Source organism: Perissodus microlepis, chromosome 10 (assembly GCF_051167445.1).
Source record: "Perissodus microlepis isolate ML-2025 ecotype Zambia chromosome 10, ASM5116744v1, whole genome shotgun sequence".
Classification (NCBI taxonomy): Eukaryota; Metazoa; Chordata; class Actinopteri; order Cichliformes; family Cichlidae; genus Perissodus; species Perissodus microlepis.
In genome coordinates, this window is record NC_140470.1 from 1,051,044 (window position 1) to 1,193,171 (window position 142,128).

Genomic DNA, 142,128 nt, shown 5'->3' on the forward strand with positions numbered 1-142,128 from the left:
GCTCATGCTAGCAGCAGTGACACCGACTCTAGCTAAAAGACGAGGAGAGAGAAGCATGTCGGCGGCCTCCACCTGTAACGTCATTCCTGTTTACAGGTTGTCTCATTGTTGCCCCTCTGCTGAAACGGATGTTAATTTTATCAAACTGATCAACAACGCCCTCTGATACTTATCTGATCAGATCAATAACCCAGAAGTTTAATGTGAATAAAAAGTGTTCCTTTGATCTGAGCGGTGCGCACGGTAAGGTTTGCACGAATGCTGCAAAATTACAATTATAGGTGCTTCTTTAAAGGAGCGGATAAACTGTGTGAACTCTACAAGCTGCACTTGGTCCTGTACTCTGGACACACGTCTTCATATGCACGGTTTAAGCTTCCTAACAAGGATGCAACTCTGATTAGTCTCTGATCTCATGGCAGATCCAGGATCCCAAAGGAGATTTTTCTTTCACAATATGTGTGTGCATGTGTGTGTGTGTGTGTGTGTGTGTGTGTGTGTGTGTGTGTGTGTGTGTGTGTGTGTGTGTGCGTGCGTGTGCGTGTGTGTGTGTGTGCTGTATAATGTCTGCAGTGTCCAGTGGTGGCCTGTCTCCCCTCCTTCTGCAGGTTTTAATGGGCGACTGATGGCTTCTCTCTGCCAGCCTGTGTTCATCATCTCCGTCAGTCTGGAGTATAACAAAGCAAATCAGAGCAATGGCAGCTTAATAACAGAAGCTCTGCCAGCAGAGTGCACAGCCCTTCATGAAGTAACTTCCCTCCCTGGTTAAAGTACAGAGGTGTTGTTTAGTTTATACTGAAGATGACTCAGGCTTTTGGGACTAACATGACAAACACTGTCAGCTGGAACAGACGGGTGAGGATAGTAACTCTTCAGTTTGAATATCAACACTTCCTCTTTTAGAATAAATGTGTGACCTTATTCAAACGAACTGAGAGAGCTACACACTTCCTCTCTTTGAGTCCTGACAGCCTGTCAGAGCGGGGCAGAGAGCGCAGCGCCATTGTGGGAAAGGTTTCTTACCAAAAACATTTCATGACTGAGTTCCCCCGGGTCAGATTACTTTCTGTGCAGTGTTGTAAGGAGAGTTTCTCCTGTCAGTTTGACCCACTGATCATCTGGAAATATAACGTACTGTGCACCTTTAGACCATGGAACATTTAATTATTTCCTGGAAACTTCAGAATTGCAGCAGCTCATTTGTTTAAGTGGACCGAAAGAAGTGAAGACATGTAAAAAAAAAAGTTGTATAATAATGATTTTTTATTATTATTTAAAACAGCGTAACTGTATTTATAACATATAAAAAGTTCAACGCTCACTCATGTTCCTTCACATTAGCTTCTGTCCACTGACCTTTTGTACCTTTCAAAGCATTCAAAGCCCTAAATGATCCAGTCGTAACGTGAAGGTTTGGTGTTCAATGCAGAGGCCTCTTCACACATAAAGGTTATTAATGGAGTTCCACAGGGTTCAGTGCTTGAACCACGTCTGTTTACATTACACATGCTTCCCTTAGGCAGCATCATTCAAATGAATAGCTTAAATTTTCACTGCTATGCAGATGATACCCAGCTTTATCTAGGCATTAAGCCAGTCTTAGAAATATGGTGTCTAAGCAGATACTGGCATTACCTTGGCTTCTAATAACACTGTTGGAGGTGTTTTCGACTTCTATGTTCTTCAGTCTGCATATTAAACAAATATGTACGACTGCTTTCTTTAATTTGTGCAACATCTCTAAAAACATCCTGTCTCAGAGTGACGCTGAGAAACGTGTTCATGCAGTTATGTAATTTAGTATCAGGTTTTTCTACAAACTGCCTGCAGTGAGAGCATCGACAGGGACGAGACAGCAGGTTTGACTGATATTAGCTTCTCTTTATTAAATCCACAATCACATACAAGGTCTTAAATAATCAGGCCCCATCTTATCTTAATGACCTTGTAGTACCATATCACCCTATTAGAGCACTTCGCTCTCGCTCTGCAGGCCTACTTGTTGTTCCTAGAGTATTTAAAAGTAGAATGGGAGGCAGAGCCTTCAGTTTTCAGGCCCCTCTTCTGTGGAACCAGCTTCCAGTTTGGATTCGGGAGACAGACACTATCTCTACTTTTAAGATTAGGCTTCAAACTTTCCTTTTTGCTAAAGCATATAGTTAGGGCTGGACCAGGTGACCCTGAATCCTCCCTTAGTTATGCTGCAATAGACGTAGGCTGCTGGGGGATTCCCATGATGCACTGGGTGATTCTTCTTCACTCATGCTGTGTGTTTATACACCACTTTGCATTTAATCATTAGTGATTGTTAAACTCTTCCAACTCTTCTGTCCAGTCTCTCTCCCATCACACCCATCAGTCGTGGTCGACCCTCCCTGAGCCTGGCTCTGTCAGCGGTTTCTTCCTGTGAAAATGGACTTTTTCCTTCCCACTGTCGCCAAATGCTTGCTCATGGGGGTCACCATATAAATTAAACTGAGTTGACTTTTATAGAATAGAATAGCACTTTATTGTTACTGTATATGTACAAAGAAATTGTGAATACTCCACATCGACTGTGCAGGAAATAAAAATAATAAGACGAGAGAAATAAATACCAAACAAGAGGAAGGCACATCATTAAAAAGGCACACAAGTAGACAGTGAACCATTTAGACCTTCAGCTATCATGCTGCTCTCCAGTGGAACCAGTTTCTAATCTGAGTTATAGCTGTGGAGTTATTGTCTCTTTTAAACAAGAAATACACCGACTGTCTGTTGTCCCTTTATGCTTTCCTTGTAATGTCACAAAATCCTTTCACATTTCTTTTTTCCAAGTGTACTACATGCATGTAGTTATGACGCCAGTACTTTCAAATTTTCCCTGAATTTTGTCTTTTAATGTATTTCTTTGTCATTGTTCTGAGCAGTGAGACACAAGTTAGGTGGCAAAAACAGACACATTCCACTTTTTGGGCAACTCAGAGATGTAGATATTACACCATTACAAAAATAATCATTAACTGCAGGTCATCTGGTTTACTGGTAAGATGGTATTAGAAGATATAAGTTAAATGTTTGCTTCAACAATGTGTTTCTGACCATCTTGTGAATTTAAATCCATTATTTACTTTAAGCTCTGCCAAGTCCTGGAGTAATAACTGGACCTTCTCTATCAGCTAAAGTGTTGCACATCTTCACTTGCTGGTCACATCTTCATCTTCCTGAAGTGTGCTGACAGAGAGTAAGAAGTACAGACGCAGTAAAAAGAGAACAAACTGAGGCTCAGACAGTTGAATCGAGATTGGAGGAACTTTGGAAAAGAAACAAAAGACATGTTCTGTGGATTTATCAGCACCAGTGACGGCTCGAGTTTTTATTTAACAAAAATAGGCAGGTATATATTCATTTTTAAGCTTCAGCCTCAAAATGCTCGACTACAAGAAAAATACAAGTGCTCACACCATGCAGCAGATGTCTTTTCATCATCCCTCAGCAGTGCTACTTGTACCTACAGAGCTGTGCAGCAAAGGAAAGAATAACAGGAAGGAGTGAGACTTGAAGTCAGGTGCGTCCAAGCTGCTGTCAGAAAGCTGCTGCTGGGGTTCAGCGCTCACAGATGAAAATAGCTTCACTGTGGAAAGTCGAACGCACTCTTCACAGCATCAGGGGAAAACTGCCGTGGACCAAGCAGTTCTTCATAAAAAGAGACGTCAAGGGGAAAGAAAGAAACGGCGTTACCGGACATTATAAATCTGGGAGAAATGTGCAGCTCAGTGTGAATGTTCATAATGAAGAAGATAAAGAAGACAAAAACGGCCAAACCGACGGTTATTAAAGATTATACTCGCTCGGCTTTTGTGCATAGAAATAAACGGTTTACCCTCGCAGATATTAAGCGTCTCCTCGCATCACTTTTCTGAGCTTGTAATTCGTGGAAAGACACTTTTTATCACGTTGTGCTCTCTGGCGCACATCTTTGAAACACACTGATGCAGTGGAGTCACTGCACTCAAAATGACAAGGACATCAACTTCACTTTGCCAGAATATTTTAGATCTAAATCAAGGAGTCGTTATTTTATGGCACTACTATCCGCTGAGACAGCAGCGCCGTTTCAGCTGCTTTTACTTCCTTTCTCCCTCGCCTTGTTTTTGGCTACTGAGACGTTGGTGCATGCTCAGTCATGAATGCGAGTTTGCACCAGCTTCGCTTCTTGACCTCGCCTGTCTGCTCACGCTCAGCTCGTCATCTCAAGGATGCCTTAATGAGCTGTCGGGCTGTCAGACTCAGAGAGATAATTAACCTTGATAATTTGTCACGTCACAATATCGTTGGAAGTTTGTCTACGCTGAGGACTCGAGCTGACATCCGAGTGACATCCCTGCCGCCGCAGGTACGGGCAGACGAAGGAGAGGGAAAGACCGGGGAGTGATAGTGATGGAGGTCCGGGATTAGGCCGGCGGATGTTGATACCTCAGGGAGAGCTGGTCCTCTGGCAAATTTCATTCTTTTTATAGCCTCAGTGGTCGGGCGCTCCCATGCAGCCTGCCTGACACCTCACTTCATTTCTCTCTCCATCCATCACTTTCCCCCTGTTGGAAAGCCAGCATAATGTTAATGTTTGTATTTAAAGTGCTGAGCTCTTCCCGTGACTTTTCCTTCTACAGGAAGACTGTTTAAATAAACAGCACACACGCACTGAGCACTCTCTCACTCGCCGTTGCACTCCCTGGAGGAGGCAGTCTGGGAGAGTTGTGTTTATTTATTTTACTGTTATCAGACATAAATAGCATTCATGACGCAACGCTGGAGATTTAAGAATACTTCACAGAAAATCTGGAAGAGGAGGAATTTGCAGTTGCTGGTTATGTAAAGAAACTCACAAATGCAATGTGAGAAAAGGAACAAGGCATGCCCAGAAGCACCCAGGCGGGCGGCGTGAGGATACTCACACTGCACACACAAACTACGGGAACAGAGAGAGGCTACATCTTGTCTGTGGGTGGGAAAAGATGAGCCGACAGTCCAGCTTAACAAGCTGTGAGCTGAGTTGGAGCTGCCTAAGCTCCGACTCAGAGGAGGAGGGGGAGGCGTTTTACAGCTCCTCTCTCGTTCTGTCACACACACCGGCACATATGTAAACTCAGTAGGTTTCCATCGAATCTGAAGACACTCTCAAGTTATTAGTCTGACATTGTAGTGACTTCGTTCTCCAGATGATGAGTTCTTCTTCTTAAGGTACTTTTGCATCTTGCTTCATAAGCTCCCCTAGCTCACATTACTGACTCAACTCTGAAGGCGTCTCCTCTAAAAGCTCACAGTTACCAAACAACATTTGTATCTCTTCTGTATTTCTATAGCAGCCATAGTTTCGAGACAATTTAAGGCAGGGGTGTCGAACTGCAGGCCTCGAGGGCCGGTGTCCTGCAGGTTTTAGATCCCACCCTGGGTCAACACACCTGAATCACATGATTAGTTCATTTCCAGGCCTCTGGAGAACTTCAGGACATGTTGAGGAGGTCGTTTAGCCGTTTAAATCAGCTGTGTTGGACCAAGGACACGTCTAAAACCTGCAGATCCTACCTGTGTGTTCCAGTTAGTGTTTTCATGTTTGCTTTCTGTTTTGTTGGTGCCAGCAGTAAAGCTGAGGTTTTCAATTACATTTCCGTCTCTGAGTCCTGCACTTGGATCCACATCTCCACCTGCCCGCACACAGAGCCCTGACAACAGCTGTAAAGCTGCTGGTCGTGATGTCGGTTTGGATATGTGGTGAGAGGGAAAGATGAAGATGAAACCAGGAGATGTCCTTACTGAACCATCAGAGCTGAACAGGTGATGGAGAAACAGGTTTACCTTTTAGGTGACATGAATGAGTTGAAGGGAAGTTATGAACTGTTTCTGAGAGACAAATAACACCAGGATCCTTTTCTGTGTAGCTGACAGCTGGTAACTGTGCAGGGGCGGGTCTAGCAAAGTGTTGCCAGGGGGGCAGGTAGGGCATTAACAGGGAGAGGGGGGCACAAAGAAATACTTTTCTTTCTTACTCTCATATAAAATATCTAGCTTTTAATAAATAATTATCTGAATCTTACAATCAAAGTTTTTATCTGATGTAAAATGTATAGAAATCATACATATACCAACAAGACTGTACATCACTGTCACAACTAGGGATGGGTACCGGTATCCGGTGCCATGATGGCACCGGTTCTGACATAAACGGTAGTAACCAGACCGAAAAGCAGCGCACATTTCGGTGCTTTATTTCGGTGCTTTTTTTTCCTGAGCTGTGATACACTTTAGATTCTAGCCAATCATTTTACGTTTCCGAGGATAGTAGGCGGGCCCAGGTACGTACGTTCTTTTAGAGCAGAGCAACAGATTAAAAATGCCCAAGGCGAAGCGGTCAAAAGTCTGGCTGTACTTCACAGCAAAAGATGCAAACTCAGCAGCCTGCAACAAGTGCTTTAAGCTGATACTGTGATACTGTGCAAAGGAGGTAACACCTCGAATCCGATGAAACACCTGGCAACGCATAGCGTTTTTTTTTAAAAGCCGAAAAATGCGCCGTATTTGATAGCTTGCTGCGAGACCTCACACCGAGCACATCTACTGCGGGTGTGGTGCCTGTTATCGGACCCGGAGTTAGCAACATCCCTCAAGAACCCGAAGAGGAGAGTCCTGGCCCCTAGCCCTGCCAGTGTAGCAGAAATGATGAGGATGATGATGCAGCAGCAGCCGTTCTTCTCTGCGTGAGTAGCTTAATGTTGTTCATGTGTAATTTACGTTGAGTAGGCTAACCACGTTATTACATTAATGCGTGTAAGGTGAACTAGCAAACACCGTCGTAGTTACATGCGGCTGTCTTCTTGTTTGATGGCAGATACTCCCTTCACCCTGGCCAAAAAGGCTAAAATGACCAAAGAAAAAGTGGAAAACAGTTAAACATGAGAGGTTTTTGGACAAAGTTTGTGTTTTTCCATTGTTTAAGCACTGCTTCCAGCCAAGAGTGATACCATATATGCCCCATAGCTGCAGAAAAGGCTAACATTGTTATCTTTTTACAAAAAAACAGCTGAACATGAGAGGTTTTTGGACCAATTTTGTGTTCTCCATTCTTTAAGCACCGGTTTGAGCACCGTTTAAGCACCGGCACCGTTTCAAAAGTACCGGTTTGGCACCGGTATCGGATAAAACCTAAACGATATCCATCCCTAGTCACAACAGTGTTTGTTTTCATTCAAAGGCTTTATGGCTTTAATACCTGGTGGGCCGGTCTCTAGTCAAAATGTCCAGGCCAATTTTTTCTTTTGTCCCAGTCCAGCCCTGGGCACGACACGTAGTGAAGTAATCTGAGAAGGTGCATCAAAAAATAAATGGCCGGGCCAGCGGTGCACATCGCAGATTAGCTCGCACAGACACATTTGTGCCGCTTCTTAACAACCCCAACTACCAGATTCAACTTGTAATTGGCTAAAAATAACTTTGCCTACTGGTAAGAGGGATGTTGCTAGCTGGCAGTTTTTTCAAGCGATGTTAAAATTTCCACATTCTGACACTTCAAAAGCTTCAGCAGCTGTCCGCTCAGCGCAGCATCAGCACCACGGAAATACACGGATACATCCGTAGACTCGAGACAGAATTCACAATGTGTTTTCAGGACTTTCAGGTGTTTGGACCAATGTTTTCTTTTCTAATCAAACCAGAAATCTTTAATGAGCAGCTGGGTTTGTCTCACATTAACTGGCTGAGTTAATATGACATCGAAATGCAGCTGATTGAACTGAAAAGCTCGACTCTGTGGGGGTCAAAGTTTGCAGAACTACAGACGCAGCTGGAATCCACAGCTGTGTGTGTTCATGGAGCTGCATGTTCACCTGCTGGACATCACTACCTGACAAGTTTAACTGTCTTCAGAACATTGCAGAGGCCTTATTGACAGTATTTGGCTCTACATATCTGTGTGAGCAGGTTTTCTCTCACATGAGTCCTCAGGCAGCCTCTGAATGCTGGACACTCGCAGACCTGTGTCTCTGAGTGGGAGACCAGAGATCACATTAACATGTGTGTCTCTGTATTAACAAACATGCCATATTGGCCCAGTTTATTTTCCTTATCATTGTTGTGAGGAGACCATAAACAGCATTTGTATTTTCTGTTGTACAGTTCATTTGCTGTTATGGATAAAAAGTCTTTTTTTGTTTCAAAATAGCTGATAACTATTTGCTGATAGCTGCCAACATCTGTGAACAAATATGATCCTATAAAGTGGTTCTATACAGTGTGTAACTGTTAATATAGAGCGTTATTAAATTTATTGCTAATGCAATCATATGGCACACTGACCTCTGAGGAAATTTTAGATGCACTCGTCATCAGAAAGGTTGCCGACCCCTGGTGTAAACCTTTATTGACTTGACAGCTTAGGCACGATCATAAGAAGAAGGCAGCAAACTTTGTGTAATCAGGTTAGAGAAAAGCGCTGTCATTCAAGATCAGCCCTATAAGCACTTCTGCAGAGCCAACTTGTCCTTCCTCACACAGTTTAAACCTCTCACATTTCCCACACTCTGTGGACGCATGATGCTGCAAAACCAGAAGCTTTGCAAACACCTTAACAAATCTGGCTCACGGGCCGAGGAGCTGCACGTGCGCTCTGTCTTTACCGGGACACCTTAAACACCTCGAAATGTGATTTGTTTTTCAATCTGAAAGCACATTTGCTTATACCACGCGTCGGATTCGCTCACTGCAATTTGTGCTCATTTGGAAAAACACCATGATGCGTTCGTCATTTATGTCCGACTTTTGATCCCAGCGTTAAAATGCTTTCTGTTGTTGTTTCTACCCTAACCCACTGAAAGGGTCACGCTCACGCACAGGGAAAAAAAGCTCACACATTATTAACACGTGACAAATGGACTGGTATGCAAACTGATGCCTGGCCTGCCCTCTTCTTTTGCTTGCATTATGCTTCTCCCTGCCAGGCTCCATCTCGTCACTTCAAAGAAATCAGGAAGCTCTCTAAAAGGCAGCGATGTCCATCTTCCAGACTGCGTCAGATTCAAAGTTGGGGTAGAAAAGAGCTGAGGTGTTAAAAGTTAGTAGGAGGTCTGATCACCTCTATGAGAGCTGTGCTATGAAGCATCGAAGCCCCGGAGAATTGCTGCTGCCCACGTTACAGCCTTTAAATAAAACACTGTCCTGATTATACAGCTCTCCTCCCAGAAACATGCAGCACAAGGCGACTTGTCTACATGGCCTATATGCAAAGCCGTACAGTAAAGTGCAGTACAATGCCACACAGGACAAACAGGCAAATGCACTAGATCACAAAAACTTACTCAGTACTCAGATTATTCTACTGCCAAAGACATCAAACACCTTTTTCTCCACAGTAAGAAAGGAGACAAGCTTCAAGTTCTTCTTCTTTATTTGTTTTAGGTAAAGCAGCAGCAAAGCTGAGTAGACTTAGGCAAAACGACTCACTGGAAGTTTTCTCTGTCCTGATGGCAGGGACACAAAGCTTCTAAAGGCTGATATTACACATGATGAGGTTACTCACTTTGAGAAACGCTGCTTATCCTGTTTAAGGTCCCTTAATTCTCAGAAAATCCTCTTTTATGGGTCGATTTTACAACAGTACATCACTATTATACTTTTACTGCCTCTTCCCATTTTCTGGTACTTTGACCGACAACATTGCGAGGCCAAACTCTGTGAAGTGAAAGAAAATTGAATCTAAAGTTAAGTTCCATTAACAAAAACTGTTTGTGGAGTTTCATTTGAGTAGTATTCATTCTTACAGTCTTACTCAACATGTTCCTTGAAAGAAGCATTGTTTTGGTGGGTGATGCTACCACTTTAAGGCGTATTATGATATACAGCCCATTTTTTAAATGAGGATAAAAATACCTTTTTATGACCTCATTGGAAAAAGGGATATAGCTATTTACAGCTGTGGCCCGTGTCACAGACTGCAGTCTGTAGGACGTTAGCTAAAGGCTGGTCAACCTGAAGCATGCACAGAATTTGCCTAACAAATGCTGGCAAGCAAGGACGGACACTGGATGCAAACCAGGCTGAGATAATAAACTGAGGCTGGTTTCTGTGCTGCACACACACTGTGAGAGTGTGCATTATGGCTGTTACCTAAGAAGGTAAAACAAATGGTATGCTTTCATTTAATTCAATTCAATTCAATTCAATTTTATTTATATAGCGCCAAATCACAACAAAAGTCGCCTCAAGGCGCTTCATAGATACAGAGAAAAACCCAACAATCATATGACCCCCTATGAGCAAGCACTTTGGCGACAGTGGGAAGGAAAAACTCCCTTTTAACAGGAAGAAACCTCCGGCAGAACCAGGCTCAGGGAGGGGCGGCCATCTGCTGCGACCGGTTGGGGTGAGAGAAGGAAGACAGGATAAAAGACATGCTGTGGAAGAGAGACAGAGGTTAATAACAGATATGATTCAATGCAGAGAGGTCTATTAATACATAGTGAGTGAGAAAGGTGACTGGAAAGGAAAAACTCAATGCATCATGGGAATCCCCCGGCAGCCTACGTCTATTGCAGCATAACTAAGGGAGGATTCAGGGTCACCTGGTCCAGCCCTAACTATATGCTTTAGCAAAAAGGAAAGTTTTAAGCCTAATCTTAAAAGTAGAGATAGTGTCTGTCTCCCGAATCCAAACTGGAAGCTGGTTCCACAGAAGAGGGGCCTGAAAACTGAAGGCTCTGCCTCCCATTCTACTTTTAAATACTCTAGGAACAACAAGTAGGCCTGCAGTGTGAGAGCGAAGTGCTCTAATAGGGTGATATGGTACTACAAGGTCATTAAGATAAGATGGGGCCTGATTATTTAAGACCTTGTATGTGAGGAGCAGGATTTTGAATTCAATTCTGGACTTAACAGGAAGCCAATGAAGGGAAGCCAAAACAGGAGAAATATGCTCTCTCCTTCTAGTCCCTGTCAGTACTCTTGCTGCAGCATTTTGGATTAACTGAAGGCTTTTCAGGGAGTTTTTTGGACATCCTGATAATAATGAATTACAGTCGTCCAGCCTGGAAGTAATAAATGCATGAACTAGTTTTTCAGCGTCACTCTGAGACAGGATATTTCTAATTTTAGAGATGTTGCGCAAATGAAAGAAAGCAGTCTTACATATTTGTTTAATATGTGCGTTGAAGGACATGTCCTGGTCAAAAATGTCTCCAAGGTTCCTCACAGCGTTACTGGAGGCCAAGGTAATGCCATCCAGAGTAAGAATCTGGTTAGATACCATATTTCTAAGATTTTCAGGGCCGAGTACAATAACCTCAGTTTGATCTGAATTAAGAAGCAGAAAGTTAGCGGCCATCCAGGTCTTTATGTCTTTAAGACATTCCTGCAGTTTAACTCATTGGTGTGTGTTATCTGGCTTCATGGACAGATAGAGCTGGGTGTCATCTGCATAGCAGTGAAAATGTATGCTATGTCTTCTAATGATGCTGCCTAAGGGACGCATGTATAATGTAAACAGAATTGGTCCTAGCACTGAACCCTGTGGAACTCCATAATTAACCTCAGTGTGTGAAGAGGACTCTCCATTTACATGCACAAATTGGAGTCTATTAGATAGATATGATACAAACCACTGCAGCACAGTACCTGTAATACCTACAGCATGTTCTAATCGCTCTAATAGGATATTATGGTCGACAGTATCGAACGCTGCACTGAGGTCTAGCAGGACAAGCACAGAGATGAGTCCACTGTCAGAGGCCATAAGAAGATCATTTGTAACCTTCACTAAAGCTGTTTCTGTGCTGTGATGAGCTCTGAAACCTGACTGAAACTCTTCAATAAGCCATTCCTCTGCAGATGATCTGTTAGCTGTTTGACAACTACTCTTTCAAGGATGTTTGATATAAAGGAAGGTTGGAGATTGGCCTATAATTAGCTAAGACTGCTGGGTCTAGAGATGCTTTTTGAGTAAAGGTTTAACCACAGCCAGCTTGAAGGCCTGTGGTACATAGCCGATTATTAGAGATAGGTTGATCATATTTAAGATCGAAGCATTAATTAATGGCAGGACTTCTTTGAGCAGTTTTGTAGGAATGGGGTCTAAAAGACACGTTGATGGTTTGGAGGAAGTAATTATTGAAGTTAACTCAGAAAGATCAATTGGAGAAAAAGAGTCTAACTTAACATCAATGGTACTAAGAGTAGCTGTAGATAATATTACATCTGTGGGATGATTACTGGTAATTTTTTCTCTAATGATAAAAACTTTATTTGTGAAGAAGTTCATGAAGTCATTACTAGTTAACGTTAAAGGGATGGTTGGCTCAACAGAGCTCTGACTGTTTGTCAGCCTGGCTACAGAGCTGAAGAGAAACCTGGGGTTGTTCTTATTTTCTTCAATCAGTGACGAATAGTAAGATGTTCTGGCTTTGCGGAGGGCTTTCTTATAAAGCAGCAAACTATTTCTCCAGGCTAAATGATGATCCTCTAAATTTGTGACACGCCATTTCCTCTCCAGATTACGAGTCATCTGCTTTAGGCTACGTGTTTGAGAATTATACCACGGAGTCAGGTACTTCTGATTAGAGACCTTAGTTTTCACAGGAGCTACAGTATCCAGAGTCGTACGTAGTGAGGAGGTGAAATTATTAACAAGATAATCGACCTCTGTTGGGGTAGCGTTCAGATAGCTGCTCTGCTCTGTGTTGGTACAGGGCATTGAAGATGATAACAGTGGGTGGATTATATTCTTAAACTTAGTTACAGCGCTTTCAGAAAGACATCTACTTTGATAAAATCTACTCTCCACCGCTGTGTAATCAATTATTGTAAATGTAAATGTTATCAGGAAATGATCAGACAGGAGAGGGTTTTCAGGAAACACTGTTAAATGTTCAGTTTCTATGCCATATGTTAAAACAAGATCTAGAGTGTGATTAAAGTGGTGGGTGGGTTCTTTTACATTTTGAGAGAAGCCGATTGAGTCTAATAACAGACTAAATGCCATGTTGAGGCTGTCATTTTTAGCATCTACATGGATGTTAAAATCACCCACAATAATTATTTTATTTGAGCTCAGAACTAAATTAGATATAAAGTCTGAGAAATCAGACAGAAACTCTGTGTAAGGCCCAGGTGGACGATAGATGATAACAAGTAAGACTGGTTTCTGAGTTTCACAGCTGGGGTGCAGAGTGCAGTACTTAGCATGTCGCAAATCCAGGAGCTAATTTCCTATTTGGGAGACACCAGTGAGAGCTGTGCTCTGTATTCTTCATAGTCAAACAAATAAAAGCCCATCTCTGTTCGCTACCATATCAAGAATATCAACATGACATATTCCACATGTATGGGGAACGACCGCTCTTGATCACGGTGTGTGGATACTTCTTTAAGAAACTCTGGCTAGCCCGGCCAAATCCCACAGCACAAAACAGCTGTTGAGACGTGAAACCGGTGATTGTTTGATCGTCACTTGGTTTTGTGTGTGTACCCTGTGTGGTTTATTGTGTGTCCGTTTACCTTTGTGGTGTGGTAGGTAGCCTGTCCCTGTTATCCCCAATCCAAAAAAAGCAGCTGCAATGACACTAGTTCCTGGTACCCTGTCTCGCAGGCTGCACACTTGGCACTCGCCCAGGGTCCGACAGCAGGCAGTGCCCTAGCGTATTGCTTGCAGTGGGTTTATGTGAAAGTTAGACCTCGCTGTGTTTGACGTGTTGGCTAGCGAGTGAAAGTTCTCCAGCTTGCAGACCTGGCTTGCCATACGGCATATTGCCCAAGGTCTCGTGGGTTTACGCAGCCAGTGGGACCTGGCAGAAGCTAACATGTTAGCTTCTCTGGGCTTAGCGAACCTAGCACTCTCAGACTTCCCAGTTCACAACACATAACATCAAGCATCCCATTCACACCATAAATGAGTGTGAGTATGGCAGCCCCAATGTATCATGACTGTGTGGTTTGCAGACGCTTTTTCTGTCCTCTCCTCTGAGGGACCCGTGGCCAGCCTCCGGATAGTTCCCTAGGGACAGAGTCGGACCAGAATCAGTTTTTCAGTGTGTTAGGCAGGGTATCCAGGGTTATGGATATTGCTCTGTCTGAGAACTCTGTGGAGGTGGTCCCATTGGCGCTCCTGCACATGAGACCAGTCCAACAATGCCTGCGTCTGTGCCCGCACCGGTACCACCAGTCAACAGTGGTAGTCTCTCAAGGGCTCCACCAAGCTCTCTGTTGGTGGAGGGACTCATCCAACCTGGAGTAGGGCCAAGTGGTGGGTGTGGTGACCCACCATCAGTTAGTCTTCACAGGCGGCTCTCCAGTCGGGGTGCATTCAATGAGAGCTGTAGGGTCAGTGGCCATTGGACTGGCCTCTGGGCATCCCGGCACATACTGGAGCTGCAAGCTGTCGTCCTGGCACTCCGGCAGTTTCTGCCTCGATGGCATGGGTATCATGTCATCATCAGGACAGACAGCACGGTCGCGGCAGCCTATGTCAACAGGATGGGGGGCTAGGAACTCCTGTTTCGGAGGGACCTCCTATTCCAGGCAAGCGGGTCTCTGGTCCAACTTCTCCCCACAGGTTTCCAGCCTGATGGCCTGGCCCCTATGAGGGAGAAGCTGCCTGCTGCCTGGCTCAGTTGTGTGAATGTTGCAGGAGTCTCCTGCACCATCAACCTTGGTTCTTTGCATGAAAGACCATCTCTCCAGCCTCAGCCTGCTTGGAGACACATTTCAATCAAACCATCAAACCATGACCGGTTTCACACCTGCACATCTGTTTTATATGCAAACTGTGGGCTGGACTAGCTGGACTGTCTTAAAGACGTATCCACGCGTCAGGACCAAGAGGGGTAACCTTGGTTCTCTCACTCAGAGAACCAAGGTTACAAAATAACCGTACACTCTGTGACACTACTGTGTTTATCTTCTGTGGGTCTTATACAGAAAAGTATGGCACCATTTTAAACTTTAATGTAGATGGTAATGAGCAAGAACAGTGGTTTTGTTGCATGATTAGTCGTCAGATGAGGCAAAGCTATTGATGTGAAGTTGTCTTAGAAGCCAGCTTTCTTGGCATTAGGCCACCTTTACAATCAGATATAAATTCCTCAGATTAGCGTTCAGTAAAAAGCGATGGAAGCCTGTTTGATGCAGTAGCGATCCCGTATGCCTAACAGGAACAGATAACTTGGAAGATATGTTAGAAGCAAGTTCATTTCAGAGATGTGTTAAAAGGACGTTCCCTGTCTGGGCTCATTGTGTAATAGAAATCTTTTTTTTAAGTTTATGTATGAGCCCTCATACAGGTGGTTGAGACACCTGAATCTTAAATGCAGTGACAAGGCAGCTGCATCTGACGCACAGCCAGAAAGCCTCTTTTCTACAGTATGAGTGCTCCATCACTCCGCTGTCACACAGACATGCACACTTTGGGAAAAGTGACAATTAGGAAAAGGGAAATCCCAAAGAAACAACAGTGCAGCGCTGTTTTCCTTTCAGTTTTTCAGTGATTTGTTTTCCAGTCATTCCTGCTGACAATGAAATTTCCAACAATCTTCAGCTGTGACAACAGTAATATTTTAATACTTTTCCTTTGGCCTTATTTCCAATAAGAACTAATCTTTGTATTTATAAGCATGCAAACACAAAAGCTGGCAGGTCATGTACGCACACAGGCTCTGCTGCCGTTTCAAGTAATAATGGCCATTAACTATTAACCAGCTCCCACTCGTTTATGCTGAGGCTTCATTGTCTGTCAAGGTCATTTGCTGAGAAATGATCCTGGGCCAGGAGGGCTTAATAAAAATGACGGAATTAAAATATCATCTTTCATGGCTGTGACTCCACTGGACCATCCACCCGGAGCCAGAATGAGTTCTAGTACAGTGCACCTTTAAGAACATCACATTGTGCCGCAAGTTAATGATGGAGTTACAAGTAGACCACTGCAGCACATTGTTGTGCATCAGAGTGTGACCTGAATCTGGGGCAAGTGGATGTGGAACAAGTGAGGCACAAGTTGGAGCTCGCATTTAGCAAAGCTCCACATTGAAGAGAACAGCAAAAATATGTGCAAACTGGATCTTTGTATGTGTGCATGTTCCTGCACACGTCTGACAGTTTACATTTAAACTAAAGGCCTTAGAGCTAAAATAATTTGATACAAGCAGAGGGAGAAACGTTTGTCACTCACATGTGCTGCATTTCATCTATAAAATAACACTCTTAAGAGACTGATGCAATGTCCCTGAAGAAAATGAGCCTAATTAGATCAGCGGATTGTAATTCCACTGGAAACAAAGACACATGGGATGGACCATAAACCTGGTCTTCCTACCACAGTGACAGGAATCTACAACAATGCATGACACACATCTTCCCCAGTCCATCCATCCATCTTCGTCCACTTCCCAGCTCTCAGTATGGCACAGGTCGTCGTGCAGGCCTCCCCCCTGCTAAAAAAATAAGGAATAAAGAATCAGGCAGTGGAGCACATTGCAGTACATGTGGTTAGTTACCCACCATCCCTTCCTCTCTTCATCATATCTGTTACTTCAGTAAGCCCCAGAGTCTGGGCTTGTGGGCACGGTGGACGCTCCCCTGAGCCTGGACAAGCTTTCCCTCTGCAGGAGGCAGACCTCTTTACTCAAAAACATCTGTTCTGGATTTATCAAAGTACACAGAGTACATCTGTGCATACGTAGTAAAAGTTGTTATGTATGTGTCGTGGAAGAACCCAAACGCAGGATTCAGAAACAGGAAGTTAAGTTAAGGTGCAGCTTTATTGCTGGGAAAAGTCTACATAAGAAATAAACATCACAAAATGAACCAGAATCCTAAACGTGAAACTAAAACACTAGACTGAACACTGGAACCTCGTGGAAACAAACCAGGACTGAGAGCGAGGGTCAGGAACGCAGCACGAAGAGAGTGCAGGTTAAACAACAAGCCAGGGAAGACTGAGGACTAAAATACACAGGATGGGGAACAGGAAGAAACACAGCTGGGGCAAATCAGACATAAGGAGACGAGGGAGGCAAAACGAGATACACTGACGTAGGACGCAGACTATCAAAATAAAACAGGAAATACGACACGCACGCACCGACGTGGATTCAGACACAAACAGAGGGAACACGGAGTGACTGAGGAACGACAGAATAAACCTAAGAACTAGAAATCACAAACCAGACGAACCAGAGATCTAGAAATACAAAACACAAACCAAAAGCCTGGTAGTCACGAACCACGATGAAACCCAAGGATCAATAATAGTACAAAACACTGGGCACCGACCCGGGACGGTGACAGTACGGTGTGGACTGGAAGAGGCTTTTTTAAGGTTCCCCATATGTACCTTCTAATATTATTATTACTATTCAACACACTAAGTAGTATAACTGCTGAAATGACATTGCTAGCTTGACCATTTCAAGCACTTTTTAACAAAAATCACACCTACTTACATATACAGTAAATATGATCACAAAGCTCATTCACATGATATGGTAAATAGAAAGGGTTTCTACAGGACGCTGTGCCATCCTTTGAACAATACGCTTACTAATTCTGTAGGAGTTCAGAGGGTAAGTAGCAGCCAGGTCCTGCTAATCAAACGCACTGATTATCAGTAAGCGTGAACACCTCTGTAAAAGCAGGCGCCTTCACAGTTTGCTGGTCAGCTGTGTGTTAACGTTTGATGTCCGAGGAAATTCACCCAAATAATCCAAGTGTTACTGTACATCTATGAATCTACAGGCCTCAGTTAGCATGTTCAATGTTAAAGTTCACAACAGTACAATTACAGAAGGGCCCTCAGTGATGATGTGGGAGACTGATAAAGGTTTAAATTTGGGTGGTTCTACTAGCTACTGAATCATGGGCTGCATTTCAGTTGTCACACAGTGATTCTGCATTTTAGCTTCATTTTTGTTAAATAAATAATGAGAATGTCACGATGTTGTCCATCTGAGTTTGTACTTACATGATCTGAAATCTGTCGAGGACTAGATACATTTTTATTATCCTCTGTAAATAGTAAATAGTTTGTTACTACAATAAACGAAGTAGCTGCCCAATAGACACACTTCATTTGATCAACGCAGTAATCTTATAAACATATTTCGCCTCAACCTCGTGTACTGCGATATTGTATTTGAATATTGTAAAGACGAGTGGGCCAAAATTCCTCCACAATGACGTGAGAGACCGACAGAGTCATACAGAAAATGATTTGCATGCAGGACTGCAGAGGGAAAACATTATTTTTCACATGATTGTATGTTTGATATGATTCACAGCATCTCTCTTTCACATAAACTGGACTTTTTTCTCTACTCAGGTTTTTAACTTAATAAGATCCTTTGGTCTGTGAATAACTCGAGATGTGGACGCTTACTGTACTTGCTCCAACAACAAAGCTACAGCATAATCATAAGATGAACATTTTAGCTTGACTTTCTAATGTTACTAGCCAAACTTGAAAGAGGAGAGGATGAAAGGATGAGAAGAGAAAGGAAGGAGATGATACGGAGATCTGGTATAAAAGACTAAAGAAAAAAGTAGCAGAGAAGAGAGGAGGAAGAGCAGCTGCTGTCCTCCAGGCATGCCGACATGTTGGTAGATTCACCTGGCGTGGGCAACCAGCTCTGCTGGAAACATTGGGGACTAATACAGGCTTTATGATTCTCTACAAGCTCTCAGTCATCTCTTAGTAGCTGAAAAGCCTCCTACAAGAAAATAGCGTTACAACTAGAGGTGTCTTGTGTCACAGATGAGCAGTGAAGAAGAGCTGACAGCACTATATCCCGATATCTATGGCTTGATCTTTGCAGCACCTGTTACAAGCCTTGAAATGTTTCCCACCAGAAAATATGACGAGTAAGACACAAACTCAAATCTGACTTGCATTTGTTTGGAAAACAAACAGCAAAGCCGGCGACGGCCCACTGGAGCTTTGAGAGTTACCGATTTCTCCTGAAAGCGTGTTTATACCTGTAGCTGCAGAACACACCGTAGGAGTTTAAAGCTGGCCAAGCAACACTTCCTTGGCTCTAAAGATATGTAAGGCATGGCCTGGTCTCTCATACGCCTAAGTCTGACATTTTGGGAAATACAGTGAGCTGTTTTCCTAAGACTTAGCCTGCATGACAAGACTCGTGCCATTTTTATCTCAGAGCAGTAAGCTAGCTTAGCATAGAAGCTGGAAACAGGAGGCAGCTTGAAAGAAGCTGAGGTTTGAGTTTAATGATGTGCTGAACAGAATGTCTCTTAATACATCCATTGGACTCTTTTCTGGTTTCCCAGACAAGACACTGGGCCACTGACCAGAACCTATAGTAACCTATAGTTGCCATGGTTCTGTTCATGCAAAGATTCAAGAAATAAAATACTCTATGAATGTGAATCAGTCAGTTAAAGAGTGGTCGGTGGAATGTGCAACTTTGGACGGCAGCTGCCACTTGCTATGTATGCTAAGCATTAACAAGAAAACAAATAAGTGTATCTTCCAAAAAATCAAAATTACAGTGTGTAAAATCTCACCACTAGATGTCAGTAGATTGCAGATTGGAGTCAATTTGGTTTTTTGCCGTCACAATTTAAGTGCATAATCTTATCAGTGGAGGCTGCTGTAGGGTAGAGGGTAGCCTATGGGATGATCTGATATCCTCGTGTCAGTGTTGTTCCCACATCATCATAATAAATGTTGTTCCAGATCGTGCTAGGCTATGCGTCTGCTGTTTACCTCAGCTGCCAATGCGTGTCCACTTCCATTTACTCTGGAGGAGGCTGTAAAACGTTATGAAAGGAGTTCAGTGTAAGTGTAACAAGTTAGTGTAAAAAACAGCAAAGCTTACTTCTGACTTACTGACAATGATACCGAAGGGAGTTATTGAGGATATCTTTTACTTTTTAGTAAGCACTGCTGTTTTTGCCACTGTTAGCTGCTGTTAGCTATTAGGCCTAGACTTTGTGACACTTTGTGAATAAACTCTCATATGATGTGAAAATGTAACCAAACTGTTCTTGAGGGAAACCGTGATTTTTAAGATACCCACGGCTACCATTAGCTGGCATAATGTTAGCTTATAACCAGTTGTTGTTGTTTAGCTGGCCTGTTGTTAGCTAGGAAGGAAATGAGACAGCATGTCTAATGTGCTAACAATAAGTAATTGTGACAATATTGGGAATAAGAAAGCATGTTTATTCACATTTCCATGTTAGAGCCATGACTTCAGACCAGGAGATGAGGCCTGAGGTGAGGAGGTAGAAGATGACGTGCTGTCCAGATGTTGGTCATGTTGTCTCTTTCTTTGTATTTTTACTTCTTTGGTGATAAAACATAAGCATCCTTGATGTCTTGAGGCTGAAGGTGCAGGCATGAATTAAAATTTACCTCCGTGTCTTCTCCTTCACCTTTGGTGTGCCATGTATCCCCGACTCCTAGCTGAACACATTATATACGATTGGCAACTGTATTCAAGATGGTGGGGAAACGTGGTTGGTTCTACAAACTAGCATCAACTGGCATCGCTTCAACTGACTGTACTCTCAGAAAAGCTTGAACTCTGTTTTGCAGTCTGGGTAGTGTGGTATTGGGTTCAAATTACATTCCCCTTGCTTTTTATGAGGCAGGATGAACAGGCACATTTTTTTTAAACAAAACCCGTGAAAGCACATATTTCAAACAGTAAACTCACCACATTTATGCAAGTTATTTACTTTTGTTTATTTTGGGAGTATAAATCTGTTTATGCAGTCAAAGTGTAATAACATTTTTAGAAAATCTTGGTTTTAGATTTAGGCCGTGGTTAGGCAAAGGCCAGCGGTTATGTTCATCGTTGTGGTTATGGTGAGGCTCTATGACATGAATGTACGTGAAAGTAATCTCTGATAAGACCTTCACACTGAGCTCTGTGCAGAAGCAATGACGACCCTACTGGAGGTACAGAACCCCTGGAGGGGACAGTGTTAGGTGTTTGGTACAAATGAATCTTCCTAATAAAATGATGCTCCTGTAGTAACTAACATTCAACTACGTACGTTTAAAATATACTGTGATCAGTTAGAATTATTAAAAAGTTCATGGTGACTGTGAGTTTGTTCATTCAATGTAAAATCCATTAAATAGAAAAGTAGCCAAACTTATTTTCATACAGAAGGAATCAGATTTAGAGGAAGAGCTTGGTATGAAAACATAGTTGAAAGAAAACTTTGACAGCCACCTATCCCACACAGGGATGTGACCCTTACATTTTATCCAAGCTGTCACTTTTACACATTTTCTAGTCTTGAATTTAAAAAATGTGTTTAATTCAATCCAATTTTATTTATATAGCGCCACATCTCCAACAACTGTTGCCTTAAGGTGCTATATATGCCTTTGAGCAAGCACTTGGCGACAGTGGGAAGGAAAAACTCCCTTTTAACAGGAAGAAACCTCCGGCAGAACCAGGCTCAGGTACATGTGCCACAGGCGGTTGGGGTGGGGGAAGAAAGAAGGGACCAAAGACTTACTGGAGATTAATAATAATAAATGACTAAACTGAAATGACTTGTTGTGTCTTATCCATCCATTTACACACCACCCACCACTGCTGTGTATGTGAGGTGTTTGTCTGAACCCCAAACAGCTGGTTAGAACATTATCTCATACTCAAAGGAGCCTGCAAAGAAAAGCGTCTGGACTTCTTTAAGTTGCTTGAAGACGTTTCACCTCTCATCCGAGAAGCTTCTTCAGTTCTGAAGAATCTCATACAGACAAACTAATTTGGGTGTTATTGACCAGTTTCTCGTCCAGGTGAAGCGATCAATAAACGCCCTTTCATTTCACACAGGTTCAGGCCACAACAGGCCAGTCAGTTCCTCTCGTCTCCATCGCATTAGAGCCATTATCTCCTTTTAGTCATACACAGCCCTCGTCCTAATGATCCAGATTAGCGAACGCGCTTGGCACCACGGCTGTCATATTGGAAGCCGCAGCTATCCGTTATAGTCCACCTTCCCCTTGTGCCCCGGGTGGCTGTTCCAATAACAGCCCTCCTCTAACCCAGATAGGAGCGCAGCGAGAAATGAGATCAAAAACAGCGAGCTTCTCTCTCCCAGTGCGATCACACAATAGTGTGCGCCTAGCTGCTAAATCTGGGTGTAGTCCTTCACAGCGTCCTATTCTCACTGGATTCCTCAAACTACCCAATTATCCCCGATCCTCTTGAGAGGTGACCCATCGTGTCCCAGGAGGCTGAGTGGAAGTGGGTCTCATTATGATATGGTGAAGGTAGAATTTCCTTCATCGTGGGAGCAGTTTCATCAGCGGGGTTGTGGAAAATGTCCAGAGATGTGAGCAGACTACACAACCATTCGCCCCCTTTTAACAGACTCCACAGTGAAATTCTGTGTTATTATTGGTGATATTATAGCGGTTCCATCCACTATAGGAAGCCTGAGTGGAAAACACTTAAGTCATTTGCACCAAAGTACAAAAGCAGACACGAACAATGATGACGTACGTGAGACTCAACGTCCAGTGAAGCTGGAAAGACGACAAACACTGGAGCAATCAGGAAGCTCTGTCTCTTCTCAAAGTTATGCAGGAAACGTATTTCATATCATATTTCCACGATCTTTCCTACATTCCTATGTAGCCATCTTATCTGTTTTGTGGCACCATCTGTTTATCAGGACGAGCAGTATGTCTGTGTGACACGAGTGGATGGAAAAATGCTCGGTGCCGTCTACACGAGCACAGCACTGATAACAATCACTTTACTAAACACTCTGGCTGTGTCCCAATTCAGAGACCGCACGCTTGAAGTACGCATTTTGAGTGCGATTACGTCACCGCCACACAACGACGGCTGTCCCAATTCGAAGTGTACTTCAAATGCGTACTGCAAATGCGCCGTCAATTTCCCCAAATATCAAGCGTGGTCCGGTGCACGCTTCATGGTCCCATATATCCCACAATTCATAGCGCGGCGGTCGGTCAAAAGTAAGTACTGAATATGATGTCACTTATTTATGTTATTAATGTTTAATAACGAAGAACATTAAAACATTACTGTTGGCCACATGTCGGCAAAATTATGTGACATTAGTGATGTTTGTACTTTCAGCGTTAACTTGGTTTTAAAGCCTCTACATCTAAATATTTATATAGTCGACCTTAATCCTACAGAGAATGTGATGATTCTATGGATAATTAAAGTCAGTCATATATCCACAAACACAACAAGCTGAAAGTCAGTGATGCTGCTCGGTTTGCAGTCCTGAATATCACGGCACAAGCAGGATTCACTGCACTGTTAATGTTAGCTATGCTATATTGCTGCCTCTGTTAGCTGTTCCCAGGACTGCGCTCTTCTGGACAGAGATCTCCGATGTTGTTCCCGGGATCTGCTGGAGCCACTCGTCTAGCTTGGGAGTCACCGCACCAGTGCTCCGATTACCACTGGGACCACCGTCACCTTCACCCTCCTCATCCTCTCGAGCTCTTCTCTGAGCCCTTGGTATTTCTCCAGCTTCTCGTGTTTCTTCTTCCTGATGTTGCTGTCATTTTGACCTCGGGACTTCCAGGTTATACTGGGCACAGATGTTTCTGTACACTATGCTGGCCACTTGGTTATGGCGTTCCATGTATGCCTTGCCTGCTAGCATCTTGCACCCTGCTGTTATGTGCTGGATTGTCTCAGGGGCATCTTTACACAGCCTGCACCTGGGGTCTTGCCTGGTGTGATAGACCCCAGCCTCTATGGATCTTGTGCTTAGTGCTTGTTCCTGTGCTGCCATGATTAGTGCCTCTGTGCTGTCTTTCAGTCCAGCTTTGTCCAGCCACTGGTAGGATTTCTGGATATCAGCCACCTCCTCTATCTGCCGGTGGTACATACCGTGCAGGGGCCTGTCCTTCCATGATGGTTCCTCTTCTCCCTCCTCTTTCTTGGGTTTCTGCTGCCTGAGGTATTCACTGAGCACTCGGTCAGTTGGGGCCATCTTCCTGATGTATTCTTGGATGTTCCTTGTCTCATCCTGGACTGTGGTGCTGACACTCACCAGTCCCCGGCCCCCTTCCTTCTGCTTAGCGTACAGCCTCAGGGTGCTGGACTTGGGGTGAAACCCTCCATGCATGGTAAGGAGCTTTCTTGTCTTTATGTCAGTGGCTTCTATCTCCTCCTTTGGCCAGCCTATTACCCCAGCTGGGTACCTGATCACAGGCAGGGCGTAGGTGTTGATGGCCTAGATCCTGTTCTTACCGTTCAGCTGACTCCTCAGGACTTGCCTGACCCTCTGCAGGTACTTGATGGTTGCAGCTTTCCTAGCGGCCTCTTCATGGTTCCCATCCGCCTGCGGGATCCCCAGGTACTTGTAACTGTCCTCTATGTCTGCAATGTTGCCTTCTGGTAGCTCGATCCCCTCAGTTCTGACTACCTTCCCTCTCTTTGTTACCATCTGACTACACTTCACCAGCCCGAATGACATCCCGATGTCATTGCTGTATATCCTGGTGGTGTGGATCAGTGAATCGATGTCTCGTTCACTCTTGGCATACAGCTTGATTTCATCCATGTACAGGAGGTGGCTGACAGCTGCTCCATTCCGTAGTCGGTATCCGTAGCCAGTCTTGTCAATTATCTCACTGAGGGGGTTCAGGCCTATGCAGAACAGCAGTGGGGACAGAGCATCTCCTTGGTAGATCCCGCACTTGATGGTGACTTGTGCTATGGGCTTGGAGTTGGCCTCTAGTGTTGTCCGCCACATCCCCATTGAGTTCCTGATGAAGGCTCTCAGGGTCCTGTTGATCTTAGCCGATATGATGCCTGACAGGAGCTTCCATGTAGTGCTGAGGCAGGTTATTGGTCGGTAGTTGGAGGGGACCGGTCCCTTCTTGGGGTCCTTGGGGATCAGGGCCGTCCGACCTTCGGTTAGCCATTCCGGGTGTCTCTTGTCAACTAGCAGCTGGTTCATTTGTGCTGCCAGACGCTCGTGGTGTGCAGTCAGTTTCTTCAGCCAGTAGGCGTGAACCATGTCGGGGCCTGGTGCTGTCCAACTCTTCATACTAGAGACCCTTTCTTGGATATCTGCCACCGTGATGGTTACTGGACCCTGTTCAGGGAGGTCGCTATGGTCTGCCCTCAGATCCACTAGCCACTGAGCATTGCCGTTATAGGTTGCGTCCTTCTCCCATATGCTCTTCCAGTATTGCTCCGTCTCCAGCCTTGGTGGTGCTGTTCTCTTATTGTTCCCCTGCCACTGAGAGTACACCTTTGCTGCTTCTGTGGAGAACAGCTGGTTTATTCTCCTGCCTTCTATCTCTCTGGTGTTCCTCCTCAAGCGGCTGGCCAAGGCTGTGAGTCTTTGCTTGGCAGTTTCCAAGGCCTCAGGTATGGACAGCTTGCTGTATTTTTTATGCACCTTCTTTGTCGCATCTTTCTGCAACTCCGTTAGTTGGCTAACCTCCCTCCGTGCTACTTTGATCTTGCTCTTTAGCCTCCTTCTCCATGGAGGGTACTGCTCCTTCTCCATGTTCAACTTATAGCCAAGCATCTCACTGATCACTGCTGCCGTATTGTAGATCAGCTTGTTAGTCTCGGTAAGCGTGGCTGTAGGTATCATCCGTAGTGCTGCATTAACATCATCGAGGAGACCTTCTGAGGGTACTTTACGTAATCTTGGTAACCGGCTACGGGAGATCCAGGTTTCAAGTTTGGCCATGATCCTACCTTTCAGGTCAGTTCCTCTCGCACTCAACGATCCTTCTCCTATCGCACTTGGGGCTTTGTACCCAATCTCGGGTGGGGGTGATGATATCTCCCCACTGACCTGGCGTCCTGGCTCCCCCCTTGCCGTAGCATTTATGTTGTACCTCGTCAATATATATATATATATATATATCATAATAATCTGATAATACATATAATATTGTCCATATTATATTTACATTACCACAGTGAGATGATTTTAGTCTCATGAACAACATTAACTAATTGTTATTTACTAACTAATCTTAAATGACTGTTCAGTACAGAAATGAAGCCCAACAATCATGTTTTACAGTCCTGTGGTTTCAGCCTCAGATACTCAACTAATCAAAGTGATGTCATGACAAAAATGAATGACCAACAAAACATTTTTCTCCTTCATTTCTGTCACACAAAGCTGTATGAAACGTTTCTCGCAGTTAGTATCATGGTTGCTAGGCAACCTGAACAGCGCGACGAAGGCTAGACCGTCCCATTTCACAAGCCTCTCACTTCCGCACTTCTCGTACTTACAGTACGCACCGTGCGTAGTACGCGTAGTGCGCGTACTTCAAGCGTGCGGTCTCTTAATCTGGTCGTAAAGTCTGACGTCACTAGCCGTGTCTGGGCCTAAACTCCGCTGCAGGTCCATATATCAAACGATCACTATGGCATTACTGAGAGTTGAAAAACTGTCTAAAGTCTTTCATCTTTAATAAAGTGATCAGCGTTCTGCTCTACCAGGTGTAACAATTGAGTTTAACATCCAGGCATCCATGAAAACGGAATTTATGACATTTAACGGAGTTAGAAGTTAGCAGGAAGTTAGCTCGCTAGCTTCTATCTAAATACAATATAGCATGTCCTGACTGCGGGGTTTTGGAAACAAATTAAAACGTACAGCTCTGTTATCACTTCCAACATAATAGAAGACAGAAAAGTAAACAGCAGTGACGTTTGTAGGGTTACTGAAGTTTGGCTAGCTGGTATATAATGATGTGCTACGTGACCGCTAGCGACACAGCTATGTTAGCATAATATAAACAAGCTAACTTTTTTTCCACTCGATAAAAGTTAACGTGAGTGTTCTCGGTGGTCAGGAACAAATGTAATCGCATGGCAGGATGCTTTAAAAGGACCAAACTTCAGCCAGGAGAACAACTGAGATAATCCATCCACAATACGAGGTTAGTCATTCATATACTGCTGCATGGGCTGGGCTGTAGTTACATCCTAAGGTTTTAAAAACTGAGCTTAAATAAATGATTAGCGGTAATAAAAGTCGAGGGAGGTCAACAGTGATCACTGACTGTTTTAGGAGGTGTTTGAGATTAAATAGAAGAAGATACAAAACATTACACATGTTAACAACACAAAAGCCATATTAAACGCAGACTACTTTAGGCCCGGAAGTAGGATTCGTCACGTCATCACTTAACGACCGGATAGGGACACAGCCTCTGACATCACTGTTGGAGGCGGTTACAGGTGCAGCCCTGTCTCTGGCCACACCGCCTCCACACTTTGAGGAGCTTCACGCTGGTGGCATCATCATCATGACAGGCATGAGTTGCAATCAAGAACGTGCGAGGAGGCATCTGAATATGACGCAAATGACACACTTAGCATATGTGTGGTGACAGTGAAGAGGGGGAGAAGGAGCCACAGCAGGCTGACCTCAACTGCCCGAGCCGCAGTGTGGCCGCTTAATTCATCTGAATGATCTAAAAGGAAAATGATGTGAGACAAATGGGGATGCTGGGATTCAGGAAGGCTTCGTAAAATGTGTTACTGCTAAAAGCTACACATTTGTAAAGCACTGGCAGCCTGATTCATTTGGTGCTTCGTGATTCAGAAGTGTAAACAGCTGAAGGAGACGATCGTGAAAAGCAAACGAGGTCTGAGGCGCGATGCTGCTGTCGTGCATATGGCCCCGTGAAACAAGCTCGGCGTATTGTGTCTCTTTGTTTGCTTCTCTCACTTTAGTCATGAACATTGTGTTAACATAGCTCTCTCTGGCTGCCTAAACTTTTTCTTCCTCTCCAGCCTTCTAAATATTTGTCCTCTTGTATCTACAGAAGCCGGGAACGTTCTCTTTCTATTTTTTCACTCCACTGTGATTTTTCCCATATCGCATGACCACATTATGCGGGTAATGTTTAATTAGAAGTCTCTACATTCCTTCCAACACTTAGAAGATGGAGCTGAGTCATTTCTGACATATTTGTGGGGATATCAATATCACATCTCTGTCCTCAAACCATTTTCTCTGCGCATAGATGAAGCTGTGCAGTGTCCTCACATACATTTCCTTTAATAATCCACAGTCTTCCATGGTTATTATAGAAACATGGTTATTCATATTTAGTTTTTATTTCTTGTTTTTGTTTGTGTTAGAAAAACGGTGACACATTGTTTCAAATGAATCAGCAAAACTGTTTTTCTCCATAAAACCAAATGTTTGGTAGATGGCTGTGCTTATGTTGGTGTGTCTTTGTAGACTCACGGCAGGGAGACTCAGACCTGACAGAGATGAAATCTGTGGCTGCACAGGGCTCGAGGTCAGCACTGTTACCTGACAGCAACATAACCCAGGCCGGGGCATTTCTGCGTGGAGCTTGAGTACCTAAAGTTGACCTTTGTGTGACCCTCAGCGCTTCATTGCTGGGCTGATTTCATGTCAGTGCTGTGATGGAGCCGCTGCAGGTGGAGGCCAAAACAGAGTGCAGCTGAATACGAGGAGAAACAGAAGCGTCTGCTGATGCTACAGTGATGACAATTATTTTGCTGAAATTCAGTTTAGATCTTTTTGTTAATTATTGGAAAAAAAAGTTATGTTTGAAAACGGCTGCCGTGTGTTAACGATTCAACATCAAAATGTGCATTTTTGAAAGTCTGCAGACGTTACAGTGATATTTATAAATGCTAGATACAGTCACAAGAGCATTAAATCTGCTTTTGCCTTCAGAAAGGTGCTGGAAACATTCCTCAGAGGTTTTGGTCCACACTGACATGACAGCATCGCACGGTTGCTGCAGATTTGTCAGCTTTTCAAACACATCCCAGAAGTGCTCAGTTGGAATAAGATCTGGGAAAGTGGCGACCATTCACACCAGTCGGTTTGGCACCAGCAACCGTTCAAAGCCACTTTAATCACCTTTCTTTCCCTTTGTGATGCTCAGTTTGACCTTCAGCAGGTCATCCTGTCTGTGGCTAAATGTGTTGAGTTGCTTCCATGTGGCTGTATTTAAGTATGTGAAATAATTATTTATTCATACAGATTTAGTGTGTTGGTGGTGATTTCCCATGTTGGTGTTATTCCTCATTATCATTGTGTTTGTCCAGGATCAACGTTGCGTCTGCGGACATCAGATCGTGCTTCACATTCACAGACAAAGAGTGCGATGGTAAGGGCAGAGAAGTGGAGCTACGTGCTGCAAAAAGGGAATTACAGTCAGTGCAAGGGAGAGCGAATATGAAGGAGACGAGTGATCGTGAAGGTAGACGAGTTTAAATAGCTGTGGTCAACCATTCAAAGTGAACGAGAGAGCGTAGAGGGTGGAGATGAGCACTGGGTGATTTGTGTTTGGAGCACAGCAGGAGGAGTGAAAGGTGCTGAGACTCGCTATGATGTGTGGTTTGGAGACAGTGGCTCTAAAAAGTGCTTGAGGAGGCAGAAATAAAGGTTTAGTGATCTCCACTGTGAGTGACCAGGATTCAGGGATGAGCAGAGGAGGATCCGTGGATATCCTGGTCAAAGGATGTTAAAGGTGCAGCAGAGATTTATTGATGCAGTGAATGGGGACATGGAGAGGGCTGGTGTAACAGAAGAGGAAGGACATCGTGAGGTGGAGTCAGATGATCTATTGTGGTGACCCTTAAAGGGACCGTAAAAATGTCATTTATAGCTCTTAACCCTCCTCATTCAGTGAACTTTCCTTCAACTCAACGTCGAACACTTGGAGCTCCGCAGAATATCCGCACAGCTTGAAAACAGTTTCTCACAGTAGCATGCATTCAGCATTTCTTTCTTGAAAGTGCCACATTTTGGGAGGTTTCCCCATAGATTGCAGCTCGTGCAAGCCTTTTCTTTTTCTCCACCTCAGGTGAATAAGCGCAGCGGGAAGCTGCATGAACAATCAGAAGGAAGCAGGACACGGAGGGGGGGTGCACCGGAGGAGGGGAAGCAGAAGAGCTGACTCACTCCAGTGTGGGGGCTTTTGTGGCGCAGCGGGGCACTGAATCATCTGGAGCCTTATTGAATATTTCCTCCATTTGATGTCATTATCGCCCCAGCGATCATCGCCGCCATCATCAGCGCTGTCCCCGAGACTCTGCTCTACAGGCAGGGGAGGGCTAGCAGGAGACAGGCAGGCTGACCAGGAGCTGATAACGCTGAATAAATCAAAGTCGTACGACGGGGCTGCTCAAAGAAAAAACAAAGCGAGCGGTTTTTGTTTTATAGTGCAGAGGATAAGATGCATTTGTTTTTTAAGAAGTCAAAGGGTGAAAGCAAACTACTGATGGCGCTGGCTCACTGTGTGGGCTCTAATCACTGCTGAACGGGCGATCAAACTTTATTTACCGCAGCACACACGCTCGCTGCTGATCCTACAGAAAGATGACAGCAGGCGCCAAATTTAAGTCATTTCTATCTTTTATTAGAAATGGATGACATTTCAACCCAAGCAGGACTTTAGTTTTACCTTCGGTGTGCCATGCATACAAAACCAGAAGTGTCGGTGTTAGTGCCGGTAATGTTTATTTGTAAGGGGTTGATATCAAAGTCTTTTTTTTCCTCCTGTGCAATTAATATTCACAGATATGTACATTCAGATTAGTCAGCCTCAAATATCAGCGTGAAAAGAAAAGCAACGTTAAAAGTAAAAAGTTACAAAAACCCCTCAAATTAAACAATATATTTCTCTTTTAAAATATAATTAATAAGAACTCCGGTAACACGAGTTAAATTATGATTGCTTCAGTTTAACCATAGGCACATAGTAGATCGGTGAGGCGTTGTAGAAGCCCAGCGGAGGGCACATCTTGGCCTTTGCTAACTGCGGTTGATGTTTGTGTGAACAAAACCACCAAGCAGTCCGTGTGGGGCCACTTCAGAATTAAAAGATGAAAAAATAAAAGAGACACAAACAAAAAAGACGACGCGACGTCTAAAGGTTTCCTCTGCGCCTCGCAGGTGGAGGTGCGATATGTGAGAAACACAACGAACTCTACCAGGATCTCTCACAGACGTTCACAACGACAGTTTCTTTGGTATAAAACTACCACGCCTTCCTACAACTCAAAACAGAAAACTGCATTTATTCAATAATGATTGGGAATCAGACATGCAAGACTCGAAGCGTGACGTGGCCACGTGGCGCACGATGAGACGAAGGGGTTAGACGACACGTTTAGGAAGCGACTGAACGTGAGGAACTCTGATGTTGAACAGCAGCTCTATTTTACAGTCAGATTCACTTCATACTAATGTGTCACAGGGTCAGCGATGAAAGTGGAGGCCTTCGAGGGATCGGGCGCTTCTCAGTAAAACTTCACGTCCAAGAATATCATTTGACATCATGGTAGTTTTTCATAAAATAGTGAAACGGTCTCAGATTTCCCCTCTGCTGTCGTCTTCATCCCCGTCCTGTGTGCCTTCGTTCCCTTATACACAGGTCAGATCCATGTTTAGCATATTTATTGTGACACGTCGATTTCACCGTTCAATGAGAATTGTGGAAAAAAAAAAAAGGAGGAAGAAAGGAAGCACAGAGGGTAAAAAGTAAAGGAGGAGGCGGCAAGGAAGGATGGAGAGGGATTAGCTAGTAGGTCATTACTTTCTCTCTGTGGTGACTAATGAGACTCGAATGTCCCGGACAGTATTTTTAGGATGCTCCTCGTGTCCACGGAGACGCAAGTCGCCAAGGTGACCCGTTTTCACCACGATCAACTGAAGGCTGTATCTGAACGGCTTGTCGTCGTGTCTCAGTGTGCAGCCGGGCCATTTCACTGTGAGAGTGGCAAAAACATCCTAGATCTGTAATATTTACCTAAAGGTTGCAGGTCGAGTCTAAACGTGTGGCGTGTCATTAAAGGGCGTGCCTGCACGACACCAGGACTTTGTGTGTCTTTTTACAGGATGCCCTTAACAATAATAACGTGTGCAGAACGACCTCTTTTGCTTAATTGTAACATTGGTAAAACCTTCCTGTATGTTTAAAGCAGACGACAGAGAGGGGGAGACCCAACTGTGTCTCACTGCTTCCATGTGAGGGGCGGAGTCTCTCAGTCACGCCCTGCAGCGCTCTCAGAGAGAAAGAGGCATCCTGCTCAGTGACAATGACAGCACTAAGGTGTGGTTACATTTCCCAGTGTGCAATACTAACAACAGGTCTACGGGTCTTTTGCACATGTGGAATTATTGTGCAGCGGTGTCGCTGTCGTGGGTGTGTCAAAATGCAAGCACGAGGAACATTAATGTAGAAACCACCTATGGGAGTGACTGATGAAGCCAGCAATGTCAGCTATCCCGTGTCTGAAAAGTGCTTACGCAACCCAGAGTGGCCGCTGTTCAGAAGGGAGGGGAAAGGCAGGAAAATTAGGAATAACACTTACCCTGGAAGGCTGCAAATTTGGCACACTTGATGTCATTTAGCACAGATTCTTCAAGTCCAAAAAATAATGACAGTTACACCCTACATTTGTTCCAGTTTCAGTGAATGCACATGCTGATATAACCGAGTCCCCTAAGGCAAAAAGGATTGTAAGTGTGGAAAGCTGTTCGAGTCCCCTCCACACTCACGTCCACAGTGCTGCACTGCGAGCTACCGTCTGAAGAGTAAGAGGGGGTCCTGGTAGAGGAAAAGCAGTAGATGGTAAACCAAGGTTCTCCTCTGGATCTCTGTGTCTGTTAAACAAGCAGAGTCAGGATGTGTCCCCTTCAAGTTATTCTCCTTCTTCCCTCGGGTCCTCTCACGGGGACATGTTGAGTAGCTTCGTAGATTTATTGGGGTAACTGATGGCCAGGCTGATGGCAGCAATGTTCTTCAGTGCCTACACAGAAAGCAAAAGTACGTCAGGAAAAAGCTGCAGGTACAAAGAAATACTCAGCACTGACAGTTCATCTATACAGCATCACATTACAGCAAAGGTCCCGACACTCAGACGACCCCTGTGAACAGGCGCTTGGCGACAGCAGGGAGGAAAACCTCCCATTACGAGGACGAACCCTCCGACAGAATCAGGCTCGATGAGGCGGAACAAAGAGTGCGGATGTTAATATTAAGGATGACTTTCTGAAACTAACGATGCAATAACGTCTCTACGTCTGCGCTGTGCCAGTTTAACAGACAGTGCTATTTCTGCTTTATGAAACTTTGTCCCTTATTAGCCGCGTCCTGTTATCGGTCCACCATGACACCTGCTCAGAGCGTGGTCTAGTTTTCCTTTGTCGAGTCCACTAATGGCAGCGGGACAAAAAAAACAAACACTTCCACGATAAATAATAACGACGTCACATTCAGTCTGTCACGTGCATCACTCTGATGTCTGCACTTTTGCATCTGTGCACATAATATCAGTAAATAAGCATGCACTGTTGTAGGCTGATGCAGCTTCTACTCCAAGAAAACATTCAGTGCAAGTGTTTCAAACAGCACTTTTACATGTCTCAGCAGATTGATTCACATATTTGATCTAAAAGAGATTTTCACGTTGGTGCACTTTTGATCTCTGCAGCCCTCCCGGGGACCTGCGCCTTCTCCTGGTCTTAAACTGGAGATCTTTCATGTTTAGGCTGTGTGACACTGACAAACATGTTCAGAGCTGCTCTGCTGTGCAGTACAGAAATATTTAGTATTGCCTAGAAACCATTTAGACCATTTACATTTGTTTTCTCCCAGTTCAGCTTTCCGTTTCGACATTTAAGAGTCTGCAGCTCCTCGAGTGCAGCAGCCAGGCTGCAGACATGCACCAAATGAAAGGACACATTACACCCAGTATGGCCGACTTGTGCTGGTTTGCTTCACAGTTCATTTGACACATTGCATAGCATTAAAACATGTCCCACACCAAGTTGTCCCAGTGCGAACCACACCATCGTTTCTTTTAAGCTATAAATTGCACATTTTCAGTTATCTGAGCGCAGCTAGTGTCATGTAAGCAGGTGGATGAAGTGAACTGTTAGCAGGCAGCTAACTAGTGAGCAGCCAAATCAATGAGCTGAGGGTGGCCGTCGGATGAGAGGGGATTCATCACTTCAGTCCCTTTCTTCACATTATACCTTCTCATTTCATTAATGGTTAATATAAAGCAGGCAGCCACAGCGGATGCAGCCTTAATTTAATCAAACACTTGTGTCTTTTATCTCCTCACAGAGGCGAGCAGATATATGCACTGGAGGATTAATGATGAAGCTCCGTTCTGCTCTTTCCATCTTGCGGCTCTACAATATTTTTTTAACAATGTTTCATTTAATTGCTTCCTCCTCCCTCCTCTCAGCCTGCAGCTCAGCTCCAGGGAACGCTCCGTCTCATCGCGCTCGCCGAGTCGGCCGTCACCGTGCTCACGGGGTCTGGTGGGCAATTTCATCATATCAAAAACACACTGTTTAACTAAGTGATCAGTAAGTGATGGGCAGCCCTGTGCATTACTTTAAGCTGTGAAGACAAGACGGCGAGCGAAGCCGTCCTCGGTGGCTTCAGAGCGTTTGGGACATCAGCTGATTTGCCCTAAATATCCATTGTTATCGTAACAGTTTGGACTATTGTGTCACCTTTGGTTTTGTTTTCACCCTGACAGGTATTAGGTAACCACTCAGCAGAACCACCCACAGTGTGCTTTTCATGCTGCATCCTCTGCTCCTCCTAACTGCCTGTGGGCTCCTCTGCTATACTGCGTGGTCCTGAGTGCAGAGGACACTGTGGCTCGCTCTGCCACACATGCTAATGGACTGTAATTACCAAATACATTAGTCCTGAGCACAGCCCACACACATTCAAAACAAGGGGAGGGGGTGCAGAGGGATCTGCTAGGTGTCAACAGCTCTGTGATTCACTAGCAAAAGAGACTCCAGGCGCGAGCTGACTCACAGCAACTCAAGAGCGTTCAATCAGTGGGACTGCGTGGTTAAGAAAGAGTTGCATAACACTTTAAGGTGCACGAGCAACTTCTCTGAGCTACTACCGTCCGCTGAGTGCAATGCTTTGAATTTAGGAATATGTTAATATGCAAAGACAAAAAGAGAGAGGAAGCCTTACCATGGCGGTGTGGTTGAGGAGCTGCTCATCAGTGGTCATGGCTAACAGGTACTCCTGGAGGACGCCCTGAGCCTGGAAGACACGTCCAATGCAGGTAAATTGGTAATGCATCGTTTGCACCATTCCAGCATTTAGTTTGATGCATGCATGCAAGACGCATGAATAAAACCAGATAAAGAAGGAACTTCCTGAAACAGAGCAGCAGGTTACATAAAAGAGGCACTCGGTTATAAATGAGGCCCGGTTCCCTGACCTCTCTTCATCTCAGCATCAAACTGAAGCGTGGAATGTTGGAAAAGTCATTGAAAATTATAAACAAACTAAACGAGTGCTTCCACTTGGCCCTATGAGAGAGATGTACCTTGGGCTTACATAAGCACAGGGATTAGGAAAACACAGATAAGACTACACAGAGGCTAAATGGACTGAGACTGGCCAAATTGAGCTTTTACAGCACTGGAAACACAGTCCAGAGCTCTGCTCCACCATTCATCCAAAGTGTTTACGCTGTAGGAGCAACCCAGGACGATTTGTACAGGCAGTGGTGCACGACTTACAGTTTGGATTCCTAAATAGAACTTTCCCTTCTTAGGCAGCGACTTAATTGACTCTCAGAGGAGCTGACCATGAACTTTACGTGCATTCAGACAATGAGAAGCCCGAGCGTGAAGCCCGATGGCCGCTAAAGCCCTCTAATAAGCTGCGTAGGCGCTCAAAGCTAATGCAGCCACAGAGGACTCGATGCTGCTCATTAGCTTCGTATGACTTGAACATTTTGTCACCATGGCGCCGGTCAGTATGGCCGTGCATCATCACTGCAGTCAGATCTGACAGCCAACTTTAGTCACATCTTTCTGAGGAAGATCACAGATGCTTACAGCTGATGATTTTCCAATATTCATGTTTCACTGTAGAATGGGCGGAGTTTTAGGAAGCGACTGTCCCCTGTATGTTAGCCACACTGGACACCAGCACTCCCCGTTTTGGCTGGATGTAATCTAAATGCTTTGTAGCCCATTTGTCACCAGTCTAATCCAGTTTACAACCACACTTCCAATAATCCCGGACCAAGCACATCTCAGCCCACCCTTACTTCGACAGCTGCAACACGACGTGTTCATGTGTGGTGTTGTGTTAAAACCACAGAGCCATTTCACACCCATCAGGAAAATCAAAGTTACGTCACATTCACTGGAGAACTTGGCGCGGCGTGAACAGCAACTACTGCTGACGTCACACAGCTTCACTCCTAAGAAAGAAAATCTGCATCATACGTGTTTGTATAACCGAAGTGTGTCTGCAGTGCTGCTTTACACAACGCGTTACACACCATCATGTGTTGTTATGCTAACTGCAGTATTCATGAGGGGCATCCCAGGCAACTGTACTGAGTGCCACTACCGCCCCCTGGTGCTTGTTCAGAAATACTGCAGAACCTCAGCTCGCCAGTCCCTCTCTTACACGTGACAACATCCAGCGGGTGCAGCAGAGACTCCGTCCTGTAAGACGATTTCAGTGATGTCATTTTATTATCAGATAGAAGCCTCGGGCCTCGCTGGGAAGGCTGCAGGAGAGGTCCTGCTTTTCTGGCCCGGCCTGCTTCCACTGCATCGACAGATGGGAAACTCCTGGCTGATGGTGTGCTCATAATCTCGAGACTTCTCTTCATTAATAATTCAAAACAACTGAGACGGAGAAAGAGAGCGAGCATTCATAAGCATCACAGTGAGCAGCATCTCTTCCTCTCCCAGCAAGTCTGCAGGGAGTCCGTGCAGCACGGCGCTGTCCGACAGATGGCACGGCTTTGGCCACGAGCCGAGCGTAGAACAGGTGCACAGTAAACATGCTCACAGAGACACGCAGAGAAGAGCTCTGAGTAAATGCTCTTTCATTTTAGATCTTTCTGGAACGTTTCATATTTCAAAAGTGACAAAAACATGAATAAAAAGGTTTTTTAGATGATCAGCTGTGGCCGTTCTGCCAGTCAGTAAACGGGGTGTGTGTGTGTGTGTGTGTGGGGGGGGGGGGGTTCTTCCTATGTTGGTGGGGCCCAAATCCAGGTCCCCACAAGGCTGAAGGCATTTTCACACTCAAACGGTGGTTTTAGTGTCATGGTCAGGGTTAGGCATTCATTACAGATGGTGAGGTTAGCGTTAGGGAAAGCATTATGTCCATGGGATGTCCCCACGAGGATGGCAAACCAGACGTGTGTGTTGATGCATTACTCACGATTGCACGGGCCTCTGCGATAAAGAAGAGTTCAGTGAGGGCTCTGTGAAGAGGCAGCAGCACCGTGATGCTGGTGGGATCCTGGCTCAGGCTGTTCTCCATAGACATGAAGAGCTGCCACAGAGGTCGCAGCAGCGTCAGCGTGCAGGCTCTGCAGCAACAACACATCAACAGCAGGATGAAAAGCTGCGTGTGGGCCGGCACAAAATGCTAATATCACATCATTAACTCTCAACTTTTTGTCTGTTCATCAAGTCTCTGTGGTCATGAGGTCATCTAGTTCAGCCGCCCCCAACCTTTTTTGCACCACGGACCGGCCTTTAAGGTGTCGCGGATAAATACAACAAAATAAAACCAGTACGGGTACCAAAAAAAGAAGATTGACTCATAACACACAGGAAACGACCCACGATAAAAAATAATGATAAAAAGCCTGAAAACCATAAATTTCACACTCGAGCCTCAACTATCGCGACCTGGTACCAAATGACTCACAGACTGGTACCAGTCCATGGCCCGGTGGTTGGGGACCGCTGATATAGCTCAACTCAAACGCGGAAAACCCTTTAAAGAGATTTTCTAGGACGCTAAACGGATGATTTCACTCGTAAAGATGGAGTTGCTGCCCCTCTACACACCAACTTCTATGAATTCCCTCATCGTGACCTGATGGTTGCTGGGTCAGTTTGCACATATGAAAATTTCTAAACACATACTTTACCTAATTTCTATCATGATTACAAGAGCATGTATGAAGGCTTCTATGCAAATGCTGCGTGGAGGTGCACTCCTGCACCAGGACATGATGCTGAGCTAAAGATGAGAGGTAGACGGCACGGCTGCATCCAGGTGGGAGTGTGACAGTCGTGGACGCATTAACAGAAAAAAAGGAGGAGGCTCGACCTACGTCTGGGACTGACACTGCAGCAGACGCAGCAACAGGTGAATGGCTCTCAGTCGCTGGTTTCCAGTCTGTCGACAGGCCACGCCCACTTGCCACTCCCAGATGTCGGCTAGTGGCAGTTGGCTGAGCACTTGGTCATCGGCTAACATTTGCTTCAGTATCTCAAAACCTGATGAGCGAGCAAAGAAGAGTTGATGAAGCTGATGTTAATGTGACGTTCAATAAAAAGGCTGCAAAGCGAATCTGAACCCAAACAGAAGGAGGACGGCACCTGTCTGAAAACGGCCCCTGTGTCCCCCCGTTACGGTGAACTTGTAGCCCCACTCTGTGTTGCTCATGTCTGACATGAATCTGTAGTACAGGGTATCACCTGAGAAAGCCAGAGATGCAAATATGAAGTGAACAGTCACATGATCTCAAATGCAAACACACACGAACGGTCCTCACCAGGGATTTCAAAATCGGACCACTTCTGCGGAGACCCACTGAAGTTGTGAACATCTTGGACAAAATCGCTGCTGCTGGACACGATGAGCTCGTCGCAGCCTTCCTCTGTGTAGCAGCGGGAATCGAATTTTACGGACAGGTAGATGGCGCCAGGGATGTGCACCTTGTCCTGAGGGCAGAACACACGGGCATGACAAAGTTGGCGTGTCGTTAATCCCACCACAGTAACCGCGCAGGTCTTTGTGAAGTTCAGCATCAGATGTTCAGTAAAGAACACGTTTGAAGCAACAACAACCGACTCACCTCAAAGTTGGTGTTGTTATCGTACGGGTGTTTGGACTCTCTGACCTGCACTGCCATGCCAGGCTCCTCCATGAACTGGCAAGCAGTGAGAGAAAGACTGCAGAGCATGCTGTGGCTGCAGCCCTTCAGCACCCTCTGAAGAATCTGAGTGTAAAAGCAAACAAAGCGGCTTCAGCCCATCGTGTACTCGCACACTACTTTTGTTCACTTCTGCCTCCCGTCTCACCTTCTCCCACGACGGCCGCTCCTCCAGCTGCATCAGCATGTCCAAGATGTAAGCCATGTGCGAGGCCCCGCTCAGCTCCAGGGCCTCCTCGCTCATGGGCGCGTCTGCGGGCCAGTCGGCCAGCAACGACGCCAGCACGTGGCGAGCGTACAGCGTGGCGATGGCCTGGTTGACCTTCACCAGGTACTGACGAACGGCTCGGTTGCTGCGCACATCCAGCTCTTTGTGCAGCAGAGCGGAGCTTTTGGTGCGTCTCTGTTTGGCATAGCTGAGCTGGAGGTCGCTCTCTGAGTTGGTGATGAGCTTCTGGGCTACGACGTTTATCTCCTCTGTGGCCTTTTCACAGTGACTCGGTTTAGACTGCCAGGCCAATCAAGAACATTATCATTTAAAACAACGACTTGTAACACTGTTGACTGAGAAACTGGCTGTTTTAGAGCATTTTTGGAACAACCCACCATGCAAGACACCACAATCATGTCCGTGTCCACAGCCTTGGTGTTCCGCTCCTCAGACCGAGGCCGCCGGCTGGATTGCCACTTCTGGGCCAGCGTACGGATCGTCTCGTCCGTTTTTATCTCTTCTCCATCAAATCTGAAAAGCACAACATCACACCAAGTTTTAGATTTGAAAGAATCCATGAATCACAAAGACCAAGTAAATCATCATCTTCATCCTCACCTCTTCTGGACCTCCAGGAAGAACGAGTCGGTCCTCTTCATCTGCAGCTCATACATAGCTCGCAGAATGGGCAAAGGGGCGTTTAAGGCATCGTGGGTGATCTGCATTTGGAAGGAAAAAAAGTCTTGAGTTTTCTTTCACCCCAGGTTTGGCTGCGAGTGTTTGCAGCACAACTCACTTGGAAGCAAATCTTCGTCTCCTCATCGAGACCCTCCAGCGGGTCGGGCTTATTGACATCCGTGTCGTCAGCGCAGCAGCTGGAGTGGTCCGAGTCGTGCTCCTTGTCCTGCTCTCGTTGCTCTCGCTCCGGGTCCTGGGCCATGGAATGGATCTCCCTCTTTGAGGAGTACAGCATGATGGAGAGAATCTCCAGGTCGCGCAGCAGCCACAGCTTGCTGAAGCCGGTCCCCTTACTGCACTTCCTCACCAGCAGCTGGGTCAGGCCTGACTCCTGGATGGCTTCATGTGCGTGCTCCACTCCGTGCTTCTTAACAAAAAACACAACATGACATGAAAAGGAATCGTACCAAGTTTATCTGATCAGAGGTGGGATACTGATCATGTTAAACAGGTCAGGGATAGCTTGTTGATAAAAAGCTGTCCAACGTGGAGGGCGGGATATGGTTGGAGTACCTTGAGTATGTTATAGAGGCCTTTAAGAGCCAAAGACAGGACCCAGGAAGCCTCCACGGCATCAGAAGAGCCGCTGTCCTGGCTTGTCTGCAACAGGTGGCTAATAATGGAGGTGAAATTGCCCAGGTAGCGACTGAGCAGCGTCTTTGGGCAGCCTTGGCCCTCTGGCTGCCCCGGTAGACCGACTGTGCAAGAATCCTGAGACTGGATGAGTTGGTAGTCCTTCACTACGAAAGCGAACACACAGAAGGTTAATCCAAAGATGATTCCTCATCATACGCAGTCCAGAAGCTACTGTGCTAACCTGTTTTCCTCTTGCGTGTTCTAACGTCCACCACTGCAGCATGGTTCTTTTCTGTGAAGTGTTTCAGCAAGATCATGTTGTGCTTTTCATTGGCGTTGTCGATAAACACCGTCTGGGTGCCCACGCACAGCACCTGGCACACACACACACACACACACACACGTCACAATAGGCTTCACAGAGTCACAGTAAGGTTTCAGACTCCACAGCATCAACTGTCTTCTACCCACCTCGGCGAAGCCCACGAGCACCAGCAGTGTGAAAAGGTTGGTGCGCTTCAGAGTCTGCGGCAGCTGCTGAATGCAATGGTCAGTGAAGGCGGCGATGATTGTGCACCACTCGGGGCAAGCATTGAGACTGTGCAAAATGTCTGCCACCGTGCATGCCCAGTCCAAGCCAATGCGACTGCAACCAAACATCCAAACAGCTGTTTACACATCCACAAAAAACAACAACAGGGAAAAACACAAACAAGCTGGTTTCTATGAGCAGCTGGCGCCACCTCTGCAGTTAGGCCCATAATTTTGTAGTTTCCCTCTATAAAGCCCCGCAGAGAATTTCAAATCGATCGATCTGCGATGGACGTTCAGGGGATTCTGCATTAACTGTGTAGGATGTACAAACAGTTTTATGCATGTTTTATCGTTCAGACATTTTCAGAGGCTCAAAAGTAATTGGACAAATGACTGAAAAGCAGCTATGCTCCAGAGCATCATCAACCCTGGGCACTCGAGCCACAGCTGGCACGCCCAGATGTGGCTCGACACGCAGCGAATTAACCTGAGAAAGTGCATGAAGAAATAAATATCTACGGCCGGGCCGCAGTGCACAGACACAGCTGTGCACTTCTCAACGACGGTATCTGAGCTAACAGCAAACGGCAGCATCAGCACCACGGAAATACACGGATACATCCGAAGACTCGAGACGTTTTCAGGACTTTGAGGTGTACGGACCAATGTTTTCTTTTCTGATCAAACCAGAAAGCTTTAATAAGCAGCTGGATTTGTCTCTCAGACACAGAGGACATCGAAATGCAGCCGACTGAACTGAAAGCTCGACTCTGTGGGGTCAAAGTTTGAGAACTACGAGCGCAGCTGGAATCCACAGCTGTGCGTGTTCATGGAGCTGCATGTTCACCTGCTGGACGTCACTACCTGACACGTTTAACTGTCTTAAAAACACTGCACAGGGCTTATTGACAGTACTTGGCTCACAGATCTGTGTGAGCTGATCTCCTGTCACGTTGAGAGTGTCCTCAGGTCTGAATGTGGACACTCGGACACTCTGAGTGGGAGACCAGGATCACATTAACACGTGTGTCCCTGCATTAACAAACATGTCGTATTGGCAGTTTTTCGCATCATTGTTGAGGGGACCATAAATATAAAGAGACCATAAAATGCACTTTGCCAACATCTGTGAACAAATACAGTTCGATAAAGTTGTTCATTATAGTAACTGTTGCTATAGAGCGTTATTACATTTATTGTTAATGCACATGAGGACATTTTAGACGGCACTCATCATGCCGACCCTGCTCAAGAGCAAAATGTAGCAGCTGATAGAAAGCAGCAGGATGAATTTGTAGACCAATACTCTGCTCAGATTCAGCCAAATGCTGCAACGCCGATCGCTCAACACTCAATGACTCAAAGCCGAGAGCTTCTCATGGCAAAGATTGGAGCTTTTGTCAGACGCTTGAACTGAACCCAAAAGCTTTTCAGTTACTGAGGAGGAACCTGACGGCAGAAAGACCGACAAACTAAAAGCATCTGAGGGCAGCTGCAGGTCTGTCAGAGCGCTGATGTCCACGCATTCAAAAAAAGGATTAAAAACAGTCCTTCTATTTGAAATGATGTTATTTTGCCCAACTACTATCGAGCCTCTGAAAAAGACACCAACGTATAAAAAAACAGTTTACGCAGTATTTTGTTAAGGCTCGTGAATAAAGGCTGATCTGCACTTCAATCACATGATTGTTTCATTTAAAATCTTTCACACAGAGGCAACTTTGTCCTGTATTTGTGATTATTTACAGCGGAGACATCGTCCTGGCTCGTCTGCAACAGGTGGATAATAACATAATGATATTTACCTGTCTAAACAGACGGCGCCCAGGCTGAAAAGCAGCTGTATGGTCTTCCAGCCCTGGATGTCTGAACAGGACATCTCTCCTTGTATCAGCAACTCATACTTGTCAGCCAGAGCCTCTGTCACAGCAGTGTCAGCCTCCATCGGAGGGATCCGGAGCAGCAGCTGACCCAGGAGGCCTAAGGTGAGGTGGTAGGTCTCATTCAGAGAGCCAGCATTGGAAATGACTGCCTTAAAAAGCTGTGGCAGCATGGAGCTCAGACTGGGCAGACACAGGGAGCAGCCCTGACAGGAAGACAACACACATGTGAGGATAAGAGGAGAATATGTCAGCGCAGTCATAGGAGTAACGAACCTTTAGAAACATGTACAAAATCATTTGTACTGTCCAACAGTCCACCGCTGATGGTGGTGGACTGTTGGACAACGAGGCGCCGTCCATCAAGGCTCGCTGTTTGTCCACTTCTCATTGTTTAAATGTGTAATTCAGCTTCTTCGTACTGACAGAAACTGGAGTTTCCCTGAGAGTCTGCTGTATGGCCCACAGTGTCATCTGGGCCAACCCCTGACCTGAGCCAAGCCAAACGGCTGACAGCGGATTAGCCTTACAGCCTTGTAGCTGTAACTCCATATTTATTGCACAGACATGAGAGCTGTATCTTCTATCTTAATGTTTTAACCCCACAAAATGATTTTTGTCTCTTACTGGTTTGGCTGGAGGTAGCATGGCTGCCAGCAGTCCCAGGATCCTCTCTCTTGAGCACTCGGAGAACACGTGCCCCTGAAGGGGAACTGGGGGCAGCCTATCGTCAGTTTCCTTGACAACATCAGATGTTGGCGAGTTGACTGCTCCTGGTCCACAATTTGGAGCAAAGAAGAGTAAATAAATAAATGAATACATAGAGTTGAATCAGGCCAAGCGTCTGGGTGAAAGCACTCACGTCGGACCACAGGAGAGAGGGCGTCTTCGCTGGACACAGACGGGGTCTGGCTGAGCCGGGCGGAGTCTAGGGTGTCTTGAGTGACCAGCTTCTTCTTGTCCCCCGGCCCACTGCTCGGAGGGAGCGACAACTCTGAGTGAGCAGGAGGAGGACAGCTCACGTCCTCTGCCTTTTTCTCATCTGACGGTTTGTCCTGTTTGAGAGAGGACAGGCTGACTTTTACACGTTTCTGCATCTTTTTCTGTAAATCGGCGAGACCCAAATATGAGGACGTCACATTATCTTTGAACATGAGTTGCATTCCCCACCTTGTGCTTAGGAGATGAAGGAGAGCAGATTGCTGCTGTGCTACCAGGGAGCGAGGAGGTGTCCGTGGCTGTGCTGAGCTCTTGAGAGGACTCGGGAGAGACTGGACACAGCTCGCTGTCAGAAGCAGAATCATTGGTGGACAGCAGAGCAAGCAAAGCAGAGGAACGGAAACCTATGCAGAGGAGAAAAAAAGAGAGTATTACATGTTAATAACCAGTCTGTGCAACGTAAAATGATGCAAATGCTACACTGCTGTGAACTTACCTTTGCCAGTCTGTCCTTTGAGCAAGCAGTCAGTGATGAGCTGGGAGCAGTGGGTCTGCAGGGCTTTGGCCACGTCCAGAGTGTCGCTGTCCAAAGTGTCTCCATCCGTTTGCTTCTCGCTGCTCAGCTCTGACGTGTACAGGGCCAAAGCAGCAAACAGCAGCCAAGAGTAGTTGTGGATGTAGGGCTGGATGAGACGGTGGCGATCGCTGATCCGTATGGTCACCATGGGGTACACGGTAATCCGATGGGTGGGCAGGTGGCTGGCGATGGGACGATAACCATTTAATAAAAGGAGAACTAAAGAGGCCAACCTCAACATTAAATGTGACTTGACGCGTGTCACCTGTCAGGATACTTCTTTGCGTGGTAACAACCGAAGCACAGGTCAAAGTCTTCACACACATTGCAGTTGATCCTGCTGCCTACAATAAGCCCCTGGCAATGATCGCAGGCATATTCCATGTTTACCATCTCATGATCATCCTCGTGGCCTTCAGGCTTGGCACCACCTGGTTAACATATACACGCATCCAGAGTGAGTATAACTACGACTACGGGAAGGTCCTCTGATCATCGGTGTCATGCATGCACTTACTAAGGAAGCAGGTCTTGCAGAGGTCCATGTCCATGCACTGCAGACATCGGTAGCGGTGCCAAGGTGCCATCCTCTCACAGCCATCGCAAGAGATCACCACGTTGAGCAGGTCACAATAGCGGGCAATGAACATGTGCATCTGTGGACGGAGCACGTGAATGATTAGAGTTTTTAAAATGACGGAGCATGTGTGTACATATGTGTAAGCTGCAGCACGAATCTGCAGGTTTTTGTAAATGCAAAGGGAAGAATGTGGAGAAGAGAAAACGCAGCCAGCTTTGAGGCGACTCTGGCTGTGAACAACGAAACGTTCATGTAGGGCTGTGCGACACGACCAAAATCTCATACCCCGATATAAGAATTCTATCGTCCCGATAACGATATAAATCACACAAATGTAACATTTTCTGTAAACTCTGTGAATCTCGGGCAGCTCGACTTGCCTGAAGTGTTTCCAGCTGCGCGTCATGTAGCTGGAGTCGAGTGTTTTAACGATGCATGAAACGATACATTTTTAGACATAAGTTGTAACGGCGCCGTTTTCTTTGTGAGTATTTATTCCACGGCGTGCTGCGGGGAAACGCCTGTTCTAACGTTTGAGTCTAAGCTTTATTTTTTAGCACCTGGCGGCTCTTTTTTAATTCTCATCCGTAAACACTCTGCATCTTTCACGTGATTCAGTTTATTTTGAAAAGTCTCAACAGGATCTTGAGCTTTATTGTGAAAGGTTTATGTGGAACATAAACAAGCGGACACGCGATGGTGTTACCGTCGTTGTTGCTAACGACAACGCATAAAAACAGGCGCGTGTCCGTCCGTAGTGTGGTTATATTACATATAAGAGAAAGAGAGAACTTTAAGAAATGAATAATAACTACAGTGACATCAGAACGATGAACAAATATTGCCGTGAACAGTTTATTTTGCGACACCACGAAACAAACGACAGCGTAAAATGAAACGACAGACGTTTTTATATCGTCATCCGATATATATGGTTACATCGAACATCCCAACGTTCATGGACTGCAGTGTACCTTCCTCCTGTCCTCCATCGATTCCTCTTCATCAATTTTGTCATACCACTTCTCAAACATCCCATCCATACACTCATCCATCCACTCCTGGTTCTTCTTGTAGTCTGCAATCTCGTCCTCCTCTGTCCACTGACTGCAGATGAAGTTAAACCACAGAAGAAACTTTATGAATAAAGCAGAGTTAGAAAGCAAAAAGCAGTTTGTGAAAACTGAGGTGTCTTTTGCCTTCTTTAGCAGCTTTTCGTCCATTTAGACGAGCACTGAGATTACCTGATGGCAGTGTCATGGACGCTGATGTTCTCCTGAGACATGCTGAGGAGGAGGTCAGGAAGATTGATGCTCAGGAAGAAAGGAAGATCGTGCGCCTCCCAGTTCATGTCCAGGAGGTGCAACAAGCAGGTCTGCACACACGACAGGGCCGGCAGAAACGCTCTGTGGGGCAGTGATCGCGATCAGGTCACCGTGCACGCACTTTCACAACCACACTTCCTGCACTTGCAACAAATCTAAATTCACAAAATCACGACGGGTTAGAGGAAAGCGCTCACTTCTCATTGAGGCTGCTGAAGCCCTGTACCGCCTCCACAAGCATGAGCACCAGCTGATGGTAGGAGCGCCTCACTTCCTCTCCCAGCTTTTGACCACTGTCTGACAGCTGAGAGAAATAACTGGAAAACACAAAGAAAATGTTGTTTCTGTGCAGTCAGTCAGCAAAACACCAAACTGACATCGGTGAATAATCTCCAAAAAGACTTGAGAACCAAACTAAACTGCTGCCATCACATTTTGGGACACAACTGTTAAAAACCTCTTGCTGTAAAAAGTCTTCTGGGGTCTGGAGAGACGCTGCTTGCTTTGCTGCAATCTGCAGAGTTTAACCCTTTAACTGGGTTAGTGTTTAAAGCAGGGGTGTCCAACTCCAGGCCTCGAGGGCCGGAGTCCTGCAGGTTTCAGAGCTCATCCTGGGTCAACACACTTGAATCACATAATTAGTTCATTTAGGCCTCTGGAGAACTTGAGGAGGTCATTTAGCCATTTAAATCAGCTGTGTTGGACCAAGGACACGCCTAAAACCTGCAGGACACCGGCCCTCGAGGCCTGGAGTTGGACACCCCTGGTTTAAAAGGTAATTTAGGTTAGGGTTTAAAGGGTTAGATGAATCCATTCATTTATTTTTATTTTCATTATGGAAATCTAAGACCTACTATCCCACTAGGACCAGTATGCGTGCAGCATCATATTCTGTGACCTTATTCTGATTGCTCCTGTGTCATGGAGGTTCATCCGTAAATGAATTAAAACTGAAAAACTGAGATTTACCAGGTAAAGTCTTTTTGGCATGCCAGCAGCTCCTGTAGGAACAGGATGCAGGGGGCTTGGAAGAGGTGCGGCTGTCCCATGGAATGGAAGCACTGCTGAACCATCTCCAGCACCTTGCACACACTCAGGGCCTGCGCTTTGTTCAGAGACAGCGTCTGCAGAATGCTGCAGGAAGAAGAACGAGGACTTAACCCTGGATGCAAGTCTCATTATGCGTTACCAAACAGGAGAGTAGCAGTTTCTCACCTTGCTGTTGTGAGAGCCTGGTCCTTTATGAAGTTTAGGATGTGTTTGAGTATCGGGTAGCGATCTTTGACTGAGGGAGTCATGCGAGGCTCTTCTATAGAGCGGCAGGACAGGAGACGAAGGCGTGCCCGACTGAACGGAGCTTTGCGGTTGTAAGCAGAGGGGGAGGCTGGCTCCCCAGGCTGGGGGGAGAGACTCTCTGTCGAGTCTCGATGGGTTCGCCTGCTGTGGCCACATGAGGATGAGTTGGGAATGTGAGTACTGGACGACTGACTCTGTCCAGACCTGGACTCACAGCTTTCCTCAGACCCTGCAGCCTGAGGTCCCAGAGATGAGCTGGCTTGGAAGTCTCCTTCTGAAATAGAACTTGATTGGAACAGCAGAGCACTGCTGCTCTCTGTGGCTTTGGAAGCGTCGCTGCCTTGGCATGGAACGCCGCAAGGAGCAAATCGGAACAACAAGAGGCTCTTCTCGATGCACATCTCAGCTGGAGAACAAGAAGAAAGAGTTAAAATGTCAGGAAAAAGCAAAGTAAAATCAAGACATGACATTAAAAAGGAAGAAGCACTCACCCAGTGTCTCCATGGTAACCTCATCAGGACCACCTTCCCGCTCGTCATGATTGTTCATCTTGCCAACCAGATATCTCTGCTTCATCTCCAGCTAACAGGAAATAGATCCCAGCAGAGTAACAGGTCAGAAACATGAAAAGCACGAAGCCAGCAGAGATGTCCCGTGTGCTACACTCACCATCCACGTTCTGATGCTGTCTGCTAGTGAATACACCTGCACAAACTCTTCACTCAGACTGGATTTACAGTCCAGATTAACTACTAGCACAAAAACACAGATGGGAGAAAATCACTCAGAAGATTAATTTAAAAAACAAACTCACAAAAACACAGCCGTATGAGCGCTGATTACCATAGCTAAGAAGTGCAAGGTTGAGGGCCGGTGTGTGGTACACCATGGCTGCCCAAATGGCATTCACAGCTTGGTCTATCTTTGACCCAGCGGTGATCTCGTTCCTCATCGTCTGTTTCCTGCAAGCCTGCATGAGGGTCCTCATCAGCTCTGTTCTAGCGTCTGTTAGCTCCTGTGAAGGGTTCCAGCGAGCAAAGTCCTCCAGGAAGCCCATCGGCTCATCCAGAGTCCACGTGCTCGTCTACCACACAGAAAAAGAAAAACACCATCAGAGCATTTTCCAGTCGAGGTCACCGACTAATGCAACAGCAACATCCGGTGCTTGTACGTAACTGAGGTAGCAGAGCGTTTTTTACCTGCTCTGTGATCGTTTTTGTTCGGTTCGCCTCCCTTTTTTCACACAGCCCATGTCTCAGGATGGGTTTCCATAAAGGTGAAGACTGAACATGGGACATTTTCCCTGATGGAAGTTCCTTTACACTGCGAACCTCTGGAGACAGAAACCCACAATAACACACGCTAGAGCCTCAAACTGGTTTCTTTTCTGCTCTGATAAACTGTGACTGAGGCCAAGCTCATGAAAACCGTCTCACCGTGCGGAGATTTCAACGCCAGCGTTCTGGATGCAAGGCGACCCATCAGACGAGCCACCAGCAGCTGCAGATCTGACATCCAAGAAATGGTGATGTCTGGTAAACCCAGCGCTGTTACAGTGAACTTATAGCCCCACTCGTTGTTGCTGCTGTCAGAGTGGAAGAGGAACTGCAGCTGGGGACCGGTGTCAAAGGTCACTTTCTAAAGGAGCAAACACACAAGGACCAGTGTTGGTCAAGTTACTTGAAAAAAGTAATCAGTAATTAATTACTGATTACTTCCCCAAAAAAGTAATCCCGTTACTTTACTGATTACTTATTTTCAAAAGTAATTAATTACTTAGTTACTTAGTTACTTTTTAAAAACATGATTTACAACCTGAATAGGTGATAAAGCGATAGATCTTTCAGCCCAATTCTACTTTTTCTGCATAATCATCATACAAAATGTAATAAAATGGAAAAGTCTCTTTTTAAAACTTGTTTTATTAGTTTTAATCTTTTAACTTTATGCATCAAGCAAAAATTTAATTATATGCAACATTCTCTGACTGGAAGAAATTAGTTTAACATTTAAACCTATTTTCTGCACATTCCAGCACATAAAATAAAATATTTTTGTGTTTAAACTCACTCTTTCAAATAGATGCAAGTGAAACACAGCAGAAAATAAATAAAGTCAAAGACTAGCGGCCCTGTTGCTCTATTTTCACCTGTAAAGCAGGAGTTGGGTAGGCGGAGGTTTACCCTGGTGCAGGTGTGGCGCAGCGGTCAGTGGAAGAATCCGCGAGTTTCTCTGTGAGTTTCCCATTACGTGGTAGCTACTCGGTGCTTGCTCGGAAGTTTAGGGTTTTTTCGGTGTAAAAAGAAGTTTTCTTCCCACGCACAACGGACACTAATGTTTTTGTCACTTTTTATGGAATCAAACTCAAAGTAAGGTCAGTACTTCCACGCTTTAAACGCTGCACGCTCATACTCTCTCCGCACTCGATATATGATCCATTGTTGATCTGCACACAGCTGTTGTCACGAACGTCGCACTCGCTTACGTCACTGTCATGAGACATTCTCACAAAAAAAAAAAAAAAATCACGGTTTTAGTAACGCAGTAACGCAGCGTTCCTACGGGAAAGTAACGGTAATCTAATTACAGTTTTTGCAATAGTAATCCCTTACTTTACTCGTTACTTTAAAAAGTAATCAGATTACAGTAACGCGTTACTGCCCATCTCTGACAAGGACACATTCGTAAATATCAGTGACGTATCTGAAGACCGGCCTGTGATTTTCCTTTGCCTACCTTTGGCCACTTCTCAGTTCCGACCTTCATGTCGTAGCGGACCTTTCCCCCTCTGGAATCTGTGAATTCTAAGTAGTCGTATCTGCAAATATTGTGAGCACAGTTAACAGGATAAAATCCCCACAAAGGATTTCAAAAACAAACAAATAAACATTTAAAAAACACGTCACCTCTTCTCTGTTTCACAGCGTTCATCAAACTCCACCTCAAACGATGTCGCACCGGGGCAGGCGAAGATGCTCGTCTCGTGGCGGCTGTTCTCGTAGTTGTGCGGGGACTCCATGTTCCAGGTCCTTAGCACCACTGGCTGCTGGGGTTGGTGCCAGTTCTCTTGATCCACCTTATAGTGACAGGTTACAACAAGTTTGTGGACTGCTGCACTGTTTGTGTAGCTCTGAACACCACACAGTGGATCAAATCAAACACATCAAAATGAGGCTGAACGCAGACTTTCAGCATCACTGGTTACACGTGTAGAAGTATTATGTCACAGGAAATACAGACATTTTTAGACATAGTACGTTTATATAGCCTCCGTTATCTGAAGGTCAAAAGTAACTGGACTGATAAGTACGAGTACTCTGTTATGCATTTCAGAAAGAAACACTGGCTTTCTTCCCACAAAAACACGTGATTTGCCTTTCTTATGGTTTTAAATACTTTTTCACCACTAATTAGACTGGTCCTTCTGGACCCTCCATTCCCCAAATACATGATATCGGCTTCATTCGCACCCCTACGATGGGTGGAGGCAACAGAAATGCTAGCGGTCAAAGTGGACTGACCTTAGAAAAGATGTCTCCGGTGTCACTTGACAGGCTTCTGAGCAGCTCAACGAGCGAGGAGAAGCTTTTCAGCAGCAGGCTGTGGGGGATGTCCAAAGGGCACAGCTCCAAGAGGAAGATCATCTGCCAGGACCCAAACCATTATTCACAACACACTATTCTAGATGTGTCTATGAAGCCAATTAAAGTGCATAACACAAGAGAGCATTACCAGTTGTCTGAAGACTGTGGCTATGATAGAGCTGCCTAATTTTTCAGTAATCTGAGCTCCAGTGTACCTCTCCAAGAGTGAGCCAAGGATAGACATGACACTTTCCAAGAACTGATCCACATCTATTGAAAACAAATCATCATACAGCTTAGTCACACATTGTTCTGCATGCTCTGATAAACACACAACCCCTGACAATCACGTATGTCGTCAGGAATAATGCGTCTCACATTTCAGCAGGATGTCTCTGGCCAGCTCCATTGCAATGGCCGTGGACGCTCCTCCTTTGAGCTGCAGGTAGCACCAGGAGAGCAGACTGCCCTGCAGAGCCCAGAACAACGACAGCAGGACCGATCTGCTGGCGCCGCTATTCTCATCCACCATCACGACCTCACACTGCAGGACAGAAGACACGAGGAGAAGCGAACTTTAGAAAGACAAAAGAAACGTTCAATGTCCACCCGTGAGAAGCGGGCTTACCTCTCTGGTGGCAACCAGGAGCAGCGTCTCCATGACTGAGAGTATTGGGCTGATGTCAAAGTCTGAGGGAGCTCCTTTAGGAGGGAGCAGCAGAAGGCCACTTGGATCCTGATCGCTGCAGAGAAAGCACAGACGTCACCGACTCCTCGGGATGTCTCATGTTGACAGGACCATATGATGACGTGTTTGTACAGCGCTTACCTGAAGTAATTACAAAGGGATTCAAAGGTAACCTTCACCGACTCTGGCTGATCCTCCTCTGTAATGTTCTTCTGGAAAAACACAAAAAGACACATTAGGAGAATCGTTACGCTGCTGCTGCTTAATAACATTTACAAACTCACCATCATGTGAAAGAGTTTGTCTCGCCTGACATGTTTATCAGGGAAGAAAACAGCCGCTCCATGAAGAACGGCCTTCACCGCTTCTGTGTGCAAAGCCTTTTCCACGGATGTCTCACCTTCCGGACTGTCCACAACTGCAACAAAAACCACAAACAGGATTGCTACGCTGGATTTCGCTGATGCTTACAAAGCTGCTCCCTCGCTCTCTGTGACAGCGACGGCTCCTTACTGTGACAGAGGTGAGTGTAGAGCTCCCACACAGCCCTCATAGAGTCACTGAGCTCATCTCTGCTGCTGGACATGGATGGACGAGCTGCTGCGCCAGCTTCATCTGGTACTTTGCTCTCCTCTTTGCCCCGGGACTCCCGGGGGGTGGGCAGCATGGGGAAACAGTTCTGCATCAGCTGGAGGAGGAGAACTCTGCTCTTCGTCACCTCCTCGCCCTCACTGGAAGAAAGAAACATGCTAACTTGCAGCAGGCATGGACTCCCACTGACTGACTCAGTGGTAATTATCATTCTAGTAATTCTAACAAGTGCAAGACTTGGCCGTGAGAAGAGCTTTACTCACATCTCCCTGAGTTTGCTGTAGAAGCTCCAGAAGAGGCTCAGGCTGAGGCCACTGAATTCCAACAGATACTTCTGCTTGCAGTGAGAGGCATCCTGTAGACACAAACACGCAGCTCTATCAGTCATAAAGAGATGGGAAACATGTTGCAATGACTCTGAATGGCCATAAGGGGGCACACTGTGTCATGTTGACAGTAAACAGAGTGAGGACAGGTTAGTTTACTGATTTCGTGCAGGATCATAATGTTACATTTTCCTCTTGCTTTCTTGTAGCGTTTCTTCATCTTAAATGCAGGAGTTTCCTCTTCAGCACTTTCCAGATTCATAACGGTCTTAATAGTATTCAAACTATATCTGAATGTGGCCCAGTGACTACTGCGTTCATCCTACGGTCCCTGCACCATGCTGAGTGGCAGCAGTTTCCTTTTTTTATCTGAATGATTTTATCACCGATAAAGTTGATTTTTCTTGCCTGTTATGATTCAACCAAATGCAGCTGCCTTTGTTATGCAAGTCAGTCTTTACAGCTCTACTAACTCCTGCTAATGGAGACTCGTCACCAGCTGATTGTGCTCACAGGTCTACTGCCCAGAGCCTCTAATCTCAGAGGAGCCAGCAGGAAATGACAGGGTTTAGTGATGGAGCAGATCCTCGTGGGAAATGTAGGTGTTTGGAAAACACACCAGTGGAGTTTAAATCTTTAAAATCTGTTTCAGATGCAGGAAATCTTTACCACCTCATACCTGCATTCATTTCAGATTTAAGCTCGAGTCTTCTTTCTTTGTATTAAACTATTAAACTACAACTTTTTTTAAACTCTTCGGAGCCATTTCATCTTGTGATGCTTTTTTTCTCTTACATTTTAATATAGTGAAAGTCATTTTTCATGTTTTGGCTGCTGTCACACAGTAATTTCCCAATTTTGGGGATAAAATGGGGTATTTTTATCTAATAAGTAGGTACCATGTCTCGTGTAAGCTGCTGTATGAAGAAGAGCGTCTTGTTTAGCAGACAAAGGCCGGTAACAGCATCGCCGTCAAAGCTCTCTCCTTTCGGACTGAGGTCATCCAGGTCTGCGAGCCTCTCTGTCCCAGGGCACAAGTAGCCACTGAAGCTGAGGGACTGCACACCAAGGCGCTCGGCGTTGTCCTGCCTGGTGCACAGGAATTTCACCATCAGGAACTGTGAAGACCGGAAGAATTAGAGGTGGTGTGACTTGACAATGACAGCACAATATTAAAGACTAACTAAACGTTCACCAATAATGAAGGGGAGCTGACTAACTGGATGTAGTGTGTACCTTGGCGACACGACACTGCTGCAGCTTGATCTCCACATCATTCCAGTCATCCTCCAGCTCAAACCAGCCAATCGGCTCGTCTTCACTCTGCGCTGGAGTCCTGGCGCTGCAGGTCAGGTGACAGCATGGTGTAATAATAATAATAATAATAATAATAATAATGATACATTTTATTTGAGAGCGCCTTTCAGAACACTCAAGGACACTGTACACAGTAGAATAATAAAAGCAACATAAAAGCATAAGACATGAAACAAATTTAAAATAGCAGAGTGGAGAGGTTATGTGGGATAAGCTGTTTTGAACAAGTGAGTTTTGAGTTGGGACTTAAAGAGAGAGAAGGAAGAGATGTTTCTTAAATCAGGAGGTCGGGAATTCCAGAGTCGAGGAGCAGGAAGCCCTGCTCCCCATGGTGGCAAGACGAGGGGAAGGGACGGAGAGAGAAAGAGAAGAAGAAGATCTAAGACACCGAGATGGGGCGGTGATGTGAACCAGGTCAGAGAGATATGGAGGAGAGAGATGATGAAAAGCCTTAAATGTGTACAAGAGTATTTTGAAATTGATGCGATATTTGACCAATGAAGCTGCTGCAGGACAGGAGTGATGTGGTGGACAGAAGGGGTCCAGGTGATGATACGAGCAGCAGCGTTCTGGACGTGTTGGAGCTTGTGGATGGATTTTTGAGTAAGACCAGAAAGAAGTGAATTACAATAATCGATCCGGGAAGTAACAAGGCTGTGGACAAGAATGGCAGCGGCATGTGGGGAGAGAAAAGGACGGAGACGATTAATGTTGCGCAATTGAAAATATGCAGACCGAGTGACGTTTTTAATGTGTGAATTGAAAGATCGAGTACAGTCGAGGATGACACCCAAACTTTTCACAGAGGAAGAAAAGAAGACCGGCGAGTTATTGATAGGAACAGAGAAACTGCTGGTTCTGGATCATGTTGATTTAGTGCCGACCAAGAGGAGCTCGGATTTGTTACTGTTGAGTTTGAGAAAATTAGAAAAGAACCATGAATTTAGTTCAGCTAAGCAGAGGGTGAGGGAGGATGGGGGAGAGCAGAATCAGGTTTAGTGGACAGATAAAGCTGCGTGTCATCGGCATAACAGTGAAACTGGGTATTGTATTTACGGAAAATGTGTCCAAGCGGAAGGAAGATAATGAAAAGAAGGGGCCCAGCACAGATCCCTGGGGCACGCCAGTGGTCAGAGGGAAGGGCTGAGAAGTGAAGGATTTGAGTTGAATGAACTGAGTGCGATCAGACAGGTATGACTAAAACCAGGCTAGTGGAGTATGGGAGAGACCGATGGAGGCTAGCCTGCTGAGGAGAACAGAGTGAGAAATAGTGTCGAAAGCAGCGCTCAGATCGAGGAGAATAAGGATGGAAAGTAAACCAGAGTCAGCTGCCATAAGAAGATCATTGGTTATTTTTATAAGCACTGTTTCTGTGCTGCGGGACTGGAACTGTTCATACAGATTATTAGTAGTTAAATGTGAGTGGAGTTGTGCGGCAACTATTTTCTCAAGAATTTTTGAAAGGACTGGTAGATTGGAAATAGGCCGAAAATTCTCAAAATTACTGGGATCTAGACCAGTTTTTTTCAATACTGGGGTGATGGCGGCAATTTTGAGGGAAGCAGGAACAGTTCCAGTGGTAAGTGAAGAGCAGATGATAGCAGATATGAGGGGAAGCAAAGAAGGCAGACATGCCTTGTGTCAGCTATACACAGTATCAAGCACTGAGGAGGGCCCCACACACATACAGACTGCTGAGGGGTCTCCATAACTAAAGTTGATCCCACTTTTAGGACTGGATGGTTCATTTTAGCGAGACAGTGTCAGTCTGTTCTTCTTATCACAAGAGCATTTCAAACTAAAATATAGGAACAAATAAATAGTTAAAAATAGCTGCAAATCCTTACCTGTTTTGTACAAACTCTTTGAAGTCCTTGTAGTCCCAGGAGTGATACTTTTTAAACCTTTTGAAGTGTTTCTCTGCATCGAAAGGGTCGTCCTCCTTATACGCAAACACTAAACCACATTTCGGTCCAATGGCTCCTTTCCGCACCTTATCACACAAACACAGTGTAAGACCTGCAGCACCGTAATCCTCCGTCACTCTCTAGGTTATTGTATTTTGCACTGTAATGGTAAAATTATAGGCCGTCTCACTTTGATCTTTATCTGAGTGACCTGGAAGTTGCTCTGGTCCTCCGTCGAGAGGATTACGCTGGCTTTCAAACGGCCGGCTTCTGTGAGAAAACCTGCAAAGGACAAAGTATCCAGCAACACTTTACGTCATGTTGATATTGTACTCAATCTGAAGAACAGTCGTTATTGATCTCAGTTGTACCATCTCCAGTGGAGTACTCTGTTAGCATGTTCTCTGGTCCTGATTTCTCATCTTTGCTCTTCACATCACAGGCCTGTAAGTGCAGCTGGAGCGGCTTCCCTGTAATAAGCCAGAACGTCCAATCACAGCACACTTAATCATATGATCGCGTTCCATTACGTTGCAACTTTGTTACTACGCTGGAGGACGGGAAGGCAGTAATCAGCACACTGCAGCGCAGCTTTGTAAAAGAAGAAGCAATTTTCCACTAATGCAACTCCTCCTCAGAAATGGCACTTTCTCAGATTTCAACGTCCTCGTGTGAAGAAGAGGAAAAGAAGAGCCGTTTACGTTACCGTTACGATACAGCAGTCGTAGCCGGACCGAAGCCATAGAGACGATGAGAGGCGAGGCCTTGTACTTGGTGTCTAAATGATCACTGATGCAGGACAGGGCCTGAATGACTTTTGCCACACTCCCTCTGGCCAGGGCGAAGGCCAGGAGGGTCAGCTCTACATCAGGACTCACACAGCAGCTGCACACAGGAGAACAAATACTTTGCCATGAGTCAACCTGGTCGTGCCAGCGCACACTTTCATTTTTTATATAAGCTCTAATGCCATGCTCACACGCTCAGCAGCATGTGCCTGCTGTGTTGTTGTTTAAACTGACTGCAGAGCTTTATTCACACACCGCGGGCTCAAAGGCCACACCTGACCTCAGCTGAACTTAAGAAGTGTTTCCTGTATAACCCCAGTGGATCAAGTAGTTCTAGCAACAATTCGACACATTGAAAATCGTGTATGCAAACTGATATTAAATTGTTTTAAATCTGTCAGAAGGTTTAAAAATGTGAATTTCCTGACGGTGAATTAATGGTTGTGGCTTTACAGAGTTAATAAAGTGACTCTACACAAGTAGATGTTTCCACCTTAAACAAGCTGTTTTACTTCCTCCTCCTTTCAGCCTACTGAGATCAGAACAGGTGGGACTTGTAAGCACACAGTCAGAGCAGTGTGCATGGATGACCAGATTAGGGATATCTTAGTGACATCATACATATCTAAGAGTAGAAAAAACAATGTTTTTCTGCCTCTGTCGGCAGAATTAGATTTGCAGAGCACCAAATGGAACAAAGTGTGTCGCCGCCTCAGTTAACCAGTATTTTTGTTTCCACCTGCTTTTACTGAGATGACGTCAGCATGGTGAGCTCAGTGTGGTGGCTGTGCCACAATGCCTTACTCTGCTATCCTGAGGAGAAATCCATCCACCTCCTCCAAGATGTTCGCAGAAAAGAACCTGGGGAACTCTGTGGATGACGGTGTAAGGGACAATGGCGGCATGTGACGTAAGGCTTTTCTAAAAGTGAATCAAAAAAAGAAACCAGTGGCATCAGTAAGAATCTTACAAATGTGATGTCAATAAACACATGCAGTGAGCTCTGCATCTTACTGTGTGCTCTGAAGGACGGTCTGGGCAAGTGCAGGGTTCGTCTCCATGGACGCAGTGACCAAAGAGGTGAGGAGAGACAGGTACCAGACGGCTGAAGCATCCGAAACAGACATCTCTTTATTCTTGGTAATCTGATAGCCCAGCGTCTTCAAGCCGTGAATCCGTGTGTCGCATCCATCACTCAGGCACCGCTTAATGTTGATTTGGATGTCTGGGATTTAGTGACAAGTTTATGTGGTTAACGGAAAAATCAGATACATCCCACGGGAAAGAAAAGAGAGCACAGTTGAAGATACTGTAGAATAAATATTGATTAGGGAGGCACATGTGAAACACATGACTTAACTATGGGGACCTCAATACATGCAAAGCACAGCTACGATTTTTAAGTGTGTGTGTCATTATTAAAAAGGAGCACATGTGGAGCATACATAGGCCTGTAAGCTGAAAAACAGACTCTCTCTTGGACTGGATCCCCTCGATGTTCAGCTTGTGGAAGCCTGCATGTGGACCCAATAAGGAGGCACTTGAAAGCACAGCTGTATGACCCCACAAAGCTCATATGAAGCTTACACCGTGCTTTATGTTCAGACAGGTGATAGTGTGACCTAGAAGCATCAGTGAGATGGTGACTCACAGGGGTGTGTGATGTTGGCATTCTCCAAGAGAGCCACATAGCCCGTGACATTGCTCGGGATGCGGATGTCTCTGATCTCCTGCAAAGAACGCCGGTTCTTCCCCACAGCAACTGACACTAGCTGAGGCATATAGCTGTGGTCATTAGAAGCCACGGCAATGGCCAAACGTCTCAAAACAACATCCGGTTTCATTTTTAGTCTGGGAAGGGAGAAAGGAGATGAGTTTCCACCTTAGATCTGTTAATAGACTTGCTTAGAAACATCAGAAACTCAGCTGCGTTTTACCGTATCCAGTGTGAGCGAGCGCTGCCGTCAGACTGCCAGAAAGACGCCGTTTCCCCATTTGTCATCTTGTAGATGTCAGCAACATTGGACGAAGCTTCTATTGTGCTGTAGCACTGAGTGACGACCTTGACCATGTCTACATCCGGATCACGGTCCAGCTCTGCTCTGTACTGAATATCCAAATCTGAAAGAAAAACTCACATGAGGACAGCCTCACCACAGGCGTGGCGCTGCTGGATGTGCATTTAGCCTTAAATTACTAAAGAGAACATTCCTTAAGCACTCGCCAACTCTCATGCTCACCTTTCTCCTTCTGCAAGAGGAACTCCAAGAAGTCCTGCACCACACTGGACCTCATGGTACAGATACTGTTGTAGCCCTCTAAAATTGGGAAAGGGATGGCACTGCTGGGAATACGATTCCTGTGTAAGAACTTTAGAATTTTAGAGGCGTGTGCTCCTAATCGGTCTTTGGTCTTGGAGAATATGTCCACAAAACCTGTGGAAAGGAAAACACAAGAAAAATGAACGGGTTAACTTTTTGGCCACACGCTGGCTGCACTGATTCAAAGAAGGTCGAGTTTGTTTATCCGGGTAAACAAATCACGTATCGTACCTGGGGTAAGCGAGCAGGCCTGAAGCTGTCTTATCACATTACTCAGCTCTCCCTGTAGATTAGCTCCATTGGAGTTCTTCAGAGCAATCAGCATGCTCTCTATGTCCACCACTCCATCCCCCTCCGCATCAAACTGACCAAAGGCCTGAGACAGTGGAGAAGGACAAAGACTGTATTTTATACCAACATTTACTTCCTCACTTTCACAGTGTTGCAAAAATCTATAAGAACATTAGTCTTAAAACACAAATGGCTGAACAACTGGTGTTAACATAAAGAGCACTCAGCTGGAAGCATCTTTATTACAGACTACGTTTTATGGTATAAAAGATGTTACGTAGCTATACTTTTGGAGTCTGTGGCTTGATTCCTGAAAGAAACATCGCCCCACTCCCTATTTAAAGCACAGCTTTGATAGTCAGTATTTACTCAGACAAAGAGCTCAGACTGACATGCATTAGTTCAACCAGTCATCTGCAACCACTGGTTAAAAAACAGCCTGTCAAGAGACAACAAAACAATGTGGTCTGCTACAAGTGACCAAAGCGGAAAACCTAGTGACAAACCCCACAAGAACAGGTGACATTATGTCAGCTCGTTTACTCGATCCACTGCAACTTCTAGATATCTACAAACGGCAAAAACAAAAGGGGGGCTGCTAGAAAACTCCCCCTTCTGTCCAAGTTCAACGGCACATGAGCCACAGTCTAAAAATCAGTCATAGCCGAGTTGTGGTTTGACAGAATTGGAGCCCGTCTGTTCCAGGCGAGACTCCCGAGCTGCTTCGTGCATCGTGCCTAGGATAGCTCGTCCCGTTAGCTCTTTACTGTGACTGGCCAAACTCACCTGTCACAGGTGAAGCCTGATACCAGAGCCCCCTCTTCGATCACTACAGCGCTATTTAGATTTGTTGACCGGCAACGATAAAAGCACGTGACAGCCCAAAGACTTAATTACGTATTTACGTATTGATTACAAACGCTGAATGGGCGTGGCGACAAGTTATCAAACACGACCCTCGAACCTGGGCCAAAAACGAGAAGACGCGACGGCTCCGATCATAACATGTGACGTCAGAAACGTGAGGAAGGCCACAGCAAGTTTATACCTCTTCGCACTCGTCCCTCGGGGCATCTCTGCTCTCTAACATCTCACAAAATTGCTCAACATTAACGGACTCTTCTCCTCGGTTTAACCGGTCCTCCAGCCACCGCATCAGGACACCCTCATTCCCGGCCAGGACGGACTCGTGAATGGCGACTCCAGAGTCGCTAATACGAGCCGCCGCTTCTCTCAGTTTCACTTGCTCCAAGAGGACGCCGGGGCTGGGTGGTCCACCAGTGGGCACGGGTAGGTTATTCGATCCCCTTCCGCTCCTGCCACAACCAGAGCCGCCGCCGCCTCCAACACCGCCGCCAGCGGTCGCAGAGGCCGGACCGTCTTCCGCGAAGCCGGGACTCTCCGTTTCTATGTCTTCCTCGTCGCCGCTGCCTCCGCCGCAGCCGCTCTCCGCGTTGCCCATGTTTGTTTCGCCGACCTAAGGCTCCCCTGAAAACCCCTGCGGCCCACTGGGCGTGAGTTCTGAAGCGGTTGGACCGGTCTGTACACAGACCGCTCCAGCGTTCACCTACAGCAGAGCTCTACTCTACTACCGCATTGACGTTCTGTACGCCCGCAACGTCCTTTGCGTTCGTAGTTCGCGCACGCGCTGTGGTTTGGTGTGTCCGTTACGGAAGCACCTGTGCTGCCACCGAGTGATTGTGAGGTGCGCTGAACTGAATGTAAAGCTGAAAGAAAAGGAGCTTTAATAAAGCAGCATGCTCAGCTATGTGGTGGTCGCGCTTTTATCCGTGTCGCTGGCAGTGCTGTTCATCCCTCCTGATTGGTCAGCTATGTTTGGCACTGAGTCATCAAAGGGGTCACCGGTCAGACCCCTAAGCAGGAGTGAGTTAGCGCTGCACGATGGGGAGCAGGGCAGCAAGGGGCTATACCTGGCCATACTGGGCCATGTTTTTGATGTACACAAGGGAGAAAAGCACTATGGACCTGGTGGCGCTTATCACTTTATGGCAGGTGATCCCCAGCTTTCTTTAACGACACTGGATTCCACGTGTGGTTCTCCTAACAGTCCTCCGCCTTTGTCTCTACGTGTTTGTACTTTCAGGCAAAGACGCCTCCCTGGCCTTCATCACCGGAGACTTCACAGAGAGTGGGCTGACGGATGACGTATCGAGTCTGTCCCCCCTAGAGGTGGTTGCACTGTACGACTGGCTGGCCTTCTACCAGAGGGACTACCAAAATGTGGGTATGTGATTTCCATCATATTGTAGTGGAACAGCTCCAGGTGGCCGTCTTAGTAAATAATGTTCTTGTTACTACAAGTGCGCCTGGTTGTGTTTCGGAAACGAACAGATATTTTTTGTACGTGTTGTGCAGATCCTATTTTATGATGTGCATATAACAGAAGCAAAGTATACAATGTTTGTTTTCACATCTAGTTTTTACTATAATGACCTAGTGCAGAAGGTTACTTTAAAATGTCTTAACAACACTTCCTTTGTTAATTGACTTGAATATTGTTACTACTTTACTCATGGTGCAAATTGCAGCTAGGATATGACCATACACTTAATGAAGACAATTTTACCTTAAACATCCCAGAAAGTTTTCATTTAATGTTTTGGTATCCAACATTTAAATACAGGTGTATTAATCGGTGGGTTCTATAACGAGGCTGGAGAGCCCACAGAGGCCCTGTTGAGAGTAGAAGCATCACTAGCAGAGGGTAAGAAACTCAAGGCTCAGTCTGAGGCTGAGAGGATTCGCTTTCCGTCTTGTAACTCAGAATGGACTGCTGCCAGTGGAGGAAGATTCTGGTGCTCCACTAAGAGGTATGGACAGTTTGTGCCTAATCGAAAACAAGTCAATGTTGTATTATCCTACTGATGTGTACTGATGCATTTCTGACACTAGTGGGCGAGAGGAGTGCACATAAGGAGACGCAGGGTTGAGTTTATTTCTTTATTCCCTGCAGCGGTGGAGTGGCGAGATACTGGGCAGGCGTGCCACGGAAGCTCTTCTCTCCCGGCTCCAGTGGTGTTCGTTGTGTCTGTGTTGAAGACCCGATCGCGGCAGAGGAAGACCCCAACCTGCAGAAATACGACGGCTGCCCTGCACATGCCGAGTCATGCTCTGTGGGAGCGCGCTAGACCGGTCAGCCCGAGAATGGACCCACTTATAGCTGCTTCTTAGCAGCACTGAACTCAGAAAACTTTGGCTAGTAACTGAACTTTTTGACAAAGAGACAAAATCATGAAACCTCAAAGCATTTTTTGATGACCTTTATGTAAAGTTGTCCTCCTTTTCCCTAAAAGAATACACCAGGAAGAGACGAGCTAGATATCTGAGCATACAGATACGATACAATGTGCATAAAAGATTAAACAATGTGCATAAAAGATTAACAGAGGCAAGATTTAGGTTTGTCACAATGACAAGCACAAACTGCATTTAAGTACAAAACAGTTGTAGTGGTCAAAAATATCACACATTTATCTGTACAATTTAACAATACTTGAAGAGGCCCCACTACGTGGCCATCCCTCTTACTCCACATTCTCCCCAATGATCAGAAATGTCACGTGAACTTGATAAAGTGCACCTGTTAGGTTTAGAAATCAAGAAGCGTTACATGTGATGGGGTCAAGACGACAACTTGACACCAGGCAACGTCGTGGGATTAAGATGAGGACCGTCGAGGACCTCACGGTAGGCCCGACATGGAATGTAATCATTCGGTGGCTGATTTTAAAATTATAACCATGAATTAAAGGCTGCAAATTAAATGACATGCATAGGCATACTAGGCATTTCTGTAACTGAGAAGGGGGGGGGGGGTACTTCATGTTTTGGAGAGGTTTCTAATGCTCTCGTGATAAATGGGCTTTCTCCTGTCACATTTCCGAAGGCCGAGGCGTCCTAATAAAGCTCAACTGGGGACAAAACACCACCGTATTTTTCCAGTTGCACCATCACGTCTGCAGTAAAGTAATAAAAAAGTTTAACAGAAAAGGTTGGATTCACTTTGGACCTAGTCAAGTTGAGGTGCTTTCCCCTCGACCGCTCCTCGTCCCATTTTACTCAGTTAACACAAAATAGTGAATAAATGTTCAAAGATTACAGAGAACGCAGCGATCTTTAGAACAAAGGACATTTTCCCGTTTGTTCTTGGTTGGCAGCAGCCTCAACTCCATCACGAATGTAGAGTTTCATTTCGTAGCATTGATATTTTTGTTGTTGTATTTGGACAGGTCGGCATGTTTAAGGGAAGACCCCTTCTAAAGGTGGACTGAAATGCCGTGTACAACAGCTACCTGCTTGTGATGTTAAAGAGCTCATCAGCGCAAACATCACTGAACTCAGTCCAGCCACTGATATTCACTTCAACATACTTTGAAACAGAAACAAAACAACAATGTTTCACTTCCTACTTGCAACATCCCTCTAAAAGATTAATAGTTTTTCATAAACTGGAATAGTATAAAGATGATGGTCCATAACTGTCTGGGATTCTCTTGTTAGCATGTCCTGCTCCCAGTGTGCCTGAATAATTGTGCCAAGTTGGACCTGGTGCGGTTGGAGCCAGAGGTTGAAAGACATCCAGGCCGGGGCATTACGACACGCCGCCCAGAGTCAGTACATCAAAGCAGATATCGCACACTCTCACCGGCTTGTTCAAGTCAAACTTGATGATGGGTATCTCTTTTATAGAGCACTTGTGGCACAGCAGACGCCCACAGTGGCGGCTAGAGGCAAGAAGGAAAAAGGAGAATAATCGTACCGTTAGACCAATACTGTATCTACTGCATGCCTACACAGAAAAGCTGCAGCACTAACCAGTGATGTTTCCGTGTTGTAACTCCAAACTTGGCACCGCATTCATAGCAGTTGGAGCCATCACACCATGGGGGCTCTTTGGAAAGCATATCTGAGGAAAGGGAGGCGGAAGGGGGCGAAAATTATCCCAAAGATCACCACAACACGCAATTCCCTGTGAGGCTGTTGGTTTATAATACTGAAATAATATTGATGGGTAATTAGGTGTGAAAAAGCTACCTAGAAGGCGGAAGAGCAACTGCTTGGTTGCAACCTGGTAGTTGAAAATATTGATGCCCTGATTATTAGTGACTCCCAGGCGAGCGCCGGCCCTCACAATAGCACGGCACAGGTTTGCGTTTCCTTTCATGTAGGCCAGCAGCAGAACTGCAACAACATACATGTCGCTGTCATCCTTTTAGAAAAGCACCAGTGATTTCCACATTTTACTTTTATAACTTCAGCTACAAAAGCCAACATGGTACCTGTGTTCCCTTCATTGTCAGGTTTGTCCAGAGGATATTCAGGCATGCACTCCAGGAACAACTCAAAAATGGCAGCAGCATTTTCTTTGCCATAGTGGCCCAGCACATGCATTGGTGACTGACCCCTAAACACACACAATGAGATGAAAAGTCAGAAGATTTTTTCTCACATTAGTTTTAATACAGTTGGTTCATGTGTATCTGCATAAATCACCTGAGATTGAAAGCCTCAGCATCGATGTTGGACTCTGTGAGAAGGACTCTGACATTGTTAAGGCGACCCTGCATCACAGCCAGATGCAGAGCTGACGAGACACACAGAGAAAAGAACGCAGTTATTCACAAATAGGTCGCAGTGGTGGAATAGTAACGACTGACACCAGATCCCACAGTCAGTCTAGTTTTAAAGGTGAACAGAGCAGGAAACTCCAGTTTGCAGCAGTCTGTTGTAATACAGATCTACCAACACGATGCAACACCTCAGAAACAGGACTTAGGAACACAATAAAGATACACTTATCTTAATAATCACGTACAGATATATTTGCATTTATAATGACAGTTCTGATCGTATCAGAAAGAATTCATCGAGTCGAGTCGCGATGTAATCTTTGCCCATCTCAGAGTCATTTCAGTGAAAACAAGACAAATACTGTAAAGTACCATTATTGCCATTCTCGTCCTCGGCAGCGAAATCGACGCCGTTCTCCAGCAGCACGGAGCAAATCGTGGCCAGGTCCTGCTGAGCAGCCAAATGTAGTGCTGTCTGTCTGTGTTTAGTCAGCTCATTCACTTTAGCACCAGCAAGCAGCTGGAAGGAGAAACCCCGAAAATAAAAACCGTATCCATTGCAGTGTGTTTTTCTCATTACAACTCAAACTGGCATGAAATACTACTCATACAGGAGAAAATCTTGGGTTTCTTACCAGGTTGCGGACGATGATCTCAGATCCAGCCTGCACAGCCAGGTGGAGCGGGGTGAGTTTGGCCGCGTCCTGAACTCTGGAGTTGACGTTAGCTTGGACGCTGATTAGGAACAGGACACTTTCAATGTCTGAATTCTGCACAGCCACGTGGAGAAAGTTGCGCCCTTTGTTGTCCACCTGGGCACAAGCACACGTTTGAGGTCATTACTGCAACACTCATTAACGCTACAGCAACAAACTAGCACCTACCTGTTCGGCAGCACCTGGCTCCCTCTTGAGAATAGCCTCTGCCGCTTTATTGTTCTTGTGCGTCATGGCGCAGGCAAAGGGGGTCATTCCCTGACGGTCGCGAATGTTGAGACGAATGTCTGGATGGGAAATGAGGAGCTGTATAATGACATTGTGCTGGTTGCTAATAGCAGCATGGATGGGAGTTCTGCCCTCTGAATCCTGACAGAAAAACACATACAGCATTAACAGACAGCACAGTTACACACACCAAGGCTTCTTTCTTTGTTCTCAAAAAGGATGATCTGAGTTTTCTCTTTGTCCACAGATAATCTCATGCATCAGTAACTACACAGGTACAGGTTTAAGGTTCCCTCTCAAAAAAATGCCAGCAAACTATTTGAGCATCTCTTTGAATTGTTTTGCCATTGTTATCCTCTGCCAGCAGTTTCAGTTCAGTTTTTTTTGGCTGCTCTGAATCTGTTGTGTCGTGCTTCAATGACATTTTCTAAAAATCTGGATTGCGTCATAAAACCCTCCAACAAAGATTAGTGGTGCAGTTTAAACCAGGGTAAAGATGTCATGCAGGTCCAACCTGTGCATTAACATTGGCTCCAAACTCAAGAAGGCACTGCACCACATCCTCCAGTCCCCAGTTGCTTGCCAGGTGGAGGGGAGTTTGTCCATCTCGGGCTTCTTCATCTCCCTCCCCATTAGGACCAGGCCGCCTGGGGCTGTTCACGTCACAACCACTACACACACACACACACACACGAGATAGGAGTTATAGAGATACACACGAACAGTAAAGATAGATCGCCTGTTTAACTTTCTAAAACATCTCAGTAATGTTTTGGTAAAGACCGCTGCTAACATGTTGACAGTTGACTTTTCAAAATTGAAGCCAATCAGATATAAGCGACATTCAGACACTTGCTGCATTTAAACAAGCAAACGATTTATAGCTTTGGTAAATATGTACAACAACAGAGACGTAGCTGACCTGCGGATAAGGAAGCAGGCCGAGACCTCGTTGTTCTCATCAACAGCTCTGTGCAGGAGGGTCTGCTGGCAGCCTGACGGCCCAGAGCTCCAACAAGTTGCATCACAGCCGTGGCGGACCTACACAGAACAGACAGGAGTCTAGACTCATCCCACATCCTACCTGACAGAGGTTTATTTTATTGTTGCTACGGCTGCCACGATTAGTCGACTAGTCACGATTACGTCGACTATCAAAATCGTCGACGACTGATTTAATAGTCGACGCGTCGTTTGAAGCTTTGTAAGATCCCAAAAGACGCAGGAATAAGTAGTAGGATTTAAGAGTGTAATAACGGACTGAAACAGAAGATGGCAGCACTGCATGTACAAGGATGCCAGCTGCCGTTAAACCCCGAAGAAGAAGAAGTAGCTCTGTTCCAGAATTCATAGCGCAGCCCAGCTCAGTTTCCAACAATGGCGGCAGCTAGTTAGTTTTAATATTACTCTTATTATTCTTTCTGGGTCACAAAATAAACGTTTAGCATATTTCCGGGCGAGAATGTAGCTGTGTAAACCTCAAATATCCGCTCAGTTTATCAAGACACCACATATTTTCAAAAGCGCTCCGACGTTTTCGGAGACGTCTGTTACCCACTAGCTCGATAGCGAGCCGGGGGCACGGCTCACCAGAGCGCGTGAGAACACCGGACTCCCGGCAAATCGTTTTCAAACCCACCGCCGTCTTTCGCTACTCAGGTTAAACATGATATATAAGTCACTTAGATAACTTAAAAATGTTATTGTTTGGCTTTTTTTCAGTATTTTATTTGTTCCTGAGTAAATCGGTTTGGCTGAGATTAAAGTTATAGTTTTTACACAGCTGAATAAACGTTAAGCAGACAGCTGATTATCAGAAGTGTGAGATGCTCGAGAATTTACTCCGGTGTCCCGTTATATGTTAGATATCAAGGAGTTTATTAAACTTCACCGAAAAAATCTGCAAATTTCATTAAAATTTAATAAACTATCATCTTGTCTTTATTTTTAGTTAGCACAGACCTTAAACACTTAAAGCTGTAAGCTAATGATAGTTATATAAGAGCAGATGCTGCTGGTGCAATAAGCTGTACGTTTTACGTCCAATGGATGATGATCTGATTAGTCGACTATCAAAATAATCGTTTGTGGCAGCCCTAATTGTTGCTCGTGTGGATACTCCTGCAGCTTCTTTTACTGTTGGATGCAAACGAGTCACAGCAACTTTGTTTGGACACTCACATCCATTATTATATTAAGAATGATTTCTTTCACGTGATGATTCCTATCGGGGAAAACTGTGGAAATGCACTAAACTACTTCAGTTTATTTTTATTTTCAACATATACATTCACCAACATTTCACAATATCAAGGAGTAGGCAGAAGTGATTTAGCCCCACCCCCCTAGGTTTACATATTAATCCTTTCCTCATCATCTAAATTTGAACAACAAAAACTTCAATGGTTTCAACTTTGAACATAACGTCACAAAAAATATTTTCTCATATTCAACTAAAACTATATTTAGATTTACTAACTCGCAAAAGAAAATAAACATCCCTTTGACTGCTGTCTTTGGTTAACTGCATTTTCGTCATTCTTATACTTATTTAAAATTTCTTTTTGGAGTTTTATTTCAAACTGGTTTATATCACTACTGACCTTTATTTCGATTGGGAGCATTCCTGTCCTTGCCTTATATATACACTTGCTCAACATGCCATAGATGCTGAGAAATACAGAATATTCCTGCCACATCCAAACCACAGACCCAGCCTGACAACAAACTGTTAGTGTCAGCGTAACAGTGAGGGACTAAAACACCAACAAACATCGTTAAACCGTTTGTCTGTGCATTCTTACCAGTGTGGACGCGATATCTTCAAGTCCGTTCTCAAGAGCCAGCCACAGTGGAGGGTCACCTTTGTCGTCAACCACCGACATGTCAGCTCCTCTTGTGCAAATGGCGTCCACCACCAAAGGCAGCTGGTTACTGATGGCCAGCTGCAGTGCTGTTTGTCCCTCCTGGGTCCTGGTAGTTGAGGGACCCAAAGAGAAAACAGTTGGAGTAAAAACGAACGAAAACTGAATGAAAAGTATTTTGTAATCTGCTGAAATACATTAAAATTACACATATCTCGGTATCGTTACCTAACATTAATATCTGCCTGGTGTTCAAGAAGGAAGAGTGCGCTCTTGCTGTCCTGCCTTTGGATGGCCATGTGCAGCAGTGTTTGTCCACTGGACATAGTGTCATTGATAGATGCTCCTGATCCCAGCAGCTGAGCCGCTATGGTGTGCATGCCTGACACAGACAGATCGACATATACAATCACTATTATTGATTTCACAGATCAATTTGATGACGCAGAAGTGACTTTGTTGGGTATTTTGCTGTATACCTGTCCAGAGGGCCAAGCCCAGAACTGTCTGGTCCATGGAGTCCTTGAGGCTGAAGTCTGGGATGATCTGGAAGTTGTTGGTGGCATGTAGTGCGTTGGCTGCAAGTATCAATGTCAGAATGATCATTACACACAAATGTAAACACGGCATTTCACAGAGCTGGCTTGCTTTGCAGGTTAGTTACAGGATGTAACAAAGTCCCAAATCATATATGGACCTTTCTGCTCCAGGATGACGGAGACCACATCTGGGTGGTTGTGAGCGATGGCCATGTGGAGGGGGGTCTGCATGGCCACACCGAGGGGGTCATCGGGTAAAGGCTTCTGGGTTTGCAGGTTAGGATTGGCCCCTTGCTGGAGAAGCTCAGCTGTCAGGCTTGCTAGGCCACAGCGACATGCTGTATGAAGTGAGCTTTCACCCTGAGAGACAGCAAAGGGACCGAGCATGTACTTATGACCAATTAACAATATTATTGATTTTATGTTAGTTTCATTGATTTAAGGTCAAATTGAGACATTCAGAGAGTTTGTGATTTATAATGTTACAGTGCATTAGTTATTTCATGAAATCTATGTTTTTTACTTTTCTCCAACAATCACTAAAATAACCTGCAATGAGCTCTCAGTCACTGCGTGGCTCTGTTTGATACAACGCTGAGCCAACGGGTCTCTGGAACAGCGATTGGCCTCATAGACGTGAGAAAAAGGTCAGAAGAAAAAAGAACAAGTCTGCAGCAAACTGTTCATGACCAAATGTTCATACGCACCCATTTGTTAATGTGGTTGACCTTTGCCCCGTGAGTTGTGAGGAAAAGAGCAGCCGCCTCATTGTTTGCAAGCGCTGCTCTCTGCATGAGGCAATACTCTGTGACCAATAAACGACGTAAAGGAGAATGTTTAAGGCACAAGCAGCACTGGAGTTGGACAGTAATGTGCAGAAAGGTTGCTGAGCAGCTTAACAACCTGTGGTAGTGTCAGGTGCATCGGGGTTGCTTCCTCTCTGGATGAGCTGGGCCGCAAAGCTATTCTCGTCAAACGAGGTGCCGTTTACGACCGGCGCATTATCTTCAAACGGGTTGACAGAGGGATCCGAAGACACAGTGATATACTGCAGTGCCAGCCACAGCGCTGTGCTGCCCTCGTGATCTTTGAGCTCCAGGTCAAGCCTAACAAAACAGAGACAGAAGGCCAGGTTACCCACACAGCACCAGGTTACCCACACAGCACCAGGTTACCCACACAGCACCATCTTTAAGGTTACACAAGCTTAAAATTGCAGTGTGTTCAAAGAGAAATGGAAATTAGGATTGATGAAGTATAAACCTAACATTTGTCATTTGGTAGTATGGCATACATTTAAAAAAAAAAAAAAATTTATATATATATATATATATATATATATATATATATATATATATATATATATATATATATATATAAATAAAATTCACATGTTATCATTAAGTATCCAATTTGCATTTTGGAATGCCTGGAGAAATGCACACTTCAAAGAATACTCAAATCATTCTTTAAACACAAAAAGGTGTGTGTGTGTGTGTGTGTGTGTGTGTGTGTGTGTGTGTGTGTGTGTGTGTGTGTGTGTGTGTGTGTGTGTGTGTATATATATATATATATATATATATATATATAGGTTCTACCGTAGAACCAAGTCAGCCAGAGCTTATATTATATTTTTACATGCTGTGGAGCTATTTTTTGGGAGCATTTCAAGTTGCTATACATCAATACAACCATTAAAGCCCAAATTTTAATAATATGTATGCATTAAGTGCATAGTAATTACATAAATTGCAACAAAGTGCAATAAACTACAAAAAAATTGAAAATCGTTTTTGTTTTTTTCCATATATTTCTAGTTAGAGAAATTTCAGAGGTTTATCCCTCAAAACTGTAAATACAAAACAGTTGCACAAAATATTTTCCAATAACAGGAAATTTATTTTGAGTGTCTGCATAGTGTATCTCAAAAATAAAACTAATTTTTTATATACTGCAGGAAAAATGAAAATAAATATTATAATGCAAATTTGCAAAAAAAAAAAAAAAAAAAAAAAAAAAAAAATTTCAGAAAAGCATGAGGTCAAACATAACTTTTAAAAACACCAGTACAGGCTTATAAGGCCCCGAAGGTAAAAAACTACATTTTCCGCAAAAATGACATCACTTCAGGTTTCGGGCGGACATACGATAGTTCGCGCTGACGTCTATTCCAACGTAGGAAGTGTTATGAACAGCTGATCGGATCAGCAAAGCGTGTTTCTGGAATATTATGTTTTTGTTGCTGCAAGTGCTTTTTATGCAGTTTTTGCAAAGCTATATGTGGAAGGAAACTGTGACCGAGGACAAGCTGATGGCATAAGATGTAAGTACAACTCCTCCGGTTTCATATGCAAAAAAAATTATTGCGCTAGCTTACGTGGTTGCAGTTCTACAAGGATTTAAAAATAGTTACGCAAAACGGAGCGTGCTGCTCTGACCGGCTTTAAAGGGTTAAGACAGCGGAGTGTAAATGAAAAGGCAGCTGATTACTGCCGTTTAATTTATATACAGGGTTATTTTTTCTTTAACGTGCGTGTCGCAGCTACTGGAACAAATCAATTTTATATTCTGTGGGAATCGCTGCCGAGTGTGACACGTCAGAAACAAGCCTGACATTCAGTTTGAAGGCAGAACATAACTCACTGTTTGCACTGCAGCAGCTGGTTGAACACCGGCTCGTTCCCTGATGACACAGCTTCATGCAAAGGAGTTCTAAAAACAATAAAAGACTAAAATGAATGATGATTATACTTTACAGCATAATTAACTACCTTTACAGTCCAATAAAGGTCATAAACCAAGTATCATGTGACCTACCTCCCCTTACTGTTCTGCATGTTGGGGTTGGCTCCAGCCTTGAGAAGAGCCTCAGTTATTCGCGCCATCCCGCTCATCACTTCGGCAGAGTGTTTCTTGGGGCTGAAAGAACAGACCAGGTGAAGCGGCGTTTCCACAGCCCCCACCGTGGCTGCATTAACCTGAGCTGAATGGCGAATCAGGAAGATGGAGGCAAACTCATCACCTGAAGGAAGACGGAAAATTTTCAGGTTCATGGAGCTCAAAATACATTTTTCACACAGTAACAAAGTTGATACATTTTTGCAGGAAACAAGCGGGCGATACAAAGTAACGTAGAAAGGAGCCCTTCACCTCTTTGAATGGCTTTATGCAGCAGACTCCAGCCGCTCTGGTCCACCATGTCCACATCAGCTTTGTTGTTCACAAGAGTGGTTGCAATGCTTTCCAATTTCCGGGAGAGGGCTAGGTCTAATGCTAGGTCGCCATTGTTGTCAAGTTCATTTAGCTTGCCAGGTAACTGAAAACAATCAATAATAATAAAAACCAGTAACAAAACAAAATGTTGTGGTTTTGTACAATTCTGGTTACACCGTGACGAAGTCACTAAATAAGCATTTCATGGGAAGTTTGTGTGGAGAACTGACCTGCGCGTCCATCTCAATGAGATACAGAAACACCACATCTTCTCGCTCTACTTTGATGGCTTTATGGAGAGGATACTCTGTTTTAGATTTGATCATCTTGTACAGAAGCTGGGCACTCATGGTGCTGAAATCTTCTTTCCTCAGATCATCCTAATGAAAGGCACAAACAGTGTCACACAAAAGACCGAGCTCATGATGGAGAACGTCTAAGACCTCAAAAATCACAGACGAAGAAAGGCTGGCTTTTGTCAAAGACTGAGATCAAAGCTCGAGTCTATACAACAGTAAGGGGGGTGGTAGAAGCTGACAGTCAACAGCCTGCTATTCAAACAAATCCACGGGAAACACAGTGAAAGCTGGATTTGAATTGTTGGAAAATAAGAAAAACAGGCAGTTCCACTTTGACTTCTCGGATCTTACGAGCTTGTGCAATCCAGAAACACACTCATCGCTGGACATGCACAAACGTGGCTCAAGTTACTCACCCAGTGACTGGCTATGATCTCCCCACAGTAGTTCATTAAGGTGCTGGCATTTAGCTCCTCGGCTGTTTGGTAGAAGCGAATGCAGTTCCTGACATTCACCGAGGACATCACGCCTTTTTCACACCTGGCCCAGCCAAGAAGCACATGTATGTGTGTGTGTCACATGTGTGGCATCGTAATACACTTTGCAAAACCGACACCACTACCATCAACAATGCAGTCAAAAAACTCAGTATGTAGTTCTTCTACTTGCCTCTCTCTGAGCAGCTGAAGCTGGAAGCGGTTGGCCAGTTTCATCAAGTCGATAAGAAAGGCATCATCCTCGCTCAGCTCCAACTCGTCGGTATATGTCCACCGTAACATTGCCATGGCAACCTCAGGTTTGCAATCTGAGAACCAATAAAGTTTTAAGACAAATTAGAACAAAAAACATCCCCTCGCAAAGTCACAAAGCAGGGACGAACCGCCCCACCTCCCACCCCCACAGTGGACTTTGAAAGTGTTCTCTCCAAAATAAATATTCTGCTATCACCCATCAACATACTGAGTGAGCTGAGATGGGAATAATGACTTGGTTTAAACTGCCCTTTAAAAAGCTGCTCACCAGACAGGTCCAGCTCATTGGTTGAAGCCAGGTTGGAGAGACTCCACACGTCGCTGCGAGCAGCCAGCACAAACTTATGGGCATGAATCTGCTCCCCCACTACTTTCACCTTTAGATCACTGCAAAACCAACACATTCATCACTGAGAAGCACGTCCATATTAAACATATCAATACTTTAATAAGGCACAAACTAACTAGGAACCACAAATTGTCTGGCACTTACACTTTTCTAGTCTTACTCAAAGCCATTTTTAAACAGACAGCACTCAAAAGATGACCCACAGAACCCCCGTCCCTATAATAACCCTCACCTGTACTGTTCCTGCTGATAGAGGTCGGCCACAATGTCCAGCAGACGGCTGATGAAGGTCTCCGCGGCTGCAGGGGTGGGAGTGCCCTGACTAGAAGACTGAGCGGCAAGCATGGCGCAGCGCCTCTCTGTATCAGCCAGCTTCTGCTGCATCTTCACATACTCCTGCCTGAGCAGGGCCAGGTGCTTCTGCAGCTTGGCCACCTCCTCTGTTGCACATGAAGCAAAAGGAAGAGGCAGGGCGAGGGAACGTGAGCTAGAAAAACCTACTTTAATCACAGGTTAGAACTGAGCTCCATGATGCGAGCAAACTTTCACCTACAAACAAGCAGGGTGGTCCAAAGCACACACAGAAAGAAGATATTATTTGGGGTTAAGGTTACAAGCTTTGTTGGCATTTTGCAGATAACATCACCAGTGTTTAAAGATAATTATTATAGCAGTGTTGACTGCATGTAGTATTAAAAGCTTAAGCAACATCGCTTGACCACTGACTACTTTCATAACGCTGGTTTCTCTCTCTCTCTGTGTGTGTGTGTGTGTGTGTGTGTGTGTGTGTGTGTGTGTGTGTGTGTGTGTGTGTTAAGAAACAAGCCAATTTGCAGATATTTTAAAATCCCAGACAGAGACCATGCTGTCAAGTCTTATAAATCAGCTGAAGGAAAATCTAATGACAGTAATTTTGTTTGGCCAAACTTCCAGGCTATTCTTGAAGTCAAACGCACTTTCTACACATCATCATGTTACAATATTAACCCACAAGAGCCAGAGTTTCACAGAGGCCCATTTCCTTCCTTTAAGTCAGTAAAGTTTTAGTGAAGAAAAACATGCTGAGGTAGCTGTTACTTTGTCCTCCCTTGTAAACCGTCGCAGGGAAGGCTACTGATCATGAGGAACAGAAAGGGGGCGTTGCTGAAAACCACATAACCAGCTCAGCACAGGAAGGGTGGTATGCTGCCAACCGTAACCCTGCTGCTGAGGACCAACTGAGAAGCGAGAAAACACTGACCCAAAATAAGAACAGTCTAGCAGGCATCAGGGAAGTCTTCCTCTCCAGGCTCACAGTTCTCAATCATTTTTTTAAAGCTTTGAAACAAAGAAGTCTGAGGCAACTTGAAATCTGTTTGTCAGGACTTGTGGTCAGAATCACTTGCAGACCTGGTGTGGCAATGATCCAAAATCTTAAAATATTAGTACACACAAAAAATGCTCTCCAACTGTATCACCGACCAGAACACAGATAGGGCAGTTTTAAATAAGCACGTATATCCTCTCTCCTACTAACCACAGACGGGTGTATTTGTTCCCTGGGTTCAGGAGAGCTCCCTTAAGGACAAGCACAGAGCAAACCATCCTGTGTCTAGGCCAAACACCTGCCTGTCAGGTGGTCCGGATGACACCACCTGACACGGAGTGACATTTAACCTGTCCTGTCAAGTCTCCTGTCCTGCATTTATTCTCCATTTACTACGGCTGATAACAAGATGTGTTAATAAATAAAAGAAAAACTTTACCATAGCAGTTAAACCTCTGACCATAGTCAGATAAAGCAACGCTGGACAGTCTGATTAGACTCGTGAAGCTAACACTTACTTAATAATCTTTACCAGCAACACCTGCACATTACTGAAGATGATATACACCTTCTGGGACCTAGCAAACCAGCACGCTCCTTTGAAACGTGCATTTCTTGCCTGGTTAAGCTAACTCGTAGCGATACAGTTCAGCTAGCAATATAAGCGAGAGCTAACGACAGAGCTTCTCAGTGGAAAGAACAGCGTGACAAGAAGTGTCGCGACGCTTCGCATTTTCACCCACAGACTATGCTCGGTTTCCTTCACCGCTAAGACATTAGTTGAGTCGGTGATATAGTTAAACAAGCGCACGCGGATAAAAGGGCGTGTGTCAAACTGCCCCAAAAATCAGTCACATACCTTCCGCCATGTTGCTCAACGGTAGCGCCGTGGCCTGGCGGTGTCTATCGCGATATGATGAAGCGGCTCATAGCAGGCGGTGGTGCTGCGTTCAAGTGATTAACAGAAAAGACTCAATCACATGACCGTTACTAGCCCTCCTGCAGGCCAGTATCCATGTAAAGCCGGTGCTAACTCCGTTAGTACTTTTCATTCACACTACGTTGCCAGTACATTTATAGGGAAAGACGGTAACAAGGTAAGAACCAGAATAACGGACTGCAGAAACACAACTAATGTAGATGCTTTTGCAATGGTGCACGGTATGGGTCCATTAACACTTTAATAACAGTTTGATGGAATCAACTCCCAGCCGTAATGAAGCCGTAGTGAAGCCGCAGTGATCATTACCACCTGACAGGGAGACGCACGCGTGTAAGTTTTGTAATATGCTGCAAACACTAAGGACAAACCTAACAGAATGATTCAAAGCTGTACTAATATTTAATTTATGAAAGCTACTGTATTCTTTTTATTAGAACTATCAAAAACAAAGGTGTGTTGATACATTAGCACTCAAATGACTGGAATTATGAGTAGACTTGTTCTTAGAGGGGAAAGCAAAGCAGTATTTAATTAAATTCAGATTACTCAATCAGAAATATATTAGCAACAATGATTGATTTATGGAATCACAAATAATAAATAATATTAATAGGACAGCAACAGTGATCCAGTGTGTTCACTGGGACACTGAGGTGGAACATCTGTGGACCCCCCCCCCCCCATGAGCTCCCCCACAGAAAACACATGAACCCCATGTAGGCTAGCTCACATGGGGCTCGTAGCAGTTTTGCCTTTTAGGTCCATTTCTGTGGGAAGCCATAGTGGGTTTGCCCACAGAAAACCCTCGATGCCACCCCTGTGGGTTAGACCATACGGGCCCAACCGCGTGAGTCTTCTGTGGGCAATGCACTGGAGCCAGTCTGCCCTCCACGGTGCTGCTAACACTGCCTTCACGTGGACAGGGGAGCGTGTTTGCTGGGTTCCTACGACAACTTGATAATGACCCAAAGCACAGCACCAAAATATTCAAGAAATGTTTGGAGAAAAAGAGGTCGGCTAGTATGCTGTCGACAACACACAGGCCAGCAGAGACACCGGACCTGATGGTGAGTCCGATACAGCCCAAACTCTGCACACGGCCACAAACAACCAGAGGAGTCTGTTCAGTGACAGGTTGCTTCTCCCAAAGACAAGAACCAACAGACTTAAAAACTCCTTTGTCCCACACGCCATCAGACTGTTTAACTCCTCTCTGGAGGAGAGAGGGAGGGGAGACAGGGGGACAAAGGAGGGGGGACAACTAAGCTGAGGTGCCTTTTCACTGTGCAATACTTTTGTTAATATCCAACGGTGCAACAGACTCACAATACTTGAAATGTGCAATTTCCGTGTATTCTTATTCATTCTATTTCTCCCTTTGTATACTCTGGATTTATATGTCTCTGTATTGTGTGTATATGTTATATTTCTGCTCACATTCTGTAACTTCTGTCGGTGCTGTGCTACTGGAAACCCAATTTCCCGGAGGAATCCACCCGAGGGATTAATAAAGTTTTATCTCATCTCTAATCTAATCTCAAATGTCACCAAACTTGCAGCAGGATTAGCACAGATCTGCAGGGCTGACTAAAGCAGATATTTTATGAATAAAATGAGTTTTCTTTCTTTTTTTAAACTAGAATTTGCTGGCTAACCCTGATCTGTTGAGCAGTGATGCAGTCTCCGCTCAGGTTTTAGTCTGACAGCCCTGCTTTAACACAGCTCAGCTAACATTAGTTGTATTTTGAAATGCTAAATATAACTTATTTTTAATTACAAATGGTTCAAGACATCCACTAAGAAATCAAGTTTCTTTAACTTAATGTTTATGCAGTTAGATTCTTGCTTTAAATTTCCTCCTGGTTGCCAGGTGAGTTTTTATATTCACAGGCAAAGGTCGCATTGATCGTGATCCATGACTAACAAGCTCTAATCAGTTCACCGGTGATTCCAAGTGAACATGCCCGGTGAAACTTCCCTCAAGCTTTCCTGACCTATCGCGTTGCCAACATAACAGCGAGCATCGAGCTGTAGCTGGCAGAGACGTATCAGACAGGGAGAAAAATCACAGAATTCAAATTGTGTGATAATTTCACAACTCAGAGACGTCCTGTTTGAAACACACTTCGCTAAAACATAGTGCTGAATAAAAATACTGGAACACTTACAGCACGCATCAGATTTGGAACAAAATAGGCAGCATGTCACTGGCAGAGAACAAAATCACACCAAAAATTAAACTTTAAGCAGGCTCATGTGGCTCAGCCATGTCTATAGTCCCCACATGGAAATACACACTCCTGACAATCCCACAGTAGATGTCGTCTTGAGGGTTGTACTCCCAAACCTGGAACAAGGCATCAGTGAGCTATTGGGCAGTCTGTGGTGCAGGTCTGGGGAATGGGACGGCTAGTCAATGGAATCAGTGCCCTCGTCGTCCTTCAGTGAAGCTGTGGTGCACCAGGACGAACCCACTCACCCACTGCACCATCATATCTGACAAGGAAACTGAGATTTGAACACTCATGCTGTTGTTTAACACGTTTGTGGAACCGCTCATGAAAATGGCTCGCCAGACCATTATTGACCCACTGTCAAACTGGTCGGATGATGATGATGCAGGAAGCATAACATTCGCCAAAGTGTCACCAGACTCGTCCCCACCTGTCACTCAGCGTAGACCTGCTCTCACCTGTGAAGAGAACAGCACAGGGTACGCTAAACTGGGAGCTCACGCTATTGTCGTGGAGCCTGAAACGTCAGCACGCTGAACTGATCAAGTGTTTCCTGCGCTTCGTTGCACTGGGTCCATTTGGTGTACGGTTTAACTGCTCCAATCGTTTTGTAGTTTTGGCTGCAAAACAACTCAAATCCCCCAAGTCGAATATTTAAGAAATATTTTACAAAAATATCTGAAGACTGACCTCTACATATCTCAGGAAATATAGTTCTCATCTGTCCAAATGTTTGCCATCGTTAGTGGATACTGTTTAATATTCCAGGCCGCTGTGAAAATACGTGAACATTGGAGCAAGCAAACCTCAAGAACGCAGATAAATATTGAAAAAAAGTCATGTTTTAGAAGAACTCACTACAGGTGACAAGGTTCATAACATGAAAAATATACATCAGTATTTTGTCTTTATACATTAGGCAAAACTGCAATAGTGAGCAGAGTAATGATGAATTTGAATCTTTGAGAGGAAAGAGCGACAAAACAAAACCGGCGTACACGCTGTATACACAAGCACTCAAACGTCCACAAACGAAATCCCAGAAACATTCAGCAGAAAACCAAAAAACCAACAAAACCATAAAACAAAGCATGCATAACAATTCCTACCGAGGACGATACAGACGATGGAGAGAGGCGCTGCTAAAAAATAAAACAATATCTGAGGAGGACGACACGTTTTTATCAGGGTATCAAAAATGAATGTGTACACTCCAAACTAGGGGGGTTATTGCTACACCAAATTGTTACCTAATTATACAGTCCCTGTATACTGGCTAAGTCATACTACAGGTGGTACAGTTTCTATATTTGCCTGGTTTTTTTGACATTTTTAAGACTTAATCAACGCAGGATGAAGTGGCCGAGCTTTTTATTAGGAGGCACTTTTGAAAAGAAAATACCAACAAAATTTAGCATGCACAAAAAAAGAGGGGGTGTAAGACTGAATATAGAAAGAAAAACCATTCAGGTGCCTGTGATGCTGAGTGCTGAGCAATAAAGGACCCAGAGAACAGCTGTGTATTCCTTAGTCACATCATTCACGTCTTGCTGGGACTGAACAAGCTCTTCACAGGTGACATTCCTCCAAAAGCATTCGTGTTAACGGCTCCTATGAAAACAATCTAAAGAGAACTAATCCATGCCGGGGCTGAGAGAAGGAAAATGGACAAAAAGAAATGAACCAGCGCTATTTCATTTGGTCTAAATGTCTGGATGGATGGAAAGGGAGCGTATATATTATCCGGTTTAGTCTGTGCTATATACATGTCTTTACAATATCTTCCTGAATGTTGAAGCAGTTCATAGCCTTGAAAAATCTTTTATCATCTTCTGGGTTTTTTTCTTGTTTTCTTTTCTTCAGTTGGCACTTGCTTGGCGATTTTCCGTCAGCCTTGGTAGTCCTTGTTATGTTTCTATTGCAGCCTACAGTAGCCAGTCTGTTCCTGCCAAAATAAAGGAGGACAAGCCTGGCGACAGGGTGGAAGAGTGCAGGAAACAGTGCCGTGTTGATTTTCAATTGGAGACCTGCGGGAAACAACAAATGGCCGGAAAAAACACAAGTTAGGACCACGAGTCGACGACAGGCGACATGCTCAGTACTGTGCAACAGTCTCAAAGCTCGCCTTCATTTCTTTAGATTTGGCGAGGAAAATGGCAAACAGGTGTAGTGAGTTATTGGACCATGTGCAAACATACATGGGCTACATCAGGCAAAAAAGGCGACTCTGAGCAATTTTAATGAACTCATCCTTTGCTCTTTAACACAGCCTGAAACCTCTTCAACAAATATGAAGCTTTGTCTAAGCGGCCGTCAGCAGCAGTTCTCCAGGCTGCTACAAACACATCCAAAGCTCTTCTTTGGATGTTCGCTGCCTTTCGTTTCATTCTGTCAAGATGAGTTGGACTGTGTGTTTTTCTGTCCACATACACTTAACACTGTATCGCCTGTGTTTTAGACGTCACTGCCATCCTGAAACATTAAGCTGCTGCCAGTCAGACACTTTGCACATGGTGCTGCATGGCGGAGCAAAGTCTGCCAGTACTTTGCCTCTTACCTGTAGTTATTTTTATTTACTTTAATAACTGCACAGTACTCTGTTTATAGTAACCATTGTCCTTAATGTAAATATGTAAGAAAAACTGTGTATGTTTCTGTTCTGTGTCCTGTGTACTGTTTGTTTGTATATGTGTCTTTTTGGCTGCTGTTACAACCAAATTTCCCCTTGTGGGACAATTAAAGGATTATTCTATTCTATTCTACTTCTGTGTTCATGCTTCAATTTTGATACGATTGTCAACATCGTGAGTTGACAAGCAACCACGTTGTTTATCTAAGCACGGCACAGACATTCAGAGCCGTACGTCTGTCCTGACCTCCTCTGTACACACGGAAACGTTGAACCACCAATTTATAATTTGGATTCAAATTTGTCTGGTTCATTGGAAGCAAACTGTTGGTGCCTCAAGACTTTGGCACAGCACGCCATTTATTTATTTATTTGGGGTTTTTTAACGCTTTAATCAAGTGTAAACAGACAAAACTAGGAGTGCTGCTAATATTTATCCTAAAATTTGTTTACCAGTATATTAATATAAACCCATCACGTTTTTGTTTTGAGCCAACTGAATTGTCTTAATGGAGAATCTGTGGTGGTGCTCTCCAGATTAAGTTTAGGGATGAGTGAACAATCCTTACCCTGAAAACATGAAGCTAGATCCGTGCTGAGCATCACTCAAACGCAGTCTCTTGGCTTTTTCGTACACAACGGGCAACTTTCCTTTTGAATGCGCCGTGTCTGTCCTCCCGCCATTCTTTCTGCAGGGGGACGTTTACACAAAATGTTAAAATCAGAATGATTCACTCACGACTGGACTTTAAATTTTATAGAAATGTTTGGATTGAATAAAAGGACACATGCAAAAGATCTTTACACAGTCAGACTTACTGCAGCATCCACATTGGCTGGCGAGTCACCGTTTGGGTCTGCCAGCATAGAGATAACACTAATCATGATGGTTTCCACAGTGTGGATAGGCAGCCAGCGCTCCTCTGGTTTCTCGTAGCCATATTTGTCCTCTCCAGGCTCGTGTAAAATAGAAATACATACATCGCCGTTCTTGTCAACTGGAGATGAAGAAAGAAAGATTACTAATATTTTGTGAAGTAGAAAATGCTCTCATTGGAAAGTGTGTACGTTGCTGTTCACTGCCCACTCCTGCTAAGTGGCCATATGTGTGTGTCCACAAACTTTCCCACTGGTTAGTCCTTATTTTCCTTAGACCTTATTTTAAAGGTCTGAGAAAATAGTTCCCTTGGTCAGTGGGATTACTGCTGAGGTTGCACTGGTTCTTGATTTTACTGAATTTTATCTGGCTGCTGTTTACGTGCTCGTGCTGTGTATCAGTGGCCTTTATGTCTCTGCGTGTGTTTACAGTCTTTGCTGCCACTTTTGAAAAAGAGGCTTTTACCTCCATCAGGATAAACACACCATGTAGTAAAATAATTTGAATCAACAGTACAGTCACAATAAAACTAATAACATGTAACATTAACACAAAGATCATACAGCCTTCATTTCGTAAGCTTAAAAACATTTATAATAACACTGATAGTATGTTTCACCGGTACCTACCGTTAGGGTGCCAAATATCTGTGATAAATTTCATTTTAGGTGGCCTGAGAGGGTAGTCTTTGGGAAAGGTCAGATGAGCTTTAAACACACCACCTTCACTGTGGGGGGCAGGGGGAAAAGATGAAAAAAAATCAGCATGATAGGTACCAAAGTTTAAAAACAAATCCACACAGGCCACAAACTCATCTCTCCCACTACAACCCACACACAAGACAGGGAGACTCACTACAGGGTGTCTGGAGGCCCAATGATAAGGACTTCCCATCTGTAGAGATCACTATCCTCGATCAGGCCTGCTGAGAATCCCTCCACTGGGTTTTTGTTCAGCTCTGAATATAAAAAAATCAAAGTCATTCACTATGACATACAGCACACTACCTCCACAACATAACCTACGTGCATTACACTGTTCTTCAGGTGGCTGAGGTGACAACATGACACTCAGAGGGGCTTGAGTGAGAATGAGCATATTGCTCAAACTACTTAGCAGTTCCCACCTATATTTGCCATGAACACCCAACATTGCATCAAGAATGGCAGCGCTCACTGTAAACAACATTTTAAACTGTAAATCTGTGCTCATCAGTCGGACTAAATGTAGATTTTTTACATCATAATACATTAAGTGGACTTTGGGATTATCGATCGAGCAGCCTTTGATAAAACAGTTTAACCTTTTACATAACATGATGGAAGAATTTGGTTTTCTTGATAGGCCAAACAGAAACATTTCAAAGGAGCTGGCTCGGTGAAGTCTGATGCTTACTGATCATTATTTCAAGGCTTATAAGAATCACAAGCATTAATTGTAGACTGCAGATCGTATGAATGTACAACAAAGAAAGGCAGCCTTTTTATCAATGCAATAGCCCTGCAACACGAAATTCGTGGAGCTTTAATTTCCTGAATTAATCTACAACCCTTGCTCCAAAATATGGAGGTTTAGGTCAATTACCGGTCACCTTGAAGGGCAGAATGTGGGGACAAGTATAAAGGTGGACCCAGTGACCCTTACAGTCTCCATGCGAAATTTTCATTTTTAAACAAAACCTGAAACACGTCATCAGTGCTACAAACCTAAAACATTATACAGCGCCTGTTCGACTCAGCTACTTTTGAAAGGTCGCTAATTTTAGAGTAGCTAAATATAATTCGCAGCTGACCCTGCTAAAAGAGCGAATTGAGGTAATGCGAGATTAACGTTAGCTTAGCGCGTTGACGCTAACAACAGTGACAGCGGCTAGCGTTAGCCTACAGTTAGCTAGCTGGTTAAACACGTTAATTCTGCGGTGAGTGATAGGGACATGTTCTAACTAGTGAAATGGTACTTACATTTATGCGTAAAAAATGTCCACTAATATCACACTGATCACGTAACTGCTAAACGTCATGTTAAAAAACGAGAAACACTACTTGGCTCCTCGGTTAAAAATACATGTAAACACATTAAGTCAGTCGAGCCAGGCTAACATTAGGCTCAGTGATTTGAGCTAGCCTCGTATTAGAAAGTCGCTGGGACTTCTGACAGCGGCTTTCATCTGCAAACAGGACGCAGTGTCGAAAGGCACACACACACAAATCACTTGGTCTCCTGAAACACTGAAGACTTTCATTTACTAAACGAGGGAGGTGTTTGTTTGCTCCCACTGTTATAATCCCCAGGCAGTTCTTTTGTCATTCGGATCTTAACGTTAATGCAGAATGTTCAAGAAAACAGTTTGCGCCAGCACCACGGTTTCAATCACAGCCGCGGCACCGCTGTCGTTAGCTCGGCACCCAGCATCAGTTAACATGACGGTTTAATTACCTGCAAGCTGTCTCCTGAGTAACAGCGCTGACTGAGGCTCTGTCATACTTCAACCAATGTAATGCAGCTATGTTCGATGTTAATATTTCGCGGTAACAGCGTTAATTTAACGTTCACTTAACAGGACTCTGTTCCTTCTATTTTCCGTTTAGCATTCCCGTCATTATTCTTCTTCGCCGCCTTCCCCTGCCGCTATCGTTTCTTCTTCGTTGATGTTTTGGGGGAACTTCGCGTCCTCAGTGATGCATTACTCCCACCTTGTGGATAGGGTTTTACTTGCAGTGTTCATATTATTAAGTGTGCCTATGCCAAGAGGCACACTTATTACTATTCCTCAGATTTATTCTTCTTCTTATTATTATTATTCCTCAGTTTCCGCCTGAAATTTTACAGTGTAACTCACCCCACAGTTTTGAGGCATATTAATATTTAATGCAAGTTTTTGCCCATTGAAATGAATTGGAAAGTTTTTGCCCATTGAAATGAATGGGAAATATTTATTTGTGGTGTGTTGGCTCCATCTTTTGGTCCCATTGAAACGAATTTCAAACTTCATTTGTGGTGTGTTGGCGCTCTCTAGTGGTATGCCGGCAGTAGTACGGCCTGTCTACCCTTATTTGGATTACCGTAATGACGACAATATCAACGGCGCGCACAGCGTCGCAGCTTTCAGGAACCATTGAAATTTTTAAGGTTGCGCGAACCATTGAATAATTACGGTAACCGCAAGGGTGTATGCTTGGTGGAAAACTCCATATCCCACAATTCATAGCACGCCTCTACCGAGTCAAACAATGGCGGCCACCACTTCGTTTTTATATTGCTCTTATTAGTGTTTCTAGGTCACAAAATAAACGTTTAAGATATTTTCAGGCGAGAATGTAGCTGTGTAAACTTCAAATATCTGCTCGTTTTATCAAGACTTCCTATATTAGCAACAGTGCTCTGACGATGTTGCTGCTGCATGGCAGCTAGCTAGCGCGCTTGGCTGAAAGGCGACCCGGGCTGACGGCGGGTCACGCTCGTTTCATTGTATTCATAAGGTTAGTTAGTAGAGTTGCCAACCGTCCCGTGCAAACGGAATGCAAAGACTCGGTGTCTCAAATTGACTTATTTTTCATTTATATGGGCTGATTATTCATTTATTCATTTTAGTAACGGTATAAACAGTGAAAGGGGGTGGGTTGTCCAGATGCTGGTCGATGTGGAAAAAATAACTCAGTTGTTTTGGTGGTGTCTAACGCGGAGCTACAACAGAGGGCAGCTAGCCACCGGTGTATGACAGAAAGGACATGGGGAAACAGAGAGATACGAGGCGGCCGCCGAGCGACCGGGCCTGGCTTACCTGGCGGTTCTCTCTCTCGCGCGCCCCCCTCCCCCCTCTCTCTCGCGCGCCCCCCTCCCCCCTCTCTCTCGCGCCGCCGGTGTCCGGTGAACTGAATTTCAGGTAAGAGGTTATGTATATTTTCGTTGTGCTGACTTTTTACAATCAGTTACAATAAGTCGTACTGCCCGCTAGCTAGCATGACATACTTTCTATACAGCTGGGTGCCTGCTGTGTTACTGATGGTGAACTTTATTGTATTCATAAGGTTAGTTTCCAACCGTCCTGTGCAAACGGAATCGTCCCGCATTCAGAGAAAATATTAAGTGTTTCGTGTTGAGCTGAAAAGGAACACAGTTTGTCCCGAACTTCAGCTACAATGGAAAAAGACACAAAGCTGGATTTATTCTGTCGTTACCTGTGGACTCTTCCCCTGTCATTCGCCTGTTGCTACTTCAATCATGAAACTGATCAATTATCAGCTGATCGGCCGCCCACTTTGCGCCAGAACGGGAAACCAGCGGATGTCGCGCTAAACAACAGCAGCACGTTTAAGCTTGATCAGCTGCTGTTAGAATTCATTTGATTTTAATTTCTAGTATCAGCTGATGTTTGCTGGAGCCGCGGCTGTAAAAGCGGCTGGTCGAAACCAGGAGATGTCCTTACTGAATCATCAGAGCTGAACAGGTGATGGAGAAACAGGTTTACCTTTTAGGTGACATGGATGAGTTGAAGGGAAGTTATGAACTGTTTCTGAGAGACAAATAACACCAGGATCCTTTTCTGTGTAGCTGACAGCTGGTAACTGTGCAGGGGCGGGTCTAGCAAAGTGTTGCCAGGGGGGCAGGTAGGGCATTAACAGGGAAAGGGGGGCACAAAGATATACTTTTCTTTCTTACTCTCATATAAAATATTTAGCTTTTATTAAATAGTTATCTGAAACGTACAACCAAAGTTTGTATAATAATACACAAGATTGGCTGTAGACCATTGTTCATCATTCAGAACACTGTGTAAAAATAACAAAAAGTGAATGCAAAAGTGCATAAATATTTATTTTACGTGTTTGATGTGTGTGGCGGGGCGTGGTCTGCAGTGCCGCTGCAGGGGAGGCGGACCCACCTGAGCGGCATCTGCAATCACGCCTCTCAGGCGTAAAGTCTGTGCTCTCTCGGCTGTTGTTTTGGTGTGTGTCGGGCTGTGAGATGAAAAGCTACAGCCGGCTGTGTGGGTACACCAACCATGTGTGAAAAGTGGTCCATAAAGTAATGCTACAAAGCGTGTTCATGCAAACATTGTCGGGTCTGCCGTGGTACAATGGGACTTCTGCTCATGAACCTCTGCGCACAGCGTCTGCAAATCAGGGCTGTACGAAGTCACCTCATCTTTACACAAAACTGTAAGCTGTCATCTGTGAGGCGCGAGCGGGGTTTGTTTTTGCCATAGTTCATGGTGGAGAATGGCTGCTCTGCTGAGTTTTGCTCTCTGTAGCCGTATGAATGGCAAACTACACTGATTAGCGGCGGCATAGGCACACTTAAAATTTCTTCTGAAATTTTCGCTTTCTAGTTATTATTATTATTGTTGTTGTTGTTGGCGTGATTTTATTTTTCGTGCACTATTGAAATGATCGTATTTCATTTTCACATTTCTCTCAATTGCTTCCAGGGTTTACCTTTTACCCTTGCACCTCCTGTTAATTATACATTATGTTACATTATATATGTAGAGAGATACTTTAAAAGTGCCAGAGGTACATAGTGAGGGCTTTTTACTGAGACATAATTTTACTGTGAAAAATGTTTTAGTAAAAATAAAATTTGAAATTAGGTTAATGAATGTCTGGTATGTAGAAATGAAATAAAGGCAACAGAATGCTGAAACTACAGTGAATCTATTCCTTCTGACAAACCTTCAATCAATATTTTAATATAAAAATACTGCGGGAATTTTGCATCAGGCTTCAACATAGCTTGATATCATTTTCTGATTTTCTTGTTGATAAACACTTTTCAAATAAAAGGTGGAAACAGTAGATTTAAATGGCATTTTATTGTAAGACAGCTCATAAGAATTATTAAAACATGGAATAAATAAATACATTATTTTAAGACATTAAAAAGATGAGCAAAGCAGTAAGATGTTCTCATGTTTTACTGCATATTGTTAGTGGACATATTTTCTGATCTTAAGAAAAGGTGAAAGATCTGACACACTGACTTGCAGCCATTTCTCACTTATCTGAAGAGCGAGGCAGGAAGTTGATTTCTAGATAAGAGTCAGCACTTCCAAGCAGAGGGGACCACATATGTGACACATGCTATACTTGATCTAATGAGACTTGAAAGCAAACAGATGCTTTGGTGACTCCACAGTTAAATGTAGACCTTCACATTCAGCATGACTGCACCAGTAAACTGGTCCAGTTTCCTGTCAGTAAGCCTGGTGTTTTGGAGCCTTTCAGGCATCCTATTACTGCCAAAGGCATCGTCTTATTTGTCTTAACCTCAGATGAAAAAAAGAAAAGGTTTTACATACTTGAACCCTTTCATGCATAGTGGTCCCTACAGTTACAGCTGTTCAAAGGCTGTTTTTGTGTATTTGTGTCAGTGTTGATGGTATACTTGCACATAAACCTCTACATACACATCAGTGTCCACCTAAATGCATAAAGATGATGAACTCTCTCCCTCATACATTAAGAACTGTGGACTCGGTAGTTGTTTTTTAAAAAAACCCTCAAAACTCACCTTCTTAAAACTGTTTTTGGTTAATTTTTTGCATGTTTTATAGTTTTACCTTTTTATTATTTGTTATCTTATGTGCAGCATTTGTGATTCTGTCTAGAAAGGTGCTATATAAATAAAATTGTGTTTATTTATAATAAAAATACTTCAGAAAAAAATCCTGGTTGAGGTCGTCGTCATTCATGCACGAAAGGGTTAAAGGTTTTTAATGGCTCATATTATTATTTTTATTATTATTACAATATTATTTCTTTCTTTATTTTTACATGTACATGACCCCAGTGTCAAACTGAACAGTAGTTTGTAGAGCAGTGGTTTTGATGAGTCACTGGAAACGGAAACTAAAGCGAGTGTTTTCTTTCTGTCAGAAATAACCCTCTCAGTCCTGAGATAACAGATGAAATGTAAAGGTTTGATAAGGCAGGTGTTTCCAGAGCAGAGCAGGACCACCTTTTAATCTCTCTCCTGAAATTCGATGGCAGGTTGCATACGTATAGTTTAGCTACTAACTTAACTGATCCGTTTGCTTTGCTGTCATGTGAGTATAAGGCTGTGGACGGTGAATCAGACTAGTAAAAAGTCAAATGAGTACATTTATTGCTTTATTTTGTGCTAAGTGTACTTAAAAAAGAAACAAAGTGGAAAATGTCAATGACGTCTGGCTTGTCTGTGCCATTGCTTCACCACAGATATGTGTGTGAAACCCTGCATGACCAACCCTCAGTGGGCTGGCCCTGTCGCTAACTTAATATAACTCGAGTCGTCCCAAAACTGAGTTCCCTGTTAGCGTCTTCATGCCTCAGAGCCATTCAGAGTCACATTGTTCTCTCGAAGCTGCACATCTGTAGGAATGAGATAAGAGGATTGAAAGTAAAACCAAACATCAGCAAGTCGGTGAGTTCACCTGTGATTCACATTTTGCGTGGTTTTAAATACCCGTATGATGGGAACACAGCTGTATTGTAAGATTACAGCTGTGCTGCACTATGTTGTTTTGGGACAGAAGAGTTCCTAAACAATGCTCTTAGTGTTGTCCCTCACTCTAGTTGGGCTGAAATATCTGAGGCGCACTGTTGCAGACGCCAAGGTTACATTTTTATACGCTTCGAATCGCTGTGTCTATTTTCTACATATGCATAAACTTCCTATAATTAAAAGATGCTTTAACCTTTCTGTCGCAGTTTTTAAGAACTGTGGAAAAAAAAGCTGCATTTAGAGAACAACCTTCTTCTCCTTTCTGTGTTATTTTGACACTGCAAAAATATCTTCTTGGTTGTGTAATTACTTTCTGTCATAAGGGCTGTTTCTAAAGTCTTTCTACCGGTCGCATGAATCAAATTTGCTAAAAGCTGCATCGCTTGAACCTGAAGACAGCGACTTAATGAAAGCAGGACTGTGTGTCTACACTATATTGTAAGTCTTGTCCCTGAGCTCTGTGGTGCATCTGTGCACGAGTTTTAACATTAGGTCATCTAATTCGGCTGAAGGGAGAGCAGCTAGCTATGGAGCCACGGGCATCAGTCACATCCTTCAAGGACATCCCAGTACGCCGATGGAGCCTGCGTTCCAGCTGCAGTCTACCTTATGGCTCTTTTGCAAACAGCCTGGCGTCTCTCGCACCCGATGCTGAGGAGAAACCTGCCATATCGTCCAAGCGCGCCTATGTCACTATGTTTGTGCTTTGCTACGTCAACTTGCTCAACTACATGGAGCGGTACACAATAGCAGGTTGGATGATTTCTTTGTCGATACACACTATTTACTGCTTCCAGTTGGGCAGGGCTTGCACTGAATGGTGTTTCTGGCCTTACAGGCGTCCTTACAGATATTCAAAATTTCTTTGATATAAAGGACAGCACAGCTGGACTTCTGCAGACAGGTATGATGAAGCAGCTGTTTGACAAACACACAGAAGCGTTGATGGAGATCAAATTTGTTTTGCTTTTTTGTTTTTAATGTAAGTGCATGGCAGACCCATGTGTCGTCAACTGTACATACAATCAGGCACCTAATTAAGCAGCGCTGTGTTTGGATACGGCAGCTTTCACTGATCGTTGTGTGTTTACTGTGAATGAATGATGTCATTGAAAAGGAATAATTGATTCCATCAATTTTCAGTTTTCATCTGCAGTTTTCTCCTTTTGGCCCCTCTCTTCGGTTACCTTGGCGACCGCTACAATCGCAAATACATCATGATTGGTGGCTTGAGTGTCTGGCTTTTGACTGCAACCGCCAGCTCTTTTGTCACTGAATCGGTAAGTGAGGAGTATTTTACAAGGAATAACAAAGTAACACAACTTTGCATCGCTACGTGTTCACTTTGCTCCCTGCGTTGTTCTAATTCATCACACGTCTGTTGGAAAGGCCCCCGAATTTCAACATTTGACTCAGTGTTTGTGGTTCAGGGTAGTTTTCCATAAAACCTTCATATTACAGCTACTTTGGCAAGAACAAGCATGTTAACCCAAAATATTATCTCATTTTCATCTTCGAGTCACAAAATAGAAGAGATGTGTTTAAGGTAATAACATGAAAAACTCCTAATTAAAATAGTTTGTGTCTGTTGATCAGACCACAGATTGAAGTGCATGAATTTTTCTTACCAAACTCCATCAGCTGAGTCGTACTCTTGCGAGGCAGAAACTGAAAGTCCAAGACGGTTAACCTGCACCCCGTCAGGCAATCTGAATTATTAAAAGAATGAACAATTTGTCTTCATTTGTCTTTAAAAAACTTTATTGTCATCTGGCTCTATAGAAACATACAGCTGTGTCATCTGCATAACCACGCTGACAAATGTTAAGCTGTCTGATGAGGTTTCATCAGATCGAGACGTCTGAGAAGAAAAGTCGCGAAAACCTGGTCTGCACAGGTTACGCAGAGTTTCCTGATTTAAACACTTCCAGCCCAGCGCTTGACAGCATTTTATAGTCTGTGGTACCAAAGGTTTCAGTGAAGTAAAATGAGGACAGCACAATAAGAACCTTATTAAGTTAGTCTGAGGTGACCAAACTATGTTGGTGAGGAGGCGCGCTGCACTCTGTAATCACACTCGAACCTATCAAGCAATTCATTTTTGCATCAGTGCAGCTTTTTCTACAAAACAGGCTGGTCTGTAAATGTTTGTGTATTCATATTTGATATCCTTAGAAGTGGTTTAACTACAGGGGGAGAGACTCCTCCATCACATTCAACTGTAGTTTTGACAGGCGCAGAGTTAAGAGGGAGTTTCAGGGAGTGGATGCTGTGAAACTCAGTGAGGTCTGAGATCATTTTCCCATGTTTGTGTTGAAAATGCATCAGAGGTTTGTTGTACCTTATCTGCAGACTGATTCTGCTGATGACTCTCCATGCATGTAACCATGTGCGGTTGACAGAAAACATGTTGAATGTCTTTGATGTTTTTGTCTATGCAGCAATTCTGGCTTCTCGCCCTGCTGCGAGGCTTGGTCGGGACCGGAGAAGCCAGCTATTCCACCGTCGCTCCGACCATCATAAGCGATCTCTTTACTGGGGGCAAAAGGAGCATCATGATCTGCATCTTCTACATCTTTATCCCTGTCGGAAGGTAAACAGGTTCTTTTTCTTTTTGCACGCTTTAACGATTTCATTCAAATGATGCGCTGCTGCTGCACAACTGAAAGTGTTGTTGAATGTTCTGAGGTGAATGTTTGGTAGGTTTCTTCTCACCACAGTTGTTTCGTGTGCAGAGCTGGTGTTGCAATGAGTGATGACACAGCAGCGACTCTAGATTTAGGTGTCCGTACGTTATCGCTCGGCCCCTCCCCGTCTTAATCTCTCACTTGTTAAGATGTCATATGGCGATATGAGCTTGTTTGTGCATCATGATCACACTATCACACTGTTTGCAGCGGTCTTGGGTATATAACAGGGCGAGGCTTTGCATCTCTCACAGGGGACTGGCACTGGGCCCTGAGGGTGAGGACATTTTTCTTATTTACGATGCAGAAGTGCGATTTGATTCAAAGTGATGCTGGATTATTTGCCTCTGTTCTCAGATCACACCCATCATGGGCGTGGTGGGACTCATTTTGATGATCGTTTTGTGCCCCAACCCGCCGAGAGGTGCTGCAGAAACCCACGGAGAGGGTGTGACTGAGCAGAGCTCGTACTTGGAGGATGTCAAATATCTTCTGAAAAAGTACGATTTATATTTTACCCTTGCAAGCGTGAAAAAACCCAAACAAATGGTGTTTGCTTCTAAACAATCTTGTCTTCCTGGTTCTCTGACCTCAGTAAAAGTTACGTGTGGTCATCGTTGGGAGTGACGGCCCTGGCCTTCCTCACCGGGGCGCTGGCTTTCTGGCTGCCTAACTTTTTGTCCCGAGCTCGTGTCTATCAGAAACTCAGCGACAAACCAGGTGACTCCTCGGACAGGTACAGCATGACCTTTACCCCACGTCGCTTACTTGCTCCAGCCTGAATCGGTGCAGAGTTTTGACCGCACTGTGTGCTCTCTTCTGCTTCCTGTGCAGTTACATCTTTGGTGCTGTAACGGTGGCCACGGGCATTCTGGGCGGGGCTCTCGGCACTAGTTTATCCAGACGGTTTAGAGACAAGGTGCCAAATGCTGATCCACTCATCTGCGCCGTGGGCATGCTTGGATCAGTGCCGTGCCTCTTTATCACCATCTTTGTGGCATCAGCAAGCATTCCCGCCACTTACGTAAGACAGACTTTGGAGCTATCCTCTGGCTGAGTATACCTCGAGGTGGTGACGATGTTGGTTAGTCACTGAAGGCACAGCTTTAGGTCAAACTGTGATATTTAGGACACGACATTAAGAAGACTGAGCATCCTTTAATGGTTCATCTGGCAAAATTCTCTTCAGATGGTTTCTGCTGGTGGACTTGTAGTGATGCAACATGCAGCAATAGGTCCAAACGTCAAAGAAAGCCTCCTTTTTCTTTCATTTAAATTCTAGTCACAATGTCAAAGGTTCACATTCAGAGTAGAGAAGTTCAAGGCATCGGTTGAAATAAAACATCGCGAGCACCTGTTATGACTGAAACATGAAAGCAGCAGTGACTGTGTGTCTTGAACGTTTCAGGTGTTCATTTTCTTGGGCGAGCTGCTGCTCTCGTTGAACTGGGCGGTCTTGGCTGACATACTGCTGGTGAGCATTAATTCTGACAGTAAAAACCTCAAAGTGTCGGCTCAAATGTCACATGTCCCTTTTGCTCGTGCTTCTCGCTTCAGTATGTTGTCGTACCAACAAGGAGGGCGACAGCGGAGGCTCTGCAGATTACAGTCGGACATCTCCTGGGTGATGCTGGGAGCCCTTACTTATTAGGAGTGGTAAGAAAGAAGTAAGCTTTAGGAGATCATCTCTGATTCTGTCACTGATCACTAACACCGATTTCATACCTGCGCTGGTGTAGATCTCTGATGCTATATACCCAGGTAGCCCCGACAGGAACTTTGACAGTTTGAAGTACAGCCTGCTGCTCTGCCCCGTGGTCGGGATTGTCGGGGGAGTGTTTTTCATCATTACTGCCGTCTACATTGCTGAAGACAGGAAAGCAGTGCAGCAGCTGCTTGGAGGTAATATAACACAAAAGACACAAACACCAAAAACTAAATGTTGAAGCTGCTTCCGAGTGTTAATTTGTGCGAAAGACGCACAAAAAGTTGTCATTTCTTTTGTAACATACATGCTTGTGTCCGTGCGTCTGAACAGTGGTCCTCTGTTCAGTCACTAACTTCAGACAGCTCCTGTCCTCACACAGTTACGAACACATCCCCCTCATCTGCACACATGCTCCAATAACACTCTGGTTCTCTGGCAACTCAGAGCAAGAACTGGGCCACAGCTGATAAAGGACACATTGTGATGCTCGTTTGAGTCTCATTCTTTCTGCTGCGCCGCTAAAGGCTCAAAAAGCCGACTGTGTCAGCTCACTTAGTGTCTGAGTAGCTCTGCTGTGGTTCTACGTCTCAGATCCTTCACCAACCAGTGCGTGCAAGTGCGGCTTGCTTAATTTAGCATTTTTCAAACGTGTGTGTGTGTGTGTGTGTGTGTGTGTGTGTGTGTGTGTGTGTGTGTGTGTGTTTTCGTTACCAGAGGAACCCCAACCACCGCAGCATCCTGCACCTGAGCCCTCGGTGGAGCTGAGCAACAGGGGAAATGTGTAACGTCTTGCAAAACGAGTCATGCAATGAATGTAAAGTTAAGTTATGAGCCCCTGTTACAAAGACAAACGGCTTTCAGTCTGTGCAGTGTTTAATACCATTTCTTTAACTCGTCTTTGTTTCTTAAATGAGAATCCGTTTCAGTTTTCACCTCAGTGTAAACTCACAGGAGAAGTTTGTCTTTTAAAATGGTCACATCGTTACCTCACAGCACTCTGCAGTAGACTTGAAACGTGAATGCAGTTGTATTTTTTCACTCTAAATGTTGTTGGTTATATTTCTATTAAATTTTCAAGCAAAAACTGCTCTCGAGTGTTGCTGAGTTACTCGCGCGTGCTTCAGTCTGCCGGTCGAACTAAAATAATAAACTGACACTAAAATCTCAGTATTTCAAAGTTAAAGAAGACGTGTCATTGACAATACTTCCAAGGATCATCACTGAAGTGCCTCACTTATTTTTAATGCAAAAGAAGAGTGTGTGTGGTTTGTACGGTGAAGCTTAGCTGCTCAATTCTGTATTCTGTCTACTGACCAGCAGGGGGCGACTTGATATGACAAGTTATACAGTGAAAATGATATAAAAGTATAGAGTGCAAAATGTGAGCGTTGTCTGTGTTATTAACAAGTACCACGAGTGTCTTGTGTTGTTTCTCGGTCAGAGTCGACCCTCATCTGGTTTAAAGAAGAAAAGCAACAACAACATGGTGACAGGCACAATGCTCAAACCAAGACTGCAGGACAGGCCATCATTTATATACAGTTTGATAGTATGGTCCAGTGGAGGAATAAGTGGACGAGTGGTTTAATGAAGGAAAGAATCAGAAAACAAAACTCTGTCATAAAGTATTTTCTGCTTTAAAAAACAGAAAAAAGCAAAACCAAAATGTTTGGATGCCTTTCAGAGAAAATGCTTCTGTCTGACATGAAGCAGGAGACTGAACTTGGTGTCGTTCTGTAAGGCCGTTATCCATCTAGTTTTATGTTCTTGATGACTGATGATGATATGACTCCTTTTGCTGACGCTCATCTGTGGAAGAGCTCCAAAAACGTGCCCAAGTATCCACAGCGAGTATCGTCACATTAACCTTGACTATCCTAACCAACATGCAGCTGCTCCTCCAGAAATGAGACCATAGAATAAGCGCACGATGGATTTAAAGATGGAGGAACAACATCCAGGCTGAATGCAAACACAAATACTGTGACAGCTTTGGTTGTTTAACAAAAAGCTTTCCAGTGTTTGTCCACTACATGGCACCTCTGCATTATTCTTAAAAACGCTCCCAGGAGGCTCTCGAGTCTCCTCCATCAGTGGGGCAGTATGGATTTAGCAGATGTTCACTGAGACCTCGTGGACCTGGCGTGGAAGTGTTCATGTCTGAGCGCACACAGTGAGCAGTTTTACTGTACTGATGCAACTGTGGGTAAATAAGCCTGTTGTTGGGAAACCATTTGTAAGTCGGTGTGTCAACCAGCCTGGCAAAGTTTTCTTTAAGGCTGATATAATCATACTGACAATGTGAATTAAGAGCAAACAAAGAGCCCTGGGCACCGACCAGGTAACCAAACTGGTCAGATTCCACAGCATGTCAAACCCAACAATGCACAGGACCCCAACACGTCTGTTGCTCGGGACCACAGGACACCTTCAATGTCCCCTCTCCATCTCAACAAGCACCTGCTGTTTGGTCCCACAAGAGGGAGCTACACAACAATAGTTTTAATGGTTCTGATGATGCAGCTGGTCGTGTATATGTGCAAATACACAGTTCACTAATTCACTTTTGGTGATATTTGTGTTTTGTTTGCATAGTTAATGTGGCCGGCCTCAACTACACAGTTCAGCAGTGTAATACAAACCCACACACCTAATGGACGGACATACATACATACATACATACATACATACATACATACAGGTTATCGATCTATGTATATATAAACATATTTTTCATCCCCGACCGGTCGCAGCAGATGGCCCCGCCCCTCCCTGATCCTGGTTCTGCTGGCGGTTTCTTCCTGTTTTCCTTCCCACTGTCACCAAATGCTTGTTCATAGGGAGCCTTCAGGTGACAGTTGTGATTTCATGCTATATAAATTGAGTTGGGCTGAGTTGAGTTGAAGCCGCCGTGCTGCAGCCTTCCTGTGTGGAGTTAGCACTATGTGTGCATGCATTCTCCCCGGCTTCTTCCTCCACAGTCACACAGGACATGCATGTTTGGTTAGTTGGCGATTCTAAGTTGCTGGATGTAGCTGATAAAATGAGAATGGTTGTCCGTCTCTGCCTCTTCCTCGTCACAGTTGGGATAGGCTCCAGGCCCTCTGTGACTGAGACGTGGATAAGCAGAAAACACAACACAAAGTGACACTGAAGAAGGAATGCAGCTTCACAGGTTTGGGCACTGACACTGTAGCATTTTCATCCTCCTTTCATGGATGGTTACACATCATACTGTACAGTGAAGGCAGGTGTGGTGCTGAGGTGTGAAGGTGAGAAGAATGCAGCACAACCACAGTACTGTCCACCAGTGCTGGACCTTAGACCTTTAATCACCTCTCTCCGTGTTAGAGGAGCTCTGTTACAGACATGGATTCCTCCCCCAGTACTGTGTGTGTGGGGGGGACTATCCCAGCTGCCATAGGGCGAGGGGCGGGGTACACCCTGGACAGGTCACCAGCCTGTTGCAGGTCCATTAGCACTAGCAGCAAGCCTTTGGACTGTGTGAGGAAGCCAGAGGATCCAGAAGTACAAGCAAACTCCACACAGAAAGGTGGATTCAAACCCGGGACCTTCTTGCTGTGAGACCACAGCGCTAACCACCGCTTTCCAACTTGCCAAATCCTAAACTGGCTAACTCTCTGACCTCTGTCGAGTTCACGGAGCATGATGGGTGCTACCGTTCAGTGTAGCCCAGCACAAACAGGACATCATTACCTACGCCAGCGTCACAGCGTCAGTCGGTTTCAGACAGCTGCTGCAGAGGTGTCTGCTCTGCCAAATCCTAACAGCTGCATGTCTCCGTTATTTTGAACTGGAGTAAACCATGGAGGGAGGTTAAAGGTCACTGGCCTCGTCACTTTCAAGTACAAGGTCACGCTGTAGTTGGGCTGCATTGTCATCATATTGGTTTATCCCAGTAACTGCTGCTCACGAGAACACTTGGCTAAATGCAGTCGTTTTACAGATTTTATGGCTGATTTATGAAACTTTTCACCAGACTTGGCACTTACAAATTGAAACGAAAGGTGGAGTTCAGGGACATGGATTCATTGTTCAGGGTGTCACTGAGACACCGTCCTTTTGTTTTTCAACTTTTCCGACTTTAGCTCTGTCTGCTGAGGGAATAGAGCGGGCGGCACGACAGTGCATGCTGAATAACAAGCAGACGCAGACTGAAAGGTATGTGGAAAACATTCTAGCGGTAAGAGTTCAACCTGTAATCAAAACACAATGGGTATTGTGTGGCATGTTTGAAAGCACTTTATCTGCATACCTCTGTTTCCCCCGTCGACCCCGGCTGTACAGGAAACTGTCACAATGGCTAATAAATTGCATTGGCCAATCAATGCAGGAGCCTGTGCTGTTGTGGAGCGGATACAGTCGGTGTTTACTCAGGGACGGGGAGCATTTTAGTCATGAAAACAGGCATGCTCATACATGGGAGCAGCTCTCAATCAGAATGCTGACGTGATATCATTATTCCCCAGAAATGGCTCGTGCACATCGCGAATATTTACTGTAACTGAGGAGTGGGCTTATCTAGCATTCATTTGTGTTATTCTCACCCTTCCACCAATCAGCTGCAGAGCAGCGATAAGAGGAGTAAAACCACATTTCTGGATGTGAGGTTGCACTCGGTCCTTATCTCCAGCAAACTGCTGCAGTGTCATGACATCATAGAGAGGAAGAGCCCTCTCCACCCTCTGTACTGTCCCTTATTTGGACAATTACATCATATGGGCCCCTCGTGTACTTGGCCTAGACAAATATTTCTGATTTCGCTGTGAGGCGTCAGCACAGTCATTATTAGGACAACTATTGATATGATGCCACCGTGTTCTTAGAGTCACTGGGTGCTTCTTGGGCGGGTTACACAAGAACAAAAGAGATGTGTTGATTGGATTGTTTGCAGGCACGGGGGGTGATAATCCACACAGGAGCACAAGCATGCAGAAATTCAGAAGTTGTGTTAATTAACACAGTGGTTGTGTGACGGTGCCAGACAAAGAAGGAGAAATACCGATGTTGCAAAGGTTGATTTTTACTGGTTATTATATTTGTATCATGTGAAGGAAGTTGCCTGTTCATGCAGCAACATGCAGGAGATGGAGCTAGCACATGAAATGCCTTTGTCTGAGCACAGAACACAAATGTGGACTGCAGTGGAAATGCAGCCAAATCGGAGGTTTTCCCTATAATGACACATGCACTTTTTTGGTCCTATGTATTTAGCATTCCTGCTTCCGAGGCCTGCCGGCCACTGAGCTGAGGAGAGCTGATTTGCAGACTTAGCAAAAGGGTAATTACAAAGATCCATGTAACCTATAAATATGAGCTAAAGTACCACACAGATCTGCCCTCGCTGCAAGTCGGCCTCCGTCACACAGCAGCTCCCGTTTCTCCATTTAAATGCGCCGCGATTGGTTTTTGTGCACCATGAGGAATGCAAACAAACAAGATCAACGCGACGATACTGAAGTGCACGCTGGAGTCTGGCCCCGATTGTCTACCCCTCATACAAATCAGCTGAGACTGATGACCCGGGTCCAAGGATTCCAGCTTGGATGGAGCTGCTGGATAAATTATTCAATGAGCAGATAAAATAACCCGTCTCTGCCCCTGAACACTATATTTAGTCACTGCTGTCTCTCTGCCACCTGCTGCTGCACTTGCACAGCTCAGATCAGACTTCCAAGGAGGGGAGACATCAGCCCAGATCTGCCCAAATCCCCAGCTGCTCTGCTGCCAGACGCTCTGCCGCTCGACTTTGGGAGGGCAGTCACTCCTGCAAGCTACAGTCGGGAACAGGCGGGCCACAGGTCAGGAGGGCACAGCGGATGAGAGAAGGTCAGAATGACAGGGCCAGCACCTCAAGACGGGCTGAAGCCAAGACGGCTCCAAAAACAAATGTATGTGAGGGGTGGTCCAATGCTGCCAGATATCAGCGAGGAGGACGTGAAAGGCACAGTTCAAAACACGTGTTAGTCTTAAGATGGATCATGTTGTCGAGGTTATAGCTACGCTCTGTTAAAAACAACAGCTCTCTTCTCACACACAAACCAGACACTAGCTCTGCTTTTAATATCAGGCCTCAAACGTGGATCAGGTGACCCTCCCTTAGTTATGCTGCAATAATTTCAATTCAATTTTATTTATATAGCGCCAAATCACAACAAAAGTCGCCTCAAGGCGCTTCATAGATACAGAGAAAAACCCAACAATCATATGACCCCCTATGAGCAAGCACTTTGGCGACAGTGGGAAGGAAAAACTCCCTTTTAACAGGAAGAAACCTCCGGCAGAACCAGGCTCAGGGAGGGGCGGGGCCATCTGCTGTGATTGGTTGGGGTGAGAGAAGGAAGACAGGATAAAGACATGCTGTGGAAGAGAGACAGAGGTTAATAACAGATATGATTCAATGCAGAGAGGTCTGTTAACACATAGTGAGTGAGGTAGAAACACCCAGTGCATCATGGGAATCCCCGGCAGCCTACGTCTATTGCAGCATAACTAAGGGAGGATTCAGGGTCACCTGGTCCAGCCCTAACTATATGCTTTAGCAAAAAGGAAAGTTTGAAGCCTAATCTTAAAAGTAGAGATAGTTTCTGTCTCCCGAATCCAAACTGGAAGCTGGTTCCACAGAAGAGGGGCCTGAAAACTGAAGGCTCTGCCTCCCATTCTACTTTAAATACTCTAGGAACAACAAGTAGGCCTGCAGAGCGAGAGCGAAGTGCTCTAATAGGGTGATATGGTACTACAAGGTCATTAAGATAAGATGGGGCCTGATTATTTAAGACCTTGTATGTGAGGAGCAGGATTTTGAATTCTGGATTTAACAGGAAGCCAAAACAGGAGAAATCTGCTCTCTCCTTCTAGTCCCTGTCAGGACTCTTGCTGCAGCATTTTGGATTAACTGAAGGCTTTTCAGTGAGTTTTTTGGACATCCTGATAATAATGAATTACAGTCGTCCAGCCTGGAAGTAATAAATGCATGAACTAGTTTTTCAGCGTCACTCTGAGACAGGATATTTCTAACTTTAGAGATGTTGCACAAATGGAAGAAAGCAGTCTTACATATTTGTTTAATATGTGCGTTGAAGGACATGTCCTGGTCAAAAATGACTCCAAGGTTCCTCACAGCGTTACTGGAGGCCAAGGTAATGCCATCCAGAGTATGAATCTGGTTAGATACCATATTTCTAAGATTTTCAGGGCCGAGTACAATAACCTCAGTTTTATCTGAATTAAGAAGCAGAAAGTTAGCGGCCATCCAGGTCTTTATGTCTTTAAGCTGTCTTAGCTGTTTGACAACTACTCTTTCAAGGATGTTTGATATAAAGGAAGGTTGGAGATTGGCCTATAATTAGCTAAGACTGCTGGGTCTAGAGATGCTTTTTGAGTAAAGGTTTAACTACAGCCAGCTTGAAGGCCTGTGGTACATAGCCGATTATTAGAGATAGGTTGATCATATTTAAGATCGAAGCATTAATCAATGGCAGGACTTCTTTGAGCAGTTTTGTAGGAATGGGGTCTAAAAGACACGTTGATGGTTTGGAGGAAGTAATTATTGAAGTTAACTCAGAAAGATCAATTGGAGAAAAAGAGTCTAACTTAACATCAATGGTACTAAGAGTAGCTGTAGATAATATTACATCTGTGGGATGATTACTGGTAAGTTTTTCTCTAATGATAAAAATTTTATTTGTGAAGAAGTTCATGAAGTCATTACTAGTTAACGTTAAAGGGATGGTTGGCTCCACAGAGCTCTGACTGTTTGTCAGCCTGGCTACAGTGCTGAAGAGAAACCTGGGGTTGTTCTTATTTTCTTCAATCAGTGATGAATAGTAAGATGTTCTGGCTTTGCGGAGGGCTTTCTTATAAAGCAGCAAACTATTTCTCCAGGCTAAATGATGATCCTCTAAATTTGTGACACGCCATTTCCTCTCCAGCTTAGGGTTAGGGTTCTACTTCCCATGATGACGAATGCTTCTTCTTCACTCCTTTGCTCTCTGTTCTGGTAGATGGCCGCCCCTCCCTCAGCCTGCATCTGCCTGAGTTTCTGTCCTCTTAGCGTAAAGAAATAAGGATTATTCAGAGGTCCTACTTTCCTACTTGGACTACACAGTTCATCAACTCTGTTTGTTTTTAAATGTATATTTAACTGAATCAAAGAAAGAGATGCTTTAAAAGTAAAACTGTTCTAGTTTCAGTCAGGACTCTGAGAGGACAACTGGACACGTTGTTTAGGGATTTCTGTCTGGGCTTTTTGTTTTAAAGCAATAAAACACAAAACTACAGCTCTGTGCAGTGGTAGCAGATGTTAACTAAAAATGTCCTGCATAGGTTTGATTGATCAGACAGAAAATGCACAGCTGCTCATTTTTGCTCAGCTCAGTCTAATGCACAGTTTTCAAAGAGACGCTGTTTCTTTCAGTCGAGGGAGGAACATGTTCATAGTGCGTAAACAGGCAGACTGAGGCCATGAAGTACACCTTTACAGTGATTAAAAACAACAATCGAGTGATTCTTTATGAGCACAGACGCTGGAAGTTTAACCAAATAATGCCCATTACTTTCTTCTTCTTCTTATACTTTGTGGGTTCTTGTGAACTTCATGGGCTGAAAGACGTTAAGATGTGTTTACCAGAAAAACAGCTGATAGACACACAGCTGATAGACATGTGTCAGTGGGACATTTAAACTTTAGTGGCACCCACGTGTTTCAGAATGCACCGAGAGCCGGCCTTATCGTCCCGCAGGCGCTGGGTGCAGCGATTAGTCGGTTATCTCCCATCCTGCACTGGAGGCTCAGCCCTGAGCTTAGACAGGAAGGAAGGCCGGCGCAGTGACTCTGTGGCTCCGAGCCACATGGTAGAATAATGCTACAGATAGTTCTGGGCCCACCGAGCCATTCTGCATGATGGAAAAACACACAGGATCCCACAGACATGACCAGCATATCAAACACATGCCAATGAAAGAGGGAGCGGGGGCTCCAGAGAGGGAGACGGGAGCAAGTCTTTACCAGGGATCTCTCCTCTGATCTTCTAAACCCTCCACATAAGGCCACAGGCTGGTCTTTTCCTGCATCCTTCCCTATACTGGACGTCAGTCTGCAGCATTACAAAAGCAGCTCTTGTATCACTTGTCTGGATAAACATGTCAGGCTGCAGTTTTTGCATCATAGTTGTTATTTTAGACATCAAAGTTATCAGGAAGTACATGGATGACTGCGTAGAAGTCCTGCAAAACAACTATAATGAGGGGCTTCAGGATGAACTGACTTAAATCAGTCAACAAAACAAACAAACAAACGAAAAAATGCAGGTCATCCGGTGCACACAACATCCTGGCAATGCCAAAAAGCCCGAGAGCACAGCCGTACAAGCACCCAGCCTCCACCCTCACTGACCCCAGGATTCATCCTCCCTCATCGTCTCCATAGCGATCTGACCCCACGTGCTGATTGGCGATTAACTAGTTTGATAGCTCTCATTTTCACATCAGGTAGATCAGAGAACAAAACCTAATCGTTTACAGGCGGTTCAGAAAACAGCTTATTGGCCCGTGTCCTCTCTGGCTTTCAGTAAAATGGAACTACACCTGTCAGGAACGCGCCCTCTTCTCACTGCATCACTGAGCTCTGTCCTCGTGTTAGATCAACAAAAGTCTTCTTGCTCTGCGTCACACCTTTCTGCTAAAATTCCACATGTAGTCGATCATGGTGGGGACACGCTGGGATTCCTGCCTGGAAAAAGTCAGACTGATGCTGTGTACACAGTAGGATGGTGAGAAAGACGGCACAGAAACACTATTCAGGATCATGCTGCAGGACTGGACCTCTCCCAATCATTTAGACGCAGGTACTTTTCCTTTTTAGGCAACAACTCCTCATGACCTCCCGAAGGAAGACTCATAAAGGTGTGAGCCCAGTTTTTTAGGGCACCAGCATCTTCTTCAGTGTGTCTGAAGCTGTCGTTGGAGTAACCGAGCCGTCTCTATGTCTTTTGAAGCCTGTGTAAAGTTCCTGCTCTCACTTTAGCTTTTTTCTTTGCCATTGTCTGTCGTGACGTCGGGGCACAGATGGGTACAGAAACTGCTGAAACTGACAGAACGGAGCCAGCTGCAATCTGTTCATCCTCCTTTAGGCAGACCAGATGTATTACTTCCATCGCTTTATTCTGTAACCACTTGGGAAACCACACACAAACAGATCCAATATTAATATTCATCCAGCTTCCTTCTCCATCAGCCGTCCTGTTCTGCGAAGCTATTTGGGAGCAAAGAAGAGGGTTCACAAATAAACAAGACTTGTAAACAACCAGCTTGAAAGCATCATTAACTGGGTCTCACTCATAAATATATTTCCTAATTTCTTGATGAGATGAAATGATGCAAACCTCAGAACAATCTGACTGACTGGTGTTAAATCGCTGAACTAACACCCAGTTTTACGTTGTCACTCCATTTTATGGGATTACAGAGCCGTCATTAGCACTACGCTCCAGGTTCCTCTACTTTATCTTCCACCCACACTGCTAATACATCCATGTTATGTGGATTGGTGACTCGCCTGGTGCCTGAAGGCAGGGATGCAAAGTAGACAAAGCACTTAACTACTATATACAGTGAATATATATGTGCACAGGTGAGTGTGGCTTATCATCTAAAGTGCTTTCAGCAGTCAGTCAGACTAGGAAGATACCATATAAATGCCAGCGAAGAAATAAATTGCTGTTGTGGATTTCTTCATTGCAGATACAATAATCATTTATTTTCAGTGTCATCCAGGATCTGTCGAAACTTCTTGGCTTATCTTTTAAGCAAACATCTCCCAAATGTGTGCACGGCATTAAATTAATTAAAATTAGGACGATAAGCAGCTCAGACTCAGACGGGCATGCCGGCAAATTGCTCAAAGGATATTTTAAAGATATTTTCCCTTATGTGTTATTCCTTCATTTTCAAGCTAAAAACACAGTTCTAGTCTAAGATTTGACAAAACGGGCCGGATAAGCCTCGATGACATGCAGTGTCGTGTAAAAAAGGTCAAAGACTTCCCTGAAACTCTCATTTCTCCATCCTGTCTGCCTCGACAATGAAACTCCGCCTGCACTAACCACTGATAGAAAAGGGAGAACAGTCTAATGTATACAGTGTACAACACAGACACATGGGGGGTTTCCTTCTGTGATGCTGGATTATATCTGCTGCCTGAAGTCGGGGTTTGTGGTGGGGAAAGCCCTGTAACCAGTCACTGCTGAGTCTGGTGACCACTTTAAATAGAACACATGTGTCTGGACACTTGATAATTTAATTCACAGAAAATGTAATCAAACACTCACACAGTGCTCACTGTAGTTTTCTGCAACGAGAACAGATATACACAACATAGTTATAATAAAGACATGAATGATACATGAAATAATAGCTGCCTAATTCATAATCAGCATTGAAAAGCCTGGAAATGAAGTACAAAAGCAGCAGTGCTTAATTATAATAGAGAAATTATATTAACAAATTATATTATATTAACAGCGGAATGCATTTCCTCTTTCCTTCCAGTAAGCATGCTGCTTTCCATATCTGTGGTTGTTATGTACATGAACATGTTTGTCTCAAATAGCTGGCCGTTAATGGCGATCGGAACTAAGTCGATCTTTTTTTGACACGTTAGAAACAAATACAAGCAAGAAACACAAAAACAAACCTGGAATATCAGGATGCGCATTTATTTTAGGACCATTGAATGCGAATATAGCACACCGGGGCGATTATGTAGAGCCCTAAATATATCTGTGCAACATTCTTCGCTGACCTACTTTTATTAGCAATAACTATTCAGTAATAATAACTGACATATTTAAATAGAAACCTGGTTTTGCTCTCTCATACATGCGGCACATGCGGTGGAATAAAGACATAAATAAAGACATAAAATCATTCCCAGCGCTTCTTAGAAATAACAGAGTGTCAGTATCAGGTGCGGCTCCATCGCCCGCTGCAGGTTTTCTGGGAGGTGGGGGGGCGGAGCGTAACGAGGAGATCTCCCTCCTCTTTAAAAAAATAAAAAAGTGAGGCGCGCACAGGCTGTCCGTTCGCACTGGCAGAGAAATTATGATTCCGCGAAGAGCTGCTCCTGCGCTTCAGCAATTAAGACAACACTTCCACTGCGACTAATTCCATCAGAAATCTGCGAGCCTCGCTGAGTGCGGTCCCGTCAACTATCTTCTACTCCGAAGCCTCCCTCGCTCTCTCCTGCCTTCTTCTTCTGCGCTGGATCTTTCGTGCCAGAAAATGTGCGTGGAGAGCGATGGATGCGAGATTGAAGGCTGCAGCAGCTCGGATGAGGTGCGCACGCTGTCGGGCAGCATGAGTCCCGGACTGAAATCCAACCCGGACCTTCACCCCTGCAGACCGGGGCAGAAATTCCGCGCCGCGCTGCTGAAATGCCGCTCACCGGCCGCCGCCGCCGGGATCCTCAGTTTTGGGAACGTCCTCAATTACATGGATAGATACACCGTAGCCGGTAAGAGAGCTGACTACTCTGTTTCATTGAAATCACAGCATGTTTTTATCATTTATCTGACAGAAAGTAGAGCGCCGGTCTGTATTTCTCTGAAGTGATTGTGCGCTAATTGTCCGTGGGCTGCTCCACTCTCGCGGAGCGACCAGCCTTACCTTAGCGGAGACGGGCGGAACAATGGGCATGCCCGAGCGCAGTGGACTATCTGTTAAGACCACAGTGCTGTGTGTTTCATTGCTGTAGATTGGTCCCTGCCAGCGGTGATTAAATCAAACACGCCTTCTCTGTCACTCAACAAAGACTTGACCTAAACGGCTTTTCTCCCTCCTCGCGGTCTCTAGATTATTGAGGATCGATCAATTAAGGCGATCGGCTTTCCATCCACGGGCCGAGCCCGCCCTAACAGGCTTACGCACCGAGCGCGACGTCGCTGAGGGCTGATGTGTCAGAGGCATTTAACAGTGCCTGGGAGACAAGCAGGGAAGAGAGTGAGTGTGTATCACTGCGAAGGATCGCTGGTTCTTGGAGAGATTTAGTCCAGCAGCTAATAGCCCGGGTCCAGCTCGAGGTGTGATGCCGTGATGAGGCCGTGTGCTGCTAATCCTGTTGGTCAGCGTGTCCGCGTCTCCTCACTGCTCTGAGCGGAGATCCAGAGCATGTTTCATTAAAACGGAGCGCAGATGGAAATTAAGGCCGTAGTGATGTGAACCTGATAAGGAGCTTGATAAATTGTTTGGCATATTAGATGTTAAAACAAAATCAAGACGCGGTGAGATATTTTAACTATGTTTTGTTCAAGCTTCTGAATAAAAGAAGTAATGATTCTGTATTTACTTTAAAGCTCGGTTTGAATGTTACAGACCAGGTCAACATTTCTCCTCATGCCTGCTTTATCATTATAAAGCTGAATTTTTATAGTGTGCTGCTCGCTCAGGTGTGCGCACTGGGTGGCGGCACTGAATGGGTTAAATATAATGCTGCAGCACGAGAATAGAGGGAAGTGTGTTGAATGGGAGAGAAGGCTCTTCTGTGCGTAGAAGTGCTTTTCCTGGTTAAAGGGCAGCTTTCTATTGCTGCTGACTACTTGATATGGTCACACATTAACCGTCCACCTGAAAATATTTGGGACACTTAACTTTTTTTTAATCCTATCATATCTAAAGCAGTTGGCAGCTCCTGGCACAGAGAAGGAGGGGCCAATTCAAACAGGACAGTGTGCATTCAGTCATCATCCCCAAGGCTTTAGGTCCAGTCTGTCAGCTGTAGAGCCACAGAGCCTTGGGCGCCTGGCCGATCATCAAGACAGGATGGTTTTAGCTGCACAGCCTACAGCCACACCAAGAATGTATTGATGCACAGTGGCATATCTAATCTTAGCATCTTGGAGCACAAGCCAGTAAGAGCACAAAGAGCTCAAGAAGCCACATCCTCATCCCCTGTCATGGGTGACTCAGCACCCCCCTCTTACAAGATGAACCTCCTTATGTTTTGTTCAGAGGAAACCTTTTAATACGGAGCTCCGGAGCGGTCCTATCTGTCTCTGTCATTTCCATCATGATCCCATGTCGGATATTGACAGTTTTCACATGCAGAGCCGGGGAAGAAAATCCTCTGCAAAGCCGAGGATCTCAGAGCGCTTGCTGTGCTGTGACAAGTGGAGGAGTGAGTGGAGAGGGATGAGGAGAAAGTGGTAATAGGGAGGAAAGGGAATGATAGTGCTAGGGAGGGGTGGTGGATGCAGCATCTTTGGCTAACTCACGCTGGAGAGAGGCTGTGTTTAGAGCATGTGGTGCAGAGGGGCGGGGGGGTTGGGTCCTTTCCCATCGTTTGCCACCTGAACGCTGCCGGACAGTTTTGCATTATGCGTGGGCAACATGTGAGTCAGACCCTCACACAGAATAAGGACCATGCGGCCCGACTGATACAGCATCAGCTAATCTGCCATTTTGCTCCTCTGTCTCTCTCCTGTAGTGTGAGCTATGCTGCAGTAGCAAAAGGAGGTGGAAGCAGCGCATCTGTTGGCTGCACAGTGTTTGCTGGAGCATGGGGGGATTACATAGAGCTCTGTGATGTATCTAATAATTATCATTGGAGATGCCTGTTATTGGTAACGTTTATTCGATTTTTTCTTACTAAAATAAAGTGTCAGCTCCGCGAGCAAGTCCTTCTTTCCCATCATCCATCGGCTTCTTCTTCCTCCCTCTGTCTGCTTCTTTTCCTCTTTCAAATCCCTTCAGTAGCAGGTACCCAAAGCTCATCCCAGCTCCCAGATCTTAATGTCAATTAAGCAAGCATGAGCACACTCTCACAGAGGAACACACACACACACACACACACACACACACACACACACACACACACACACACACACACACACACACACTCACTTTAGAAACGATTCTCTCCACCATTTCAAGAGGAGCTGAATGAGAGCAGAGAGTTGTAGAGGGAGGGGCTGCTCGCTGCAGAGGCAGCGTGCAGGCAGCACTGAGCCAGAGCGATGCCGTCCCCCCGACCATCATCAAAAGGTCTTTGTACCAACACTGCTGTAGCGTGCGTTTGTGTGGATCACTAAAGCATTGTCACAGACACACAGGGTGACCGTTCGAGACACCGGGCGCTATTCTGATGTGCAACAATGATGGGAAAATTGCAGGCGGCACAGCAGCAGTGTCAGAGACGCTTTCTGTTAATCACTTGTGTACGAGATCAAACCACACACACATAAACTCTGGGTTTGACTTATCCAAGATGATTGTAAGAACCACAGACGCAGAGAGACGTCAGCGTGTCTGTTCTTTTACACGAGGTTCTGGGTTTGATAGATTTAGTGCCAATATGTTTTACACAAGACTTGAATGTTTAGTGCCACCACTTTGTGAGGAGGAACAGCTTGAGAACAAAGCAATTATATGAGACTTGAGCTGCTGCGTGTCGAAAGATCTCAGTGTGGGGCTGGAGTAACTGGAGAAGTGTCATACTGTCTGACTTAAATGACAGATTTCTGTGCTGCGACTGATTTTACACTAAATGTTCTGTAATGTAAGCAACCTATCCACGAACCGTTCAGCTTTTCCATCCTTTTAAGTGCTCTTGAAATGCTTTTTCAACATTTTCAGCGTTGTAATGTGGTGCGTTTGGCTAAGGATCATCAAAGCGCTGCTAACAGTTCAGATTTCTCCAATTTCCACATTTCTGTATTGTGGAATAGGCAAACGTACAGAGATCTGGTTTTTGTCAGACACACTTACGGGCCAAGATCCAAGTGCAAACAGACCCCGAGGAGAGCACGATTAAGTTTCAGTGGGTGCTGAACAGAAGAAGGGTGTGAATGACAGCCTCAGGCTCTGTGCAGCGAGTCGGACTTTCAGGCCGATGGTTCAGACCCGACCCGATGCGCTGCCTCACAAGCCTGCTGTTGTTTCCACGACTGGCTGTGATGCAGACCGGGAAGAAACTGGGAGTGACTGGGACATTCAGTGGTGTCCTGATGAGGCCGAGCCCTCACTTCTCACAGCATCTCAGAATACCACTGTGGAGGAAAACGAGTCCCGACGATACAAGATTGGAGTGGAGGCCGGTGCAGCAGGATGAGTTACGAGGCTCTGGCTGGGTCACTGGTAGTCTGGCCTTTGGAGGCAGTCATCTAACCCCCAGCCACTTATACTCCATTTGCTTTTTAGAGCACATAAGAGCTTTGAGATTTAGACAGCTACTCTATTTAATTGAATTTAATTTGAGGTGGCTTTGAAACCTTAAATCCTGGTGTTGGTCCCTGTGTAGTCCCTCAGCAGACAGTCCGAGCTCCTCGACAGCTTATCATAAAGACGGGATTAGGAGTTTTTTTTTACTAAGAATATGAGGATATGTGAGGCAGACATGCAGCACTTTAAGTTATTTGCTTGCTAATTATTTAAGCTCTGATTTGTGTTATCTGTAGCAAGCCCCCCATGTGCACGCAAAGGCACAGTTTGCACGGTAAAGACTACAACCTAATCTGTGCAGGACAGAAGTGTCGCAGAGCCACAGATTAAGATTCAAGTCAAGCTGTCATTTCAAGACTTCTTCAAATCAGGGTTGCATCCCATTGGACAAGTGCGAGATCTGTGCCTGGAAACTTTTGGCATTTTGCATTTAGACACAGATGATCCTTTGGTAATAATCCTCTTAAGGCCGTCTCTTTGTTAGACAGTAAAAAAGACGGAGCGATCTATCCAGTCTGACTGGCCAGGCAGATTAATTCCTGTTAGCTTTGTCCAGCCCTCCTTATTAACACCGTCCACACGGGCCCGAGGCAGCACTCTGCATTCACCACTTCACTTTAAGCAGCGACAGGAAGAATGTTTCTATTTTCAACGATCTAAACTGCTCTTTCTGCTGAAAATGCAAGAAAGAGCTCCACTTCCAGTTTTACAGAGTCTGGAAAAGAAGGGAAGTGAACACAGTGTAGGTGTCTGTGTGTGAGTGTGTGTTAGAGAGATGTGAGAAGAAATGAATATTCTTAATATCAAAGTAGATAATGATGTAACCGTGCGCATTGTCTTTTTAAGGCTGTAGTAGAAACATGACACAGCAGATGTTCTCAGCAGCATGAAGCGCTGCAGTAGAAAATGTCAGGATAAGGAAGCATCGCCTCACGACTCACTGTGCAAACTGAGCCGCGTCTCAGTTTAGCTGTCGGTTGTCTCGCCCTGCACTCTGCACTCATCTCCCTATTTTCACCCTCTGTTGTTTTATAGCATCGCATTAAAGTTCGCCCAACAATAGCAGAGGCATTAAAGAGATGGAACGGCCTCTAGTAATTTACTTTATAGGGTTGCCGCATCTTTCTCGCCACGCTTTTTCCATCTGATCTTGAGCTGTTTCGAATTAGACAGAGCTGCACTGTAACAATTCGAACCTCTTTGAAACGAGGCTTCGTCATTTCTGCACATTTTTGACTGTAAGTCAAACTCCACCACAAAACCTGGACATAGTTTATTTCACTGTTGACAGCAAAATATTGATACTGTTCTACAGATGTTCAAGTAGGCGTCTTTAACAGCTACATGACTTCCTATACTGAGTGGACTTTTCCAGACTGGTTTCCCACAGATATCCCACTAATCTTTTTTTTTTGCGTCTATATCCTAGCGTGCCATTCCCTGTGCTGTGAGAAAACAGTCTGTGTGTTCTTTAGGCTCCGATTTAGCCGACGTCTGTAATAGTAACCGATGGAATTAGACAGAACTTCCTCCTCGGCCTGTGGAGGCCCTTTCATGTGGCTATTCCAGATTTTACCATCAAGTAGACAAACTTCCACCCCGTGACCCCCTGAACCCACTATTTCATGGTCTCTTTTGGGTAACTCTTTCACACCTCCTCTCCATCAAGCTGTTATTTTGGCATTAGCCCGACTCGACACCCTGCATCTGTCATCGCAGCTATGAGGTCATTATAGATGTTGCATTCTAGAGAGGATATTTTTATGCAGTGTTGCCTATGTAGCAGAACCAGGGTTTAGAAATTGTGAGGGAGGTGGCATGAGGAAACGATACTGCATATGGTGAAAGGGACGGTGAATGTTGGCACTCTAGAAACAACCGGAGGTTTTTTCCTCCATGCTAGAGCATTAACAGGACGGCTGTATAACTAATAAAGAAATAAAAGTAGTAAATTAAACAAAAACTAAATTAACCAGTTTTCAGTTTATTAACAGGTTACTTGCTACCTGAATGTTATAGCTCTTACCAGCCTAGCATGCTAGAGAGCATTAATAGCTTCATATAGCTAATTAGCGGTAGCAATGTGTGCAGAGGGCTAATTAGCATATCTTTACACATTTTACTAACAGGATTTCTAAACTGATATTTTTTTAACCTGTATTTGCACCAATGCTTTTAACAGCAGCACAGAAGGTGCACCTAATTAAAAAAATATAATATACACTAAGTTAATGATGTATTGCAACACAACGCTTGGCTAACAAACTAGTAGCTTCATCACCATAGATAAGCCGCAGCTAGCTAGCTTCAATATTCCATTGTGCCTCTTTTTGTAATGTAATGTAAAGCACATGTAGCTGCTGTGGTGTCACCCATTTGTTTGTAAAGTTACATTTCGAAGCCTTGAGAGTTTTCACCATCAATAGACAGGAATATATCCAAGTGAGAGCCAGTGAATATATCCTGAATAATTCTCTTTTATGAAATTTAGAATCAGCAAAATTTACAGAAATGGTCTGAATGTTTATTCAGTCTGACCTAAAATGACTGTGAACCATAAACTCATCAGCAAAGTGTTTACTCTGGTTAAGTCCCAGGGTCCTTTTCCCATACGTTTATATCACTGGAAATGTTTTTGCAACCACATGTATCGCGCCACGATGGCTGTGAAAATGAATGCAGTTTTATTCCACTTTCACATTTTGTCTGCAATAATTATAGTGGTTGTTGCATGTTTAATTTTTGTTTTTTTGCCTTTTGGCCTTTATTATGCAGTGAAAAGCAGAAAGAAGAGAGCAAAGTGGGAAGAAGGTGGGGAGAACAGGGTGCAGGAAATGGTGTGGGGCCAAGCTGTCGCAGCTCTTATAATGGGATTAGTTTAGTTGGTACGACTGCAGACCAACGTAATCACTGACCGGAGGAACCCTTGTATCCGATTGACTGCGAGTGTCACAAAGACGGAAACTGAACAATCTTTAACTTCGGCGTGACTTAGACTTGCTGAGATTGTAATTTTTCTAATAAAGTTGCCGCTTAACGTCAGAACTGGAAAACAATTGCTGATAGCTAATTTGAGAAACGTTTATTAATGACAGTCTGGACTAACTCTGCTGCCACGAGTTCAACGCGTACAATGTTTTTAATAGGATCAACAATCTGGGGGACGATTTTACATACAGTTCATTTTTATCTCGACTTATCTTTAAACTTACAGTAGTTTGATGAGTCCACTGGTGAAAGCCAACAGTGCTTGCTGAAGTCTTCATGTAACCTCTGACATGTAAATCTAAGCTGTAGCCTGATGATTGCTGACCTCCCCTTTGTGTTTGTGGACACAGGGACCAAAAGGAGGAGGTTTCTTTGGTGTAAAGGGTTTGCTTTACGATTACAGCCCTGAGATAAACACATCATCTGCTACGTTCAGGGTTTTTTAGGAGGGAAAGAAAAAAATAAGACACCATGAGCAGAAATGTGAGTTTTCTCCCAGTTTGTGTTGCACTGTTTCCCAGCACTGAACCTCAAAGTTTAGATTGTGCCCCTCCTTTCCTGTGTCATTATCTGAGGAGATAGGAGTGTTTACCTGATGAAATGCTGAAATTTGTCTTCGTGCGCAGATGGACGGATTACAGGAAGGAGGGAGGAAAGATATGAGATGGGTTGCGTACTTATTTGAGATGCTGTCAGAAAACAGTTCGTCCCTGTATGAATTGCTTTCCTCACTCCCGTGCATTCCCCGTCTCGGGAATAGCAGGCGTACGGTCGAGCTGCTAAAATTCAAATGTTTAATACATAAAAATACAAAAAAACACACAGAACCAATGTTTTTTTGAAAGTTCGTCAGATGACCGACCTTTTCACCGCTAGCTTCACGTTTCCCTTCCCTCCAGAAATAACAGCACGAAGGGAGAAAAACACAGCAGCACACACCAAGCGTGTGTTTGTGTTGTGAAGGTCATATTCAACCGTTCCCCTGGGATCGGTGCTTTGGCTGAGGCCGGCGAAACATGCAGTGAAGAAATGGAAATAGAAGTCATCGCTGTCCGTTTGGTGTCACTGGAAAATGACGCTCACAGATGATGGGCATTGATCAACAGAACAAAAGGAATCTGTTAGAAGTGATGAAACTGCGCCGCGACACGCCGACATTGGATTTTCTCTCACACATTAACACGTTGCTGTTCAGACGACTGGAGTCTAATATTGACCTGCTCGCTGTGAAAGCAGACTACAGTAATATTAGCTCGTAGCTCCTGGAAGCTCCCACAGCTGCTACGATTTTGACTGTTTATTTAGCAGCACTTACATTTAAAAAAGGCTGTAAATGGTAAAAGCATTATGCAGTTTTTAAGCACGTCGTGTGTGTGTGTGTGTGTGTGTGTGTGTGTGTGTGTGTGTGTGTGTGTGTGTGTGTTGCCTCACATGTTTTTTTTGTTGTGGATATGTGTCATGTGTCAGGGCTGGATGAGATTGCAGCAGATTTTTCATTACTGCGTTTATGGGGGGAACTGTTCTGGAATGAGGGTGCTCACCTCTGTCAAAGTTTGAGATGTTTCCGTTGATTCCCGGGGTCAGAGGTGGGCTCGCTAACAGCGCCAAGTGTTTCTTTTCTACATTTGGATCAAGTTCCTTTGAGTTTTGAGCTCCAAGACAACAAAACATACGCGCACATGCAGATATTAACGCGAACATCGGGCCATCGTCACGTTGTTTCCTAATCGGCTCTGAAAGCTTCTGAGGACACTGGGTGACGAGACAATGACAGGTTTAGATGTTTGACTCTGGAGTGGTTGGTTACAGCTCGCTGGCCTGGTTGGAGTACGACAGCATCCTTTTGTTCTCTGGGTAAATGTTTAGCGGTCCACTTATAAATACATTACACCTCTTAAAAAATGTTGAATTCGTGTATTTCTGTCTTGCTAAGAGCAGGTCGTTGTGACATAAATGCAGTGGAGCTTTCTTTTAAACAAGAAGGTTTAGTTTTTAAAAGGCTGTCGCAGGAGCTTGTTAATGAAAGTAGCTGCACTGCAAAGCTTTACGTGCACATTTCTTAGTATAGTTTATTGACAGGTAACTGTGCATGGCCCGAGGCTGCTGTGCGGTAGGTATGTGGGCTGTTCTTTAACGAAACAGGCCTGGTATGTGGATGTAGTTTGAAAGGAACGGGTTCCTTGAGGTGTTTTCCCACGCCGAGAAGAATTCAGACTCACCTTGTGTTTGACAAATTAGGCAGAAAGTTCAGCTTTTGTCATATTCTTAATTTACTGACATGAATATTGTCAAAATACACTCCACTGGAAACCAGCAAGCAAGATTCAAAGACATGTTTGGGTTTCTGTCAGTGTGTGAAACAGCAGAGGACATAATGAAAGATGGATGCCACGTTCTTAGCTAAACTGGGACGAGTTGATGAGTTGCTGTGTGACACTGGTAGGATTGGTTTGGAGTGGTGGGTGCAGAGTGGCAGAGAGGTCGCCTCGACCGAGTCGCAGTAAAAAGGCTGTTATGTGTCTGATTGGTTTTCCCTCTGGGAGTTATTGAGATGTTGGGAATTCAGCCGGAGGCGCTGTAGCATCACTGAGAGTGCAGCACGTTACCGTAAAGCACATTCTCATTGAAGTGGGCGAGAGTGGCAGACCTGTTAGCTTTAGCCCAAATGGAGCAGTTATCTGACTGATGTTGGGAGCGGAAACTCCAAACCTTCCTTGTTTCATCAGTCATACTGAACCTCTTTGTGATTCAGCTGAGCAGCCGTGAAACTAAATTGCATGTCGTAGATATGATGCATCTGAGCGAGAAACCTGAGATCCATGTAGTCGTCATTCCTGCTGATAAGAGGTTTCTAAGAGTCTGTACTTTGGATTTATTCCTCTCATTTTTAGGGCAGCGTACTCATTTTCAACACAAATGTGATCTTTTGTTAAATCACTGCTCACTTTAAATTGATTGATTTATTACAGATTTCTACCAGCCTGCTAAAAAATCATGACAGCCTTTTTGTTTCTGAATGAAATCCCAAATGGTGCTTTAAGTGTCACACATATGGGATCAGCTGTGCCGGGGTGGCCCTTAATTCTCCATTTTGTGAAGCTGAGCGCTGTGATCACTGAGAGAAGATAGCCACGCTGCGCTGAGCTGATGCTAAATGGAGCTGAAAATACAAAATTTAGCCAGTTTTCTTCTCTTCTAGCTGTAGGTCACTTTGGAGTGGACCCACTGCTTAAGAAATAAAAGCAGTAAACTGCCAGCCCACAGTCATCTGATTGTTATGCGCCAGCGCTCACTCTGGGGTTAAACAAAGGCAAAGTCAGAATAAGCAGATGACTCAAATGACTCTCTTCTTCTGTTCTTTAAGTATTGATATCAGGATCGTTTTAGATGGTTGTGTTTCACGTTCCAGTGATTAAAAACGCTTTGTGTGAAAGGACGTCATGAAGTAAGCCTCTGCGACAAAGACAGACATTATCTCTGCTTCACAGCCGACACAGAGACCAGAAGAGAAGGCCGCAGAGTAAAAATGAAATCTCATTAAAAACACTGCACAACGATTTTAATCCAAACTCCTCACTGTTATGTAAAGCACTGGAGTTACTGACAGGACACATGTGCTTATGCACACGCTGAGGCTCACAGATGTGCAGGCTAATGCTAAAAGAACAATGCACCTTTGGGTGTTTTGCTACTGTTTCATAAAGTGCATTCACATAACCACACATTTGCATAATAGAATAAACCCAGCAGGTAAAAGGGGCGTGTGCTGTTTGCGATTCACTTCTTTAGTCGTTGAAGGAATGGCAAAGCTTTGTCGGTATGATGTCAGCAGCCTGACATGCGGTATGTAGCGCTGCTTGGTGAATATTAGCATGCTTTTCCTGCTTCTAAATACATATTGTACAATGTAAACCTGCTGGCATTATTGTATAACATTTCCTGTAAAGGGGATTTGCTGCCTAATGTCACTGTGCGAGCAGCTGTTCTAAAGTCAAAAGATGCTTGTTCCACTTCTGTGTGCGAATATTGAAGACAGCTTCAGATTTTGCTGTGTAGACACATGGAAAGTTGGAGGCAAGGACATCAGACCCAAACATGAACTCAGGACCATGATTAAGGGAAGATGGAGGGTTGCAAAGCTGCTTGCAGATCCACATCTTGCTTGAAGTACTGGTATACTCAGGACCTTCGTGGGGTTCTCTATAAATTCAGCCTCGAGATGTTTCCTGTGCATCTCACTGCTTTTGCTGTCAAATCCAACACAGTCTGGGCTCTATTAATGATCTCAGGTCAGCGTTGCTCCTCAAATATCCACATAGATCCCCTGTTCAAGGCTCAGCTGCTGCCCAGTATTCCTGAGAGAGCGCTGGTGCAGCTCATGGAGGTCCCCCGGCAGTCTTACAGTCTCATTTAATCTCAAATACCTTTGCTTCGCTTCACTGCATCTCTTCCCAATACAACAAATGCATCATCTCATACAAACAAGTGGTCTGGCCTCTGGATGTATTATTGATGAGCTATACGTTTATCCTGCTTCCCTGATGCTTCGCAGTGCGTCCTCTCCACTGCCATCAAATATTTAGCACGTACCGGCTGGGACTAATGCACCGCAACCCTTCAGCTGAATTCAAGCTTTTGATTAGTGACGGAAAATTAGGAGGAAAAAAAATCTTTATTAATCAAAGTGGTAAAGCTGGCAAGCCTGCAGGAGTTTAATTTGATTTCCCCCAGTTTGGCCCCAGTTTGGCCGTCACAGAGTGAAAGCTGTCTCGGATGTGACAGTGGAAGGAGGTCTGTTCATCTTTGTGCAAACATTCATCATTAAAAAATTATATGTTTTATTTTCATTATGCGTGTATGACACGGATTCAGAGGTTATCGTGCTGTGAGGGGAAAAATGATGTGCAACCTGCTAAAGGTGAGAAGATGGAAAATTAGATAATTAGCAAAACACTCCACACTGAATTATGACATGGCAGATTTTACAGTGTCAATGGTAACATCAGCTGCGTTATCTCCTTCACTTATGAAAAGATAAAGTGTAGAATCAGGATTATTTCACTGATGACGATCAGCTGCTAGCGTGGGAGGAAACGTCGACACTCTTTGACGTTTCCTTCTTTGTCTCAGTGAACGATTAGGCTGCGTTCGCTGTATTTGTGAACACACTGCATCCACAGAGCCATTTCATTATGCACAGTGTGCATTAATTACATTTAGTGTACATGTAGCTGTGTTCTTTATTGGATTTTTGCTGGTGCACTGCCACAACCAGTAATCAGTGGAATAGAAATGAGCAGCAGGATGTAAATTTCACTGCCATCACATTGGTGGTGTAAACACTGCTCCATACAGACACTGCTCATCAAAAACCGACTTTCTCACACAGCGTGCAGCACATGTGACTTTGGTTTACATTTCGTGCTCGACTTGCTGCCGCGGGAAGCGCGAGTGTGTAGCGTGCACTCGCACGCTCCTCGTCTCTGTCGATTTTATTGGGGAATCCTCTGAAGCTTCCCGTGCACGCAACTCTATAGACGGTTTCCCAGACATCTGCATCACGTTTCCTTTCTGTGTGGCAGGCAAAGGAAGTGGAATGGAAAAACTGCTCCCCCGCCCAGTGCGGCCACATGGCGAGGGAGGAGAGCAGTCGGTCAGGAGCCCGCCGGCCACAGTCGGGCATATTTGTGGTCAGCTTTCTCCTCTGCAGCAGTCTGAGCCGCTCTGCATCTTGGCCTACCTCTGCGCTCTGCTGCTGTCTCCCAGGGCTGTTTCTTCTGAGTCTCTCTGTCTCACACGCTCAAATCCAAAATTTGGTTACAAGAGGAACCAGAAAAGAGACATTTTGTCCTCACTCGTCGCTGTTCTCCTTCCCAGACTATTTATACTGATGGGGGGGTGACACATGAAAAGGAATCACCCTCTTTGCAGGAACGCAGTAGAAGGATGGGCCACATCAGCAGAGCGGTTCACACTCCGGCCACAGTCAATGACTTCCATCCACTGGCTCCTTCAGGCTTACTCACAGTGAAACCAGGGGAAAGGGGAACACACACACATTTATAATAAACAAAGGAAACATATGCTTTACCAACCAACCCAGTCCTGACTGACCTGATGTAGCCGCCATCTTTCTTTGCTCCTTATAACTCTGAGTTTCCCTCTCTGCTGTTAAATTGGACTCTCGGCCTAGTTTCTCTGACCATAAATAGAAGCAGGAGGGCTGCAGATCTACAACTCTCTGTAGGGGATAGGATATGAAGTAAATTTGTGTATGGCTGTGCTGGGTGTGGTGTGTGTCGGTGTGGGTGTGTGCTTCACTTAAGGTGTATTTGTGAGTGTGTGGTGGTCCCAGCGGAGAGATGCTGGCAGTCTGCGTCACTGCACAAGAGCTGGCTGGCTTTGCAAAAACAACATGCCGTATACTCATTTAAACACTCGTTATTGGCGCTGCGGGCTCGCCTCCGCTTTAAAAAACAAACTGATGCATTATCAATATGTTCTCTTGGATTCGTGATGATTTGTGATGCTTATTTTCCTCAGTGTAGAAATTCTGGTCCTTCCTGTACGCTAACGATCTTCTGGTGTCCTTAAAAAGACTGGAAGAAAACTTCTTTTCACATCGGAGCGATCATTCACCATTCATGGCTTTGAATGCCCCATTTGTGGAACGGCACGTTAACGTTCTACCAATTTGAGTCATTTCTTCTCGAGCTGAAAAAAGCGTCCATAAAGGCAGACTTTATGAGTGTCAGCCGCACACTGTAGCCGACTCTGTGTCAGCTTTAACTGCGTCGTGCAGCCAAATACAGTCCAGCGTCAAAAACAGACTCATAAATGTGGTTCTGGACTATTATGTACCATGAAACAGGTCGGTCACAAAGGCAGACTTTCTGCTTTCTGTTTGATACACTTTCTGTTTTTGTTTAAAGCTGAACAAAGCACGCTTAAAGGAGTGTGCAGTATAGAAGGAAGGGAGTGTCTTGCCTGGTAGCCGTGAATGTGCATTGCTGCGTAAGTGCTGTTACCTTAAATGAAGATGGAAGCCTGGGATGCCCACATTCCTCGGATGTTTGTCCTTCAGAGTCTTCAGACGCCGATCAGTGCCTCTGTAGGGGTTCATCTGCAAGACACTGGCAACGGCAGCAGCGATGTCATAAGAAATACGTCGTTACATAAGGATGAAGATGCAATGAGGATCAGTTTTGCAAGAAAAAGAAAAAGTAGGTTGGACACTGGAAGCCAAGTTCCTTTGAGGTATCTTGACCTTTATCTCGTTGAGCCGCCGTACAGCATTGCCATGGCAACTAAACTGGGTGCTGCCAGCTCGGGCGAGGGTTGTAATTCCTCAGCATCAGCTCCATCCCCGAGTGCCTCGGTGTTTTAGTCTGCAGAAGCAGAGCTCGCACAGCAAAGACTCACGGTTGAGTAAGAAATACTAAGACCGATAAAGATGAAATGTTTCGGGAGTGCAGAAAAGGACAGAGTTTGATTGGCTCCGTGGAAGAGAGGAGATATCCGCTGCACAAACACAGAGCTCCCGGCTGTCTGTAATCCCTCACAGCTTAGCAGTTCATTACACAGCTCATTGCACTTGAATCTCACACTCTTGCTTTAATCTGACTTCCACCTTGTATCTGAATGCAGGATGCTGAGTGTATCAAATGAACTTCTCAGACTTTTCATACGTTTTGAATGCGGCCTTTTGCTGGAGCTCGACTTTATGACACATTCTCAGCTCTGTTAATCTGAAATAGCTTTTAGCTAACTCTACCTTCATTAATTGTGTGGCAATTGTGTGGTAAGTGTAGACGGGTGTGGCTCTGACTATCGCAGTCTCTGTCCAGGAGGGACGCTTCACCATCTGCTGTAGGAATCCCCCTCCCAGCAGGCTTTGTGTATATGTGTGTGTGTGTGTGTGTGCACATCTTTGGGGCTAATTACAGTGCAGCTGCAGTTGTACAGTACACTGTTGAACAATTTTGTCGCTGTTTGACAGGCTTGGCAGGGGGCAGATTTGACCCATCTGCCGAGGGCATGTAAGACAACACAGTGTTTTTGCTTTTGCTTTTATTTTAGTTTGAATTTGGGGAATAATGAGAATTGGTCTCAACTGTGGGTTTCACTGAAACCAGGTGATAAGAAGCATATCAGCAGCTTGAAGTCAGGTGATTATGAAAGAGAAAGAATTTAAAAAGCTGTGTGTGTATGTGTGTGTGTGTGTGTGTGTGCGTGTGTGTGTGTGTGTGTGTGTGTGCGTGCGTGCGTGTGTGTGTGTGTGTGTGTGTGTGTGTGTGTGTGTGTGTGTGTGTGTGCGTGCATGCATGTGTGTGTGCTAACAGGAATGCTTCCTGCAGTGTGAGAATGCACGCAGGTGGTTTGACTAAGCTGAGAGGAATCTGATGTTTGCTTGCAGTCACGGTCCACCTGCACCTGTCCCTGCGTTGCACCACCTTTGCAACCTGCGCTCTTTCTTTGTTGACAAACAGACAGTCAGTGGCGGCGCAGAGGATAGCCACAGAATCAGCTACGTCCATGTGCTGTTTTTGCCTGCTTGGCTCGATCTTACTCATTATCCTCCAGAGTGAAGCGAGAGGCGGCTGGATATTATAAAGCGGACGTTTCTGAGCGTTACAAAAGCCCGTACAGAGGCCAGGCTCTGCTAGGTGATACTGGGCTCACACGCGGGCAGCACACAGATCAGAGGGAGCCAGCTTCTTAAAATGTTAGTCATGCTGCTGTTGCATTTTCATGAGCCGTGTTGCAATCCCCAGGACCGGCCTGCCGGCCTCACAGAGTCAGCCAGCACCACCAAGCACATCACGTTTCGTCTGGACTGCAGAGATGTTCTTTTATTCTCAGTTAGAAATGACGACTTTAAAGCTGGTGTTCTCAGGACGAGCAGAATCATTTGTGGTTTCTTGTTTACCAGTGCTTAAAATTACACAGTAGACATAAAGGCATTTCTTTTAATCTAATTTATCACCATCTGACCTTCGTCTTCTTCATCTTGATCCTTTGATGTTTACGATGTGTTTAAAAGTTTATGGGATTTCTTCTATATCGGGCACAGAGCACCAACAAGTCAGACAACTGTGATGAGCAGGTATTCAGCTGTTCGCGTGCATTCCTTGTCCCGTGATTGGCCAAAAAGCAGATGCCTGTCACCTTATTGAGGCATCGGTGTGACGTACAGTATGCTGATGACTTGGGTTACAGTAATGGGATTGAAACAACTTCAGAGAACTTGTGGTTTCTCTCAGTGGAATCATGTTATCGCCACTGCTGAACGCACAGCGACTCACGTTTGCATCGTGTGGCAAAACCAGAATCAGCTGCAGTCATTGTGTCGGAGCTGTGCGCTGTACGAGCCAGTGACAAGTTAATGCTGGAGACTGTGTTTGTGTGTTTGCAAGCGATTGTGTTATTTAACACCAGATATTGCTCATATATAACACCCTGTGGGACAGTGTTTGAGCCACTCGCTGAAGTTTAGCACTGTGTGGCAGCCAAACGAGCATTATCAGTCTCATTCTGTTGCTCTTCGAGGAAGCGAGGTGAATGACGACCTCTAACTAGCCACAAAAGGCTTTCGTAAATCCAGAATGAACTTGTCTGTAAGTCGGAGCTCAGCGTTTCAGGACCTGTGATTAGGGCTCTTATTGTACCTCCAAACCACATTCATGTTTTTCTTTTGCAGGTGTTGTGCTCGACATTCAGCGGAATTACGATGTATCAGACAGCAGAATCGGCTTGCTGCAAACAGGTAAGCATCCTTTAATCTCATAATTACACGCGTGAAAAGAGTTCTCTCTCTCTCTGCGGTGACTGTGATTACTGTGTAACTCTGATGTTATTTAACACGAATGGTCCAACCAAAGGCAGAGGCTCTTACTCCAATCTGTCACTCGATCTCAGCCTCTGACAGCGGCAGTGTCAGCCTCCCTTTTCTCTTCTCACACATGAGCAGCAAACCGGATTATTGACAGCACATTTACAGAAGGTAAAGCTGCGTATTATGGAGATAATTTACATAATCAACCCACTAATGGTTTTGTTCCTCTGCGTCTCTGTGCAGTCATCTGTGTGGGCAAGACAATCCAAGAAAATAGAATATCAGAAGGGCACACCTCCTGGAGTTTGTGATGGTTCAAAGTTACTGAAGCTATTTACATTTTTCCACAGCAACACTGTATGACAAGCTGTGGCAGCAGCAAAGCAGCAGGCCAATAAAAAAGGGAAATACAGTCAGGAGCCAGGCAGGCTTTTCCCCTGAGAGCACCCACAGAGTGTGAGGACTCCTGCTTAGGGCAGGGCTTCCTGCTCCACACAGAGACTCACTGAATTCACCTTTTACAGAGAGATACTTTGCAAAGCCCTCTTATTGGAGGACAGGACCCCGTCTTGTCTCTGTGTGCTCTCAGACCCATTCAGACACCAACAGACTAACAAAGTGGCTTTGAGGACAAGCAGACAGGACTGAGTGTGAGGGGTGGTAGAAAACAGCCCAGTGTTTTTAGACTCGCGGTACGTGAAGGACAAAAATATCTCGAAGGAAAAAGAAATCTGTGTGACTCTTTTAGAGCTTCATCACTTTACAATCTCATTTCAACCCAAACTGGGCCTCGTTTTTATTTTCTGTCAGCAAGTTTCTCCACATTATGTATTTTATCGTTTGTGTCTCGATGTTTGTTCTTTGGGTATTTTTCAGCAAAAGCAGGCAAGAAAAAACAAGCTCTACATATTTATTACTGTCAGAATCAGGAAGCCTTAGAAACATACGAGGGGAAGAACGGGACATTTTTTCAATCAGCAGGATTTCGTCCCATTTGAAAAAACTGCATGTTTGTATGAACGCTTAACAAGAAACAGGAAACTGTGAAGGGCTTTGACTCTTAACTCTGCTTGTATTGGCTCACTGCGTGGATTATGCACACAGCCACACTGGCACAAACTCACACACACTTAAATAAACAGAGTATGCAAGTCTTCTAGTTGCATGTACAACTGATTTGCCCGCTGCACCGTCTTCAGTCTTTGAGAGGAACCCAGTCGGGCGCACGGCGAGGCTTCTGCGTGTTTGGTTTGTACGGTCGGTCATGGTTCTGACTCCGCTCGGCCCTTGATCCCCAAGGAACCTGTTTCTGACACGGACCTGGGGAATGCCGGGTGTCGGCGTGCAGACAAGGAGCCTAGGTGTGAAGAAGAGGCTTGGAGGATACAACATAATCGGGATGCTAGAAGGGAGGATCTTTACCTCAGCACAGGCTACACATCACTAGCTTCATCCGTCTGCAGTGGGGTTGCATTTTGACATCACAGGTTTATGACATCCATCTTCCACACAACCTCATGGAGTCAGTGTTTTAAGGTCCCCCGGTTACTTTTGAGACATGAAGGTGACTTTACTATACAAATAAAGTTATTCTGGTTATCGTGTTCAGATGACATCGGCTTCATGGAAAGGAGTGCACGTCTGAAAGGAGTGTCAGTTTGCCTGTGTGTGTTTTATGGTTTGTCCCTTCCAGCGTCCCCCACCACCAGCCTCCTTCTCCAGAGGGAACAGTTCCCACCTCTGTGAGCACCTGCAGGCCTGCTCTGTCCTCTCTCCTTCCTGCAGGCTTCGGTGCACCTGGGAATGCAAACTGCCAGTGTGGGTGTTTTATAGGAAGTGGGTGTATGCTCAGGCTTTCTCTCGCTCTGTGCTGCCAGGTCACCCTCAAACATTACAAAACATAACAGCGACCACACACTGCAGGGTCCAAGGCACACAATACCACTGAGTCAGAATCACTTTTTGAATTTGAGAAATGACTCTTTGTTTTGGCTCTTAATAAGAACTACTGGAAGGAAAAATTCCCCATATCCAGACGGTTTTTTGCTTTAGGAAACACAAGGCTGAGCACTAGAGGAGGCTTTTAAAGCTGCTGCTGTGTTTCATTGTGTTACAACAACTTAACTCTTCCTTCTTACCCTGCCCTACCCTCTACTACACGGGTGTCCAACTGCAGGCCTCGAGGGCCGGTGTCCTGCAGGTTTTGGACGTGTCCTTGATCCAACACAGCTGATTTAAATGGATAAATGACCTCCTCAACGTGTCTTAAAGTTCTCCAGACACCTGGTAATGAACTAATCATTTGATTCAGGTGTGCTGACCCAGGGTGAGATCTAAAACCTGCAGGACACCGGCCCTCGAGGCCTGCAGTTCGACACCCCTGCTCTACTAGGACTAACCCACGAAGCCCTTTTGTGAACCGAGCGCTTTCCGTCCAGTTATTTTGTTCTGCTTACAGAACAAAATAACTGGTTGTGGATCAGAGGTTAAATGAGGAGGGTCTCCACTGGAAGAGCCTGGAAGCCATTGTAACGGTCGTCTACCTGCATCTTTATTGACATGTGCTGAGCTGTCAAAGCTCACGATGAAGCCTGCAGGGGAGGTCGTCTGTATCCTTTGGCAACATTAGTGCTTTCAAAATAACATAAGTTGACACGAGGTATGTGCTCATTTCTGTCATGCACGTGAGTGTGCACGCAAGCCTGAGGAGCTGACGTCTCAGCTCTCGTCGTAACAGGATGAAGTGTCTGTCATGCTAGCGTAAAGGCATGCCGTTTGAGCCTGAAGCTCCTCCCCCGTCCATCAGCGTGATGAGATGTTCTCTCCTGAACACAGTGGGCCTGTCAGGGCGCAGGGACGTGGATGTGACAGGCCCTCGAGCAGCGAGTGACCCTCACATCTGTGAACAGGACCCCTCCCAAGGGTGTGGAGGGACGGGAGGTTAATGGAAGAGTGTAAGGGGAGCGGGGGTTCACCTGGATGGTATTACCTTTGGTGAGGGGGAGTTTAAAACGCTTTTCTTAACTGCAATGAGAAAGAAGAGAGCGCTCTCCCCTCTTGCTAACATGCTGTGCTTATTGTGTTCAGTGCTTTGAGGCCATTCAGAAAAAACAGACTTAATAGGTTGAATTTTGTCTCATAATGGATCCTGGCATCATAATTATCTTTATATTGGGGTCAGTCAGGCTGTGTGCACGCTGGGGGCGGCGGCTTAATAAGGAGCCGGCACTCAAAACAGCTCACAGACGGTCTGTGGCCTGTGTGTGGCTGCCCACCGCATCTGAAACACAACACCAGCACACACGCGCACACACACACACACACACACACAGTCCTGCAGTCTTTACATGGTGTCAGCCTGCCTGTAGAGAGTTGTTAGGAATGAGGCCACAGGTGCTGTGTGGGACTAATGGCCTGAGCTCCTCTATCACACATCAGGCTCATACGACACAAAATTACACAAAGAAAAGTTTAATCACATCAATAGTAACCGCTATGCTGAAAACAGCGACACAGTTTTTGTGTTTATACGACGCTGTCTCCAATCCTTGGTTGGTTGGATCTGAGTTGCGGTCGAGTGTGTAAGTTGATTGCCAATGTCAATCAGAAATGTGTGAGCGCAGAGTTCCCTTCATGCGCTGGAAAGCGGAGCTATCATTGCTTGATCAGCTGTTTCGGGCAGTGTCAGCTGCTTCTATTTTGTCTTTTGCCCTCGTTGGTATCCCCTGGTACCTCCTCTCTCACTCTCAGCACTTTGACAGCTGTTGTTGTCTTGTTGTTGGTCCCACTGGCACCTTATAGGAGTTAGGAGACATAAAGGGAAGGAGGGAGTAGACAGAGCCGCTCTCCTCCCTTTAAGTAGCACAGTTTCATCTTCTCCGCTATTGATTCCCAAAGCCAATAACGGCACTGCATTGGTGCTCAGCAGCCCTCTGCTGCTATGATGAGAATAGAACTACGACCTGATGATGTATGCGTGTGTGTGTGTGTGTGTGTGTCTTCATCTCGGGCTGTTTTTATAGGCCATGTCTCAGAGGAGGGCAGCTGCTGGGTGATGATTGGCACCCTGTTCCCGATCTCCTTCCCTTACACTTCCTGTCTTCCTGTGGCTGAACCAATAGCGCTGCTGAGTGACTGCAAATCCAATCAGGATTTCAGGGGGTCTAAACAACCTCTTTTCATGTAAATGTCTAATGGCCCCTTTGTGTCAAGCACCGCTCACGCTGCGCACTCAGAGAGAGCGTGGTGAGAAAGCTGCACGCACCTTTTTAAAAGAATAATTCGAGGACTGATTGGGCGTTTATGGCAACGAGATTCCGGCTGGTATCCTTTCTTTCCTGCTTCTCTGAAAATGAAGACAAGCACTGATCGATTGCTGCACCTTCACATCCAAGCGACATAAACAGATCAATTAAGAACCCACACATGCACACTCCCCACACCGCAGCCTCTGAAGGTCAGAGCTGGGGCTGCTGCATGCTCCTTTGATCTGCTTTCATTTATTTAATGCGGACTATGTGTAATTGATTATATTTGATATTCCATTAATCCCAAACCAACAGCGACATGCTTGAAACAAACGTAAACACTGGCTTTCAGCCGGAGCTTGTCATTAAATTAGCTGCTCTCGCAGTTACTGCAGGAAAGACAAACTACAGTGTTGAGCTGCTGGATGTCAGCTCGGTGCCAACAGCTTGTTTTCCTTAATGCTGCAGCCTGGGCACAAGTCTGCAGCATCACAGCAAGCACATCTGGATACTTTTTTTCTGTCCTAAAAAATTTCAAGAAGCACCTTCCTGTATTCTCACCATATGTGTTTGCTTCTGATATACGCAGTAATGTGTAAAAGATGATGTTCCACTGCACTCGGGCCAGACAGCCGGGCCGGTATTTGTAGCTGTGTGATTCTTACCAGCTGCAGCTCGCACACTGAGCAGGTAGAGGAAAGACCTGATGCAGCAGCAGTGAAAACCTACCAGCCCTTAGCTGCAGTTAAAAGACTGAAAAGACTTTTTGGTTGGTGTTACAGTACAGCTGCACTTGATGGCAGCTTCTGTGGGTACAGTATGAGCTGCTCAGATTGACAGGAACATTTCCCAGGCTTCATGTGGTATTTATCAGAGAGCTCTGGTAATCTGAGCCGAGGGATTTCTTGGAGAATTAGCGGTGATCAGAAATGTAAGGCATGCAGAAATGTTGGGGCTCCACATGAAGGAGGATCTAGCAGGCAGCAAAATGATGTTTGCGAGTGTCTGAGTTTCAGTCACACACGTTGGTGTCCTACTAAGTTATGTGTCACACCCTCCACAGGCAGGTCCATTAATCATTAGGGGAAGAACAACAAAGCTGCCACTCCTGCACACCTGATAGAAACACAGCACTGTGACGCCACAGTGTAATAAACACCAATGATTAGAAGCTTAGTTTACACCACATTCCTATCTGTTCAATAAATACATGCTTATAAGTTTTGGTCAGCATGATTCACCAGCAAAGCTATGATGTCATTTTAATCTCTGTGTTACTGTAATTGTTACATTTTTACTGACTATTTTCCAAATGTAACACAATACTGAAAGTCTTTCTTCCTGGATACGATGAATGTTCTTTCCTCAGAAATGTCACATATAACTGACCTTCAGCTACGTGTCTGTACGTCACTATGTGATTGTACAAAACCTTTCTAAGCACAATTTGAAATCAGGTGCTTTTATTGTGAAAGATTGACGGTGTTAAGAACAAGTTAAAGCAGAATGTGGTTTCGCTGCAGATGTGGTTGGTCGTGTTGTCAGATATTCAGTCGCCTCAAGGTGCTTTATACTGTAAGGCAGACCCAACAATAATACATACAGACAAAAACCCAACAATCATATGAGCCCCTATGAGCAAGCAAGAGGAAAAACTCCCTTTTAACAGGAAGAAACCTCCGGCAGATCCAGGCTCATCTTGGGGTGAAAGCTGTGCGTCCGACTGCATCTGGTGCCAGTTACAGAGCAGTGGGCGTCCAGTATTGTGGACAGACTCGTTTATTTAGCCTCTATCTGTGGCGTGTCTGTGAATGTGTCAGTGATTGTAGAGGAAAACCTCTACAGGAACTAGATTCCCATTTATGAGAAAGGTTAGATGTGTTTGGAGTGCCTGACATTTTCTGTGTGTGATGACATCTGTGGTATGCAGGGTTGGGTTACCTGTTTCCACATCAATACCAGTGCCTTCAACACAGTGTTTGAACTGGTAGGTCTCAGGGTAAGGATCATCGTGGCGTTATTTAAATCATTTTTTTGTCATCAGTAAGGTGAGTCATGGCGTGGTGATACACAGCGATGGCATCCTGTAAGTATTAATAGAAGGTTCCCACAGACTGTAGGGATGCACTGTTGTCCTGTATTAGCTCCAGGGTGACATTACTGACATTCCTCAGGATTAAAAAAAATGATGATTTAATCCAACGTGATAATAGAGATAATAAGAGCGAGAAAGAAGTAAAAAAGAAGAAGCTATTTTTAACAGCAGACGTTACTCGTGCATTGTTTGCTCTTCATACAAATACCTCCAGTTGCAGCAAGTGTTGTAATAATGAAAAGGGCAGAGGCACAAAGGTGGAGGAGAGTCAACAGAAACTGGGGAGGGGAGATGTATTTATGGAAGCTGCACTGAGCGCTGACACCTACACACACACACCTCTCCACAGTGAACAGGTCACAGTGACACATGGCAGTTTTAAATGTGGCTGAATGACAACACCTAGCCTGAAGACATGTACAGACCTGCAGATGTGCTTCTCCGGTTCCTCTAATTCCGTCTCTGGCAGCTGACAGACATTCAGATTCCTGAAACTGGTGTGCCTCAATTAGTTAGAGCGTCCTTACTGTCAGCTTTCACGGCTGCAGGGCTGACGCCTGGGAAACAGCTCATAAGCCCTAAAAGAGTAGATACGTTTTAGAGTTATTGATCTGATCTGGCAGCGCGGTGGTTAGCACTGTCGCCTCGCAGCAAGATGGGTTCAATCCCACCATCAGGCTGGGGTCTTTCTGTGTGGAGTTTGTGTGTTCTCCCCGTGTTTGCGTGGGTTCTCTCCGGGCACTCCGGCTTCCTCCCACAGTCATGACATGCAGTTAGTGGGGATAGGTTAAGTGGAAATTGCCCGTGAGTGTGAATCTATGTGTTAGTCCTGCGACAGGCTGGCGACCTGTTCGGGGTGTACCCCGCCTCTCGCCCTAAGACAGCTGGGATAGGCTCCAGCGCCCCGCGACCCTGAAAAGGATACGTGGAAGAGACTGGAGGATACGATCTGGACTTTAGAGAGCTGCCAACAAAACAATGTAACAATTATTAGTAATGTGACGTCTTATTGGTTTCTTTTTGTTTGGGTAAAGAGCCCAAATGTGACACCTTTCCCTGTTAAGCTTCTACTTGAGGTGCATTTTTAAAGAGTTCCCTGAGTTTCACATTGAGGCACAGCAGAACAAAGAAACTCTGGGCCCTTTGATATCTGTATTTAAAAAAAACATTTTTATTTCCAAGCAAGAGCAATTCAATCCATGACAAATCCCATTTACTTGAAAAGTCAAATCTCGGCGCTAAAGGCTTACAGGGCGAGCTTGAAATGAGGAACGCTGTCTGCGTACATCTGTTAAACCACCCAGTTTTTATCTTTTTGTCACCTTCAGCTCCTTTAACTCCACTTTTTCCAGTGAAAGCTGCTGTCAATCACCCATCCATCCATCCATCCATCTTCATCCGCTTTATCCGAGGCCGGGTCGCGGGGGCAGCAGCCTAAGCAAAGAGGCCCAGACCTCCCTCTCCCCAGCCACCTCCTCCAGCTTATCCGGGGGAACACCAAGGCGTTCCCAGGCCAGCCGAGAGATATAATCTCTCCAGCGTGTCCTGGGTCTGCCCCGGGGCCTCCTCCCGGTGGGACATGCCTGGAACACCTCACCCAGGAGGCGCCCAGGGGGCATCCTTGTCAGATGCCCGAACCACCTCAGCTGGCTCCTTTCGATGTGGAGCAGCAGCGGCTCTACTCTGAGCCCCTCCCGGATGGCCGAACTTCTCACCCTATCTCTAAGGGAGAGGCCAGCCACCCTTCGGAGGAAGCTCATTTCTGCCGCTTGTATCCGCGATCTCGTTCTTTCGGTCACTACCCACAGCTCGTGGCCATAGGTGAGGGTAGGGACGTAGATCGACCGGTAAATTGAGAGCTTCGCTTTTACACTCAGCTCCCTCTTCACCACGACGGACCGGTGCAGCGTCTGCATTACTGCAGCTGCAGCCCCAATCCGTCTGTCGATCTCCGGCTCCCTTCTCCCATCACTCGCGAACAAGACCCCGAGATACTTGAACTCCTCCACTTGGGGCAGGAACTCATCCCCAACCCGGAGTGGGCACTCCACCCTTTTCCGGCTGAGAACCATGGCCTCAGATTTGGAGGTGCTGATCCTCATTCCCGCTGCTTCACACTCGGCTGCGAACCGTTCCAGTGCGAGCTGGAGGCCCTCACCCGATGAAGCCAACAGAACCACATCATCCGCAAAAATCAGAGATGAGCCACCAAAGCGAAAGCCCTCCGCCACTTGGCTGCGCCTAGAAATCCTGCCCATAAAAATTATGAACAGAACCGGAGACAAAGGGCAGCCCTGGTGGAGCCCATCACCCACCGGGAACGAGTCCGACTTATTGCCGGCAATGCGAACCAAGCTCTTGCAACGGTTGTATAGGGATCGAATGGCCCGTAGCAATGGGCCAGACACCCCATACTCCCGCAACACCTCCCACAGGACACCCCGAGGGACACGGTCGAATGCCTTCTCCAAGTCCACAGAACACATGTAGACTGGTTGGGCAAACTCCCATGCACCCTCAAGTATCCTCGAGAGGATAAAGAGCATTGCAGAGGCGTGTCAACCAGGACAGCCCTACAACGTCCAGAGCCTTCAGGAACTCGGGGCGGACCTCATCAACACCAGGGGCTCTGCCACCAAGGAGTTGTTTAACTGCCTCAGTGACCTCGCCCCCGGAAATTGGCGGGTCATTCCCCTCATCCCCAGACTCTGCTTCCTCCTCGGAAGACGTGTCAGTGGGATTAAGGAGGTCCTCGAAGTATTCCTTCCACCGCCTGACAATTTTCTCAGTCGACGTCAGCAGCGCTCCGCCAGCACTATACACAGTGCAGGTAGAGCACCGCTTTCCCCTCCTGAGACGCCTGACGGTTTGCCAGATTCTCTTCGAGGCAGTCCGAAAGTCTTTTTCCATGGCCTCTCTGAACTCCTCCCACACCCGAGTTTTTGCTTCAGCCACTGCCCGAGCCGCATTCCGCTTGGCCTGTCGATACCTGTCGGCTGCCTCCGGAGTCCCACAGGCTAACCAAGCCCGATAGGACTCCTTCTTCAGCCTGGTGGCTCCCTTCACCTCTGGTGTCCACCATTTGGTTCGGGGATTACCACCACGGCAGGCACCAACCACCTTGCGGCCGCAGCTCAATGCAGCAGCTTCGGCAATGGAGACGCTGAACATGGTCCATTCGGACTCAATGTCCCCAGTCTCCCTCGGAATGCTGTTGAAGCTCTGCCGGAGGTGTGCGTGGAAGATCTCGCGGACTGGGCCTCTGCTAGACGTTCCCAGCACACCCTCACTACGCGTTTAGGTGCACCGGGTCTGTCCAGCATCCTCCCCTGCCACCTGATCCAACTCACCACCAGGTGGTGATCAGTTGACAGCTCAGCCCCTCTCTTTACCTGAGTGTCCAGAACATATGGTCGCAGGTCTGGTGATATGATTACAAAATCGATCATCGACCTACGGCCTAGAGCGTCCTGGTGCCACGTGCACTTATGGACACTCTTATGTTCGAACAGGGTGTTCGTTATGGCCAAACTGTGATTAGCACAGAAGTCCAATAACAAAGCACCGCTCGGGTTCAGATCAGGGAGGCCGTTCCTCCCAATCACGCCCCTCCAGGTCTCGCTGTCGTTACCCACGTGAGCATTGAAGTCTCCCAGCAGGACAACAGAGTCTCCAGGTGGAGCACCTTCCAGCACCTCCCCCAGGGACTCTAAGAAGGCTGGGTACTCCGAACTGCCACTCGGCGCATAAGCGCAGATGACAGTCAGGACCCGTTCCCCGACCCTAAGGCGCAGGGAACAAACCCTCTCATCCACCGGGAAAAACCCCAACGTACCGGCAGCAAGCCGAGGGGATATTAGAATACCCACCCCAGCCCGCCGCCTCTCACCAGGGGCAACTCCAGACTGAGACAGAGTCCAGCCCCTCTCCAGGAGTCTGGTTCCAGAGCCCAAGCCATGCGTAGAGGTGAGCCCGACTATATCTAGCCGGTACCTCTCAACCTCACGCACTAAGTCAGGCTCCTTCCCCACCAGAGAGGTGACATTCCATGTCCCTATTGCCAGTCTTGGCAGCCGGGGGTCAGTCCGCCAGGGCCTCCGCTCCTGGCCGCCACCCGGCTCACAATGCACCCGACCCCTATGGCGCCTCCTGCGGGTGGTGGGCCTGCGGGAGGATGGGCCCATGTCTCCTCTTCGGGCTGTGCCCGGCCGGGCCCCATGGACTAAGGCCTGGCCACCAGACGCTCGCCCTCGGGCACCCTCCCCGGGCCTGGCTCCAGGGCGGGGCCCCGGTAACCCTATCCCGGTCAGGGTAAACTGTTCCCTCGATGTTCTTTTCATAAGGGTCTTCTGAATCGCTCTTTGTCTGGTCCCTCACCCAGGACCAATTTGCCATGGGAGACCCTACCAGGGGGCAAAAGCCCCCAGACAACATAGCCCCTGGGATCCCTGGGACACACAAACCCCTCCACCACGATAAGGTAGCGATTCAAGGAGGAGGGTCAATCACCCTCAGAATTAAAATAAGCTAATCATCTCTTGTGCAGTGGGAGACGCACCTTTAGTGGGTTTTTGTGGAAAAGGATCAAACAGGCTGCTGAGCATTTTGTGTCCCACAGCCGGATGCGCAGCCTCACAGGTGCTCTCTTCAGGGGAATCTAGTGTTTCACAGGGCAACGTTTCAGCTCAGTGAATATCAATCACAGACACACACTCCACATATGTGTGTCTGCATCTCCCCCGATGCAGTATTCACAGTGGCATTGAATCGTAGGGAGTGAGTCATCCCTGGAGGTATTGTTCTGTTGGCCAATCAAAGCGATGGATGGATGTCCGGTGTTTAGAGTCTCCCTCTGTGCGGCATGCGAAGCAGGAAAATGTGTGTTGCAGGAGGTCGTGGTGCAGCTTGCGCAATTGTTTTCAGTTTCTGTTACTTTCAGCTTGACAGTAAATTTCCATTCCTGTCCTCTGAAACCCAGAAAACACAAGACGGCTTCACACGAGTACGTTTCTACAAAGACTGGCTCCAAATCACCAGGAAACTTACTCTATAATATACTGATGATGATGTAAGCAGAGTTTTTCCAGTTTACAGTGAAACAGTTTTAAATATGATGACATGAATGAGTGGCGTTTGCAGCGTTTTTGTGACAATGTTAGACTGAAACACAGACTCGAGTGTGGCTGCTATTGTGTCTACTTATAGACTTCTCACTCAGCCATTGTCTTCTCGCTCCAAAGTGAAAGACGATGGTAAGTTCCTCGCTTGAGAGACTGTGAGAAATATGCACGGCGTGTTATTTGAAGAACATCAGAGGAGGATTGGCACTCCTGTGTGATGCACGGGGCAAACTGAAATCAGGGCTTCGGTTTGCTTGGTTTGTGTTGTTTTGTTGCTCGTCTGCAGAAACTTTCCTCTCATTAGAGAAAATGTATCCGGTTAAATCTTTTGTTTTTTATATAAAAAGTGAATGATAATGGAAAATAATAATTAATATATGGACTTTAGAGAGGTCCCTGCAGACCAGACCGCACTGCTTCACACTGCTTGGTGAGGCTGCTATGAATCCTCACACACATTTATTCACAGCCCTCGCTGTTAATTCACTGTGTTGGAGTTTTCTTAACTCAGGTCGCCAGCCTGGCGTTTACAATGACTCGCAGCCGAAGAAGAAATAAAGTGTTTATTAGGATAATAGTGGGGAAATGTTCCATAAGCCTAATGACAGAGGTACAGCTGATCCTATAGGACTTGTTTACGTTGTTTTGCAGTGTTCGGTTCACAGATAGATGACTATGTAATGTCTTCACTGTCAATGATCACAATTACACCCCAGCAGAGGTCACTGTAATTATCACCATCAATATGTCCAACAAGTGCAGTAAACAGTGCTGCGAGTGCTGCCGGGTTATACTGCTTATACTCGACCTGTCTCTGTAGTCAGAGCTGCCCGTTGCCCTGTGAGCGAGGTCAGCCTGCGGTGTAAACATCTATAGTGTGTCGGTGTCTTAGGCTTTCCTGCTGTGAGTTTGTCTTGTGTTTGGAGGTGGTTATGGAGATCGCACAAACATGTGGAGCTGCGATGTTACACTACTTTAAATCAAAGCGCGTTCAGCTCAGGAATGCTCGGCTTGTCAGGAGTGGGCAGTGAGGTTTATATGCTTCATATTCAAGAGTTTACTTTATGTCAGTCAGGCTTTTCCTGTTATCATGCCCGACGGGGCCATTTAAGGTGCTTGACCACAAAGTGAGATATAAGATATGAATAATTGCATTTTTCCTATTAAGGTTACATCTCTGCGTGTTTGCCTGAAGAGCTGCAGAGTTCTGGGAGGGACGTTGTTGTCTGTGAAGACTTATTGTTAGTGGTGGTTGGTTTGTCCGTCCTACAAGCTCTTGAAATAGACTGAAAGCATTTATTTTCTTGTCACTTCTTACTAATCAAGCCAAACACATCTGAGATTTAGTGCTTCAAACACGTATAGATAACAATAATGTCATTGTGATATCACAGTAAATGTCTGAGCATTAGTTTATTTAACCGTGCTCTGTCACAGTTTGCTGTTCCAAGTGTGCGATGTGTCATATTTAGGCCTGTTTGGGAGCGACGCCTGTCAGCACGACTGTCGTACTCTTTTATAGACAATCTTTGTAGTGATAAGGAATTTCCTGGAGCACCAAAGGTTGCACATGATATCAGTGTGAACCTGGTCTTAGGGGTTAGCATGTGTTCTTATGCCAGCCTGTAACTAATGTGTAACACTGACAAGAAAGACTGTCGTGATCCTTATCAGGAGATATCTGTCATTGTAAACAAAGCTACATTATTAATATGTGAGTCTCTTTGAAGATCTGATGGATAAATAAGGTCAAAGAGAACAAGAACAAGATCTCCAGATCTGAATCTTCAGCAGGGTTATCAGTGCTGACTCTGACTTCACTGAATTTAATAAGAGAACATGCAGAAACCGGCTGAGTGTACCTTTGTTTTTCTTACAATAAACAACCTGACAACATCCCCCACGCCTCGTGTCAAGAAACAAAATAATCCATTTGTAGCTGAAGTGTAACCGCTATTTATCATCTTATTATTTTCTTTCAGAGTTCAAACGGGTTCAGGAGAAAACGCGTTCCTGGCAGGCGCGGCGTACTTGCTCAGTTGGGCGCAGCCCTTCACGTCTCAAAACTAAAAACAGTATTTCACATATTTGTTCTGTTTTTGCCAAGTTTGGCACCGAGGCTTTTTTTCTCTCCACAGCATCTTCTTCATTTTAACACCAAAGCTGACGTTACATCAAAGACTTTTGCACCAGCACAAAGGATTTATGTGTCTTACTCTAAAAGCAAAAAGGCTGCGAGCAAACTGTTATTACCCGACTTAATTCACATGTGCTGGTACTGCTAAAAGGTGAAAATGAGCCGAGGAAAATAGCACAACTTATCATCAAATTACATAAAATAAGATCTGCGGAGAGAGAGAGTGCCTGTGTGGTCCGGTTGATGACCTGAACTAAGTCAGCTGAAGATGTGAGGATGTGTTTGTAACAGCAAGAGTAATGATCTCTGTCCCCACGTGGAGCAGCTGCTGCTGGTTGATTATGGACCTACTCCCAACTTATCTCCAGTATGCACAGCAGAACCAGTAGCTGTGTGTGTGTGTGTGTGTGTGTGTGTGTGTGTGCTGTGGCTGCAGGGTGAGCTGGCAGAGCTCTTTTAGAGACCTGGACCTGCAGGGAGGAGTCATCAGAGTCATTCAGCATGACACAATAGGCTTGTGGTCGGTGATGGAGGCGACAGAGAGGGAAAGAAACCCGGGCAAGAAGAGGGAGAGTAGCGACGCTGAGAGGTGGAGATGTGAGACACTCGTTAGGAACACGCCCAGCTCCAGTAAAAACGTCATTAATATTAGTGGAAATTAAATTTGAATTAGACTTTAGATTACATTTCCCTGTCTCAGATTAGATTGTTCTTCCCCAAAAATAACAGCAGAGTCGCACCGCATCTCCGACGAATGTTCACATTTCGATTTTCTATAAAGTGATGACGCACTTTTAATTTACATAACACGCGTGTTAAGCTGTAACGCACCCGCACGAATAGCACTGCTCTTATTTTAATCCCAAAAATTCATATTTCACTTATGAACTTCATATATTCATATATGTTTTCAGTCAGATGTGGTGAACCTAGCAGGATGCAGCTTTGCTACCTGCCCAGTTATTGCATGCAAATACCTGCAGCATCATTATGTAAAACCACAGCTTTTGCCTCAAAATAGGGTCCTTTTATCCTTTTCCTTTTTTTCTCCCGTTTATCAGACTACGATATCACATGTCCAAAACTACAGTTATGCTTTAATCTGATTACTGTCCCTCATCCCGCTGGCTGGCCTCAGCAGCTGTGGGACTGCGATGCCTGTATCTTATATAACACCCCCCTCCTCGCTTTTCTCTCTCGGCTCCTCTGAACGTTTATGCTGATGATGTGTCAAAACACTCCCGCCTGCCTCCCCATCTCCTCCCGCTGCTGCCCTTTCTCCTTCGCAAAGACACAAAACTCAGTTTGAAAGCTTTAAAAATTCAGCTGTGTTTGGGTTCGCCCGCCTCATAAATATTGACGAAGAGCCTGCAAGGGCTGAGCGGTCGTGCAGTCAGCAGTGGGGCAATTAGGGAAGCACATTTTGGAGCACAAAGTTTCCTTGTAAGAAATTAAGATGGAGGAATTATTTATGGCTGCACAACCACCGAGCTTCTCAAGGGTCAAATATTGCTGTGAATTGTCTTACATCTGGTTAGTTCCCACTGTCATTCTTTCTTTTCTCCACAGCCTTTTTAATTGGTGTGAGCTCGTAACATTTGCCACATGTCATCCTGGTTTTCTCTCTTTCAGGGCTACGTTATTTGACTACATCACAAACTGCGCTTCTCTGACCTGCTACGTTAGCTTAATGCAAGTTATCTCACTGACATTTACCCACGTGTTATCGTATCTATGTAATATTCTCGTGAGGTGAAGTGTAACAGAGGTGTGTCTCTGGCTGACTTCTATCAGACACTTGATCTGGACGGGTCTCGACTTAATCAGAGAGCTGAAGCAGTGTGATATAAAGCAGCAGTCCGCTCATGCAGTAAATGAGTATTGAAGTCAGTGACCGTCATTTTCTGTTTCTCTTCTCTTTCCGCAGTTTTCATCTGTAGCTTCATGGTGGCAGCTCCCATCTTTGGTTACCTGGGCGACCGCTTCAACAGAAAGGTCATCCTGAGCTGTGGCATTTTCTTCTGGTCCATTGTTACCCTGTTGAGCTCCTTCATCAGTAAAGAGGTACGGCTCTGAGAGAAACCACACAGCGCTCGCACCACCGCAGCTCCACTGTCAGTGTGTTGGGTTGCCTTCCCCTCATAGACGAGGTTATTATTCTGTAATGATCTGGATATGCTCGAAGTTAAGGCAAGCAAAATGTAATGATATGCTTATTAAGTCAGATACCCGCTCTGCCTTTGTAGACATGCTCTGCCTGCGCCCTCTCTCTGGCTAGCAGCCAGCTAATGAAGGCCTCACACTTGTCTCAGTTACAATGGTTTGGAAGATAAAACTCATTTCTTTTACAAGCAGATTTAGACTGTGTGTCTGTAAAAACCTCTGTGTGCGAGGAGATGCCGGGTGCTTTAAACGGCCACATCATTCATTCGTGGAGGCGATAAAATGGGGGAAGGGGCGTCCCGCTGAGAGTCGACATCATATTAGAGTAAAAGGCTCGGCTCATGGACGTCTGCGTGGGGGTGTCGATGGGCTCGTGGTGCCTTCTTGACACGACGGTTGTAATGAAAATCTGACAAAGTGACTGAAATATGTGCCTTCAAAGCTGTGTTAGTCAAATTTATGGAGCATGCAGCGTGACTGCAGAGCATCGTCACGCTGCAGTGTCTCCAGCAAGTAAAGCGCCGAGCACTTCAGCCCCGAGCAGAGCGACAGCTCGGCTCAGGTCTCAGGAGGCTGTCCTCTGTCCTCTGTCCTCGACTCGACTGCTGCGCCTAAGCAGCAAATACATCGAGGCCGCTTATAGATAAGTTGAAGTTAAGGAGCTCTGACGAATCCCACAAAGGCCGCTGATGGCTCACGTCCTTTGTCTCCAACTGTGACTCCACCCTTAAGACATGTTCCTGAGCGTGCTGATCAAATGAGACATGATGGCTGTTATATAATAGCTGTGGCACTGTCACCAGGAGAGACGAAAGACACGACACGCAATGAAATGCTAACGAGCGCTTACAACAGACTCCTGTCGTGATGCATTTGAGGCGCTCTGAGGTGTTTGGAAGGACTCGCAGGAGATGCAGGATTCAGATCTTACATAAGAGAAATTCACCACAAAGTGAAACTTCATACTTTTTCCTCATGACCACAAGATTGTGTCATAAAGTGATCACTTGTGCTTCTTTATTTTAACATGTTGAAGCATATTACTCGCTGCTCCTTACTATACGCCAGAAAAACAGCACATTGTGCTGCAGCTTGTCTACCTCTGGTAGTTTTTATATGTTATATTTCCAGGACTGTCCCTGTTTATACCTTAGTTTAGTAGAAAGCATCACTCAGCTCACTCAGTGTCATCTCGTATGTGTCGAGAGTGTGAGACGAGGACATTGAGATCTTTTGTTGGACGAACTCCACAGATTGATGATCCTTTTTTTGTTTATACTTTTATGACGGTATCATCTTTATAATGGTGTTGTTGCGTGACTGCCCTTCGGTGAATAGCCAGTCTGCATGACTCAGACACAAGCAGGTAAAAGTCCACTTGGAGTTTACTCCAAACAGGATAACTTTCAAATCAAGCAGAAAGAGAAAAGAAAGGTGGCGGAAAGTTCCAGGTTAGCAGGGGTTAAAAAACAAGAACACATCTATGAATAACTGGAAAGCTCTGGCAACAGCACAAAGACAATCAGGCAAGGAATGGTCTTTGTTCCCACAGTACATGTCATGAGGGCACTCACAAAGGGAGTGAAGTGCAGATGAGCAGAGGGAAAAATCATGTGATGCGACTGGCGGGAAAGCAGGAAAGGTGGGAGTGGCTTAGTCAGAAATGACAGAAGAGTTAGAAGCAAGGACGCACACAGAATACAGCACTAATGAATAAAATTCAATTCAATTCAATTTTATTTATATAGCATCAAATCACAACAAAAGTCGCCTCAAGGCGCTTCATAGATACAGAGAAAAACCCAACAATCATATGACCCCCTATGAGCAAGCACTTTGGTGACAGTGGGAAGGAAAAACTCCCTTTTAACAGGAAGAAACCTCCAGCAGAACCAGGCTCAGGGAGGGGTGGGGCCATCTGCTGTGATTGGTTGGGGTGAGAGAAGGAAGACAGGATAAAGACATGCTGTGGAAGAGAGACAGAGGTTAATAACAGGTATGATTCAGTGCAGAGAGGTCTGTTAACACATAAAACACACTGTACACCGTCTGTCAGCAGGCACGGCACTGTTTACAAAGGTACAGACCAACAGTGGAGGAAGACACACCGAGGATGAAGAGGAGTTAATGATAACTAATGACTAAATGCACAGTGGTGTATGAATATATAGTGAGTGCAATGAGTGAGGTGAGTGCAGCCTGTAGGCCACCTGATCCAGCTCTAACTATAAGCTTTACCAAAAAGGAAAGTTTTTAATCTTAAAAGCAGAGCAGGTGTCTGCCTCCCAGTCCAAACTGGTAGTCCTGGTTCCACAGAAGAGGGACCTCCCATTCTACCTTTAATATAACCAAAGAAGCGAGTAGACGTGGACGTAAATGATAAAAGTTTCCTTCAAAGTACCTCTTTGGACTTGATAAAGTGTCAGGACCAGTGACAAGTCCCTGAACTGGTGTCCTGTAGATAAATATCAGACTATCTGTGCTTTAATAAAGTAACAACACACAGTTTCTCAAACTTACTAGTTGAAAATAGTTGATTGTGAGCTCATCGTATGTTAGTGAACATGGGAAACTAATCCTGCCATGTGAGCATGCTGATATTTGTCTTTAATTCATTCAAAAGTCGGGGAAAGGTTTCGATCATCTCAAACTTCTCTTTCATGTCTTTGTAGTCTTCAGACGTTTTCTAAACCACATTTTTGTGGTGCTTCTTTGGCAGCGTTGCTTTTTTGTCATTGCTAGTAGAGTTTCTGTTCCAGTGACCACAAACACAGGAAGAGTGCCTGTCATCATCCCACCAAACGGCCATTAAAGGAAAAAAATAGTCTGTCTGTAAATCATTTCAAACAATGTGACAAACATAACTATATACACAGCAGTAAACACTTGCATGGGATCATAGTCTCAAGCAATATAATAATGCAAAACTATGTGCTGAAAAAACAGTAAACACATCTTTGGCGTCTTCACTGGTATAAACAGCTCCTAATTGTGTCTTTATGAAGGACACTGCTTATCGGGCTGTAACAGCCCAGAGCCGCGTTACGAGTGGAAATAAAAAAGGCTTTGCATATAAGAGCAGCTGACTAGATTGAAAATCTTTACTGTAAATGTCACGTTGTGGCCAGATCACAGGTCAGATTACTGACCCGTGTTTGTCATTTGCATAAGTCTCCTGTGTGGGGATCCCGATTTCTTTGCAGCTTTACAAGCAAGCCGTGGTTGTCCAGATGTAGTGAGTAGTGGTTGCCGTGGAAACAGCGATCAGCTGCCTGCACAGGTGCGTCAATGAGAAAGATGCTCCTACTAAGGCCTTTTAAGTTTGTGTCTTCATCCCTTCATACCGCACAGATTAAACACATAAAATCTTACTGCTGTTATATTTCCATTAACTGATCAAGATAATCTTCTTCTAATTGTCATGATAATATAATACATAACATTCAAAGTCAATAACTAATCTGTGCTGAGCACCAGTA

The 142,128-nt window shown here is 45.1% G+C and overlaps 6 protein-coding genes and 1 long non-coding RNA gene across 16 annotated transcripts in view; 3 read left to right on the plus strand and 4 right to left on the minus strand.

The window, feature by feature from the left end:
* Positions 1-30,363: 30,363 nt before the first annotated feature.
* Positions 30,364-60,996, minus strand: zzef1 (zinc finger, ZZ-type with EF hand domain 1). 6 transcript variants are annotated; one of them, XM_084941398.1, is made up of 54 exons: positions 60,463-60,996; positions 59,355-59,499; positions 59,043-59,237; positions 58,740-58,923; positions 58,454-58,653; positions 57,817-58,027; positions 57,607-57,723; positions 56,721-56,899; positions 56,386-56,484; positions 56,205-56,296; positions 55,955-56,100; positions 54,027-54,132; positions 53,690-53,908; positions 52,728-52,819; positions 52,387-52,604; positions 52,158-52,291; positions 52,015-52,082; positions 51,814-51,928; positions 51,564-51,729; positions 51,334-51,455; positions 51,123-51,245; positions 50,508-50,677; positions 50,338-50,419; positions 49,038-49,239; positions 48,801-48,934; positions 48,445-48,685; positions 48,271-48,350; positions 48,093-48,183; positions 47,521-48,007; positions 47,275-47,439; positions 46,503-46,622; positions 46,225-46,386; positions 45,955-46,087; positions 44,918-45,056; positions 44,666-44,831; positions 44,320-44,582; positions 44,055-44,227; positions 43,747-43,939; positions 43,512-43,657; positions 42,810-43,090; positions 40,942-41,116; positions 40,712-40,844; positions 40,408-40,634; positions 39,953-40,261; positions 39,775-39,875; positions 39,552-39,687; positions 39,094-39,453; positions 38,868-39,011; positions 38,565-38,733; positions 38,389-38,487; positions 38,121-38,286; positions 37,214-37,364; positions 34,985-35,056; positions 30,364-32,780 (listed from the first exon to the last, which is right to left on the minus strand). In XM_084941398.1, the coding sequence occupies exons 1-54, from the start codon at positions 60,874-60,876 to the stop codon at positions 32,700-32,702; spliced, it is 9,096 nt and encodes a 3,031-aa protein (XP_084797524.1). In that variant the 5' UTR covers positions 60,877-60,996; the 3' UTR covers positions 30,364-32,699. The 6 variants fall into 6 exon arrangements, with proteins under 6 accessions (XP_084797524.1, XP_084797522.1, XP_084797520.1 ...); XM_084941396.1 differs by having other exon boundaries at positions 48,271-48,353; XM_084941394.1 differs by having other exon boundaries at positions 52,015-52,085.
* A 70-nt stretch (positions 60,997-61,066) lies between these two features.
* cyb5d2 (cytochrome b5 domain containing 2) lies at positions 61,067-62,818 on the plus strand. Of its 2 annotated transcripts, none has more exons than XM_084941400.1 (4): positions 61,067-61,427; positions 61,519-61,659; positions 62,059-62,245; positions 62,389-62,818. In XM_084941400.1, exons 1-4 carry the CDS (start codon positions 61,172-61,174, stop codon positions 62,561-62,563), a joined length of 759 nt encoding a protein of 252 aa, XP_084797526.1. In that variant the 5' UTR covers positions 61,067-61,171; the 3' UTR covers positions 62,564-62,818. The 2 variants fall into 2 exon arrangements, with proteins under 2 accessions (XP_084797526.1, XP_084797527.1); XM_084941401.1 differs by having other exon boundaries at positions 61,067-61,298.
* On the minus strand, positions 62,681-76,236 carry ankfy1 (ankyrin repeat and FYVE domain containing 1). The gene is made up of 25 exons (XM_084941399.1): positions 76,131-76,236; positions 74,198-74,405; positions 73,885-74,003; positions 73,534-73,669; positions 73,281-73,404; positions 72,796-72,945; positions 72,503-72,668; positions 72,170-72,374; positions 71,996-72,064; positions 70,256-70,458; positions 70,060-70,157; positions 69,511-69,712; positions 69,293-69,391; positions 69,042-69,195; positions 68,754-68,922; positions 66,872-66,990; positions 66,464-66,620; positions 65,890-66,090; positions 65,641-65,817; positions 65,378-65,525; positions 64,929-65,019; positions 64,715-64,839; positions 64,470-64,616; positions 64,251-64,341; positions 62,681-64,159 (listed from the first exon to the last, which is right to left on the minus strand). Exons 1-25 carry the CDS (start codon positions 76,138-76,140, stop codon positions 64,027-64,029), a joined length of 3,501 nt encoding a protein of 1,166 aa, XP_084797525.1. The 5' UTR covers positions 76,141-76,236; the 3' UTR covers positions 62,681-64,026.
* Positions 76,237-79,270: 3,034 nt separating this feature from the next.
* ube2g1a (ubiquitin-conjugating enzyme E2G 1a (UBC7 homolog, yeast)) lies at positions 79,271-84,611 on the minus strand. Its single transcript, XM_084941402.1, has 6 exons — positions 84,391-84,611; positions 82,810-82,912; positions 82,584-82,681; positions 81,897-82,075; positions 81,647-81,766; positions 79,271-80,475 (listed from the first exon to the last, which is right to left on the minus strand). The coding sequence occupies exons 1-5, from the start codon at positions 84,434-84,436 to the stop codon at positions 81,680-81,682; spliced, it is 513 nt and encodes a 170-aa protein (XP_084797528.1). The 5' UTR covers positions 84,437-84,611; the 3' UTR covers positions 79,271-80,475; positions 81,647-81,679.
* Positions 84,612-89,192: 4,581 nt separating this feature from the next.
* On the minus strand, positions 89,193-98,345 carry LOC146378560 (uncharacterized). The gene is made up of 3 exons (XR_014801474.1): positions 98,108-98,345; positions 91,065-91,145; positions 89,193-89,303 (listed from the first exon to the last, which is right to left on the minus strand). It is a non-coding gene; the product is annotated as an uncharacterized LOC146378560 (long non-coding RNA).
* spns3 (SPNS lysolipid transporter 3, sphingosine-1-phosphate (putative)) lies at positions 89,256-94,918 on the plus strand. 3 transcript variants are annotated; one of them, XM_084941403.1, is made up of 13 exons: positions 89,256-89,355; positions 89,929-90,189; positions 90,275-90,340; positions 90,580-90,716; positions 91,878-92,029; positions 92,334-92,400; positions 92,481-92,623; positions 92,719-92,859; positions 92,958-93,147; positions 93,532-93,597; positions 93,681-93,779; positions 93,863-94,025; positions 94,546-94,918. In XM_084941403.1, exons 2-13 carry the CDS (start codon positions 89,964-89,966, stop codon positions 94,614-94,616), a joined length of 1,521 nt encoding a protein of 506 aa, XP_084797529.1. In that variant the 5' UTR covers positions 89,256-89,355; positions 89,929-89,963; the 3' UTR covers positions 94,617-94,918. The 3 variants fall into 3 exon arrangements, with proteins under 3 accessions (XP_084797529.1, XP_084797530.1, XP_084797532.1); XM_084941404.1 differs by lacking the exon at positions 94,546-94,918 and having other exon boundaries at positions 89,299-90,189; positions 93,885-94,020; XM_084941406.1 differs by lacking the exon at positions 94,546-94,918 and having other exon boundaries at positions 89,299-90,189; positions 93,681-93,790; positions 93,885-93,974.
* A 7,525-nt stretch (positions 98,346-105,870) lies between the features above and the next one.
* The window catches only part of spns2 (SPNS lysolipid transporter 2, sphingosine-1-phosphate), a 61,514-nt gene continuing 25,256 nt past the window's right edge, over positions 105,871-142,128 (plus strand). For both annotated transcript variants that reach the window (XM_084941408.1, XM_084941407.1), the window contains exons 1-3: positions 105,871-106,363; positions 122,753-122,818; positions 138,414-138,550. In XM_084941408.1, the coding sequence (XP_084797534.1) occupies positions 106,132-106,363; positions 122,753-122,818; positions 138,414-138,550 (435 nt within the window). In that variant the 5' untranslated portion in view covers positions 105,871-106,131. The remainder of the gene's footprint in view (positions 106,364-122,752; positions 122,819-138,413; positions 138,551-142,128) is intronic.

Coding starts and splice junctions, on each gene's coding strand:
- zzef1 (XM_084941393.1), bottom strand. CDS start 60,876: ATGGGCAACGCGGAGAGCGGCTGCGGCGGAGGCAGCGGCGACGAGGAA. Junction 50,420..50,507: donor CGCTGTGAAACAGAGAAGAG/GTGACGTGTTTT, acceptor CAATATTTGCAG/ATACGACTACTTAGAATTCA. Junction 38,287..38,388: donor CAGGGGCCGTTTTCAGACAG/GTGCCGTCCTCC, acceptor CTCGCTCATCAG/GTTTTGAGATACTGAAGCAA.
- cyb5d2 (XM_084941400.1), top strand. CDS start 61,172: ATGCTCAGCTATGTGGTGGTCGCGCTTTTATCCGTGTCGCTGGCAGTG. Junction 61,660..62,058: donor GAGGGACTACCAAAATGTGG/GTATGTGATTTC, acceptor ATTTAAATACAG/GTGTATTAATCGGTGGGTTC. Junction 62,246..62,388: donor TTCTGGTGCTCCACTAAGAG/GTATGGACAGTT, acceptor TATTCCCTGCAG/CGGTGGAGTGGCGAGATACT.
- ankfy1 (XM_084941399.1), bottom strand. Junction 72,065..72,169: donor ATGCAGAACAGTAAGGGGAG/GTAGGTCACATG, acceptor TATTGTTTTTAG/AACTCCTTTGCATGAAGCTG. Junction 70,459..71,995: donor CAGCTGCTGCAGTGCAAACA/GTGAGTTATGTT, acceptor CTGTTTTGTTAG/GCTTGACCTGGAGCTCAAAG.
- ube2g1a (XM_084941402.1), bottom strand. CDS start 84,436: ATGACAGAGCCTCAGTCAGCGCTGTTACTCAGGAGACAGCTTGCAG. Junction 82,913..84,390: donor ACTCAGGAGACAGCTTGCAG/GTAATTAAACCG, acceptor TTTTATATTCAG/AGCTGAACAAAAACCCAGTG. Junction 82,076..82,583: donor AGATATTTGGCACCCTAACG/GTAGGTACCGGT, acceptor CTTCATCTCCAG/TTGACAAGAACGGCGATGTA.
- spns3 (XM_084941403.1), top strand. CDS start 89,964: ATGGAGCCACGGGCATCAGTCACATCCTTCAAGGACATCCCAGTACGC. Junction 92,860..92,957: donor CCAGGTGACTCCTCGGACAG/GTACAGCATGAC, acceptor CTTCCTGTGCAG/TTACATCTTTGGTGCTGTAA. Junction 93,780..93,862: donor GCCCTTACTTATTAGGAGTG/GTAAGAAAGAAG, acceptor GCGCTGGTGTAG/ATCTCTGATGCTATATACCC.